The 127,768-nt window shown below is 40.1% G+C and overlaps 7 protein-coding genes across 8 annotated transcripts; 4 read left to right on the top strand and 3 right to left on the bottom strand.

The window, feature by feature from the left end:
* Window positions 1-6,618: 6,618 nt before the first annotated feature.
* On the top strand, window positions 6,619-24,052 carry fshr (follicle stimulating hormone receptor). The gene is made up of 14 exons (XM_061709026.1): window positions 6,619-6,794; window positions 11,438-11,509; window positions 13,092-13,166; window positions 13,298-13,372; window positions 13,468-13,542; window positions 15,065-15,139; window positions 15,554-15,634; window positions 17,036-17,104; window positions 17,201-17,275; window positions 19,993-20,178; window positions 20,688-20,908; window positions 21,818-21,999; window positions 22,091-22,282; window positions 23,519-24,052. Exons 1-14 carry the CDS (start codon window positions 6,619-6,621, stop codon window positions 24,050-24,052), a joined length of 2,088 nt encoding a protein of 695 aa, XP_061565010.1.
* Window positions 24,053-27,094: 3,042 nt separating this feature from the next.
* Window positions 27,095-50,185, top strand: fbxo11b (F-box protein 11b). 2 transcript variants are annotated; one of them, XM_061708754.1, is made up of 22 exons: window positions 27,095-27,370; window positions 28,468-28,631; window positions 28,843-28,903; window positions 29,024-29,168; window positions 30,276-30,405; window positions 32,779-32,862; window positions 33,003-33,135; window positions 33,303-33,409; window positions 34,630-34,741; window positions 36,081-36,187; window positions 36,322-36,459; window positions 36,542-36,759; window positions 39,223-39,403; window positions 39,549-39,671; window positions 41,114-41,199; window positions 41,344-41,420; window positions 41,505-41,648; window positions 41,792-41,902; window positions 41,984-42,091; window positions 44,136-44,244; window positions 47,738-47,836; window positions 47,945-50,185. In XM_061708754.1, the coding sequence occupies exons 1-22, from the start codon at window positions 27,283-27,285 to the stop codon at window positions 48,072-48,074; spliced, it is 2,655 nt and encodes an 884-aa protein (XP_061564738.1). In that variant the 5' UTR covers window positions 27,095-27,282; the 3' UTR covers window positions 48,075-50,185. The 2 variants fall into 2 exon arrangements, with proteins under 2 accessions (XP_061564738.1, XP_061564737.1); XM_061708753.1 differs by having other exon boundaries at window positions 28,843-28,924.
* Window positions 50,186-53,814: 3,629 nt separating this feature from the next.
* Window positions 53,815-71,710, bottom strand: msh2 (mutS homolog 2 (E. coli)). Its single transcript, XM_061708752.1, has 16 exons — window positions 71,490-71,710; window positions 70,324-70,472; window positions 69,923-70,207; window positions 68,524-68,670; window positions 66,176-66,325; window positions 65,801-65,934; window positions 65,258-65,457; window positions 64,177-64,286; window positions 63,937-64,060; window positions 59,646-59,796; window positions 59,450-59,547; window positions 58,510-58,755; window positions 58,228-58,432; window positions 57,515-57,762; window positions 54,532-54,707; window positions 53,815-54,167 (listed from the first exon to the last, which is right to left on the bottom strand). The coding sequence occupies exons 1-16, from the start codon at window positions 71,695-71,697 to the stop codon at window positions 53,988-53,990; spliced, it is 2,811 nt and encodes a 936-aa protein (XP_061564736.1). The 5' UTR covers window positions 71,698-71,710; the 3' UTR covers window positions 53,815-53,987.
* A 9,612-nt stretch (window positions 71,711-81,322) lies between these two features.
* Window positions 81,323-85,459, top strand: gch2 (GTP cyclohydrolase 2). The gene is made up of 6 exons (XM_061708689.1): window positions 81,323-81,668; window positions 83,289-83,398; window positions 83,609-83,664; window positions 84,233-84,264; window positions 84,377-84,461; window positions 84,753-85,459. Exons 1-6 carry the CDS (start codon window positions 81,374-81,376, stop codon window positions 84,880-84,882), a joined length of 708 nt encoding a protein of 235 aa, XP_061564673.1. The 5' UTR covers window positions 81,323-81,373; the 3' UTR covers window positions 84,883-85,459.
* An 864-nt stretch (window positions 85,460-86,323) lies between these two features.
* cript (cysteine-rich PDZ-binding protein) lies at window positions 86,324-92,177 on the bottom strand. Its single transcript, XM_061707956.1, has 5 exons — window positions 92,050-92,177; window positions 91,768-91,833; window positions 89,160-89,214; window positions 88,863-88,966; window positions 86,324-87,237 (listed from the first exon to the last, which is right to left on the bottom strand). The coding sequence occupies exons 1-5, from the start codon at window positions 92,063-92,065 to the stop codon at window positions 87,173-87,175; spliced, it is 306 nt and encodes a 101-aa protein (XP_061563940.1). The 5' UTR covers window positions 92,066-92,177; the 3' UTR covers window positions 86,324-87,172.
* Window positions 92,178-93,853: 1,676 nt separating this feature from the next.
* pigf (phosphatidylinositol glycan anchor biosynthesis, class F) lies at window positions 93,854-98,284 on the top strand. The gene is made up of 5 exons (XM_061708075.1): window positions 93,854-94,249; window positions 95,816-95,907; window positions 96,597-96,713; window positions 96,803-96,911; window positions 97,971-98,284. Exons 1-5 carry the CDS (start codon window positions 94,022-94,024, stop codon window positions 98,082-98,084), a joined length of 660 nt encoding a protein of 219 aa, XP_061564059.1. The 5' UTR covers window positions 93,854-94,021; the 3' UTR covers window positions 98,085-98,284.
* Window positions 98,285-114,868: 16,584 nt separating this feature from the next.
* LOC133419209 (cytochrome c oxidase subunit 7A-related protein, mitochondrial) lies at window positions 114,869-122,484 on the bottom strand. The gene is made up of 3 exons (XM_061708244.1): window positions 122,326-122,484; window positions 116,201-116,332; window positions 114,869-115,508 (listed from the first exon to the last, which is right to left on the bottom strand). Exons 1-3 carry the CDS (start codon window positions 122,395-122,397, stop codon window positions 115,368-115,370), a joined length of 345 nt encoding a protein of 114 aa, XP_061564228.1. The 5' UTR covers window positions 122,398-122,484; the 3' UTR covers window positions 114,869-115,367.
* Window positions 122,485-127,768: the final 5,284 nt, after the last annotated feature.

Here is a 127,768-nt window from a genome sequence, read left to right as displayed (position 1 = left end):
TTATCGGAGGAGGCCAAATTGAACCAAATTGAAGTTAATGATTTTCAACATCGTCATATTATATTGTTTAGCCAAAAATAGATACATTACCTCTTCCCTATCCATCCTGCGACCCCTGAAAACAGAAAAGTAGTTTTGAAAGTCCGTCCTGTCTTATTTCATTCGCTATCAAAACAAATGCAGCGACAGGGACAGGAGTTTTCCGGCAGTACGCGCGGGTGCTCATGGGAAATGTAGTGTTCTTTCTGGTAAAGCACTACCGGTTTTGTCTAAAGGAGGCGCCAAACTCAACAAAAGCTGAAAGTTACATTGTGCTGCTTTAAAGGAGCTTGAGGCTCCTTTTAAGAAATGAGACTCTCTAGCGCCACCCTTCACCACGACGGCCGTCGGGGGTACTACAGCCAACAGTGAAGCCGGCACGGGAGAACGGGGAGAACGCACATGCAGCGTCATGTGACGTCACATCCGCAGCCCAGCGCGGGAAATTCGGGACCGAATTGCAGCACATTTTGCAGCACACAGCCTGTTCAAGGCAACGGAGAGATACACTAGAGGGCTCATTCTTTTGGGTTTGGAACGCTTCATCTGACATTATTACTAGAAAACTTATATATATATATATAACTTCACACAACAATCATTAATATGTGTGCAGACAAGGTAAAAAAAAAAAAAAAAAAGTTCTGATGTGTTCAGTCACAGTCTCAAACAGTCTGACAGGAATTTCAGAGGTTTATTTCAATCCCACCTGACGTGTTTCCAAGTGTTCAATTAAGCTGTCAAATCTTACGTTTCTGACATGTGACCTCAGTTGCTGTAAATGTTTTTTTTTCTTCTTCATTTTTTCTCAATTTGATCATTTCCAGAGCTGGCTGCATGAAATAACTTCATAGCCACCATAACGCTAATGCTTCCCTGCTTAACTGACACATTAGTTGAGTTGCTTCTTCTCCCTATAACCAGGACTGCTACCACACGCTCCTCCTTTACTACTTTAAAAAAAATAATTTTCTGCATACAGTACATTAAAACTACCACCAAAGTGTGGTGTGTTTTTTGTTTTGCTTACTGTTGATTGTTTACTGTCAGGCTGACATCACTGTTCTTACATCCACCGTAGCTCAGGAGCTTTCCTCATTGTTAAATCTACATGAATTGTACAATCTGAGATGCAATAATCTTTCACAACTGTAGGAATGGAGCATCTGATAAGAGCCTTTCTAGGCTATTCCTGGACTTTCATACACAGTTTTTTTTTTGGAGGGGGTTTCAAATTGGATTGGATGGATTAACTTAAAGGATCTCTCAGTAGTTAAATCAACCTTGAATCTGTTATTAGCTGCTAAGGAGTCTCAACCTTTGTTTGGGACCAAAACAAAGCAGTTTTGAGTGATAGCAAAATACGGTGCATATTTGTGCAGCAAAATGGCAATTACAGTTGCCCAAGAGGGCGACCTGCCAATGTCACATTAGATAGCTATTTTAAGGCTCTGACAAGACCAAAATATGTGATGTATGTGTACCCAGGAATCAGAGCCAGGAACTCAGGTCTGTTTGTTGCTGTGTTGTCATAAATCTATCCAAGTCAAGGCCTCTGCCTCCTCACAACTGGATCAGTGCTTAGATATGAATGACAGTTTATTTCTTTTTATTTTGCATCTGACGTTGGCAGGTTCTCATCTGTGCTAACAATAACGGGCTGCAAAGGTATACTTGTTCCAACTCAAAACTGCTTTGATTCTAAATGTTTTGGTCCCTAACAAAATTTTACACTAATTACCATCTTGTTGATTTTTACTCCGTAATGTTCCTTTAATTGGTTTCCTACCGCAGAAACTTACAATATCTCTGCCCTACACAGCTGTCTGATGAGGTCTGCTCTAACCTCCCTTTCTCAGACTTTTCCACACTATCTGTTAATGAAGCTACAGAAACACTCTCCTCCTCACTCGCCTCCTCTCTGGATAAACTCTGTGCTCTGGTGTCCAAGCCAGCTGGACAGAAACCTCCCAGTCCATCCTCACAGAGGTTCTGAGGGACCACAGAGCTGGTCTTAGGGCAGCAAAAAGAAAGTTGCGCAAATCCAAAGAGCACACTGACTTGTCTGAGTACCGACAAAAACTTTCACTTTTCACATCTAGCTTAAAGGAGCTTGAGGCTCCTTTTAAGAAATGAGACTCTCTAGCGCCACCCTTCACCACGACGGCCGTTGGGGGTACTGCAGCCAACAGCGAAGCCGGCACGGGAGAACGGGGAGAACGCGCATGCAGCGTCATGTGACGTCACATCCGCAGCCCAGCGCGGGAAATTCCGGCCCGGAATTGCAGCACATTTTGCAGCACACAGCCTGTTCAAGGCAACGGAGAGATACACTAGAGGAATCATTCTTTTGGGTTTGGAACGCTTCATCTGACATTATTACTAGAAAACTTAAAACGTATACGAATTTTTTTCATAAATTCTGCCTCAATCCTGCCTCAAGCTCCTTTAAAGTCTGCCAAAGTATCCTTTTACCAGAACAAATTCCAAAATGCTCCCAATTCCCGACAACTGGATCTGTCCTCCTGTGGTTCATGTCTTACCTCGCAGGAAGATCCTTCAGAGTATCATGGCAAGGACGAGTGTCCAGATCGCATGAGCTGGCGACAGGGGTGCCACAGGGATCCGTGTTTGGCCCTCTTCTCTTTTCACTATACACCCCTTCACTAGGTGAAATCATCAGCTCTCATGGCTTCTCCTACCACTGCTATGCTGATGACACCCAGCTCTTCCTTTCCTTCCCACCTGCTGTCTCAATGCAAATATCGGCCTGTCTTTCTGATATCTCTGCATGGATGAAGGGCCGTCACCTTCGGCTAAATCTGTCCAAGACTGAGCTTATTGTCTGTCCAGCCAGTCACTCCTTACCTCCTGGGATAAGCGCGCAGCTGGATTCTACCACACTTGTGCTAGGAATCTTGGTGTCATGGTAGACAGCCAGCTGACCTTTAAGGAGCATGTTGCCTCGGTTTCCCGGTCTTGGCGATTCGCTCTTTACAACATCAGGAAAATCGGACCCTAGCTGACAGAAAATACGACACCGCTCTTGGTTCAAGCGCTGGTCATGTCACACATTGACTACTGTAATTCCTTGTCGGCCGTCCTCCCCACATGTTCAGTTAAACCTCTACAGATGATCCAGAATGCAGCAGCACGTCTGGTCTTCAATCAACCCGAGAGAGCTCATGTCACTCCGCTGCTAATCTCTCTGCACTGGCTTCCAGTTGCAGCGTGCAACAAGTTCAAAGCTCTGCTTACCAAACAATTAGCCAAATGGCTCCTCAATACCTTCACTCCTTCATCCAGAGCTAAACTCCCTCTCGACAGCTACGTTCAGCCAGTGAAAGCCGCCTGGTGATTCAACCACAACGTGGCGTTCTCCTCCATTATTCCCAGATGGTGGAACGACCTACCTAACTCTGTCCGATCTGCAGGGACCGTACCTACTTTTAAGAGCAAGTTAGAGTAGGTTAGTAAGACTCACCTAAAAGACTCAATTCTGCATCTAGTAAACTTCTCTGCTCATCAGAATTAGTTAGAAGATTTGTCCAGCTCTTTGCAGGACTCACTACTGAATAAACTGCATGCACTTATGAGAAGACGATCCCATGACAGAGTGTCTTTTTAGACGTAGCTTTCTTGTATAAAGGGACTGTTGGGTTGGACGAAAAAAATAATAATTCTAGCACTAGCATGGCAGCACCTGTGTCCAACTGGACTCTCAGCAGTCTGAACAGCCTGATCCAACTTTACCCTCCTATGTGATTTCTTGCTTGTGTTGTTCTCTCAGATGTAAGTCGCTTTGAATAAAAGCGTCTGCTAAATGACAGTAGTAGTACTAGTAGTAGTAATTCAATTAAAAAGCTGACACTTCATGATACACATGTTTTAACTGAAGATTTTATTCGTGTAATATCACATATGTTCAGTGCATGCATGATTGAAAAGTCCCGCAGCTATTTTGGTCAAGACTTTGTGATAAAAGAGATCTTTGATGTCATTGAAACTGTCCTGGTTATTGTTATTAACAATAGTAATGGGTAATTAGTAATTAGTAAAAGAGGTCATGCTCATCTTGGATATTTCTGTGGTTTCTGTTTGTGCTCTAATGGGTTTTATCAGGCAATAACATCTGAGCAAACAACAATCTATTTCCTGTTTAAACTCTCCACGGACAGTGAAATGCATGAGTTTCCACTCGAACATTACCAGGATGAATATCATCTTCCCTTTAAAAAGCTAAACAGTCCACTCCTTTTGTACTGAAGCCCACGTATAGAAATCTATTCCAGACGTTCATTTAGAGACCGTGAGACTACTCAGAGACTGTGAGGTCATTAAAGTGCAACGCTAAGTTCGTATAATCAATAATTCAGATCCTAAAGCTGTTCTGCGAAACTGTTCTGTTAGGGTTTGATTAAAGTCTGGGTTGTCTGTTTTTTAATTCTTTAGATTTGCACATAGACAGTACATCTTTTTACTATCAAACATTCTTAGCAGTGAGTCAGATTTCGGGCTGGATCTAAATGCAGAAGCCTTAAACCTGACCACCTGCTTCATAGTCAAAATATTTGTGCGAAACAAGGTCTTCCTTTCTCAATCCACTGGCTTCTGTGAGGAAGTAGAGCAGAGGGAAGAATTGGTCAATATTTTTTTCCTCCCCTGCACAGGTGTAAAGAATCCTACAAAAATATTCTTCTTTCTCAGTCCTTCATATCCTCTCCTTTGTGCAATTTTATTTGTTAGATTGAACATGCTATCTTGGTCTCTTAATCCTTCTGTTTCTCTTTTGTCTTGTGCATAAGCAAACTGTGGGAGAGAGTATTTCTGTGAGTGTGTTTGTATGTGTGTGTCTGTCTGTTAGTGTCAGGAGCTCAAGGCTACATATTTCTTCCTCCTTTGAAATAAGTCTCAAAGAGCTTCTCTTTTTTTTTCTCCAAAAGAAGTTCCCACAAAACAACATACACACATCCCTATCCAGCTCGACACAAGAAAACGTATACATACAGCTGAATTTAACACATTTGAAAGAAGCAAACATCAAGGGAAAAGAGTCTGCTACGTGGGTGGGTGTGTTTTTGAGAGTGTCCTTGCTGTATGTTCTGTTTATGAGTGAAAAGTGCATTAGAAAGGATTATTGTGCATTTCATTGCTATTAAACTGTGCTCATCTTGCATGCAAATATGAAATTAAACAAAGCCGTTGCACCCACTTCCATCTTCACAATTTATTATCTAAATAACAGCAAGCAAACCTATTTAGACATAAAACTAAAGCTGTTATGTGTTTCTGTGTGTGTATATATATGTGTGTGTGTGTGTGTGTGTGTGTGTGTGTGTGTGTGCGTGCGTGCGTGCGTGCGTGCCTGCGTGCGTGCGTGCGTGCGTGCTTGTGTAAATATAACTGCAAATAAACAACAACATAAAATTCTTCACAATGTCATTATTAATTTGCAAAACTGAAGCCAATTAAATAAATGAAGTTGCAGCCATGTACTGTTAATTTATTAAGCCTGCGATAAATGTATCATCAGCTGATGTGCAGCGCTAAGATCTATCTATGAGATCTATCCTCACGTAAAAAAAACTCCAAAAACCTAGCTGTGCTTGGAGTGTTTAATTTGTACATGTCTATGTGACCCAAAAGAAATGTACCTGTGCGACCAAAATTCAATTTTTGTGTGGCATCTGTGAGGACCTGCAGTGTCCCCCGTTCATCTATTAGCATTAACTTGTACAATCCAACTATTAAAGTGCAAAAAATCTAACTTGTTGATTTGTATGAATTTATGCATAAATTAATTTACAATATTGGTACAGCTCGAACTACCTTTACCCGGACCCTGATACAGCGCTGTAAATGAATGATTTGCTGCAGTACCTTTTTTGATCATATTTAAGGTCTCTATTTTTGTTCAGATAGTTAGTTCACTATGAGTTTTCCTGACATTTACTTTTGAATTTAACACTGCAGCTTTATATTCTGTTTAATATTTCAGTTTTCCTCTTATAAATAGATGTTTGTAGCAATTCCTTTTGTAAAAAACGTATTATTTGTTTTCCTTTATTTCAATGTGAGTCAAAAAAGAGAGAGAATATTTTGTTTTGTGTTCCTTTTTTTTGTTTTGTCTCTAAAGCAAGCTACTACCATTTTCCAGTGACTCAAGTCTGATTCCTTTTATTATTTCTTGAATGTCTGAGTAGAAAGAGATGTTGGTTAGATTACAGCGCCAATGTCATTTGCAAAATCTGACCTCCGTAGTCATTCTTAGACAGTGCAAAAATAGGCTTGCACACAACCCAGAAGAGACCTCCTACATCCTCAGGCACCCTTGAAACTTTTCACACGCCCCCAGCATTCACCACAGCATTAAAGAACACCAAAACACCTCGTAATATTCTCTCTCCAACGTGGCGCTGAACGGACAGACAAGAAAACGTTTTCTCCTGAAACTGGAAATACGAGCTCTGGCAAAGGGGCTGCATATGCGTAAGCATGCATGTGTGATTGACACCGAAGAAGAAGGAAAACAAGGAAGAATTAAGAGTTAAGGACACTGGACAAAAGCAGGCAGAAAGTATGGGGGTAACAACACTGATGATGTTGATGTCGTTTATGATAAAGATGGCATCAGCAACGGTGCCGGACTCTTCAGTGGATCTTCAGATCAGCTTGGCTACAGTAAAAGCATGCTACCCGGTGCCATTTGGAGTCAAAACAATCCCCTCCAACATTTCCAGCAACACCTGGTGCCTGTAAGTACTCATAAACATGTACATTTGGCCTGCTTGCTTCACCTGAACTTTTTCCAACAATTTCCTAGAGTAATATAACCCCAAACTTTTGTTTTTTTCAATCTTTTCTGTCTTCTTTTTTTTTGGGTGGGGGGGGGGCGGGCTTTGTGCTGCTGTTAATTCGGTACGCTTGAAATTTTCAGTGTACATATTGGGACTCATGACCAAATACGACTAAACTGTCGAAGCTGAAGCAGCAAAGCCCAAGATGCTGTGAGTTTTACCGTCTGCAGAAATCCAAGCTCCAGAAAAGACTCTCGATCCAAGATTTCCAGTAATGAAGCTCAACAGACTTTCCATATTTCCGATTCGTCTCGTTGTCAGAGTTATTTCTCTTAAATATACGTTCAAGCCACAGATTAGTCACAGCTACAGCTGCTTTCACCAGCATTTTCGGAAGCAAATTGATTATGATGAATACGGCCCACAGTTTCTCTCAGCTGAGCTTTAAGCAAAAAACTTTGGGTCTGTACTATAGAAAATATATCTTAATATTCCTCCCTACATTCGCCAATTTGTAAACCAACTCAGAGTCAGGGACGTGCAGTTATCACAAAACCCCATCTTGTGAGCATGCATAATTATTTGGACTTTTCTCTCTGATCTTCACTCATCTCCTCTTGGCCAAATCTTTCACTGAACTTCCCATTGCTGGTTTTATTAAAAATTGATCAACTCTGGGAACGTATCTGTACGCAAAGCACGACTGCTCTTCCTCCATGTCTTGGTGCAGCTGCTGGTTGAAGATGTCCTATGGTTTTTACTACAGTGTTTCAGCAGTATCCACAGTTTGTAGGTCAACCAGATCCATAACTGTTAGCTGGCAATCTTCTTTGGTGCATTTATGAGCACATTGCTGCTTTCTATTTTTCATCTATCAATGATCAACCAGAATACAGTGTGAAATAGGAATGAGGAGAAAGAAAGCCTGCCAAATGTGGCATCTATGAAATTACACAACAAACCTCAGCCTGACTCTTTTAAAATGTTGTTTTTGCAATTTAGTTTAAGTACAGATTCAAATAGACAAGCTTAAAAGTGATAATCAGTGAGTGTGGCGGTGGGTTGTGGTTCAGCTCAGCCGCAGAGCAGAGGTTAGTTGATGGTTCTGGGATCCGTGCCCATTATGGACCACACCTGAATAAAAGTCCAGTGATTCAGCTGCAGTCTAACTGTGATCATTCCCGCCCGGTACCCGAACCTCTCACAGTGAGGTTTACAGGTAGTGGTTTAAAAAACTCAGTGAGTCTTGGGTGAAATGTTAAGTGAAAATGTTCTCAGGATTGCATGCACTTAAACTAAAACTGGTGTGGTTCAATATATACTGTATGTTATTAAAATCACAAAAACACTCAGGCCTTGTTGCTAGAGAGACGGTTCTGACAGAACCTGTCTATATTCCTTTCAAAGCCAACAGGAGAGTATGCAAAGCCTTGGTTCTGCACACACACACACACACACACACACACACACACACACACACACACACACACACACACACACACACATATATATATATATACGGAGTGGAGGAAGGATGCTTTGAGGAGGGTTGTTGGTGTCCTACATTCATGGAGCTAGAACAGTCTCATAATTCGCAAAGGCACGCACCGTTTCACAAATGCACAGGACAAGTTTCAAAAATGCACAGAACAATTCACACATGCATAGGACAAGATACACAAATGTATTTTTGATGCACACACAAATATAACCTGATTTACAAACGTTTTTTGTCTGTGAGCTGCGCTGGATTTGCGTGTGACTTTTGAGACTCCCCTGACGTGACTCGATCCACAAATAAGTTTTTTTTAACATGGAAGGATCTGCAACCAATCAGATGTCTTCCTTGGTTTCAGCCAATCATAAGAGCGCACCCCACGTGGGGGACTATTTACTCGTAAACCAATCAGATTAAAGGGGCGGATACACCTGCTGTTTGAACTGCGTTCGCTTAGAAAAGTGATTAATATTATTCGGTCTGTGCATTAGTGAATTTTGTCCTGTGCATTTGTGAAACGGTGTGTGCATTTGCGAATTATGACACTGTTCTTGCTCCATATACATGGACCCTATCAAATCTGAACAATTAACTGATGTCCCCCCACAACCACCTAAGTGACTTTGAAAATGGATGCTTTTGAGAAAAAGTGTATTTGAATTCTTTAAGTATTTTTCAGTCAAATGCAATCTTTTTCATTCCTGTGGTTGAATGCTGGGTTACATTAGTTATTTATATTGATGCATTACAGCAAAATTGCTGAGACTCGTTTTGTGCCTTTTTCAGCCTTTGCTGCTACTGTACCTTCCTGGAGCATAACAACCACGATACGAAATGCTCCTCCGTTCTGCAGCTGTGGAATAATGGCCCTATAGGACTGTTGAACTGAAGTTTTCAGCGTGCTTTGGCTCTGTTGTCTTTTGTGACAGCTGTATATTCCCTTGTGCCTCCATGTCCCACACCAGCGACGATGATCACCAGGTACTCTCTGGTACATCTTGGCAGAGGTGTCTCTCACAGCTCACTTGACACAAAATCTTTTTCACATCAGACATGGGTCACTTTCGTGGTTATAAATTGGAGACATGTCTCATTTTTTCCAATATGACTTTTGTCTGAACTTTCACAACGCATCTTATCCGTCTTTGATATTATGGTATTGTGATAAAAATCACTACTCTGCGCTGGTGGAATTTTTTTGGGGATGAAATTTGTTTCAGCGGCGCCATCTTCCACTCCTGCCTCTGATCCCTCATCCACATTCATCTCAGAAATCGAAGCCATCATGGCCAGTGTTAACTTTTTGGCTCTGCTTTTCCTCATTATAACTAGTTTATGAATTTCTCAGCTTCCACTGCCCAATAGCTTCTAAAAGAAAGCATACACGCTCACTGCTGCTGCAATTTTGTTTACGACCATACACCAGACTTGTTCGACAACGCTTCATGTTACTACGCCCATGGGTCACTTCAAAAACAGAAGTCTGTTCACAACGAAGTCTGATATTAGACGCAATTTAAAATACATGTATAAAAATACACAAAAAAAATCTGATCTTAGCAGAAAATCTGAATTGAGCGTTGAAACGTAGCCTACCCCTTTTCCACCAAACTGGTTCCAGTGCTGGTTCACAATCTGTTCAACTTACGAACCAGCTGAGCTTGTATTGCATAACTCGGGGTGCTGAGCGGAGCCACGTCATAACGTCACTGTAAACGCCAGTTACAGTCGCTGCAAACGTCAGCTACGTCGCTGCGTTTGCATTGGCGCGAAAGTTGAACCAACAACAACGTATTTGCTCTAATACGGACTTGGTCCGCGTAGCACCGTCCGTGGACTACGTCGCTAAAAGACAGGTTGTCTCCTCCTCAGACCACTGCTGCTTTGCTGCATCCATATTCATTTGTAGATTATTTGAAAACGTCGCCATCTCATATAGTCTTGCTATTGCCGTTGGTCTTAACAACTCTGCCCCCTCCGCTTTCCTCTAGCCCAGCAAAAAGTTGGTGCTACCTTGGAACAGGTTTTTCTGGCCCAAAGGCAGTTCTTTGTCAGTGGAAACAGAAAGCCCGGTTCCAAACTCAGAACTGGCCCAGAACCAGCCCTGGAACCGATTTGGCGGAAAAGAAAAAACGAAAGAGCAAATCTGGTTAAGTGTCATAAAAGCGACTGAGTTTACTGTTAAAGCTCCCATTTTAGGTAAACAGCCCTGAAATGTTAAGGCATACATAACACAACACAAAAGAAAAGGGCAGCGGCGTCCAATTCCAGTCCTCGAGGGCCGTTGACCTGCATCTTTTAGATGTTTCCCTGCTTCAGCACATTTGATTCAAATGACTGTCATGAACAAACTTGTGCAGACCTTGATGACGAGCTGATGACGATGCATTTATCTGAATCAGGTGTGCCGAAGCAGTGAAGCATCAAAATGCATCACAGCGACCCTCAAGGACGGGAAATGGATACATTTGGAATAGGATAAACAATGCATCTGAACGCAAAGTTGCTAGTGGACATGTGGCCTAAATCTGATGAAGAAATACTACTTACTTTTTCATTTACAGCTTTCAGTTTGTCATTACTATCTTTTAGGAACGTCAAGGGCTTAAAAAGAAAAGGAAAGTCTGTCGTAAAGTTTGAATGGATGCACTCAGACGAAACCTGCTTTGAGTCAAAAAGTAGCAACTACTCCCGACAGATTTACAGTGAACTCCCAGGCAGCAGCGCTGCATGTATCTCATCAGTTCTGCTTGGCTCAAAGGTCAAGGTTTGGGGAACAGCTGAGATATCCACATGTATGCAGCCATGGATGGTCTTTCCAGATGATCTGCAACAACCACATGCTAAATGCTCGTGATTCTCCTCGCACGTTTGTTGCACAAAACGGTTCCCTTTTTGCATGAAAAGAGAATCCTCGATGGGAGAAACTGATCACAGCCTCCTACACTATTCTTTGCACTTACAAAGCTGAAAATCACAATTTATTCTAATTTAATTACTGCCAAGCAGTCGGATTCTCGAGTTACCCATCCTACACAGCTTGCATCCCTGTGATGGGAGTCTTGTTTAGAGCTAATGTGAGTGACTATTTCTGCATCAACAGGAAAGTTACGCATACGCAGATCAGAGAGATTCGGCAGCAGGCCTTCAGCAGCCTTCAGTATCTCAGGAAAGTGTAAGTGTTCGTGTCTTCTGCTCATGTTTATTCTTGGATGCAAAGCATAATGAACGAAGGAGGTCAAAACACAACGAGCATTGATTTTTCAGAGATGTAATGAGATTTCCTCTATTCCTGGTGACACAGTTTAATCTTTACTAGAGCCGTTCACGACATTGTACACGATATAATAACGCGCCCCTTCTTTGATATTATTTCATGGTAATATTGGAATTAAGTTTTTTGTCTCTTTTATTCTCAATTACGCAGGACTTGGAACAGTGGGTTCAGTTTTGAACACTTTGTTTGGGGCTGCCTCGGTTTCAAAGTATGCAAGTCAGTGAGTACTTCTAAATTAAAGGGGACCTATTATGAAAAACAAGTTTTTTCTTGCTTTAACATATATAAAGTAGTCTCCCCTCAGCCTGCCAACTCAGAGAAGGAGGAAAGCAACCAAATTCTGCAGTGTCTGTACAGCCGCCCGGATGATCCATCCAGTGTGATGTGGATCTACGAGCCGTTCAGATTCTGCTCCCTTTCGTTTTGTAACGAAAATGCGATTTACATAGGTTGTCCTCCGATGCGTGAAACCACACCCACAACTAACTCCGCCGGCCGGAGCTTCGGCCATTTTTTCATAGCGGTGCATCGCGTCATTCAGGCAGCCAATCAGCACAGAGCCTCATTATCATAGCCCCGCCCACTCAGAATCCCACATAGATAATGAGGTTAGAGAATGGGAAGATAAAGACATGGCTCAGAGGCTGAATTTCTAATTTATTTAGCAAAAACAATCAAAAGCTTGTTTTTAAGACATTCAAGGCCTGTGTAAAATAGGTATTAGATGCCATAATAGGTCCCCTTTAAGGGTACAGTTATGTCACATACCCATTTCAGAAATAGACAGTTTTTTCTGCTTTATAGAAGCACAATTCTCTTCTTTGTTTTGTGGACATAGATAAAGCTTTATGGTGTGAGATAAAAGTTTTGCATCTTGAGACTTTGAGTGTCCTTGAGGTGCGTTAATAGTTTCTCCATCTTTATCTCCCCGCTTTGCATTCACCTTACATAAGATGGTAGAAACTCTCCTCCTCTTGCTTCTTTGTTTTGCTATTCATAGAAAATTGCAACCAGGAGTTATATTTTTGTTTAAGAAAGAAGTAAGATATTAATGCTCAGCCAGTAAAGACGCAAATGATTTACATCTCCACTTGGAAATCCGCTGATGTTTGTTTTTCTTCTTCTTTTTTTGTTTTTTAGAGGCAAGATTGGCAAAGATAACCCTTTATTTTCTTGCGGCAGATTTAAATGTTCTCGTGCATATGTGAGAATGATGGTGAATGCATCCTTCACCTTTATAGGGATCTGAGAGTAACCTATCAGAGAGCATTAAAGTCACCGACAAAGAAGCACTGAAAGTCAGAGAAAGACAGAAAACAGTGAACGATGGGATGTGTGTTGTATGATGATGGCGTATGGTGGTTGTGTGGTTATGTTGTTGGATGTAACAATAGGACATGCCTCTTTTGTGACTAAAGCTTTAAGAACACATGCCGACACCTTTGTACTCATACAGTAGTTCCTCTTCTTCCAACCTTAGCATGATAGTGGGGAATGAAGTGCTGCAGAGTATCGGTACATCCGCCTTTGCCGGTCTCCCTTCACTCACTGATATGTGAGTATACATATTTCCAAAAGCTACTTAAATTGTTTGTTTTTTTTAACCAACACAGTCTCTGTAAAGGTGCAAATGAAAGTCTGACATCCTTGTTTTCAATACATGTCATCTTATTGTGTTTCCTTTAGTTTTATATCTGAAAATGTTGCTTTGGAGGGTATAAAAGCTTTTGCGTTCTCTGATCTACCACTGCTCACCGACATGTAAGTATAACTTGCAGGATTGTGACAATGGTAAAACAGTATGATTGCGAGACCTGTCATATTTATGAGCGTGGGACTAAATGTGTTTCTTTCAGAGAGATATCCAAGGCAAAACACCTGAGATTCATCCACCCAGATGCCTTCAGGAACATTGTGAACCTTCAGTATTTGTGAGTACTCAGCAAGAGCGTAGCAAAGATAAATACTTTGTACTTCAGTTACATTTTCAAGTTAATTTTGAGTCCAAAATAGGTTATGAGAGACAGGCTTACACCTCATAGCCCACTCAACCAGAGACGTGACTATTTATTTAGCCTGGTTCCCCTTTAAATATTAAGAGTCACACTTCTTCTAACCAAATATTTTTTCCCACACATACAGTCACCCACAGACAGAAATTGATACGTTGATGTGATGCAGAACCTGAATTGTTTCTATCTTTTTTAAAACCCTCAAAGTAACTATTTCTAAGGCACAGCGCATCGCTAAAATCCCTCAGGCATTGTATCATCAGCACTGGTCTGCTTGTCCCAGTTTGTGAGAACTGGGACACATAAACTCATCACTCTACAAAAGTAAATAAATAAATGGATAAAAACTTCTTTTTACTTTTATGACTTAAATGGCACTTATGTACCAAATTAAAATTTAAATGGTTGTTTGTGTCAGTGCTGGTTTTATGATTCATTTTATTTAAAAACAAATTAGAGTATGTCCCTCTTGGAGCCTGTCAGTACAGGAAATACCTGCATGTTAAAAGTTCAGCACAGCCTGACCGGCACCTCCCCAGAAATGTAACTGTTGCAGGTTTTGAAACCACATACTACGTACTACATTCATTATAGTCTGCAGAATGTACTGCATTCCAATTCCAGCAGCTGTTGGTAGCTGGCCTAAAATCATCAACTCTACCACAGTCCCATGAGCAAACCAAATTGCATTATGGCATATAGTATCCAAACTAAGTCACTTGCACTCTAGAAATACTACCAAAACTTGTAAACTGCAGAGGTAATAAATACTGTGGATTGTACAGTTGTTTGAATTGGCCAGTATTGGCAATTTCAGAACGTGGGCACTAAAAAAACAGCCTATTTTTTATGCTGATGCGGACCACAACAAACGTGACTAGTCCCCTTAGTTGCAGTGCATTTTCTACTATGTATATCCCACCATACGTCCTCTTCACTGTAAAGAATAATGGATGTAAAATTACACGAGTTTCACTTGAACAATCAAAATTAAGTCTGAGAGGTAAAGAAAAGAAACCCAAGACATCAAAAATCCAACACAGACCTTGGATCAGTGTATAATAAAGCAAAAAAACTAAATATTATCTAATTGGCTGTAATGTCTACACGCTTTCATTAGATTTTGTCAGATACAGATACAGAAATCGGTTTGATTCCTTCAAAATTAAGCACAGACATGGTTGCAAGAAAATATATTGATTTTAATTGTGTGATCTTTGGAAAAAAAAATGCATTTCATTCAAATACGAAGAAAACAAATGAGATTCTTACCTGAGCTGTACTCTATCTGTCACCTAAGCTTCAGTGTAACTTGTTATAGAATAACTTGATGTAAATGATGTCACAAAGAGTAAAGCTACATTGTATGTGAGCTCATCAGCGTGACCCTGCACGTAGTGTGAATGCAGTAACATTTGACGGTTGAATCTTCACATGCCAGGACCATCTCCAACACCGGCTTGACAAGGTTTCCAGACCTCTCCAAGATCCACTCTACGGCTCTGCGTTTTGTGTTGTAAGTGTCAGTAAGTGATGGAGAATAAACCACCAACACACGCTCCAAAACCTACCCCCACACTACTATTCCCACTTGCACCTGAACTCATACGCAGTCTGAATTAAATATGCCCAGAGGAAAGAGGAAATCACACAATAAACATGCAATACTGCACGCCAAGCCTCCACAAACAGATTCATCGTGACAGAACCACTCATCTGCGGCAGAAACCATCTCTCCCAAGTGTGCAACTTTCAAAAAAAGACCCTTAAGCTCGCTGCCAGTTTTAAAAACAAAGTGGGCTTCAGAGGGGTTGTAATATACATTCATATAGATTTTGCAACTTAGGAACACATATTCCTGCTGTTTTCCATCGCAGAAATGCTTGTATGACACGTACTTCTCTTAATTTATATGTGTTATTGATCTTAGTGACCTGGAGGACAACAGCAACATAGAGACCGTCCCTGCCAATGCTTTCAGAGGCCTCTGCACTCAAACAATTGAAGAGATGTAAGGCATTCATCTTTTTGTCTTTCTGTCTTTCTTTCTTTTTCATATATGTATCACCCTCATTTTTACCTCTTTTTTTACCTCTTTTCCATTTCCCTCACATAAGTAGGATCATTATGCAGTATTTTAATAGTGCAGCCAGTAAAACATATGACACTGAAATATTAAAAACCAAGACTGTTTCTCATTACTGCAGCTATTCAAATCATCATTTCAGCACCAGCTCCCCATTTCTGATGGCAGTAGTTTTAGACTAATATTTTGTCTTATTATTTCATAATTTCACCAACTTCCGGATGAAACAGTCCAATACAATGTGAAATTGTTAAAATTACCTCTGAGCACAAAGAGCAAAGAGCATGTGTGCACCAAGATCTAAAGCTGAGTGGCATCAGGTGAGTTGAATATTGTGTGTTGTGGTGTTTGAGGCCTCGGTATAGTTAGTGGGTACTGCTGTGTAGCTGCTGCTGTAGATGAGAGTACTGCTACTGGGTCAGTGCCAGCGGGGGGCTCTGATGACTGGTCTGCAGAAGTGTTTATTAGGTGGCAAGGGTCACGTCCACATGAATGCCAGGATGCAGATTCTCAGGCAGTGTTACCATCTTCACCTGTTCTTTGGTTTTCATGTTTGAAACACACACAACACAACCAATATGAGATGGAAAAGAGACCTAAAAAAAGAGATGTAATTGAAAGATCTAAAATGATAAGACAGAGACAATAGCAACAAAGACATGGAGTAATACCAGGAAGAGGGAAGAAAATAAAAAGAGGGAAGAAAATAAAAAACAGCCATAGACAAGACATTTTAAAATTTCCACAAAGAACAGAAAAAAAATAGAAAACTGTTTTAGTTTTTTGTTGTTTTTTTGTCTAATTACCTGAGAGGCTCCATAGAAATTAAAAATGACCAAATTAAGATACCAAACAAAGAAAATGTATGTTACATAAAACTTATACAAAATTCAAAATAACCAATAGCCAAAAACCACCACAGCAATAAGATGACATCAAAATGATCACAAAGTGATGTACTTCTCTCAATACAAATAATCTGCGAGACATAGGGAAATATACAAAACACAGTTTTTTTGCTTATTTCACTGTGAGCTTATTTTTGTCCAGTAGACTTCTGCATTCATGCTCCTATCATTTCATAAACTGGATATTACTTTTAAACGGTGGAGAAAGACATAAAAAGGAAGAACAAGGACACCACAGACAGCAGTCATTTACTCTTTTTTTCATTTAAAGTCTGGGTTTTGAACAGCTTCAGGTAGTGGGAACAAAAGAAAAAAGCAAGCAGTAAATTTGGCATTGGCAGCTCAGACAATTTTACTGAAGGGAATGTTCTGTGTTGGAGCCACGTGACTATAATTTGGCTTCTCTTTCTAATGACAGACGGCTCACCAGAAATGGCATCAAGGAGGTGGCAAGTGACGCCTTCAACGGAACAAAGATGTACAGATTGTGAGTCAAAGACAGACGCACAGTCGCCGAAAGGGGAGAGTCCCAAAAGATAGTCATCTTGCATATTTAATTTCTTTGCTTCTCTCTCTGTCTTAGAGTGCTCAGAGGCAACAAACAACTTACTTACATCAGTCCCAGTGCCTTTGTGGGTCCCAGTGAGTTGGTGGCACTGTAAGCATGACATCCAGCAGTATCTCATCTATATGATTCACCCTCCTCATCATCACTTATTAAACTCAGCATCTAGGAAAGAACCAGAAAAAATCTGACATGCAGTGTGAACCTGTGCAATCTTTAAAGATTCAAAGTTAAACCTGTTTATTCGTAATAGAGAAGATTATTTTTCTATTTCTATTTCTTTTTCTATTTTTGTTTTTTTTCCACTCTTAGCAAAGGCTTGGTAATCAAACTGCAACACTTCAGCTTCATTTTTTTCTTTACAATTTTATTGGCATGTGCACAACTTCCCTCAAATCAGTTGGCTGATTTAGCATGATTTAGATTTTGTTTTTTGGGGGGGTTTCCCTAATTGTACTTATTGTAAAACCTTCTTTCCAATTAAGTTGGGATGTTGGGATGGGGTGTACAATTTAAATAAAATCAGAATACAGTTGTCTTAAAATGCCTTAGCCTAATGTTTGATGAAAGAGAGGCAAAAGAAAACATATTATGGTACACAAATAAAAAATAATATTATCTATTTTTTTTCTTATATGTGTTCAATTTGAATTTGAAGGCCACAATATGAATAAGAAAAAGGTAGGACAGAGTATGTTTACACTGTTTTCTATCAGATATCTTTTAATCCTTTAAAGAGATTGGGCCACACGCTGGGAAGTGAGGAAACCAACTACTGTCATTCGGAAAGTGTTCAATCGTGCTTGATATTGGCTTTCAGCTGCTCAACTGTTTGAGGTCTTCTACTTTTCATAATGAGCCGTTTATTTTCAATGAGTTGCAAGATTGGACTGGATGCAAAATGTTCTTCTTTTTTTTAAGGGTACTTGTATTTTCTATTGCCACACTTGTTTCCCATCTTGTTTATGTTCCATATCTTATATCAAAGATAATTCAGGGCACGGCCTATCTTACTAAGACGGTGGAAAAGCAGGATCAAAGCCAGAAAGACTCAGACTGCAGAACAGCAACCCTGGTCGCTGGTGCTCCCCTTGATCTGACTCTTGATTAACTGTTCATCTTCATTGGTGAAAAAATTTTATTTTTTTTATTATAGAGTTATAAATCAATATGTTATCATCTGCACAAATACACCCTCATTGGTGAACCCCCTCACATTCACTCTGATCAAATCCCTCTATCCTCATTTCAGGTGTTGTTTCAGCTCTCTCACATATGCATTACAACCCTTGGTCCATATTTAACGGTGGACCAGTGGGGGCTGGTTCCTAAAGTGAGTCAATCTTCACTGACCGCAGGTTGATAAGTTAGACTTTTGGCGCCGCTTGTGTTTACATGCCAACCCCCTTGCAAACCCCCTTCACTCCTGGACCGTTTGCAGCAGACCCAGAGTAGAGAGTTGAATCCCCCTGGTCCACTGCATTCCCCTCCCCTCACCCAATAACATCTTAACAGTTTTCCACATTCAGCCTCTTAACAGTTTCAAGCTTAAAGCATGTGAACATCTATCATAATAGATAATCTTAATGTTAATAGAGTAACATTAAGCTAACATTACATCTGCACCTAGCAGATGCAATACTGTGCATGCTGTTGGAGGTATCACTGTTTAAATTGATATCTTATTAATTTACTAGTGTGAGATGACAATAAAGTCAATAGAGAGCTCTTAGATGGACTGCTAGTACAATTAACAGCACAAAAAGCCATATTATCTCTAAATAAGGATAATTGTGCTCTGTTTGGACTTTATTGGTCGCTCAGAGGTCAACCTCGCTGAAAGTGCCATGTACCTAAAGTGATTACAAGAGCTGTCACTCACTAAAAACGAAATAAATATAAATGAAATCCCCAAATTATGCATGAATTTGGGGTTTTATACAGACTACGCTGTTTGAAAAGTTTGTTTATTTATGCTGTATAGTTGAACATTTAAACAGGGGGATCAATGGAAATTCACTCTTTTAAAGCCCCCTAGTGGTTATCCGTGGAACTACACTCTTCATGTGTTTGGCGTTGGACTCGAACAGCAAAAAACCGAAGTGGCACCATGGATGAACTGCTTTATTAGAGAAACTGTTTTGCAGGGATTTCAACTGCAAAATTGTGAACAGGCATTCAGCATATTGGCTGATGTTATTGCTCATCCTGCTTTATCAGCTGCAGCTTCATGTCGCTACTTTTAGGCAGCTTGTCGCAGCACATGTAGGTACTTCCAGCAGCACAAACAGCAACGTGACTGTTCTGGTCCTTTCACTTGCATACTTACAGGATTTTGAAAGTAAGCCAATGTAATTAGTCGATGGCCACCTATTCAGACTGTTCAGAACCGTCCAAATTTATCTAAGTCGACTCTCCAGACTCACACATTTAATCAAATTTACATTTAATCACGAAGCAGAACTGGCGTGACAGTCAGCTCATTGTCCAAATGTTGATAACCACAGCACATTAAACTTGTGTTTGTGTGTGGTTTTTCTTTTAAAAAGTGAGCATCACATTTTTGTTTAGAAAAAGCTAGATTTGTAAACATCTGTTATTTTAACTTTGTATTAGTTGCCATTAAATTAAAAAGATTTTCAGTGAGTTGTGAATCATTCTGTTTTTACTTTCTCGTTACACACCATCCCAACTATTCTGGAAGGAAGCCTTTACCATAGGTGAAATTACTGGATCAGATAGAGAAAAAGAAGTGTCAACGATATAAAAACAGCTCCCCTGTTGATTTCTTCCCCTGCTTCTTCCTGCAGGGACATCTCTCAAACGGCTATCAGCTTTCTGCCGGACTCCATCCTTGGTGGTCTCAAGAAGCTGTCTGCAAAGTCCACCTACCACCTGAAAAAACTGCCTTCTCCACACCACTTTACCAGTCTGGACTTGGCCAACCTGACATACCCGTCACATTGTTGTGCTTTCCAAAACATGCACAGAAACAGGTACAGGTGTCCTCCCAAGCAAAAGGTACACTTCAGTCCAATAAAGCTTGATTAAACGCCAAAAGGGAAATTACATGGGATCTAGGTTAATACTTGAATCAACTCCATTTCACTTTATTTGCACGGTGCACATTCACGACAAGTCGTTTTTAAAGAATTTTACACAGAAAATAAAGTCAATAAACTCCAATGAAGCACACTCTGATTCAGTCTCACTATTTCCAGTTTATAGTAATTCCCTTAATTCAGTAGAGTCTATATTCAAACATCGTTTCATGCTAAATAATTCAAACCATCCCAGCTAAGGAACCCGACAGATTTCATCAAATCTTCCCTTCAGTGTCAGTGAAGATCAAATCCAAGGTCTTTAACCGGGGACTGAACAAACAAGTGATTTTGGGTGCATCTTCATTTTTCTGCTTCACCAAATGAGATGAGATGACATAAGATTTTATTTTTTCACAAGTGATGTACTGTGTATTCTGACGTATTGTTGTGTCGTCTGCCAGATCCCGGTGGATCCCGAAGTGTAGTCACCCCGAGGTAAAGCGCTACCCTGGCTTCTACAGGGAGCACTGTTTCAACTCCACCTCCATCACCTGCAGCCCAGAACCTGACAACTTTAACCCCTGCGAGGACATCATGTCCCCCGTCTCCTTACGGGTCATCATCTGGTTTATCACTATCCTCGCTCTGCTGGGCAATACAGTGGTTCTCCTGGTATTGTTAGGTGGGAAATATGTGAAACAAAGCTTTTAATCCAAAATCTTCTTCTTTTTTTGTGGATGACTGTATATGTTTGTAGGGTTTTTCTGTAGATCTCTGAAGTTTTTAAGAAAAGTACGAACTTGGAACTAAGTGTTTTTGTCAGAGACTGTAAAAACCTTCGCCCATAAACCCGTCCAGGCCAAACTGAGAGCCCTACACGGCTGTCTGTTGGTACAATGAACAGCACAACAAGCCCCATTACCTTTAAATTAAGATAAATGATGTTCCCTTGGATCCTTATCCACAGCACAGACGTCAAGTTCACCAAAACTGCTAAGTAGCTGAAGGGAAGACAACAAGTTGATACAACGGACTGCAAAGTAGCTGTCACCCATAAAACCATGTCCGTAGTTATGGATAGTTTTATGATGACGTGCGTTAAATTCACCCTCATTCAGTGGTCACGGTTGGGAAATCTAGCTATGAGGTCTCTCCAAGGTTTAAATGAAGGCATCTGTATGTCCATTTCTCTCTTTTCCCTTCTGGATGGAAAATGAAATGTCTTCAAAAACAAAAGAAGAGGAAGTTCAGTTCCCTTGAGTCAAGGTTTCGACAGTTACCATGACCTGGACGGGTGTACTCCATCGTAACTGTGGAGGCCAAAGCCATATTTTATATCAGGCTCTAAGCGTGTTATTAACAGCTGTAATTTGGGATTTTCTTCAACATGAACAAACTTTCAGAGTCAGCCTTAAGTCTTTACATAAACTGTTTTTTTTTTTTATTTTTTTTTTTTACTGTATTTCAGTAGTAATTTAACTTTTCACACTAATATTTGCTTTTACTCTAAAAATGATTTCACTGTTAATGTCAATTTACTTTAACCTGACTTACTGGAGTAATTTTCTTCTCCCCTCCACTGTCCGGACAGGCAGCCGCTCTAAGCTCACCGTTCCTCGTTTCCTCATGTGCCATTTGGCCTTTGCTGACCTCTGCATGGGCATCTACCTGGTAGTCATAGCAACCGTCGACGGGCTCACTCACGGCCGGTACTACAACCATGCCTTAGACTGGCAGACAGGACTTGGCTGCAACGTGGCCGGCTTCTTCACAGTGTGTAATGCCTCCGTAGAGTCCACTGCGTGTGATGACAGCCCCTGCGGATATCATCTTCTTAAATAATGAATAAGTGTTTTATTTGCAGGTGTTTGCCAGCGAGCTGTCAGTGTTCACATTAACAGCGATCACTGTGGAGCGCTGGCACACCATCACACATGCCCTGAGACTCGACCGCAAACTTCGCCTGAGGCACGCGTGTATCATCATGACAGCAGGCTGGATCTTCTCCTCGCTGGCTGCTCTGCTGCCCACAGTCGGGGTCAGCAGTTACAGCAAAGTACGCTCTTTATTTACAGTATCCCGAGCATTTCATTGCTCTACGCTTTTTAAAATGGCACATTAAGTCATTCTCTACAAATCGAACAGTAAAATATGTAGAGTATGTATCTCTGCATAATTTCTCTATATACAGGACTGTCTCAGAAAATTAGAATATTGTGATAAAGTTCTTTATTTTCTGTAATGCAATTAAAAAAAACAAAAATGTCATACAATCTGGATTCATTACAAATCAACTGAAATATTGCAAGCCTTTTATTATTTTAATATTGCTGATTATGGTTTACAGTTTAAGATTAAGATTCCCAGAATATTCTAATATTTTGAGATAGGATATTTGAGTTTTCTTAAACTGTAAGCCATGATCAGCAATATTAAAATAATAAAAGGCTTGCAATATTTCAGTTGATTTGTAATGAATCCAGAATGTATGACATTTTTGCATTACAGAAAATAAAGGACTTTATCACAATATTCAAATTTTCTGAGACAGTCCTGTAATAGTATTTTGTAGATGAAGGAAAAGAACCAAACTCTCCAAGTAAAAACGTTTTCAGTGTGGAGCGAAGAAAATCTTTGTCTGTATGAATCCTAAAACATTTATGTAATTCTTGAATAATTTATTTGGGATGAGGATTAGGATTCTAAACTAATTTTGGGAAATTCCTTCTTACGCATCATTCAAGCAACGGTAAATCCTGTTCACAGATATGTGCTTTCTCTCCTATACCAAAGCATTTAATTTCTCTGTCCAGGAAGTTTGAGATTGTAGTGACATAGAAATGACTACCTTGAAACGAAATAGCAAACGGATGCCATTGACCAAAATATGATGCAAAATACTATAGACGCAAAAGGACAAATAGGATGGGTTGGAAAAACTACCCTTAGAAACCAAATGACACAAATAATGACTGAAGTACAGCAGAAAAATATTCAAAATGGTCACATAGAGACAGAAATTAATTAAAATCATACATTCATGACCAAAATGAGACAAAAAGAAATGTAACAAAGAAGCACATTCTGTTGTAAAAGAAAAAAGAAAAGATGCCCGGCTCTTTTATGTGCTGAGGAAGAGTTGGTTGCCTAGGAGCTCAGTGGCCCATTGTTTGTCCAGGGTTTCACACATTGCTGTGTTTCCTAGCTACATAAAGAAAGTTTCTGCTCGTACACCGTAGGATATGACATGGAAAATGAGTGCATCCATGATTTCAGCTTTTTCTCTGTGCAGGTGAGCATCTGCCTGCCCATGGATGTGGAGTCCCTGATTTCCCAGGTCTATGTGGTGTCTCTACTCCTTCTCAACATCATTGCGTTCATCTGTGTGTGTGGCTGTTACATAAGCATCTACTTGACTTATCGCAAGCCTTCATCGGCACCAGCCAACGCCGACACCCACGTGGCTCAACGCATGGCCATCCTGATCTTCACCGACTTCATCTGCATGGGTCCAATCTCCTTCTTCGCCATTTCAGCTGCCCTGAAGCTCCCGCTCATCACGGTCTCAGACTCCAAACTCCTCTTAGTCCTTTTTTACCCCATCAACTCGTGCTCCAACCCCTTCCTTTATGCCTTCTTCACCCGCGCCTTCCGGAGGGACTTCTTTTTCCTGGCGGCTCGCTTCGGCCTGTTCAAGACTCGGGCGCAAATTTACCGGACAGAGACTTCATCCTGCCAGCAGCCGACTTGGACCTCTCCAAAGAGCATCCGTGTCATCTACTCACTGGCCAATACGCTGAGTCTAGATGGAAAACAGGAGTGCTGATTGTCATCCACATTTCCACAAGTGCAGACTTTCACTGAACTTTCCTATTTTTTATTTTACACATAAATCCTTTTTCGTTCACACAGAAGGATCTCAAGCAGTTTGTGATGGATAGGAACCTCAAAGTTTGAGAGGTTGAACTTTTTTCATGGAAGCACATTGAACAGGTGCTTTATCAGATGGCTGCCTCCAGTGTCAGCTCATCGCTCTGATGATTAAGATGAGCTAGTCTGCATATCTCCAATGCATTTCTTCTTTGAATCTGCACAGACATTTCAGCTACAGTTGCATTTGTGGTAACTTGAATGTTTAACCTCTGACCGGAAAACTTAGTAGCCAGAGTTTAGTTTCCCATATAGATCCTTGAAAAGACTGTAAAATACTTTGAGAAGTCTACATTCTGCAGTAATCTAAATAAACAACTGCAGAAAATTTGAACAAAACTGGGTCACATAGCTGTCCTAGATACCATTTTACTCCTTGTAACTTTGTTGGGGTTTCTGGCAGCAAGTTTAGAGGTAGAAGAGTCTGATGCTTTTTGAATAGAATATTTGTTGAATGATGACATTGACTTATACTCATTAAAGGAACACTGCAGGGACCTGCTGATTGATAATCGCCTCGTATGCTCTCCCTTGCCTCCTAATCCCCTCCAAATTTTCAGTGTCTCTATGAATGAATGTCCTGTAATCATCTTTGAAATTACATGTTTTCTTATTAGTGCAAAATATAAAATTTGATGGGTTTTTTTCTTATCATTAGTTCATAAACGTCCTCATTTTAGAACATTTGAAGTCTTTTAAATACACACACCCACATGCAATAATCAAGTTGTTTCTATCCAGCAATGCTGTCCTTCAGAGCATCCAAAGATTTCAAGGATGAAGTGACCCCACCAACCTCTGTTCTGTGTATCAAGGTGGGTGGGTGGATGTAGGAGGAGAGACTACACAGCTGCTCATTCTGCTTATTACAGGAAGATGAATTTGGAAGCAAGATAAGGTGCACACACGTGCAGGCGGACACTCAGAGTTTCAAGGCTGCAGCTGCAAGGAGGAATTCAAGTCTGTCTCATTGATATGGGTGCACTCACTGCCTCGTACATGCTAAACCTGCTGCTGCATTTTTACACTTTATCCGCCAGGTGGTGCTAGTTACAGTGGATGCTTTGTGATCTCTGCTGTCTTAAGCTGCCATTGCTAATGATGGTAACAGAGAAAAACAAGCAGGTCAAATTTGTTTGGATGAAAATAAATTGAATTTTTAACACATAAACGGCTGAAAATAGTTGTATATTTGCTAGTTTCTATGGTTATAAGAATAAGAAAATGAAACAGCCTCACCATACTGTACTTCTATCGAGTGTTTTTAAATCCTGGTATTTGCAGCCCAACACTGACCCCTAGTGGTCCGCTGGTCTCACATCACATCATACTGAAACCTAAAGCGAGATTCCACCAAAACATTTGAAAATATAGAGGGCTTAAACAATCCATTTATGAACTGATACACTTTTAAAAGTGAATTAAAACGACTTTATTGCATTTGGAGACAGGTCATGCAAGGAAATTAGTGTATGATTTGTCTTTTTTGTTTTGATTTCCCGGCATTTTGTTTTTAAAAAGAAAGAGTAATGCATTTCCAAGCTAGTAATTCTGATGAACCAGAATGCAATATATACCTATCCATTCTATAATGCTCATAGCTTCAGATTATTATCTGTTACATCTGTAATAACATTATAAACCAGGACATTTGACCAGTCGGTCAAGTTTTTACTCATACAAAATACTTTAGAACAAATACATGTATAGGTACCTGTCAAGTACCACCAATAGCCCGTACAGTCCAAACTCAATTTAATATTGGCTTCAGAGGGTCAAATATTTACAATTCTCTGCCATTATATCTAGGTGACTTGTCTCTTCATAAATTTAAGAAGGCTCTGAAATAATTTCTCTTGGACACTAAATACTTTCCATATGGTCTTCTAAATGAACCTGGGTCCATTTATTATTTTCTTTAGAGTTATATTCTTGGTGTGTTTTTTACCCTATTGTTGTTATATGTATGTCTCATTATCTTTCATTATTAATTTTTCTTCTTCTCTTTCACCTGTATGACATGTATTAGGATACTTATTTTTTATCTAAGGAAATGTTATCTTTAAGATAAGATAAGATAAGATTTATTACTCCCACAATGGGGAAACTCACGTGTTAGCAGCAGTACACTTCACTCACACACACACACACACACACACACACACACACACACACACACACACACACACACACACACACACACACACACACACACACACACACACACACACACACACACACACACACACACACACACACACACACACACACACACACACACACACACACACACACACACACACACACACACACGCGGGGAAGGGGGTAAAAAGGTAAAAAAAAGTAAAAGATATATATAATTACAAAATATGGACAGAATATACATTGCAGTGGGGATAAAAAGATTAAAAAATATAAGATAAAAAAATGGTGCAAAGGAAAGAAAAACAGTGCAAAAAAGCAGGTAGAATGAGCGTGAGGTAGACAGGTATTGCAAATGTACACATTGCTGGAGAAAGCCACTTCGTAAGGAGGGTGTAGGGTTTTTAGGCATTCTCCATCACAGTTACTGAATCTATGTAAACTTTTTAAATGTTTTTGTATGTGAAAATAAACAAATAAAAATACAAAGGTATGATTGGTTTAATAAAAGGTGGCTTTTGCATGTATAGATTATATTTAAATTTTTCATCTTGGGATCCCACATTGTTACAACGTTGTAACCATATTAATACGGACAACTGCACTAATTGATGAGCATGACACAGTCCTTGCAGTTGATCAAGGCGCCGCTTGACCGACTCCGAACCCCAACAAGACAGGTTAGTTAAAATGTCCGAAACGCGGCTTCTGATTGGCTGATTCCACCGGGGCTCATGAAACGGCGTCTCTGATTGGTCGAGCCGATGTGGTCTTTTTCCTCTCGCGATTGTTTCCCGTGTGGGTTAATGGCTCCTCCTGCTGCAGACGGAGACGGAGCTGGCAGCGAGCACTGAACCGGGGGGGAAAAACACGCAATTCAGCCCGAATATCCGCGGGGTTTGTCGGTCTTAGTGCTTTAGTCGGGTGTGTGTGTGTCGGTTGTGGTCGATACAGCGGTGTATTTAGCGACGAGCAGCTCCGCAGATGAACTCCGTCAGAGCCACCAACAGGAGACCCAGGCGAGTGTCCAGGCCGCGCCCGGTGCAGCCCGAGCGGAACAACGGGGACCGAGGTGAGTGTGGCCGCGGTCCCTACACGGTCCGGGGCCGAGCTGAGTCCCGGTGTTTTACACGACCCCCGCGCCGCTGTTAGCTCCCGACCCCCCCGGCGAAGGGGGCCTGGCGGCGGCGTGAGCGGGCAGGAAACGCCGAGGCTTGTGTCTCCGCGGCTGCGGGGCCAGGCCGCGCTTTGTTCGGCCTGAGCGCTAGCTGCGGGAGGATGGGGGTCGCTGCTCGGGGGGGACGATACGCAGCTCCGCGGGCACCAGCCCTGGCTCACACCCCTTACTTACAGGCAAAAAAAAAAAAGACTTGTAATGTTTTAATCCCCACTCCCGTCGGTCGATCTGTCGCTGCATTCCCAGCTGTCACGACCGAGTCCGGGACTGTAAATCACCAGGACTGCCATTTTCGGGGTGTAACACTAACAAAAACAGCAGCCGCCGGGCAGCGGAGCGGGCTGGCCGCCCCGGGGCCAGACACCCCTCGGACCAGCTGCTGATCCCCCTGGTCGTGCTTTATTACCCCCGGGCTGAGCAGAACCACCAGCCCGGCCCCGGCCCTGCTGGCCGCGGCTGGATTTGTTTACACCGCGGATTTGAGAGCTACGCACTTCAGTTTGTAGCTTTAGCCGCAACACGGCTGCACTCCCGTCCACGGCCCCGAATCTGACAGCACCACAAAAGAGAGAGCCCGGTCCACCGGGGCATTGCGACTGCTGGCTGTTTGGGGGGACTTGACGGGAAAGAAAGAAAGAAAGACACTGGGGCTGCAGGGACATCTGCATCTGCCATTATCAATCAGCAACCTTTGTCTTCCTTACCAGCTCCTGCCCTGGCTGTGGTCTGCATAGTTGGCACACAACATGCAAGCTTAATGTAGAGCAGTGTCAGTAATGTATGCTGCAATCCCTGAACACCTTCGAGCTTTGTAAAATGGTATTTGAAAAAAAAAAAAAAAAAGGGTTAGATTGCTCATGTTTATTGAAGAAACTACCTGTCATGTCTATGTAATTAATTGCATGACCCTGATGTATGAAACCTTTTTTGATTATGCAAGTGTCTCTATGGATATGGTGTGTATATTAAGAGCTCTTTGGTTCTGTGTTTAGATGAGGAGGCTCCTGCAGCAGCTGCAGCAGAAATGGCAATTGAGGAGTCCGGTCCAGGTGCTCAGAACAGTCCCTATCAGCTTCGACGCAAGACCCTGCTTCCCAAGAGAACCACCGCTGCCTCTGCCACCGCCTCTGCCTGCCCCAGCAAGGGCCCAATGGAGGTTAGACGAATGCTCTTGTTTGCATCGCATGTGACATTCACTGCAGTTTTGTGTGCCTGGAGAGTGCAGATGTATGGGATTGAGAGAGAATTATTGATTTTTTTTTTTCTTCTTTTTTTTTTTTTTTCTTTAAAGCAGGGAATGTCTCTTATAATTGATTAGTGCCAAGTTCTTGAGTTGAAGTTTATTTCCTACTTGCCCCATCTTTCAGGGAGCATCTACTTCATCAACAGAGACCTTTTGCCATCGAGCCAAGCGGGCAAGAGTGTCCGGTAAGAGCCACGACCTTCCAGGTGTGTGTTAAAACCCTGCAGCTGGATAAGGAGAGCTTTTGCTGTCTTTTTACTTAAGACTTTGTAAATGTGAGTGTTTGTGTATTTGTGTATTTTTAGCAGCCCCAGCAGAACAATATCTGCAACAGAAGCTTCCAGATGAAGTTGTTCTGAAGATCTTCTCCTACTTACTGGAGCAGGACCTTTGCCAGGCAGCTTGTGTCTGCAAGAGATTCAGCCAGCTAGCAAATGATCCCATCCTATGGTCAGTGCAGCTGAAAACTGCTTTGTTTATTTTGTGTGTGACAGACAGGGCTGCAATAAATTATCAACATAGTCGACCAAAATATATGACAATTAGTTGCCAACAAATTCAATAATCGATTATTAGTTTCTTATGTTATCGTGCCTCTGTTTCGTGGTGTAGGTTGGAGCGTTTATATTTCTTTTAATAACATCAGTCAATATAACAGCTTTAAAAAGTTTTAAAAATGCAGATATTTTTGCATTTTTTTCATGTTTGTTTCTGTCCGCTAGTAAGAGTATGTTCTGTGAGCGCACAAGGAGTGCATTGGGACTGAACCCCGCCGTGAGTGATACAGGGAGCAGAGAAAACTGTAAACGTGTGTCCAAAATCATGCGTGTTTTGTTTTGTCCTCTGAAACTGAGGCCCAAATATCTCCGATATTGCTCTCCAAAACCCAATAAAACTCTCCATGATCTTTTTTTTTTTTTTTAATAATAAAAAAAAAAATCTCCACTCAAAGCTGTAGGTGGTCATACATTTATCATAATGTCTAGTGTATTATACGGTACAACATCGGAAAGCTCTAGTTTTCTGCTTTTTAGAAACCATTAAAATTTGGGATTTTCACCACCCAATTAGGAGGAAGAGTTGTGAGAAGCTAATGTTACAAATGTGTGATTATAGATTGTAAAAAGATGTCCTGGGGGCACCATGAAGACTCGTATATGCAAAAACCTCTAAAGTATTTCTATTACAAAAACAATTTTTCTGCTTTTCTGCCTTCTTGTCTTTTGGTGGCTCCCCTTATTTTTTGTAGTCTTAACGAGCAGCAAAGTTTGTTCATCACAGAAGTTAGATAAATCACCTATTTCTGACTGAAGAGATCCTTTTCAATGTTTTCTTGTAAGTTGGCACATCTCAACTATCTTAGGCTAATTTAAAAACCTAATAGCCTAATAAAATGGTTTGTTATTGCGTAATTCATCATAAGATTGGTCGGTTGAATCATTTCAATAATCAATAGATTAATCAACTATTAAAGTAGTCGTTATTTGCAGCCCTAGTCACAGACACTGGAACGGACTGAAATGTTTTCTCTACCTGGTGTTTTAATATTTATACTAGGAAACGGTTATACATGGAGGTGTTCGAGTATACACGCCCCATGATGCACCCAGAGCCGGGCAGGTTCTACCAGGTCAGCCCTGAGGAGCACGAACACCCAAACCCCTGGAAGGAGAGTTTCCAGCAGCTGGTAAGTTGCTCTCCACCGTTGAGTTAATTTCATTTATATGTATATAATTACCTAATTTTATCTGTACGATGACCTTGAGTGTCAGAAAGGCACCTATAAGACAAATGTATTATTTTATTATATATATATATGTGTATGTGTGTATATTATATACACACACGTATGCATGTATGTATGTTTATGTAATTATTTTTATATATATGAAATATTTATATGTTGTGTGTGTATATGTGTTTGTATATATATATTTATATATATATATATATATATATATATATATATATATATATATATATATATATATATATATTAGGGATGCAACTGTTCTCGGTATCAAACCGTTCAGTTCGCCCTCCACGGTTCAATATGCCCTTGTGTGCCGCGGATTTTCGGTTTTGCCATTCATTTTGCATTAATGCTTTACAACCCGCGTATTTAGTAGTGTATACTGTACTTACTGTACTGAGTTGTCAAGATTAAGAGGCTGTTGCCTATAAAGAATTATAGTAATTTACATTTTGAAAAGTGACAAGAGAAATAAACAGATAATTTTGGAAAAAAAGCTCTCTTCATGTACATAGAGGCTGATTTATGGTTCCATAATTCAGGCTTAACACAAACCAAACTGAAACCGTGGCCCAAAAAACGATATATATATATATATATATATATATATATATATATATATATATATATATATATATATATATATTACACACACATCAAACATTTTCCCAAGCATTATATGGCTTTGCAATCAATTGTATGCCCCTGGGGGGGGAAAAAAGAAAAGAAAAATGTTTAACAAAGTAAAACATGTCTTTGTAAAGTAAAAACAAATGGCCTCATACATAAATAGAACTGTATGGATTTTAATTAAGTACAGCTGTATACAAGGAGAATTGGTTCACCGTAAAATTAATAAGGTTTTTGAAAAATGTAAGCAAACTAAGTAGCTGTAAGTGTTAAAAGATTAAATTGGGTTTAGAGTATTTAAATAAATTTGAAAGGTTTTATCATACTTTAATATGTAATTTGGAACCATTGAATCCCTTTTGCGCTTTGCTTTTAATTTACAAGTTCAGTCAAATGTATGTTGTTTATTATTGACAGGCAACTCTGTCAGAAGATTTAACAGGTCCAGTTTGTGTTTTATTAAGTTTAATGGCTCTTTCTCATTAAATTCAATATAAACTATGTACACCAATGGGTTAGGCGTGCTGGTTAGTGAATTACAGAGGGTAAAGTTGGATGTTTCCTGTCATGTTGGCAGAAGGAGAGCTGCCACTTTATTTGTATGCAGTGTATAAGTTACCGTCAACGAATATGCATCTGTTGCATGTTAAAGACAAATAGCTCTGGAGCTCGCTCTGCCAGAGAGAAGAATAACAACACTGAATGTGCCAATCTGTGCTGCAACATACAACAGATCTGTACTATGCTTTCGGATAGAGGTCGTATGGGATACAGGAGTGCAAAATTGTCTCCTACAGTTTACAAAATTGATGCACAAAATATTGCCTTTTGCATTATTTTGCCTTTTGTGGCTGGCTTTATTCTCTGTAACTACTTCATGAGTATTTGGTAGCTCAAGCTCACTGAGAACAGCAAATTGTAAACTCCTGAAATGGGTATCAGAGCAGGTTGATGCCGTCATTCGGTGTGAAACAGCCCATCCAATGAAAGTGTTGAGATTAACACGTATACGTTGGACTGCTTTGTTGATCTAAGCACTGTTGTTGAGGTTCCACTCTTAACTTTGGAGTTTGAACACCTCCGTATAATTGGAAGCCAATACATTTTCTTTAATTATGATATAAGTGCAAAATTGTTAATCTGTTTAAAACAAAAATAATTTTATTTTAAACTCTATATATATATATATATATATATATATATATATATATATATATATATATATATATATATATATATATATATATATATATATATATATATATGTGTGTGTGTCAAGTCAAGAGTTCAGCTTTTGCTTGTGTCTGTGATGTCTATCTTTATTTGTGGCATCCATCTGTATGTGCTGTGGTGGATGCTTTAGGGGCTGCCTGAAGTCATCTGACAAATCTGATAGATTGCAAGACGGTTCAGAGGACAGGAAACGGAAAATAGACACATAAGCTGCCTAAAAGTTTTCAGGTTATTGCAAGTGAATAATGGGATTGTTTTTAGCTTGTCTTCCCAGAAAGTTCTTTGGCTGTGTCTCCTTCTTAACTAGCGAGTATTGGCTCCAATACATTTTTACAAAACAACTATACTTTTTGTGCTCCTGTAAAGGGTGGTCTGTTAACTGGGTTAAAGAAAGACCAGGTAAACAAACGGCGTTCACTGATCTCGGTGTCTTCTGTGTTGCAGTACAAAGGTGCACATGTAAAGCCAGGCTTTGCTGAGCATTTCTACAGTAACCCTGGCAGATACAAAGGCAGAGAGAACATGCTGGTAAGTTAAAACCCTCCAGTATAGATGTTTTTGCATAACACTGTTTATTTAAACAGCAGCTTGCTTTTCCAAACTGTCCTCTGATGAATTGTAAACAAGTGTGTGTCCTCCCTGACAGTGTTTGTCCCTCTCTCACACAGTATTATGACACCATTGAGGACGCTCTGGGTGGGGTGCAAGAGGCTCACTTTGACGGTCTCATCTTTGTCCATTCTGGCATCTATACAGATGAGTGGATTTATATAGAGTCCCCCATCACCATGATTGGTGCAGGTGAGAATGTTGCTTTCATTGAGCAGTGCTGCAGACTCGATGAATGCACCTCATCTAATCAATAAATCTTTCTTAAGAATGAGCAACATGCTCAGCTGTGTGGGTTTGTGTGTGTTTGTCTGTATACTTGGGGGGGCTTAAGTGAGTGTCCTTTCTTTTTCCTTCAGCTCCTGGTAAAGTAGCAGACAAAGTGGTGATTGAGAATACAAGAGACTCAACATTTGTCTTCATGGAGGGCTCAGAGGATGCATATGTGGGATACATGACTATAAAGGTAAGTGAGTGCTTCACCTCTAAGTGTTTTGAAATGAAAACTGTCGTCTCTGCAGTTTTAGGATCTGGAAAAGCATAACCTTTTTTAAGTCGGAGTTTCACAATCACAGAAACGTAGCTGACAGGGATTTGTCATTTTCAGGAACATTCTGGAGTTAAATCAGCCCTTTGTGTGTCAAGTATATTATTAGATGATAATGACTGTAAACATCTGGCATTCATGGCCAGCTTCAATACACCCTGATGCAAATGACTGTGACATTAACACTTGAGCAGACCTTGATGACAAACTAATGATGGTTTATTGATTTGAATAAGGTATGCTGAAGCAAGAGACATCTAAAACATTTAGGGCATTGGTCCTCTGGGACTAGAAGTAGAAACTTCTGACTCACGTGGAGTCTCGTCAGAGGCTTTCTTTTGATTTGGCTTCATTATTTTGATACTGGAAGTAAATCATCTATAGATGAAATAGTAGTGGTGCTAATTTTCCACCCAGGTTCCCACACACAGTAGAAGTGAGTAAAATGATGATAGAAGGGCATCAGTCAGACACCATATAGTGGAAAACACCCTAGGAAAGACTGATTTTTATATTTCTGCTGGTCTAATTCTGCTTTCTTTGAGTAAAGGTGATTGTTGTGTTGTTATAACGCTTACCAATCACAATGATGATAATTGGAGTAAGATTAATGTAATTGTGACAGGCGTACCTATCAGGGATACTTTATGATTTATTAAAAGTCATTGATCTGCCTGTGATCTATGATTTTTTTTTTTTTTTTTTATTTAATTTTGATTCAGCTTTATTGATACATTCCCAATCCACAACAAATTACTCTGAAGTCAAGTGAGTTCAGTTTCGGTTAAGTTGATGTCTTTACCATGTAAAATGTGGGCCATGTTCCACATTTGAGGCATGTTCACATGTTTTTTTGTAGTTTCAATTCCGGTTACACCGTGTAAAAGATTTTAATGTTGAACTGAAATGTGACAAATGTTTCTTAGTATCTATTATTACAAATTATTATACTTAATGTTTTGTGGTATGAAATATCACCTTTCCTTTTCATCATGTATAACCACATAATGTCTCAGAATAAGGTTTTACAATCTAAAAGTATTAATGGCAGTAAAGACTCCAGTGAGAGTACAGTGTGGATTTAGTGAGCGGCCAGAACCAAAGCCTGACGTTGACCTCGGCTGTTCTTCTCTCCTCAGTTTAATCCAGACGATAAGTCAGCGCAGCACCACAACGCCCACCACTGTCTGGAGATCACAGTGAACTGCAGCCCTAACATTGACCACGGCATCATCCGCTCCACATGCACAGGTAACTACATACACGTGTGCCCCTTTTACACTGACCGACGTGGGGTGGCGTGTCGAGCTGCCCCGTGAATAACTCTCCTCTGAGGATAGTCTTATCTGCGGGTCAGGTCTAATGTAAACAGAACTAACACTTGGTGGCGGGTCGTGGGAGGGGTTTGTTGATCACGTAACCTGAGTACAACCCACCAGGGAAGATTTGATTTATTATTATTATTATTTTATAAAATAAGGAAACAGCTGATGACCATAACAGCAGCAGGACATCACAGGTAGGGCCTTTTATTAGCAAGATGAGTAACTCAGTAACTCGGCCTCAGAGACGAGGACACCATAAACCAGCGTTTGTCCGGAACCATAAAGGATGGTCCATTGTTTGAACAAGTAGCCACAAAAATGACCAACTGGAGTTTTGCAAGAAGCAAAACCCGGCCAAAAAATGTTCATCCCGATGTTGATCCATCCTCGTTTTGAAAATGACACCTGTCTGACGCCGCACATTACCCTGCTGATGTAGGGATCATTCTACACACCCACACAGGTGACGTTTTGTTTTGTAGTTAACGCCTCCCGACTCACCTTCCGTCCCCTCAACTCGCCTTCAGGTCAGAGGTGTCAAATAACATGCCTTGCGTTTATATTACGCACATTAAACACACGTTCATCGTCCAGCGATATCAGAAAACAGTTCATAAATTGGTTCAGTGTCTTCCCCGTTAGTATTTTTTTAAATTAATGTTTGCAAAAGTATCATAGATGGACTGCTCTGCTATTGAGAGCCATGATTTCCTTTGGCTGTTTGGTAACAGTGTTGGGAAGTCTTTAAAGTTTGCCCTGATAATTTGACTTTCTCATGTATTGAATGCTTGTTTCTTTTAGTCTAGTCAAGACCAAGTTATATTTGAAATTTCACTTGGTATTGGAAATCAATGCATTTTTCTGTCCTTCAGGTGATTTTAAATGTTGTGGAATAACTCCTTCCAAAGGTTGTCTTTTCCACTTTTATCTCAGTCTCAGTTTCAGGCTAATCAATACATGCTACAGCAGTTAATTTGTATTTAAATTAGAGTAGCAAGGTACCTTGTTGAAAGTTTATAGAAAATGCAAGTCCACCAATAAGACATCATTAATGTTGCCACATTATGTTTGTCTGTGACTCGGACTAAGATTGACCAAATTTTTTGAAGTAATAAGTTCTGGTAACAACCATTTAGCTTTCAATAAACACAAATAAGCTTCTATTATCAAACGTGAACCTATGCTTGCCTTTCTTTTGTTGTGTAATTGTAAATAGAACATTTTTAACTAATTTCCATTGTATGACCCTTCCTTATTGTGTCCAGTGGGTTCAGCTGTGTGTGTGAGTGGACAAGGAGCCTGTCCAACCATCAAACACTGCAACATTAGCGACTGTGAGAATGTAGGACTGTACATTACAGACCATGCACAGGTAAAAATGACCACATTTTTTTTTCTCTCTCTCTCCGTCAAATGTTGCATTGTTTGTCATAGATGCACAAAGTCACATTCAAACATATTCACAAAGACTTTGGTTTCTTGTGGCCTTCCTTTGTTTGTTTTCAGGGCATTTATGAAGACAACGAAATCAGCAACAATGCGCTAGCGGGAATTTGGGTGAAAAATCACGGTAATCCTATCATAAGACGTAACCACATTCACCACGGTCGAGACGTCGGAGTGTTCACGTTCGATCACGGAATGGTAACGACTGTCCGCTTTGCCACGTCCTGCATGTTCAAGAAAGAAACCACAGAGCGTTTATTTATTCTCTTCTGTGTTTCAGGGTTACTTTGAGAACTGTAATATCCATAGAAATCGCATAGCAGGCTTTGAAGTGAAGGCATACGCCAACCCCACGGTTGTGCGCTGTGAGATCCACCACGGCCAAACGGGCGGCATCTATGTCCACGAGAAGGGCCGGGGCCAGTTTATAGAGAACAAAATCTATGCCAATAATTTTGCTGGCGTGTGGATCACGTCCAACAGTGACCCGACGATACGGTAAGAACACAGGCTGTGCAATATTTATGAAATACTTTCATATATATATATATATATATACTTTACTATACTTTATATACATATTTATATTTTATTAATAATTTCCTTGTGTAAGTGGCTTTTTCGCAGCATTTTAACACGAGTGAATCAGTACCACTATTTTCCAGAGCTTTTTTCCTCTGCACAACTTTTTTCCCTATTTTGGTTTTATCAGTTACCTGTAATTTTTAAATTTCTTAAGTTCCTGAATGAGTGCTCTGCTGAACTGTGGTGATTACTTGCATATCTAGCAGGTTGTGAGCCATGCTCACGTTAGCATTTTCAACAGATTGAGATGGACCACCCTATCCCTAAATCTCTGTGTCTGAAAGGAAACCTGATCACAATATTTCCGTCAGTTGGAAAATGAGGGGGAAAAAGAGAACCAAAAAACATTTGCACATGCGTTTTGTTGTGGTACAGTTTAGACTATCATGTTGGGCATTAAACTGACGCTGTTGTAAACCAATAAAGCTGCCAGAGTCTTGGTATTAGCCAATCAGAAACAGAGGAGGGCGGGTTCGCCCCGTCCCTCAGGGAAGACCGACTTGTAACTTGTCAGAGACTAGGGGAATGGTTACATGAGTGGAATTAACGAATATGTAATATGTGGATTAATTTTACCAACTCAAAATGGAGAGCAGATGGATAACGTCATCTGAGAGCAGCTTCTTCGGCAAGTGTCTATTCGCTGCTTATTAGGCTAGGCCTGTGTTGAAAAAATCGATTTTCCGATTCTAAATCAATTCTCATATTAATTCCTAAAGATCGATTATTTTTCATCATTAGATTTTCGCCAGGTGAACTTTAATCCCAGTAGTCACGTCATTTAATTCACACATGCGCGTGGTGTGAAACTATCAAACAAGGAACATGGCGTCGAAGAGCAGCGGTAGCGTTAACAAAGCGCTGGTTTTTAAAACTCCCGAAATAAATTCAGTTTTCTTTGGAGAAAATGCTGAAAGAGGGTTCACTAAAAGCCGGGGACACTACACGCTTCTCTGCCCCTCCTGCCCTCGTGAACAAAACATGTGGAAGCGGCCGCCTGAGAAAGCAGCGCAGAAGCTACAGAACCACAGTTCACTCCGTACAGACAGCGGGCTGAGCAGGACTGTTAAGGAAATTACTTGCTGTTTGAGCCTGTGTTTATGCTGCCATATGCGTTCACCTCCGTTTGCACAGACAACCAGCTGCGTTGTAAACGGACCTCGCTCGAACCACGCAAGGAGACCGTGTCGTACTGTAATACAAAATTATGATTCCACCTACTACAGACGTTGCCGTTAAAGTACATGATCTTTCTTCGCACGCATCCTTCCATCTCCAGTCAACCATGTGCTGGCAAAACTGGCAGTTTATTGAATCGCCAGACAAGGACACACTCATACACACCCCCAACCGTGCACAACCAGTGTTCAGTGTTTTGGATATTTCAGCTTAAATTTAAAAATGTTATATAAGTTCAATGAAGTTCATATTATCTATATTTACTATAGCTTGTTTAGTTTCTTCTGTTATCGGACACACGGTTTGTCATGACACCTGAAAAATGCCTGATGCTTTGTGGCAACATGTGTGTCTGGTGACAGAATAAATTAGACAAGCTAAAATTCTTTTTTTTACTGCATGAGCTGTTGCGAGTTCCTTCTTTTTTGCACTTTAAATGGATATTTAAAGGGCTAGAGTTATTTATTTTTTAGTTATTTCAAAATAATTGTTGTGAAATTATTTCACTAGTTATTTTACAGTCATATAATTCAGGCAACAGCTCAAAAAACATTTTTAATAACACTAAGCCACATCAATATCGGGCTAATACAGCATTTAACTTTTTAACTTGAAACCTTTGGGAAGCGACCGCACGGCAGAAAAGGGGCCATTCTTAAAGTGGTGCAGCGCATAGATGGAGGGGGAATATGAACTGGCTTGAAAAAAAATTTTCAGTCAAAAATATTTTTTTTTGCTTTAATCCCTGTGGTTATATCAGTTTTTAATAAATGACTGGTGCTGATATCTGATCACCTGAGGGATCAGAGATTACAGATGTTAATCTGAGGCTTGTGTCCTTTAAATTTACTATCTGAAATTCTTCCACATTGCTTGGATCTTTATCGAATGTGTGAATTTCCTTTCATCTTACTTTGAGAAACTTTGCCCTTCGCTGGTGATCAATTTGTACCAAATCATGATTAGAAGCAAATATTTGTCATCACCCGTTTAAAATAACAGCATTATAATATTCTTAACCTCTTTTTTTTTTTAGTCCTAAATTGCCTCCATCCCAACTTTTTTGTGGAATGTGTTACAAGGCTGAAATCCAGGAATCGACTTAAAACAAATAAAATTAATATTTTCTTTTTTTTGACATGCCTTTATACTGTCTACATCATATGACATGTTTTCTCCTTGTCTTCTCACTTTCAGAGGAAATGCTATTTTCAATGGTAACCAAGGAGGGGTGTACATATTTGGAGACGGGCGAGGTTTGATAGAAGGTAACGACATCTACGGTAACGCCTTGGCTGGAATCCAGATCCGAACCAACAGCTGCCCCATCGTACGGCACAACAAGATTCATGATGGACAGCATGGAGGCATCTATGTGGTAAACACACTCATTTAAAAAGAAGCAGTGGGCACGTTGGGTATATGTGATATTGATAAAAGTAGAACCAGCATGTGCCGTTTTTTCTTCTTCATAATTTCTCCCAATGGGAGGTTGTGGCATTTAATGGTGCTTTGTATTTCAGCATGAGAAAGGCCAGGGAGTGATCGAGGAGAACGAGGTTTACAGCAACACTCTGGCCGGAGTCTGGGTGACCACAGGCAGCACTCCCGTCCTCCGCAAGAACCGCATCCACAGTGGCAAACAGGTAAAGTGGTTACTGAGAAACATGAGTAAATATTTCACTTATAAAGTCTAATAAACATGCTAAAGTCCACTGTAACTAAGGGGTTGTGTTGCTTTTCATTTCTTATCTTTTAACCGAACATTTCTTTCAGTTGCACCTGACAGCTGAAAATCAGCTATATTTCACCTTTAAAACTGTTTGCCTTGTTTGGCATCATTATTTTCAACTGTGTGACTTTACTTATAATTGTTATTTTTTAATTTTGACAAACTACTAACACGTTGGACTCAAAATCACACAAAAATGCATTAAAATGAAGACAATGTCTCGATGTTTTTTGGAATTTATGCCACAAGAAAAATATTTCTTGTACATTACAAGACAGAGGCTGACATCACTCCTGACACCTCCAGGGTGTGTTTTTCCTCCTTTTATCCACCTGGAAGCCACGTCTCAAAACTCACTATCTCCGTCTCTTTCTTCTCTTCCTCGGCGACAAAACGTGACAAAGCGCAGAAAAAAACATGCAGTATATTAGTTATGATAACTGGTTTTTCTTGGCCTATCAACAGGATTTAAAAATTGGCATATAGTTTGAACTCTTTCGAGATTAGTTGAATCGGAGACACAGCGTCTCGCTGCTATGACATTGTAAATCGGTCATGTGATTTGATCTGACTCCAGAGTTAAAATAGATTTGATGTCAAAGAGAATAAACTTTAAAATTCAAGGTTAATGTGTCTTTCTTCAGGAAAATGTGATTACAGATAATGAGTAACAGATTTCCACATTTTTTTTCTTTTTTTTTTTTTTCCTCTCCGTTCTCCCCTTTTGCACACACTTTTCATATGCGATGGTTTCTAACCGACATTTACCATTTTAATCAAAATGTCTTCCACGTGAATCGTGTAGATCTGAAGAGCATGTCCAGAATAGCACATCTTAGGAAAGCTGAGTGTGAGCAGATTGATTGTGATTGGCCAAAACACTTGCATGTGTTTGATGCGAGAAGATGCTCTCCGGATTTATACGGTTCACGTGAATAACCGTTTCATTCAAACGGAGAACACTCCTGAAAAGGGACTAGTTTGTAAGTATGAGTGAAAAAACGGGAAAGGCACCCCTTGATGATGAAACGTGAAATATTGGTGGTTTCGGGTAGTGTTTTGTGCCGACTACTTCTCCATTTACTTGAACACAACCCCCTTCTGCCTCAGTGGTGCTTTGACACGGAAGTCACCCAGTGCTACAAGTCCAGTTTCCGCTGATTATTTTCTGTATCACTAGAATCAAATTCTCAATTTTTCTGTTTGCAAGATACATTGGAGTTGGTGAATGAAGCCACTGAAAAACTGTTTTCATTGTACTCGTCTTTTTTTTTTCTTCTTTTTTTTTTATTTATCTTTGTCAAAATCTTAACTTATTTGTATTTCGTAACGTTCCCTTTTCTTTGGCTCCTTCAGGTTGGTGTTTATTTCTATGACAACGGGCATGGTGTATTGGAAGACAATGACATCTACAATCACATGTACTCTGGTGTACAAATAAGGTAATTAATGATTACTCCTTTTTTACATTGTTTTCACTGAACATATTAAATAAGAGATATTTATTTCTACATAAAATCTTTTAGCTTTTACAGATTCTTATTGTTTCCTTTTTTTGAGCACATAATAATTTTAAATCTTCACAGGACGGGGAGCAACCCAAAGATCCGGCGCAACAAAATTTGGGGTGGCCAAAACGGAGGGATTTTAGTCTACAACTCAGGTCTGTACTCACCTCCTGCCACTGCAGTAACCTTGAATACCACGTGTGCTTACTAATGTCTAATCCTACTGTTAAATGATACAGGTCTGGGCTTCATCGAGGACAATGAGATCTTTGACAATGCAATGGCCGGGGTGTGGATCAAGACAGACAGCAACCCCACACTGAGGAGGAATAAGATCCACGATGGCAGAGATGGAGGCATCTGCATCTTCAACGGCGGCAGAGGTACACCCTGCCGTTATTTGTGCCTGTCAGAAGACCAGGCTTTTCTGAAATTTGCTATGTGAACTAGTGATAATTTTAACCTTGGTGTTTGGATTACAGTGCAAGGGTTGTATACCGTCATGGTGAAATTGTTTTCTATGTAGGACTGTTGGAAGAGAACGACATCTTTAGGAACGCCCAGGCTGGAGTGCTCATCAGCACCAACAGTCATCCAATACTACGCAAGAACCGCATTTTTGATGGCTTTGCAGCAGGTCGGTTTCACTAACTTCATGAACATGTATAACATTTCAGTTTGTCTGGTGTTTGACAGGTTTTTCCTTTTGTCTGTCCAGGCATCGAAATCACAAACCATGCCACTGCAACATTGGAGGGAAACCAGATCTTCAACAACCGCTTTGGGGGGCTGTTTCTGGCCTCCGGAGTCAACGTCACCATGAAAGGCAAGTGGCTGCTTCATGGCCAGTAAATTTGAGCTCAATCCAGGGATTAAAGTTCTCCGTCTCTGGACGGATTTCCGTCAATTGGAAAATGAGAGGAAGAAAAAAAAAAAAAAAAACCTTTGCATGTGAGTTTTGTTGTGGTATAGTTTTAGACTATCCAATGAAATCATGTTAGGCATTAAACTGACACTGTTGTAAACCAATAAAACTGCCAGAGCCTTGGATTAGCCAATCAGAGCAGAGGAGGCGGTGTTGGATCAGTAAGGGAAATCGGCAAATCAGATCCGTATTCGGGATAAGGATTGGCTCTAAGGGCTGGGTCGGTCGGGCTGGGGTTTGAAGCGGGGCTGGGGGAGCAGTCGCCCCGTCGCCCTCCTCCCCCCGCCGCCGGAGGCGCGGTCGTCCGGCCCGCCTCGCGGGGGGCCTCTGTCCGGCGGCGTTCGCGCGTCGTCGGGCGGGGGTCTTTCATGCGGGGCGGTGTCCGGCGCCGCGCGGAAGGCGGACCGGTGGGGGGGGTCGGGTACAGCGGATGGCGGCGGCGACTCTGGACGCCGACTCGGGCCCTTCTCGCGGAGCCCGCCGGGGACCCGTTCGCGCGGGCCCCCGGCGGGTCCCCTCTAGGGTTGCCACCTTTCAGAAATAAACATAAGGAACGCCTGATTTCAGCAGCGCAGGTGACAAAAAAAGGAACATCCCCAAAACTTCTAAACTGCATAGAAATGTATTTATTTTATATGAAAAAACTAAATGCTTTGATTTAAAGTTTAAAGTGCCTTAATAGCATTGAACTGGCACGACTGTACAGACAGCCAACCATACCAGTAACTGAACCTCCTATTCTATGTATGTCCACATCAGCCCAGATGTAGAATATAACCTACAGGTGAAGGTCGGAAAATTAGAATATGGTTTAAATTTTAAATTTAAATTTAAAAGGTGAAACTAATATCTTACATAGTCTCAATACATACAAAGCAACACATGTTAAACCTTTATTTGTTATAATTTTGATGGTTGAATTGTTTATTGATTTCATAAAATATTCAAATTTTTTGCGATTTTTTTATTTGGGGTTTTCATAACCTGAGCCATAATCACCAAAATTATAACAAATAAAGGCTTGAAGTATCTTACTTTAAATGCAGTGGGAAATAATATATTTGTTTCACCTTTAGTTGAATTTACTACAAATGAAGTTTTGCGACATATTCAACTTTTCCGACCTTCACCTGTTGATTATGACATCAATAAATTAGAGCATAATATATGTCCGTATTGGTTCAATACGGAACGCAGCTTTTAATTCCCAACTACGTCACAATTCCGTATTTCAAGGGACAGGTGGCAACCCTAGTCGCCTCGGCTGGCACCGAGCAGCTAAACTTAGAACTGGTGCGGACCAGGGGAATCTCACTGTTTAATTAAAACAAAGCATCTCGAAGGCCCACGGGGGGTGTTGACGCGATGTGATTTCATAAAACCTCCCTCTCAACAATAACATCATCATCTCTTTGTCTGCACTAACACCATCATTGATGAAACAGTCCAGGATGTTTTCATCACCTTGGCCAAAGCCTTGCCAAATGCAGTGACATCAGAGGAGCTGGTCAACTGGATGAAGAAGTGCAGTTTACCAGGTTGACTCAGATCTAGGAGAACAGGCCAAAGGCTTTAATGAGAGTACTGCACCAATTGATGTGGACGATAAATTAAAAGCAAACTAACAATAATAAAACTGCTCAAAAACACCTTCCTCCTATAAAATGCTATTGGTCTTGAGTATTTAAATAGTGTTGGTTAAAGTCTTATTACACCTTAAATGCTGTATTAGAAAACAGAAGGGCTAATACAGCATTTCACTTTTTTGCTTGAAACCTTTGGGAAGCGACTGCACGGCAGAAAAAGGGCCATTCTTATAGTGTGGTGCAGCGGGAATATGAACTGGCATGAAAAAATTTTTTCAGTCAAAAATATTTTTTTTGCTTTAATCCCTGTCAATCTGCCCGGTAACAACTTTTAACTTTTCAATTTCTGTACTTTTTAGATAACAAGATTCAGAATAATCAGGATGCCATTGAGAAAGCAGTGAGCAGAGGTCAATGTCTCTACAAGATCTCCAGCTACACCAGTTACCCCATGCACGACTTCTACAGGTAAACGTCTGCGCAGTGCTCTAGGGTTCTGGTACTGCCTTGGTACTATGTTGCTGTTACTTATACTTTTGTAGATGCACATCTGCTTCTTATACTTTACTGTTGCCGTTTGGTGTCAAAGTTTCCAAGTATCCTCTTGTTGAGAACCAGGGTTGGAAGTTGGCGCCTGACAAATGTGGGTTATTTTATGTTGTGGTGGGAAAATGCTTTCAACGTAGGTACATAAAAGTAATATACATTTTTCTCACATTCTAGTCACATCCTGAGTTTGTTTTGCCCAGATATGCAGCACTATAGTTCACTACTGGGTTACCACGGCAATGCGGTAATTTGGGCTGTAACGATTCGTCGACGTTGTCAACAAAAATCGATAATCAAAATTGTCGACAATGAATTCCATTGTCACCAGACGTGTTTTTCCAATGGAGTGAGGCGTCTCACTTCAATACAATCTCTGCCGAGAGTCGCGCATATACGATAGCGTCTCAGCGCAGCTGCGGGTAATAAAACTTCAAAAGTTTGGGAGCATTTTAGCCTCGATACGCCGAATAAAAAGATGACTTGCAAGGTTTGCAAAGCCGATCTTGCTTTTCACGGGAGCACCTTCAGAGTGTTGAACGAAACGGACTCGCCTTGATAAGATATTAAGCCTATTTTCATTTGTTAAATTAATTTGTTTCATTCGTTAACTTTGTTTATTTCATGTTATTTATTAGTATTATTTGAGCCACTCACAGCTACTCTCGTTGCTATAACCTCAATCATAATTGATGCTGCGCGAAAAAGCTTGTGTGATGATGACAATGATGGATTTGCATCTAACTTTCAGTCAGGTAACCTATGAACTGTCAATTATCTATCAAACTCCACAATGATCATGTTAACATTAAATCAGATAGATTTGTCTGGACATTTCTCTAAGACACTAAATCAATGCATCCCTATTATTGTGCGCCGTGCAGGCATGAATTCTCAGTTTTGCGGATGCGGGTGAGAGCAGGATGAATAAAACTAGTGCCATCTTTCTTGTGTTTATTATCATTTGCCACATAATTAAAGCAACCTCATACTAAATTTAAAAGAAATTACTAATTATCCGATAAGTCGACTAATCGTTTCAATAGTCGGTGACTAGTCGACTATTAAAATAGTCATTAATTGCAGCCCTAGCGGTAATGCACCAGACCAGAGCACCTTTTGTGCTGTGAACTAAAAGAAAAACCATAAAGAGTCTTCAGTTTTTCTTTTCCTTTTCACATAGAAATAATTTACATTGGCGAATAACCCGCGGTTAACGTGCGGATTGGCAACCATTTTAGATTTAGTCTTAGTCTTTTGGACGAAAATATTTATTAGTTTTAGTCACATTGTTTCATTTCTATATGTGATAGTTTTAGTCTAGTTTTAGTCGACGAAAACTCAAAAAGGTTTTAGTCCAGTTTTAGTTAAAAGAAAAGATAAAAAAGAAAGTATTTACAATAATAAAGGTATATTCTGTTTTCGCCTAAAGCTATCAGACTCTACGTATGATAAAGCTGCACATATAACTCGACCAGTTTAACATATCGCAACGTGCTGACGGAACATAAACGCACAGAGAGACTTGCGACGAGCTGCTGGCAGTCCCTCTATGTAACTCCTCATAAACAAATGAACCAACGAGCTGCAGCTGAGTGTTCAAAGCACCGGAGCGCGCCCGGCTCGTCCCCGAGCGCGCAGCTCTCTGGCCACGCGCTGCGCTGTTCTCCTGGTCTCTGCGGATGAAGCCCGACGGGCTGAGTCCTGACACTAATGTTGCAAAAAAGCCAGGTGTGCTGTTCATTTAGACACATGGGGACCAGCAACAGGTCTCAAATGCTATATTTTTCTCTACATTTTAGACAGTCACTCAAACTTGGGTCAATATGATAATTACACTTGCAGCCCGAGGCTAGTCTCAACCGTGGGTCAGGTCTAATGTAAACAAAACTAACTCGGGGTGGCGGGTCATGGGAGAAGGGCTTGTTGATCATGTAATCTGAGTACAACCCACCAGGGCAGGGTTTAAAAAAAAAAAAAAAAAGTATTATTTTATAAAATTATTAGCAAGATGAGTAACTGGAGAGACGAGGAGATCCGCTAGCTACTCGGCCTCTGAGCTGGGGACACCATAAACTGGCGCACGTCCGGAAACACGAGGGATGATCCATTATTTGATAAAGTGGCCACAAAAATGATGAACCAGGGCTTTGCAAGAAGTAAAACCCGGCCAAAAAACACTCATCCTGACAGTGTATAAATCTTGCTGATGTAGGGACAATACGTCACTACACGCCGACACAGGTTACGTTATGTTTCGTGGTTAACGCCTCCCAACTCGCCTTCCCTCACCTCAACTTCCCTTCCGACACCAGGTGACAGATAAAATGCCTTGCGTTTATATTACCAACGCACGTTAATCACATGTTCATCATCCAGCGATAATAGCGGGATCCAATCTAAAAACGCCTCATGTGACAAAGATGTTGGTGACTGGATTTTTGTCACTGGAAAGTGGAGAGTATCTGACAGCAGTGAGTTCCTCACACCGTTCTGTTTGGTTTGGCTTAAGGCTTTTCTCCCACTGGGGGAGTTTTTACCTGCCATTGTTTATGTAATAATTGCTCGCGGGTCATGTTCTGGGTCTCTGGAAAGCGTCAAAAGAGACAACTTTTGTTGTATTAGACGCTATACAAATAAAATTGAATTGAATTGGTTTGTCACCAGTACACAAAGAAACAAATAAAACATGCAGCTGTATTGTTGGAATAGAGGATGGAAAAAATGATGTGATTAAAGACCCCGTTGTCATCCAAGTGCCACTTGCATATAAAGTAAATCAACAATTTTGTAGTAGTGGAAGTAGAGAAGAGTCACAACAAGCTGCAGCTGATTCTGATTTTGTGCCACTTTGGCAGGCAAACAAAATAAATTAATTTCCACTCCTGTTGTGGAAAGGGGTGGATGTCTGATGCAGCATTTGCCTGTTGTTTTTTTTTTTTGTTTGTTTGTTTCTTTTTGAGGCTTTTTGCTTCTAATCTGTGTTTTCACCTTTTACAGTGACTTTACATTATTTACTTTACTATCTGCTCCAATACAACTTGCTGATAGTTTAGCAAACACAAACATGAGGTGGTGAATTTGACACTTTATAGAGATAAAAATGTCTTCATGTTGTCATTTAAAGCACATTACCCAGTATTATCTATATCGAGCATCCATTTAATACCTTAAATGTTTTTATTGTCCTAAATCTCTGAGTAACTACACCGACTAAAGGCGTGGACTTGAGCTTTAGGAAATTGTTTCCAGACCAAATAATTAACAAATCGGAAGATGAAAGTAGGTTAATTGCCCAATTCATGAAAACCAAAAATCCCACCTCTCACAAACATGGTTAAAAGCCTTTTCGTGGTTAAAATGGTTTTCTTTTCTTTCCTAAATTAATGAAAATTGTTGTCTTGTGTCTCCCCAGGTGTCACACCTGTAATACAACAGATAGGAATGCCATCTGTGTTAACTGCATCAAAAAATGTCACCAAGGACATGATGTTGAGTTTATACGGCACGATCGGTGAGTTTATCTTAACGATTTTTCATATAAAATACAGGTTTCTGCTTCACGGCAGGTTGCTAATACAATCACCTCATGTTAACGTTACCTCAAATGTTCTTTCTCCAGGTTCTTCTGTGACTGCGGAGCAGGAACGTTGTCCAACCCGTGCACGCTGGCCGGAGAGCCCACACACGACACGGACACTCTGTACGACTCGGCGCCGCCCATCGAGTCCAACACTCTGCAGCATAACTGAAGGCGTCCGGTCAAGTCGACACCCTCACATAAGCATACAAACACGTTACATTGCACACAGCCATATTCACACGGTTACATATACACATCCACTTGCAGCCATATGGACCCAGAGAGACTCTGGCCTGCAGCGCTCTCAGACGGGACAGAGGCGGGAGATGCTGCAGAGGAAGCAGCTTCCCTCAGCTGCAGCCCAACACGCTGCACTGGAGGGAGCAGTGGAGCTGCGAGTGAAATGACAGAACAGCCATGAGAGATTCCTCACTGGAGTATTTCTTACTGCAGTCTGTAAACAAAGAAGAAAGGAGGAGAGAGAGCTGCTGAGTGGGCTGCAGAGGTCAGTGCTGGCAGCACTTAAAGTGTGAAAATCTTTTCCTGGTTAATCCTCAGCTCCCAGACCTCCTGTTCTGAAGAACTACTGTCAAAAAGACTCCCAGCCTCCTCGCAACAGTCATCCCTCTTGGCTGCCCAGGCAGTTGTAACTAGGCAACAGATGGGTGGATGTTAATCTGTGTGTGGATAAAAAGCAAGATTGTGTATGTGTGATGGAGCACTTGGGCTTTTTCTTTTCTGTTTTTTTGTTTTTTTTTTAAATATATATATATGTTCTCATCAATGGATTTTATTTCAATGCTTTCTCATGTAGTTTTGTATTTTCAAGCAAAAAGCAGACTGTATTTGAATGTCTTTTATTTTATTATATATTATTATAATTATTATTTTTCTTCGGTTAGCGTCCTCCTCCCGGTCCATCAAATTGCAGAAACTCGAATGTCCCAGTGGTGAAATTCTTTCTGTGAAAGAGAATCTCGTTTAAACACTATAAACCCTCTCCAGTGTGTTAGTTTTAATGACAGGTGGAGTGACTCCACACTTGTACAAAGTGGTGTGTCTAAATGTGTGTCGTATACAAGCCGTGTGTATGCGCGTTTGTGTGTGTGTGTGCGCGTGTGCGTTTGTGTGTGTGTGTGTGTTTATAAGTCGATGCAGTCAGTGTTGTGTGGAGAGGGTTTCAGCAGGAGGCGTCCGAGCTCCTTTGGACTGGAACTAAAGAGTCAATCTGCAGTCCCCCTCCCCTCCCGTTCCCCCTCGTGTATCGTGGTGACTGTGGCTCCTCATGCAGCCTGAATCGTATGCATGTACCATAACATCTAGACTTAATATATTGTGAAGTATTCAATAACCATTATGTAGATGCTAGTTGGAATTCAAAATGGGGTATACTTTCTTAGAAAGAAAAAAAAAAACACAGGAAACTGGCCATTTCTAAGAAAATAAAAATTTATTAGATCAAAGGTGTGTGTCTTTGACTTCGCTCACTATGATGATTTTATTTTTTTAAGTTAATTCAGCTACAAATGTCAGGGCACTGACATCGACATTCATAGGTGGTTAAAGAAAAAAGAATTTGGTGTTGATGGTAAAGTGGACGGGTATGAACTTGAGGTGATATTGCTGAGTTATGGCCATGCAATTTAACAAAGATGAGGCAAAAGAATAAATACCTCCATGATTCATTGTTGGCATCAATAATTTGAAGGTTATTTCTTCCTTGTGGAGGAATCTTGGCCCGGTCTTCTTTGCACTGCTTCACTTCATTGAGGTTGTTGGATTCTTCCTAACGCATGACCCTCTTGGTCCCGCCACGGCTTTTCAGCGAGCTACTCTAAAGCCTCGATTTGTCTGCTTTTCAACCAGTCTGTTGAAGCGCTTTAAATGGCAGTCCTGCCCAGTTGACCCAGTTTTGAGAAAGCTCCGGCTGTCACATGGCCTCACGCTGGCCGCGACACCACACCGCGTTCACGGTCAACTGAGTGGCTGCAAGGTGTCCGGACTGCAAAAACACCCAAATCATCACCCCTCCACCGCCACACTAGACACATTTCATATAATGGGTATATTTGAGACACATTTCTGAGACCTCTGCACCACCCCCATTATAGTAACATTTTATACGAAGCAAAGAAATAATTACTCCATGTGTTCATAATCACAACACAATCATTTTGAAACAATACGTTTTTTGTGTTTGTTTTTTTTATTTCCATATGTAATAACTCATGTAACTTATGTTCAATATGTAAAACTTGAAAATAAATTTAAAAAATCCTGTGTATTATTTCATACGTTAAGCTTTAAGGCAGGCCTCGCTGACCTTTTGACCCCTGTAGGGTCTGACATGTAAAAAAACGTTTGACTTCGGGATACTTTTGCTGGGACATCTGTTCCGGGGAGGACCGGTAACTCACTTCAACCCTTTCCACTTGTGATAAATCTTTTGTACAAACACTACAGAGCAGTAAAAATGTCTCCTGCTGATGACCAATTCATCAAGAGCTGATCATAAGCAGCATCTGGCTGCAACTTTCCTGTAAAACCTATGGAAGCACTAAGTATTGCCACGTGATATTTTTTTCAATCTCTTTTTGGCTTAATTTGTGTTAAATGAATAAAATAGTTTGTTTTGGTTTTTTTTTAAAGAAATAAAATGTACTCAAGACCCACTACGATCACATGATTTTGTTATTTCTGTAAGAGGAAAAACCAAAAGTTAAAAGTGTACCAACTAACTGGAAATGATGACGCATGGTGGTGGTAGTATAATGCATTGGTGGCACTTCTTTGAAGGAGAGAAATGAGAATTAAAGGGAGAAATAAACAGATTTGTGCAAAGACAAAAACCTAGATATTGAACAGAAACACCCAGAACACCAGGTTTCTTACTGTCCTTCAGAGATCCAGAATGAAGCCCCGAATAACATCTTTGGAGATGGTGGATCAGTTGTTTTGGATTCTGTCAGGTTCTCAATGTGATATACATGCTGAACGCATCAAGTCATCAGTTCCCTTGAAAGAGTAATCACAATTACGCACAGGGAAACCTGTGGTGCAATTTTAATAAACGTGACCAACAGAGGAAACATTGTAGGACAAACGTACCACCAGTAAGTGCAACTAGACGGATAAGCTGGCATTCACACTGACGAGCATGGTGGGGAGCCCTCAGCCATGCCTGTTCCCAATGTGGGATATATAATATATATATATATATATATATATATATATATATATATAAAAAAAAAATATATATATATATATGTATATATATATATAAAATATATATATTTAAGTTCTTGGAAATGTAGATCAGCTGAACACATGCTAATTTTCACTCATGACTAGACAGAACCCCCGCAAATTCCCGTTATTTAAACCATGAACACATAAACCGAGCTTCTCTGTCATCCGCGGTTTTACTCAGACCCTCGTTGCTGTGCCCTGCAATGATAAATACCAGTAATAAAAAAATGTTTCAGATAAAAACTACGTCAGATTCAAACCTGCCACAGGCTGAAACAACGTTAGTTTGCAGGCTCTTCAGTTTCTTCTGATTTCATTTATTCTTATTCTATTATTTACTGTCTAATTATGTCTTGCCGCTTTTAATGTCAATGTAAAGCACCTTGAATTACCTTGTGTTGAATTGTGCTATATAAATAAATTTGCCTTGCCTTGCCTTATTAGGGACTCAAAAATATGCACAGATTGCATTACTCAAAAACAAGCTATAATGTATTTTCAAATCTGTGTCCCAATTATGTGATCAATACAGCTGAGTCTGCTTTGGTTATTCCCTAAACCTCAGCATTTTTGGTCAGCTATATTTGAGAAGCTGTTAAAAACCAACTCCAGGTGGTTCTGAGATGTTAGAGGCCACAAAACATCTTCCAGTCCAGGAAGTCCACTACACCTTTGCTTTCTGTTATTCCGATTTCTGCCAGCACAAACCCAACAACCAGAACAAATCTGAGAGAATTTGGGGACCCTTTTTAGAACCATGTCACATTAATCCCCAAATATAGTGATCTTAACATGTAACGCTGAAGGAACGGGTGTAATACCCTATGAAAACCTTTTACAATAATAATAATAATGACTTGGTTTTATATAGCGCCCTTCAAGGCACCCAGAGCTTTACAGAGACCATTATTCATTCATACACATTCTCACCGGTGGTGGTAGCTACGTTTGTAGCCACAGCTGCCCTGCAGACTGACAGAAGCGTGGCTGCCATATCGCGCCAAACGGACCCTCCGACCACCACCAAACATTCATACACACTCAAACACATTCACACGAGACTTTACAGAGAACTTTGCCTTGAAATTACTGCAACCGTGTTTCACCTGCGAGTCCATTTCCTGTAAATGTATACCTCCCTGGCATGGTAGGCCTGGAGTGGCAGAAAGGTCTGCAGGGCATCCAAGTATGGCCAAGTTGAGGTCTGGAGTGGCAGAAAAGTATGATAAGAGTGCTACGGGACCTGTATGAGGGCAGACCGGAGGCTTCAAGGACTATGATGTTTGCATGATCTGTAACGAGGGGAGTGAGCACGTGCAAGGAAACCTGGAGAGGTGGAAATATGTGATAGAGACATGAAGGACAGTCACCAAGACAGCAGTACGGTGAGGATACAAGGAGCAGAGGTCAGGGTGCCAGAGTTTATATACTTAGTTTTTTTCTGAACAGTCAAGCCCGAGTGGGGAAAAGAGGTGAAGTAGAGCGCAAGGAAGATGGAATAGAAGGAGAAAGGTGTCTGGTTTTATCTGTGACTGAAGGTTGAGAAGACGGTAGTGAGAGCAGCAGTTCCCTGTGACCAAGAAACAGGAAGGAGATGTTAAGATTTTCTTTAAGACTGATAAGGATGGATAGCGTGAAGAACGAGCACACCGTTAAGACGTCGTAGGGTAGACTGAGACGGCCTGGACACAAAGAGGAGGGACAGTGAATACATTAGTAGACGGATGCAATAGAAGGAGCTTCCAGGCAGGAGAAAGAGGGGAAGACTTGAGAATATAGGGCTCACTTATCACCCGGATGGAGGTCAGAACCAGTTTGACCCACGATGGTACAGGCAGGCAAACAAGTCAGGTTTGTATTAAGGTAAATATTTATCTCGATCTGATGGAGCTTGATAGGATCGGCTTGGAAGAACAGGATCATGACGAAGGTCAGGTCCTTCAATGCGACATACAGATGGACCTCTCTTCTGTGCATTGACTCGTGTGCACTCTTGAAAGGATAACCATAATGAGACATGTTAAAACTTGCTGTATACAATATTTTCCGCACTATAAGGCGCACCACATTATAAGGCGCACTAAATATCTGGTAAAATACCGTACTATAGTGGCTGGGGTTGAGTTACGTATCTACCTGATGGAGCTGCGCTACAGCAAATGCAAAAAAAAAAAAAAAAAAAAAAAAAAAAAAGTACCGTATGTCAAACTTTATTAACAAAATAAAAAACAGCTTTGCTCCGTCTCGTCAAAGTCGCCATTATGCGAGTCAGCGTCGCCGCTGTTTTCTTGAACGTCTGTGACGATTCCTGATGTTTTTAGCGCCATTACTTCGGCGACACCAACTACAGTACCCACAATCCCCCTGACTACAGTAACAGAAATTACCGTAATGATCATATACAAGGCGCACTGCCGATTTTTGAGAAAATGAAAGGCTTTTAGGTGTGCCTTATAGTGCGGAAAACACGGTAATTGTATCTATTTGGACCAACAGCAGAAACATGGAAGAACACAAGCTTCACACATGTAAGAGCAACAACACGGATGGTTGCACTGATGAGCAGGGTGGAGAGCGCTCAGACATGCCTGCTCCAACTATGGGATGTATGTTTCACGTCTGAGAAACCTTTATCAGCAGAACACGGGCTGACTTTCAGTCAGCAAGCAGGTCCAGACAGAACAAAGCTGAATAATAGCCATCAGACATCAAGACACAAGATTAACGTGTAGCTCGCTAGGGACTTTTTATTGAAAAACTATACATTATAAGCACTCGATTGGTGTTGGACAGTAGATAATTGGTGTGGCTTAGTCGAGGAAACGGTGTAGGTCTACACTTTAGTTTTTACAGGAGTGCAACGAGCAAGGAGCCCACCGATGTACGTGTTGTTTTTGGCAACCAGCTCTTGCTTCAGTCTCCTGACCTCCACCTTCACCTCCTCTTCTGTCATCGAGGCAACAGGAAGAGACTTCACCTTCTGCAGAAAGTCCTCGATGAGGCTTTCAGCCACCTGAAGAAAGAAACATCATTTTACAATGACGATACACACGTTCTGCGCAGCTATACCGAACAGTTAATGGATCATCACTGTGGTCACCTCGACCACAGATCTCTTCCTACATAACAAACCCTACAGACGTTGATTCAAGTGACATCTTTAGCTGAAAATTACATATGAATACATCCTGGAAAATGCTGCAGAGACAGTGGAGTGGAATCTCAAGAACATTCTGCTGGATACTTTTATGCTTTTTAATTCTTATCAATGCCTTAAACCACAGCGTATGAACATTTTGCATTCCTGATCAGTTACTTCAACCCTCAGTTTAATATGATGAGATCAGCGGGAGTTATTGTGGGAAACTGAGCCGTACTTGTTTGTCTGAGCGCCGTCTCTTGGCCTCAGGCTCCTCGTCCCGCTCCGACCGGTCCCCTCCAGGTTCCTGGAACTCCTCCAGCTCCTCGGCCTTCTCCTTCGCCGCAGCCAGCACCGACGGAGGGAAGGAGGCCAACTCGGCAACGTGGATTCCAAAACTTTGGTCGCACACACCTGAAAACATAAAGAGTTTACAGTTCATTTGATGAGAAATTACAGCCAAAATTTAAAAAATGCATCATCAGCTTCCATGTGGAGCACCGCCGGAGACCAATCCCTGCATTTTCTTTATATTTGTTTTTATGGCTGCATTTTTTTTAATATTTGTTTTTATGGCTGAAATAGGTTTTTTTTTGTAAAATCTGAACATAAAAACAGCTGCAATGAAATGCCATTACAGGCCTTTTATGCTGAATGCCTATAAGGCAGTCTTGACATGGGATGCAAGAGCATGTTAGCATGCTGAACAAAATTAAGTGCTACAACTTTTAATAGTGGTGAGTTAATTACTTTCATTTTTACATATGAAGCTGTTGCTGTAAATATATGTAACGTAATACAGTTGTTGCAGTATTTGGTGTATTTATTATGATAAAATATATTATATAAAATATAATATATAAAAAATAAGGAAAAAAATGCTTCGAGTCCATAAATGGACTAAATTAAAAAAAAAAACATTTGTATAGAAATCCCATATCTACAAAAGTAAAACACAAAATCTATTTGAAAATGTATATTAAACTTTTGTTTTTTTTTATGTGTAGGAAGATTTCTGAGCAGGAACCATGTGACATTCCAAGAAACAAGAAAAAGAAGAAGTGGGGCTAAAGAACATCTGAGAGTGTCCTGAAGTGTCTCACATCGGGATCTTAACAGGTTCTTTGGGTCCTGAGGGCTCTGGGGTCGGTAGGTTCTCTGTGTTTTCTACAGATTTCCTTCACATCCCACCAGCTTGGTCTCTGCAGAGTTCAGACCAGGGCCCGGTCCTTGAGTGCTGCTTTCCTGCATTTTTTACGCGTTTCTCTGCTTCAAACCAGCCTGATACAAACATTTGTGTCATTAACAGACTCCTGCAAGCGATGGGAAGCTGGTGGTGATCCATTTAGTAGAGCCAGGTGTGTGGATGGAGGGAAACGTCTAAAACATGTAGGCCAGTAGTCCCCGAGGACCAGACTGACCCAGCCCTGGCTTAGACGCGAGGTGAACACCTCACACTCTGTTCTTTACGCCCTCCTTTAGCATGTTTTAATGTTGTGGCTGTGTATGAGTGCAGTAAGTCCATCTGACAGACTGATTTTGGAATAGAAGGGGGTTAAAAAAAGTCCAAAAGTATAGCAGCACAGCTAAAGATGAGTGCTACACTCTTTTTTTACATCAGTAACTCAGGATCAGAACACAAACAGCTGCAATAAAGAAGAGACACTACTGAACCCGTTTCATTGAGCTTAGTAAACTAAAAGTGAGTTAACCAAACTAGGCTTATTTTTAGTGATGCACCGATTGTTCGGTAACCGAAATTGTTCGGCCGAGAATGGCAAAAAAACACTTTCGGTGTTCGGTGAAATAAGTGGGGGAAAAAACCAAACAATTAATAACGGCGTTGTAAAATAAGGAAATAGACTGGCCGCTCCGTCCCGTAACGTTGCGCACTACATAAATCGTTGGCCAACCAAAAACTAACCCCATAAGAATTTGACCTAACATTCACCAGGAGGTGGAACCAAAACAACATAATGCTGGGAAATTAAAAAAAAAATAATTTTTTTATGTTCAATAAATATTTTCTACCTTGTAATTTTGTAAAAGATTTTTTTCTTTGAAAAGCATGCCTAAATCAAATGTATTTGATTTATGCAATGGTGAAAAAATTGGCAAAATAAATGAAAAACTGCTGAAGAACCATGTTCGGTATTGTTCGGTATTCGGCCAAGTGTTTATTATTATTTTCGGTTTCGGTTTCAGCCACAAATTTTCATTTCGGTGCATCACTGCTTATTTTGGGATCTTGCTTTACAGCTCGAGACTCTGGAGGAGAAACAGCCAAACTCATAACCCCGGGAACATTTTTTAATCCCCTCAAAAAACCTCTGTGTTAAAATGAAAAATTACATAAAGTGGCTGTTGTAGCCAATTTAGAGTTGTGCTGTGTGTGTGTGTGTGTGTGTGTGTGGGTGGAGGTTGTCATTACATCACCTGCGCACCTGTGGGCATAGGAGGTAATTGTCAATCAGAGGTTAGATAAGGGAGACACAGGTGATCAGGCGGGGGGAATTAGGAGCTGGAAGCCACACAGTTTTTCAACCGTGCAGAGTTTGTGTGGGTCCATATGGTTGTTATATCACCAGCAGCTTATTGTGTTGTTGTTTTGGATAATACACCGGCTCGTCAGCACTCGAGTTTTTGTAGGTGTTTTTTTAAGCTTTGCATATGCAAAATAAAGTGTTGAACGCAGCTCCCTGTCGGACCACTTCTTTCAGAACCAGCATGAGTTGGAAATGGCTTCAAATTCCCTCACATGGCATTTTTTGTGGATAGATTGCCATAACAGTGGCTTTAATAAGCTGGAGAAAGATCTTGTAACCTGCCGTTTACGTGCCAGCTGACTTTTTTCTTTTTTAAAGAAAAAATTTAAATGGAGGTCTTAGTTACCTCCTTCAACTTTTACAACGGTGTGAAAACCTTTTTTTTTCCCTTTATCTTATAAACTTACCTTCAGGTTTCTGGTCTCACCCCATCACTCGCATCATAAATGATCAGTTTTAAAGACAGGAAACTCATTATCCCCCCGGACATTTATAAGAAAGAAAAAGTAACCTCATCCTCCTGTTTTTCAAAACCACACAGCGAACAGGAGGAAAAAAAACTAAAAAAAACTCTGCCGCGGCTGGAAAACCTAACCTTTGGTTTGTTAGTTCACATATCAGTTTGCATCAACACGGGGAGAAAGGAAATGCAGAACTTATGTGTTGTGTGCTGACCTGGTCTGACTCTGTACAGCATTGTGAGGGTGTTTTGGGTCGTCAGGGCCGTGACGTGCAGGTTCTGGACGCTGGACTGCTGAGATGCCAGCGCCGTCAGCTCGTGGAAGTGAGTGGCGAAGAGACAAAAGCAGGAGATTTTGGAGGCGATGTGCTCGCTGATGGCCCAGGCCAGCCCGAAGCCGTCGTAGGTGGACGTGCCTCTGCCGAGCTCGTCGATTATGATGAGGGACTTTTCTGTGGCCGAGCTGCAGGAACGACACAGAGGATGAAAAACAGGCTTAGGTGTGTATTATCTATGCTAGGGCTGTGCGATTAATTGATTTCAAATCTAAATCGGATTTATTCATCACAATCGATGTTAAAAAAAGGAAAATCGATTTTCCTTTTTTGCAGCTCGTCTAGTCATCTTTGTTTGGTCAAGAAAATTGTAAATGTTGTCACTTTACTAAACTCAAGGAGGATTTAGAGTATCTTTCAATTGCACTTCATTCCCAATAGGGAAATTAGTTTGCTATTTTTCTTTAAAATATAATAAAAATAAAATATTTGAAACAATTTATTCCATTTTCTTTTGTAGTTATACCAAAAAAATCGAAATCGAAATTCGGGTTTTCAGAGGAAAAAAAAAAAAATCGGGATTTTATTTTTGTCCAAAATCACCCAGCCCTAATCTACGCACAGCCAAAGTGTGTGTATGTGTGTGTTCCTACCGCAGAATGGCAGCTGTCTCCAGCATCTCTGACATGAACGTGGAGACTCCTTTCACTTGGCTGTCTCCTGCTCCCACTCTGGCCAGGATGCTGTCAATCACGCTGAGCTCCGCCTTCTCACACGGCACGAAGCAGCCGACCTGAGCCATCAGAGCGATCACGCCCACCTGTCGGATAAATGTCGACTTCCCGCCCATATTTGGTCCTGCAGATGAGAGGAAGGAGTTGATTGTAAAAGTGCGTCCTTCTTTTACCTAATCAGCCTCCCGCGACGTCTCCCACCTGTTATGATGTAGAAGCTCTTCTTCCCCTGGACGAAGGTGATGTCGTTAGGTATGAAGGCGGTGTCTGCGTCCGTCTCCATGCAGGGATGCCTGGCCTGCTGCACCTCCATACGCCTGCAGCTTTCATCCAGGAGGCGGGGCCTAACGTACGGGACCGGAGCCGAGACGGACGCCACTGCAAAACTCACCACAGCATCCAGCTGTGCTATGACGTCGCTCAGCACCTGAAGGGGATCCACATAACCTGGTGGCACACGAGGGTTGGAAAACTTGAAAAAAAACCACACTATACAGGACTGTCTCAGAAAATTAGAATATTGTTATAAAGTTCTTTATTTTCTGTAATGCAATTAAAAAAACAAAAATGTCATACATTCTGGATTCATTACAAATCAACTGAAATATTGCAAGCCTTTTATTATTTTTATATTGCTGATTATGGTTTACAGTTTAAGATTAAGATTCCCAGAATATTCAAATTTTTTGAGATAGAATATTTGAGTTTTATTAAACTGTAAGCCATGATCAGGAATATTAAAATAATAAAAGGTTTGCAATATTTCAGTTGATTTGTAATGAATCCAGAATGTATGACATTTTTGTTTTTGTAATTGCATTACAGAAAATCACAATATTCAAATTTTCTGAGACAGTCCTGTATATAAACACACATATATATATATAAATATAAAAATAACGCACGCACGCACGCACGCACGCACGCACGCACGCACGCACGCACGCACGCACGCACGCACGCACGCACGCACGCACGCACGCACGCACGCACGCACGCACGCACGCACGCACGCACGCACGTCCTTTGAATGAAATCAATTACTTAATGGTACATTGGGTCAACAGGACACCGTAGATCTGACCGCTGGTGAAATGGATGTGACGAGACACCGTGAGCCGCATGTGATGAGATTTCTTACCTGAGGCAATGTTGATGATCTCCTTGACGATGGCATTCTGGGCCTCCTCGTACTCCTCCTTGCTCTTGGTGTACTCCTCATTCAGAGAGCTCAGCTTACTGCAGACACGTGAGAGGGGGTGTTTAAGAGTTCAATCCGCTGACGTACAGAGTGGTTTAAGACACCAGCTGCGGACGCGTGGCACAGCAACACAGACCTGTTGGTGAAGCGCACGCCGTTCTTCTGAACGTCCAGCGTGGTGAACTTCTTGTTGTTCCTCAGGCTCTTCTCCTCCTTGCACGTGACTCTCAGGTAGAAACCCAGCATAGCGTTGGACTCCAGCTTCACTGTCTTACCGGCATCCAGACCTGAAACACAAAATATGATCAAACAATGGGCTCAAAGTGTATACTTAGGGGCGGGTGGTTGGCCTAATACAGTTTTCAAGGTTCATTTTCCTTTAAATGTTAAAAAATAAATACATTTTTTTTTTTTTAAATCAACTAAAAATGACCTAAAATATTGGTACAAATAAAGGGAAATCTAAACTATATGACTTAATTTACTCTAAAATAAATAGTAATACAGTAGAGGTAGAGTTGTAGTTGAGATGCCGTTGCACACCAAGGTGAATCTGGTGATCAGCAGTTCTTCCTCTTGTTCATGTACAGTTTTGTTTGTATTTTGCACTTGATTTGAATGTTTTGGTTTATCTGCATGTGTCTGTATGTAATTACAGTTTTGTGTTTATAACAACCTTGTTTGAATAAATACAGGACTGTCTCAGAAAATTTGAATATTGTGATAAAGTCCTTTATTTTCTGTAATGCAAAAATGTCATACATTCTGGATTGATTACAAATCAACTGAAATATTGCAAGCCTTTTATTATTTTAATATTGCTGATCATGGCTTAAAGCTTAAGAAAACTCAAATATCCTATCTCAAAAAATTAGAATATTCTGGAAATCTTAATCTTAAACTGTAAGCCATAATCAGCAATATTAAAATAATAAAAGGCTTGCAATATTTCAGTTGATTTGTAATGAATCCAGAATGTATGATATATATATATTTTTTTTTTAATTCCATTAAAGAAAATAAAGAACTTTATCACAATATTCTAATTTTCTGAGACAGTCCTGTATATGGCATCATTGGCCTTTGAATAATATTTGCATATTGTTGTGATTGATTAAGCATTAGGTCTATTTCAGTGATGTTGATATACGGTGTAATCTGGCTACTATAATGGTAAATAATGCAATTTCAAGTCGATAATTGTCTTTAATATCTAAAATTCACATTTCATCTACAGATTAAGTACAATTTAAATCAGTAACATTTAATATTCATCAGACTTTTCTGAGGTGGAGGGGGGTGTTGGAGCTGGTTATTCTGCTAGAGGACTTTGGGACTAGTTAATAGTCGTGTCAACCCTTAAAAGCACTGGAGTCAATCCTCCAATAGTGTAGAAATAGCAGTAGTAGGTTTGGGCAGTATTACGGTAATACCGTATACTGTCGGTGTCTAAAAATAGCAGCGGTATCATTTTCAATACCGTCATGAAAAAATGCAATGGACTTGTATAAGAGATAACAATTAAATATCAAATAAAAGTTTTTCAATGCCTAAAATTGATTCTATGTCCAGTAGCACTTATGTGTGGTTGAATTTTCAGTTTTACTTAAATAGTTGAATATGTTTTAGCCTACATTTTGAGACTTTCCATAGTTTATGAACGTGATGTCATCACGTGACAGCGCGGAGCGGAGAGAGACGCACTGGGAGAGAGAGGGGGAGAAAGATGGCAGGTCGCGCACCGAGTGACTGAAACGACCTCGAACTAACAAAGTCAATAAAAACTGCAATTCTAAAAAAGCTGTTGGCCAAGTATGAATCTGATTCAGTGCGCAAATTAATGCGAAAGTGCACTTTCCTCGACCGTCGTTACCGCGGAGGATATGAGACTGATGATAACGCACTGGCTGAAATCAAGGCTGAATTCCAGGCTGAGATCGTGAGCTTAGAGGGGCGACACCAGCAGCAGTGGAATCAGAATCCAAGAGACAGAGACACAACCTGAACCCCCACGAAAAAACATGTCTCTGGGAATAAACCTCCTGCAGAAACGACCCGCTGCAGCGGCAGGTCAAGTCGGCACCGCAGAGGAGCGAGCCGGCGCTGAAATAACAGCGCCGGCTCGCTCAAATTGATGTTGTATTTGCAATTTTTTTATAAGTTGCATTTGTTGTTAATAAAAGTTGTTAATATTAATATTAAGCATGTTATGTTGTTATTGTTCAGTAATAGTGTTTGGTATTCAGTTTCTGAACGGTGAAGGCTCAAGCCAACAGTTTGGTAACACCACTTGAGGCTTACGTCATCATTTTTAATTAGTCACGGTAAGACCGTATACCGGGGTAAAATGTGGAGGAAGTTTGACGGTATCAAAATTTGGATACGGCCCAAGCCTAAGCGGTAGTGCAGTCGCCACACATATCTGATCTCAGCTGATGGATGGAAACATTTATAGCGAGTTCAACATCATCATCCACTTCTCTGTGTTATTGTGCTGCAGTTGAAAACAAGCTCATATGGAAACTAGCTGAAACAGGATGGAGCTGATGTTCTACAATCACGCAGGATCAGGAAATAACTAGGTTGTTTTTAGGTCTCGGTCTCGAGCTGAACTAGTCTTGGTCTTGACTTGGTCTGTCTTGGTCTTGACTTGGTCTTGAGACTCTCTGGTCTTGGTAGTGTCTTAGTCTCAGTTTAGGAGGTCTTGACTACAATTTTAAATAGAGGTTATCAAGTATTTATCATGTGGGAGAATCCAGGAGTTAATGGACACTTGATTTTCACCTGTAACGTCTTTCCACCAGGTCGTCTTCCTATCTTAAGAGACTGCAGGGAAACGATGCCGCTAGTGTTGCCTTGGTGTTTTAAGGGTGCAGCTGGGAGCGAGTGCCACACATAAATACATAGATGACAGTTGCGCTGCTACCTTTAGTCGCCATGACTATAAATTCCACTCTAATCGATAAAATTGATTTAATCGCCCAGCCCTGGGGACTATCGACTCTTTGCTGGGGCCGTCTAGCCATCTGTCCTCTTCCTTCATCTGGGCTGTTGTGCAGCATTGCTTCCCAAATTAGCCCTAAATGTTAATCATGAGTTAGGAATATAAAAACAGACATTAAGGAGCCCTAATGAATCATCCTCCGGTACTGGGAAAGTAATTACAGAACATTAAGGCCAAATGACGATGGCCGCATCCACACTGTGTAACAGGGACGTGACCTTAAGTATTTTACGCATCTGTGACCTGTGAAATTGTAAAATTGTCCTCTGACCTGCATCATGAAGAACTTCAGAAGCACAAGTTTGTAAAACGAGCTGTCATTCTGGACTTAAAAACAAAGGGACAGATCGTTAGGTTGCTGGAACAGAATATGTTTATGCAGTGACAACATTCCACTTTTGTCAAGATTTGCATTAGTTTCCATCTAATAGTTGTGTGAAGTGTTCTCCAGCACATCTTATTTATAAAACGGGTTCAAATCTGGCTTCTGTGGTGATCAATCGATGTGAAAAAGTAATACAAGTGTTATTTTACCTGAATCAATCCTCAGATTGTGATCTTAGACCTATTTATTGCAAAACTAGCAATTAATAGATTTGTGGGCACGTGGACCCCATGATGCTTGTATGTTAACCCCTCGGCATGATGGGTACTTCACTTCATACGCTGCTCTTGTCAGCCTTCTCATCCATGACTCTGGGACAGGATCATGTGACCTCCCTGTATCTCCAGAGTCCAATCATCAAATCTTTTGCTTATTTAAATGCAAGGGCAACAGCGCACGTACATGTGATTTTGACATTTAAACGAGGTCTACGTCTCCTTGGCTTTTACAATGTCTCCTATCTCCGAGGTAATCCCAACACGCAAGCTCACTGTCATTGCGACTTCAGGCCTGCGTGACAAAAAGTCACGCAACAGGTTCATATTGGGTCTGAAACAGCAGCTTCATGCACCTTCATGAAGCTCTCCGACAATGGCGTCGGCCCTCAGAGACAGAATACAATGACATTTTTGTTGTTGCTTTTGCATTAATTGGATTTTCCTCCACGCCGGCTGTTTTTGTTTTAATTTGACGACAGAAACATCACCGGGACGCTTCGCACAATGTCCGGTTTAACATTGATTTGGATGCTTTCAACCTCAGTGGTTTGTGAGAAAGAAGGAAGACAATGTAACGATAAATTCCCACATTATAGCACATGACGACTGCATGGGGTTATTAATTTTCTTTGTTTTTTTTTTTTGTTGCACCACACTTAAAAAAAAAAATAAATAAATCAGCAGATGCAGTCACACATAAATTACACAGTCAAAATGTCTGCTCAAAACTAATCTTTAAACTCCGATTAATCGACAGTAGCCTCTTTGTGCGTGCGTGTGTGTGTGTGTGTGTGTGTGTGTGTACGTGTCCTGTAATCACCCAGCTCTCTAGCTGAACTGTTCAGCACCGCTTGCATGCTCTTTTCCAGCGCATCCATCTTTTCTCTCAGCTCACTCAGCACCGGATCGAACGAGGCCTTCACCAGGAACTCATGATGGTCGATCTACGTTCAGCACCATTTCAACAATTAAACACGCATCCCAACAACGTGTTAGGTACAGAACAGCAGTCTCACCACTTAGGTGGGGGGGGGTTTATAAAAGAGCTGAGGAAAAAGACCTGGTTCATGTCCAGCGTGGTTTCGATCATCTCCTGGTACTTGATGAAGTCGTTCTGCAGGTCTCTGAGAGGAGAGGTGAACACCGCCTGCAGCAAAACCTCGTAGCTGCCTGCAACACACAACCACGGACACGACTTTCAATTTCATTTGAAGAAATATTTGAATATGTTTAGATAGCATCATCGAGTTCTCTTGGTCTGCTTTACGGGAGTATTTCCCTCAGCTGCAGAGGACATCGTAGCAGCTGGACAATGTGATAAAAGTAACTCCAGACTTAAAGGAGGAAGCAGTAACCACTGGCATCACGTACAATATTTTACTGCTTATATTACACCAAAACACGATTGAAAAATTCAGAATATGAGCCAAGAGGCTTTGTAAACACATAGAAGAAGCTTGGGTATGATGTGAACAGTTAGTCTGAGAGCAGGAACGCAGCTCCGGGTTGAAACATCACCATGAAAACGTTTTAAAACAGAGAGAGCAGTAAAATCTCATTTGAAAACGCTTCCTTAATAAACAACAGCACGTAATATTAAACAGAAAACAGAACAAACAAACAAATAAAAACACAACTAACTGCTTTAGTTTGGTTGTTATGCTTGTTGAAATGAGGCTTCTTTAAAAAAAAAAAAAACAATGTGTGTTACATAAAAAAAACTGTGTCTGGTTCTTTTGTGATTTTCCCCTTTGGGTCACCGTACAAATGGATTCTGCAGCATAACAACAAGTCCAATATACAGTTTGAACTATCCACAGAGACACCAAGGAGCTGTAGAAGGTCTCAAAGGTGATGGAGGAACCTAATGACAAAGTTTGTTTTTTCGGTGGTTTCTTTGTTTTTAAAAAAGGCACCCTATGTGGTGATATGATTCCAGACTAAATGCCGGCAGCGTATTATGAGTCACAACAGAGTACAGAGTACTACTGGCTGTAGTTTGTATGGAGACAGCTTCAGATATTTGTACAACACCTCCGGTGGCAGGTGGAGATGCGTTGGAGAGCATTGTTCGGACATAATCACGGGCGGAGAGGCAGCCACTGACCGCTCGGTGATTTGTGCACAGTGAGCTGCTCTACCTGAGTACCCCTCCAGGGCCGCGACGAGGCCGGGGATCTGGCTCACGGCCTGGTAGACGCGGTAGCAGTCCTGCAGCGTGGCAGAGTGGCGGTGAAACTTCTTGGCCATGCGGTGGAGATCAGGGAAACGCCGCAGCAAATCCTCCTGGCAGGTCTGTCTCAGTTCAGAGTCGCACACAAAACTCTCCACGAGGTCCAGCCTGCATGTGCACAAACACACACACACACACACACACACACATTTAAAGTCCTGAGCATGCAACAGCGCTTTTACTGAATTTAATATACTCAATAAATGTTGAGGTCTTCCACTGCACTATTTTTAGCCATTATTATTCTATAAAATGTAATAAAGTACAAAACAATAATCAAATATGTAGAATTAAAAGGAAGTTTATCCTCCTTCATCCTACTCCTAAACAAACTTTACATAAAAATCACACACAACTGTGCTCCTATCACATAAATACTGACTTGAATCAGCTGGACTTGTTAACTAAAACTACAGATCCCAAAAGTTAATTCCGGTCACTGTATTATTACCTCTCTTCTATTTTCGTTTTGTCCATGAGTGGCTGTTTGATCCACTGGTTGACGAGCCGCTGCCCCTGCGGGGTCCGGCACTTGTTCAACAAACCGGCCAAAGAATGAGCCCCGCTCGTGTCATCGGGAGAACCCTGAAGGGAGAAGAACTCAAACACGTTAGAGCTTTTCAAAGATGCATAGAAAAGAAAGAAAGAAAAAACTCGACTTAAAATCAATTTTGATACAGGTATGAGGTGGGTGCCTGACTCTCTGCAGGGGAGTATTTTTAACAAAATATTGGACTGGACCCATATGAGACTATAAGAAATGCATTTATATGCATTTATATGCTGACTATGTGAACGTGGGTCTGGGACAGCCTGCGGGACTCACCTGAAAGAGATTAAGCGCCCGGACAGCAGCGTTGTCCAGCCTCATGTACTGACCCAGGTCCAGAGGGGTGAGACTAAACGAGTTGAAGTTGGACTCATCAGAGAGCAGCTCCAGGAAACGCACCACTGCAGCCAAACATGACATGGCCACCTGGGAATGAAAACACACGTCTCTTTTTAACTCTTCAACTCTTCCACTGTTGTCTGCTCGTACATAAAGAGGCCAGAACCGAAAACAAAGAGCATAAAAGAGATGCAGGGGTTAATTGATTTCAGCATGTGTATACTGGTACATGGCAACAAACACAGCTCCCTTATTATTATGCCATTATAAAAAATAAAAAAACCTATATACACAACTCGGGCCTTCGCTGGCAGCATCTTAATGTTTCCTTGAATGAATGAATGACTGAATAGTCTTTATTTCGGTCTTAAGCCTTGTACAAGTTATTTTACAAAACAAAATGAAAAAAGTAAAATAAACATTGCTTTTGCCGAAAAGGTGTAGGCTGAAGCCGTAGCTTATAGTGCCTACCCTTTTTATCTTGTGATCAGCTTAAATCTGAAACATTAGCATTAATCCGTGGAAACAAACAATGCATAAAGAAGACAAAAAATAAATAAGACAAAATATAAAATTGACATTCTAGAATGTTTTTGATAATATACTTTATAGTTAGTTTTATATTTATTTACAATATTTTCTTTAAACATTTTCTTGAACTTGTAGATAGAACTGCACATTTTTAGGTCGTTGTCACAACTATTCCATATTTCTCTAGCCTTAATTGATGTACATCTCTTTTTAATATTGGTTCTTACTGTCGTCATCTCAAACATGAGTTTCCCCCTCAGGTCATAGTGGGTTTCTTTTATTTGGAACAATTCCTGAATGCAGTTTGGAAGCAGTCTCTGCTGGGCTTTAAAGGCAAATAAAACAGTTTTCTTCTCTACTATGTCATGGAATTTTAGAGTATTATATTTAATAAAGAGATTATTTGTTAGTTCATAATAGTCAGATCTATTAATTATCCTTAAAGCTCTTTTCTGTAGTAAGAAAATAGGGTTTGTATTTGTTTTATAGGAGTTACCCCATACCTCCACACAATAAGTCATGTATGGAACTATGAGTGAGTTATACATCAAAAACTGTGCTCTTTGACAGTAGATATAATTTGTTTTATTTAATACTGCTAGGGTTTTAGACATTTTAGATTTTACACTATTTATATGTGATTTCTAGCTAAGTTTATCATCAATTATTACCCCTAGGAACTTATTTTCGTATACTCTATTTCCATACCACTAATTTTAATTGTTATTTAATTATTTATTTTTCTATTGCCAAAAATTATTAACTTAGTTTTAGTTAGGTTTAAGGATAACTTATTGATATCAAACCATGCCTTCACATTTTTCAGTTCTCCTTCCACCACATTCAGCAGCTGTTCCAAATTCTTCCCTGAACAATAAAGGTTTGTGTCGTCAGCAAACAAGACACTTTACAGATAACATTTGTATATAATATGAACAATTTAGGACCTAGCACGGAGCCTTGTGGGACACCGAAGGTGACTCTTTCTAGTTCCGATTTTACATTATTTAATTCAACATATTTACATCTATCAGCGAGATAACTCTTTATCTATGAATTGGCAATCCCTCTGACACCATATCTCTCTAGTTTATTTAATAAAAGATTATGATCTATAGTATCAAATGCTTTCAGGTCAATAAACACCCCCACTGTATATTCCCCTTTCTCGATAGCAGTTGAAATTTCCTACTAGTTCCATCACAGCCATTGAGGTTATTACCTCTTACCTCTGAACCCATATTGATTATTGCTCAGCAGATTGTGTTTATCTATGAATTTATCAAGTCTATTGACAAATAATTTTTCTATTTTTTTTGAGAATTGAGACAGTAAGGAAATTGGTCTGTAATTGTTGAAAAGGTGTCTATCTCCGTTTTTGAAAATGGGTATTACTTTGGGGGTTTTCATTTTCGTAACGTTGACCATCTTCAGCAGTATGATGCTGGTCCAAGTGTTGGATTAAGTATGTTGTCTCAAATGCTTTTGTAGGTGTTACTCCACATTATTTGTTTGCCTTACAGGCTGCACAAATACTTTCTTTTTCCACCAATTAATCATTTGATGCATGTACTGAACGAAAACATAGAAATAAAATATCAGCCAAGCTCAGCTACTAATACTGGCCAATGCCAGTCAGGGCCAATCAGACAAAAGAAAAAGGTGAATTCTCATCACCACTTGATCAACTGATGCATATTTAGTGCCTGTCCTGCATGCAGTTTTGTTTGTTTTTTTTTCCTTCTCTTGATCACCTGCTTGTCCAGCTCGGGCAGAGTGTTGCTTGCCACCGTCTCTCCTTTCTTGGTTCTCAGCAGCCTGTTGAGATCTTGGACGATGTCCTTGCTGCTGAAGTCCGCTCTCTTTTTGTCTGAGACCAGTATGCCACCACGCTGTACTACCTGCACGGGGAACAAAGACAGAGAAGTCGTTAGTCGCTCATCAAGGCTATTCGGATATCCTTTCACGTCTGTGAAAGTGTGTGTAACTTAGGGGTGTAACGATACACTAATCTCACGATACGATACACGATATTGAGGTCACGATAACGATACGATATTATAGCAGTATTTTTTAACAACCTTGCATGAGGAACATATGACTGGAAATAATTGTATTTTATTTGAAAGACACAAAATACAAAACAATGCTGTGCATTTGCCCTATTGTTCCAGTTTGTAATGCTTTATAACTGTTTAAGAGAAAGCCAGGCCAACCATTTTCCACAAACTGAACTAAAAGTAAATGTCAGGTTTGCATTATGCATCTTCAGTTTCATACAAGTACAAATATTTTGCCACAAACTGAATAGTTTCTCTCATGTATGATTTGACTTTTTTCTTTCTAATTTAACAACTAAAATTAAATAAATAAATAAAAGTAAATAAATACATACAAATTTACATAATGAAAAAGATGGATTCATGCTCACCTTATAAGTGTAAGAGGAGATATGTTTTTGTTAAGAAGGTTATTATTTTATAAATATATTCTTTATATTCTGATGTAAATCAGGGACTATAATGACACTAGTCAGTTTATCTGTAGTGATTAGTCTGTTTTAGATTGGGCGGAGTGATACGCCACAGTACGGCACTAGGTGCTGTGTTGATGTTCTAAAATCCTACGCTGTTGAGCGGACATTAGAGTACACTCCAACTTGGAAGAAGTTTTCCCCGTGTTTATCCTACTCACGACCCGAAAAAGGTTTAATTTAATAAGGTAAGGCTTAACACTACACCAGACTTAAAAGTTCAGAGCTCAAAACCCTGCAAGAGTCCCGTGATCGGGACCGCAAAAAGGTACTACTTTCTTCTGAGCGTAGTAGGATTTTGGTCCGCGGGTCGAGGCGCGGTCGGATGCGCGTTTCTAGTCAAAACAATAGATTAATATTAATAACCCAATATCGCGATACACTTTGTCACCTCCACGACACGTTTCGTTTTTGTATCGCGAAATTTCGTGGCACGATATATTGTTACACCCCTAGTGCTGTGGTTTGAGTGGTACTTCATAAAACCAGGGCTAAGTCAGCCACATCTTAACTGATTGAGAGAAACTGGCCCATTGAAACTTGTGGTTTTAGGGACTTGCTGAACATATAAGTGAGAAATTTAATGCAGAAGGCACCACCACCGCGTCGCAACTACATACCTCCCGCAGCTTGTTCCCATCAGTGTTGTTTTCACCCTGAATTAGCAGGCACTCTTTAGGGCTGATCTGGACCAGCAGGGACTCCAGGTTGGAGAAGATCTCGTTATCTGGAAATTCACACACTCCCATCGTCCTCTGGGCTGCATCCACATAACCGACGCCGACCACACGCTGTCCATCAGCTGCCGCTGCAAACCGGACCGCTACAACTCCGGCACAGCCCTCCGCTCCGGTTCCACTGCCGAACAGAATCTCCTCAAACTGAGTCAAGTTTCCAGGAGATGCCTGTATTTTGAGGAAACAGGGGGATGAATATTAAGAGGATCTCCAGGTGCAAAACACAGGTACTACCATTCATGGTACATTTTTTAGGACTGCCACTAACATGTCACTCCCAGTACCTTGTACTCGATCCTCCAGTCCTGCTCCTTGCTGCTCTTGCTGTGGTTCCTGTACACCTCCACCCGGTACTGCCTCACCAGCAGCAGGTCCTTCACAAAGGCCTCAAAGTTCAGCTTGCTTAAGATCACACCCTCCAGCTTCCGACTTCCTGTTGACCAATGCAACACCACCAGATCAAAAATTACCCTTACAGATCCAGCCTTATATTCATGAGTGATATGTGTGGGTTATGAAAGATCTGCGTGTTCATTTGTCTGGTGCACCATAAGAAAATTAGTGAACAGAATCAAAGTTATTACAAGCTTTATTATATCATGCACAATGTTTTCCAGCCAGAGGTACACCTTTCTCAAACCACAGAGGTAGGAAAAAAATGCATCCGGTGGTGGTCATTGATTCAGTTGTATTTATACTAAAAATGGAGGTGTTCTTTGTACGTGAACCCCATCGGTGGAGCCAGCTGGCCAACATATCAGACCTTCAGCCGTATATTGTATTTCTGTATTTCTTTTTTATTGTGACCTGCCAAGGGACTGCAGATGCAAATTAGCTTAAAGCTATAATCTGGTACAGTGCATCAGATGGCAACATTTATGTTTTAACTGTACACTGTCCCTTTTTAAATAAAATTGAATTGAATATCCCTGTTTATTGCTTCCTAGTACTTAAGATGTCAACCCAGATATCGGATGAGACACATCAGTGTTAAAACATATGTTTCTCTTCATTGTCTTCACCTAAAGAAACACTATTTAACAGCCTAGTCACAAAAACAGGAGTTGACCCTGCAAATAGAGAAAAAGCACCAGTGTATAATCTTATAGAAAAACCCTTCAAACCTTTAAACAATTTCATAAAATCCTAACAGTTACATTAAAAGCATGGTTACTTTGATACAAATATGGCCTAAAAGGTAAAAAATGCACTCATTAGATTACATTAGAGCCCTAAATGTGTGCCTATATTTTCTGCAAATAGGCGTATTAACTGACAGGATGAGAAATAATTGCAGTTCGTAGACATATTTGCAGATATTTAGACTGCATCCTGTTGTCAAAAGCGACGAAACTTCGCTTGCTTGTAAAAAATAAACACATATATCGCAGTTTATAATCTACAGCTATATGCATGGGTGCACAGCTAAACCGGTGCATGCTCTCGCTACCTGATCCCAAGTACTTGATGACCCCATTCGTCTTAAAAACCTCCTTCGCAGCAAAGATGGCGTCTTTCCCGTGGACGGTGTAGTAGTCGTTGCGGTCAAAGATCCGAAACGTGGTGTCCGGCTTCTCCGGCATGGAGAAGATAAAGTTGAGGAAGCCGTGCTCGGCCGCGCTGTCCATGGACAGGTTCTGCTTCGGTTGCACCGCCATGCTGGAATCTCCCGCCAGAGACGGAGCCGAACAGGAAGCTACGTCATCTGGCCGTCGTGGTTCTGGTTCCCATGGAAACGGCGAGTTTGATTTGGATTTGCTCGTTAATTAACTAATGCCGCGTTCCATTTGTCCTCGGAAGTGGGGATTTCCTAGTTCCCAGTCGGAATTTTCAACTGGAACGCCCCTCGAAGTGGGATTTCCCACTGGGAAAGTGGGAGAGTCTTCACCACCCCCGAGTTCACATTCCAAGATTGCTGCCCCGGTTGTAAACAGTAGAAGAGAGCTCCGTAAAAATTCGTAGCACTTCATTCTAGTTTTGGTCACACTAAACCAGTCGTATACAAGTATTGTTCGGCATATATATGCTGCTATAGTGTAATTTACATTTTTCATGTGGTATATGCGAACTACAAACTTGTTTACCTACTTTGTAACTGGAACTGGATAACTCGGCTGTGACGTCATTCCCAGTTCCGCGTTCCGACTTCCGAGGTTAAATGGAACGCAGTCTACAGGTTTTCCTGAAAAGTATAAAGAAGGTCTCATAATGCTCATTCCGAAAACAACAAAAAAAACTTACTTTTAATTGATCATTGGAGACCTATATGTCTTCTCAATAATGATTATAAGATTATGGCTTTAATACTTGCCAATAGAATTATTGATGAGGAGACAGTTATGAAAAACAGATCTACCATCTCTAACAACATTAGACTAGTTTTAGACATATTTGCAGGATTTTTATAAGGCCTTTGACACAATCAAACATACATTTAACTTTCATTCCTTGAAAAAATTTGGCTTTGGGTAATTTTTTGTTAAGCTGTAAAAACTTTACATTCTAACGGCAATAGTACCATTAAAATGCCAAATGGCTCCACCCCTAGATTTGACCTGAAACGTGGTATTCGCCAAGGATGTCCCATCCATCCATCCATCCATCCATCCATCCATCCATCCATCCATCCATCCATCCATCCATCCATCCATCCATCCATCCATCCATCCATCCATCCATTTTCTATACCCGTTTTATCCTGTGCAGGGTCCCGTGGGTCTGCTGGAGTCTATCCCAGCTCATCACAAGTGAGAGACAGAGGTCCACCTGGACAGGTCACCAGTCCATCACCCGGACAAGGATGTCCCATCTCACCATATTTCTTCCTACTTTGTTCACAAATTTTAAAACTCATATCTCCAATAGTGCTGTACAAGGAATCACAATAGCTAATAAAGACCTTACCATCAGCCAATTGGCTGATGACAATACCATTTTTTTAAGAAATGCAAACCAGATTTATTTCTTTTGCCCTTTTTAATTTGCTTTTTAATTTGGTATGTTTCCTACCAGTCAAGAGCCCGGACACACTCCCCCCATTGACTTGAATGAAAAGTGTGTCCAAATTCCTGACCGGCAGTGCACATATTTTCACATTTTCCTCTTTTCCTTTTTATTGTAAGTTCTCAATTTTAAATTTCTTTCCCCCTCCCCTTCCTTTTAGCTGTCCCTTACTTATGGCCGCCATCCGACCCTTAGGATGTGGCCGGCCCGATGGAAGTCATGGGGAGCTGACTTAGAAGGAAATACAGTTGTTTTTTTTATCCTGGTGTACTTAAATTAGTCCATTCAGATTCAGATTTTAAAAGCAAATATTCAAATCAATCAATTCAGGTTCAAATCGAATGATTTACATTCAGATATAAAGAATTCAAATTCACTTCCTACTACTGCCACAAGATTTATCCCCTACATTTCCCCATTTCCTGCCTTCGATGGCCGGCCGAGAACAAGAACACTTTTTTAATTTTTTTTACTAATTGTATTATTTAAATGTAAGGAAATAGCAGCATAAGTCAATCGGGATATCCCTTAGGCTTTTGGTAATTAGTACCCTTTTAGCGAAAAACCTCTCTGTAGCCATTGGTTTAGTTTACTTTGGGTTTTCTGTATAATTGGAATTAAAATTAGAGGAACAACTTAACTTTTGGTCTTTGGAAATTAAAAGTCCTAAGTATGTGACTTCATGTTTACCAGGGATATTACATGTAATATTTGCTGAGCAGTCTTTAATTGCTAATTGCCAATCACATTTTTTTAAATGGATAAACCAGAAACCTTTGGAAAAAACACTAATCACATCTAAGGCATCTTGTTCTTTTACTGCTTTGTTTGTCTGTTTGTTAAATAAAAAATAGAAAGAAAAAGTCAGCTCCCTAATTCCTTCTCATTTTTCAGTTTCACTCATCATTCAATTCAGTTTTTCTCATGGATCTATTATAAAACGGTTTTTCTATTCAATCTTTTGTGCCGCACATCCGGGCCCTTCCGTCAGGCAAAACTAGTCGAAAGCAGATGGGAAGAAGTCGATTTTACGACATTACACGCTTCACTGTTTCTACCTGGCGTAAACACCAGGAGGGGTGATGTCCAGCGACCAATGGCCCAACGCTCATGTTTGCATATAAATAAATAAAAGAAATCACAACAAGAAGAGTAATTATGTATTAAAATGATGTTTGACAAGGCAGCCGCTTGTGTGTCGCCTTTGGAGGCTCCCAGAAAACGACCAGCGAGATATTGCAGCATAAACATGGTGTAGTGACAGGGACAGTGACGTCTTCTGTTGGATTTATAGTTGTCCAGATTAAAAGGGATGATGCTCTTCATGTGTGCCAGTTCAATCCTTGCAAAGAGCTTTGTCATGCCTGGGGTGAGAGCAACCGGTGAGAACAGCTGGTGTTTGTTGTAGAGAGATAGAAATTATCCAACACCACCAGCTGGTGACCTGAAACTATTTTGTCCAGTTTCTTTTAAAAAGCATGTTTGCCACATTTCTGTATCAAATTGTCAACCTAAATACCTTTTATAATACTTTCATCATTTCAAATGACAGGTGATAAAATGCAAAGAGGTCTGCAAGAACTTTCTTTTAGTATCAGATTAGGTATCATACTCAAATGATAATATGCTCTATAAATGGAAATTACGAGGTGATTCTAAAATGTTTTTACTTCATGTGAGATGTGAAACAAATGACCATTTAACACAATTTAATAACAAACCAAAATCAAAGTTTAGTGTCTATAGTTTTTAAGATTAAAAAAAAAGGGTGAGAAAAAGCTTGTGGTATTCCATACAACTTGAGCTTTGTGTGTTTTAAATTTTTATTTCTGTAACAGACATTCTACTACAAACGTGCAAAAAATTCAATTTAATGATGGATAACTACATACATCCCCTTCCCCCACGCTTGATGATGCAACCTGCCAATATTGTCCAAAAAGGAAGCATCTCCAAATTGCCACTACTGTCTTATTTCTGGTATCGACCACCAGAAATAAGACAGTGTGAAGAATCACTATATTTTACACATGAAGGTTTTAGTTTTAATATTCATGCATTTTGGGCGGGTTAGTGCCACCATAAGAGTGCCATAACTGGAGATAACCAGAAAGCTTAAATCCAAACACCTGTGCTCTGGTGACTGAACAGAAAATGAAGGGATACGTCTATTGCTTCTTTAGGACCTGTGGTAACACATGAGGAGAAGATTAGCTAATGTTATAAGATACGATCCAGTAAATCGTTCAGTGGACTTCTGTAATGATAATAGTTTAAAAAATAATGTATAGTTTTTGTCTTACCAGGATGTAGGCAAATCAAAAGATGAGTGAGTTGTTATTCAAAAGAAAAGCTTGATGGTAGATCAGCTCCGCTGGCTGTGCTTAACCCTAAAATCCTCAACCGTCAACTAACAGTTCTAACAGTATTCAGATATACCTCAAACCAGGGACCGTGTTCAGTGAAGCTTTTGTGTTAACGGTATACGTAGCAATATATACAGTGTTAATTCATATCAAGGGCAACAAATTCAATCCATGTGTGTTTTTCCCAAGCCTCTCATCTAGTTTAATATTTGGGAAAAAAGTTTGCACAATTATATTTCTGATCTGCTGCCTGATCTAGAGCCGTGTGAAGCTGAGGTATGCCGTTCCAGATCTGGACTAACTCGGTCGACCGATTGTAAACTGGGCCACGTCTCATCTCTAGTTATATTTTCTTTCAAATACTCACATAGGGTTTTAGATAATCCCACTTACTAAGGTTAAAAGGTTCATACCATGTTTTTCTTCATTCATTTCTTTTTATTTTTATTTCTTTTAAGACAAAGCACAATTCAACACAAGGTGATTCAAAGTGCTTTACAGAGACATTAGAAATAAAAAGCAAGATTTATAAATAAGAACAATAGATAAAATCAGATAAAATCGGTAGTTTAAATATGATCACGTTTTGAAATTCAAGCTTAAAAGTACCAGTGCAGATTTTGAACTTATTATAATCATCATCATCATCATCATCAACTTTATTTGTGCAGACTTCAAGGTCCATTAAAAAACATACAGACACATAAAAACACTAAGAGAACATAAACACATAAAAACACCAGCTACAACAAGAGACACTCATACCAGTGTCTCCAGAACGGAGACTGATATCTTGTTGCACTGAGGCCGGGGTTAGCCAGCAGTTTATAATAGAGTTTTGAGACTCATCCAAACGACTCATAAATCTGTACATCAAGTTTCTCAGGAGTGCATGAAAAGAATTAATGCCTATGTTACAGAACAATTCACTTGCACTGCTCCTCCCTGGTTTTCTCATTAAAATTATCATACAATCATTAGATGCAACCGGTAGTTTGTGTAAGCTTGCCTTCTTGAACTTGACCTACAGGGGGCAGTATAGAGAGGTATACAATATGCTCTAAACAGGTTTGCCTTTACTTCATTAGAGCATGAGTGAAATTTCCTACATAGCATATTTGCTTGAGCATATAATATGCAACGTTGTCTATACAGATCATCATCATCAGACATTTGGTCTGTTATATACGTTATAAAGGTCCTTATCCCCTCTCGCCCTGCAGGTCATTACAACAATCTTTTTAGCATTATACTTAACATCGAACGCTATACCATATTCAGTACAGATATTCAAAAGCAGTTGAAACCCAGCACTGCTGGGAGAAAGTATAGCTAAATCATCTGCATACATCAGATGGTTTACTCGATTGTTCCCAACCATACAGCCAGTCTTACAGTTATTTAACTGCATGGAAAGATCATTCATATATAAATTGAATAGGGCTGGCGAAAGTAGCCCCCCCTGGCGGACCCCATTGCCAACAGAGAAGGGGGCAGACAACCCATTTCCCCATCTGACCTGCATACCCGCATAAATGCCAATATTTGGATAATGCTACAAGGCACAGCCCTTTCTTTCAGTTTTAAAAACAGCTTTTGGTGATTGGTGAAAAGACCCACAAAAACTTTGTCAATTCAGCTATTGTTGTTCACTGAGAGATGACAGGGGGGAAATCTGGGGTTTATAAACCCCTTAAATAGATCACATGTTAGAAAATAAAATGACCGGAAGGGTAATCGGACGGTAGGCCTTAAGTACAAAACTTAATTTATTTGAAAAGGCAAAAGTAGTGAACTCTGGTATTTAATTGAATCCATTCTTCTCTCTACCCATTGGAGGTTAATTTTGTTAGTGGCTGTCAAATGAAATTTATCCTCTATTTCCTCCAGCAACCCAACATAATCAGATCCAAAAAAGATCCCTTTCGGCTTCATCAGACCACAGGACTTGTTTCTTCATAAGCATCATAATCATTTTGATTTTTCACTTGCAAGATTCTGACTTAATTCTATGGATCAGATACAGAACGCTTTTCTCTGGAAAACCCTTCTCTGGCAGTCATCTTTGTGTAGGTGTGGCAGCACACCGCCTTTCCATTATGAAGGTAGATTTGTGTTTCTATTATTCAATCAAAAAAAATGTTGCTTCAATCAAAAAAAAAGTTCAATAATAAAAGCCTTCACTTCATTCAAAAAAGCATTTTCAATCAAATAATAAAAGTGTTTGAATGCAAAAAAAAAAGCATTCCTTTTCTTTGATTGAAAATGCTTTTTTTTATTGAAGTGAAGGCTTTTCTTATTAAACTTTTTTTTCATTGAAGCAACTTTTTTTTCATTGAATAATAAAGGCCGGTGCAATGGGGACTGGGTAGCAGTCGTGGCGTGGTGCCTCGACGACCCAATCCCCGGACCAAAACCCTCACAGTGGGGACATGGAATGTCACCTTGTTGGGGGGGAAGGAGCCGGAGCTTGTGCGTGAGGTTGAGAGAAACCGGCTAGAGATAGTCGGGCTCACCTCCACACATAGCTTGGGCTCTGGAACCCAGCTCCTTGAAAGGGGCTGGACCCTCCACTACTCTGGAGTTGCCCAGGGTGAGAGGCGGCGAGCTGGTGTGGGCTTGTTAATAGCCCCTCAGCTCAGTCGCCATGTGTTGGAGTTCACCCCGGTGAACAAGAGGGTCGCTTCCCTACGCCTTCGGGTCGGGAAAAGGTCTCTCACTGTTGTTTGTGCCTACGGGCCGAACAGCAGTGCGGACTACCCGGCCTTCTTGGAGTCCCTGGGAGGAGTACTGGATAGTGCTCCAACTGGGGACTCCATTGTTCTACTGGGGGACTTCAACGCTCACGTGGGCAATGACAGTGATACCTGGAGAGGCGTGATTGGGAGGAACGGCCCCCCAGATCTGAACCCGAACGGTGTTTTGTTGTTGGACTTCTATGCTAGTCACAGTTTGTCCATAACGAACACCATGTTCAAACATAAGGGTGTCCATCAGTGCACGTGGCACCAGGACACCCTAGGCCGGAAGTCAATGATCGACTTTGTTGTTTGATGTCGGCAATTCTAGAACCCGGTGGTGGACACCAGAAGTACAGGATGCCGTCAGACTGAAGAAGGAGTCCTAACGGGCTATGCTGGCCTGTGGGACTCCTGACGCAGTAGATGGGTACCGGCAGGCCAAGCAAGCCGCAGCTCAGGCAGTCCTGGAGGCAAAAACCCTAGTCTGGGAGGAGTTCGGTGAGGCCATGGAGGAAGACTTTCGGTCGGCTCGAGGAAATTCTGGAGGACCGTTCGGCGCCTCAGAAGGGGGAAGCAGTACTCTACCGGCATCGTTTATGGTGTGGGTGGGGAGCTGTTGACCTCGACTGGGGACATTGTCGGACGGTGGAAGGAATACTTCGAGGATCTCCTCAACCCGACTGACATGCCTTCCACTGAGGAAGCAGAGAGTGAGGACTCAGGGACGTGCTCATCCATCACCCAAGCCGAGGTCACTGAGGTGGTTCATAAGCTCCTCAGTGGCACCGGGGGTGGATGAGATTTGCCCTGAGTACCTCAAGTCTCTGGATGTCGTAGGGCTGTCTGGTTGACACGCCTCTGTGACATTGCATGGAGGAAGGGGACAGTACCGCTGGAGTGGCAAACCGGAGTGGTGGTCCCTCTGTTTAAAAAGGGGGACCGGAGAGTGTGTTCCAACTACAGGGGGATCACACTTCTCAGCCTCCCCGGAAAGTCTACGCCAGGGTACTGGAGAGGAGAATACGGCCAATAGTTGAACCTCGGATTCAGGAGGAACAATGTGGTTTTCGTCCCGGTCGTGGAACACTGGACCAGCTCTACACCCTCCGCAGGGTGCTCGAGGGTTCATGGGAATTAGCCCAACCAGTCTACATGTGTTTTGTGGATCTGGAGAAGGCATTTGACCGTGTCCCTCATGCCATTCTGTGGGGGGCCCTCTATTAAGGGCTGTCCGGTCTCTGTATGATTGGAGCAGGAGTTTGGTTCGCATTGCCGGCAGTAGATCAGACTTGTTCCCGGTGCATGTTGGACTCCGGCAGGGCTGCCCTTTGTCACCGGTCCTGTTCAGGATTTTTATGGACAGGATTTCTAGGCGCAGCCAGGGGCCGGAGGAGATCCGGTTTGGGAGACTCAGGATTTCATCTCTGCTTTTTGCAGATGATGTTGTCCTGTTGGCTTCATCAGACCGGGACCTCCAGAATGTGCTGGGGCGGTTTGAGGCCGAGTGCAACGCGGCAGGGATGAGAATCAGCACCTCCAAAACCGAGGCCATGGTTCTCCATCGGGAAAGGGTGGCGTGCCTTCTCCGGGTGGGTGGAGAAGTCCTGCCTCATGTGGAGGAGTTCAAGTAGCTCAGGGTCTTGTTCACGAGTGAGGGAATGATGGAGCATGAGATTGACAGATGGATCGGCGCAGCGTCCGCAGTTATGCGGTCGGTGTACCGGACCGTCGTGGTGAAGAAGGAGCTGAGTCGAAAGGCGAAGCTCTCGATTTACCGGTCAATCTACGCACCTACCCTCACCTATGGTCATCAACTTTAGGTAGTGACCAAAAGGACAAGATCGCGGATACAAGCGGCCGAGATGAGTTTCCTCCGCAGGGTGGCTGGACGCTCCCTTAGAGATAGGGTGAGGAGTTCGGTCACCCGGGAGGAGCTCGGAGTCGAGCCGCTACTCCTTCACATTGAGAGGAGTCAGCTGAGGTGGCTTGGGCATCTGTACCGGATCCTCCTGGACGCCTCCCTAGGGAGGTGTTCCAGGCATGTCCCTCCTCCCTAGGGAGGTGTTCCAGGCATGTCCCTCCTCCCTAGGGAGGTGTTCCAGGCATGTCCCTCCTCCCTAGGGAGGTGTTCCAGGCATGTCCCTCCTCCCTAGGGAGGAGTTCCAGGAATGTCCCTCCTCCCTAGGGAGGTGTTCCAGGCATGTCCCACCGGGAGGAGACCCCGGGGAAGTCCCAGGACACGCTGGAGAGACTATGTCTCTCGGCTGGCCTGGGAACACCTCGGACTCCCCTCGGAAGAGCTGGAGGAAGTGTCTGGGACGAAGGAAGTCTGGGCATCCCTGTTGAGGCTGCTGCCCCCGCGTCCCGGGAACGGATAAGCAGAAGAATATGGATGGATGGATGGATGGATGGATGGATGGATGGATGGATGGATGGATGGATGGATGGATGGATGGATGGATGGATGGATGGATGGATGGATGGATGGATGGATAATAAAGGCACAAATCTACCTTCATATTCCAGAGTTTGGCAAATGTTAGTGAAAGTCTTACAAGGCATTTCAGTCTTCCTATCTTCAATTTTTCTTTTCCTAAAGAAGTGGTTGAGAACACTTTATTTTCTAGCAATATTTAAAATATTAGCAAATAGAGGAGTCCATATGAAGGCTTGAAGATTATCTCTCTTTTTTTTACTCTTTAATTGAGGCAGCAATTTTAAATCTAGTCTTTGATGATGAAAAAAGTGTCTACATTTAAACGTGATTTCTAATTAATCACAATAAGATTAATAAACAGAAAAGAACACAAATGCAAGGCTGACCAAACATTTGCATGCCACTGTAATCTCTTATACAATTTGATTTCCATGAACTAAGCTTGACTTTTCCAAAAAACATATCATGAGCCTCATGAGCGATTTTAAAAGAGTGCATGTGGTAAAGTGGCGTAACATAATCGGAACTGATTCGTGTTTGATACACCTAATGCATTAACTGTCCAGTGATGCTGGATGCAGAACAGCGTCGTGGAAGGGGGCGTGGATCTATGATGACCCCGCTGACGATCCTCTGTGTTTTTGACGTACGCGGCTCTGTGACGAATGACAGGCTGGTGCGTCCGGCAGGCTTTATAAAGGCTGAGCATTGGGAGCAGAGTCATCCAACCACCTGTCTGCTCCTGCACCTCTCCCGTTATCACTCTCACCCACTCAGCAGCAGCAGCATGAACTCCCACAGCAACGGGAAGGTCAGCGCCGGCGTGGAGGACTTCCACCGCAACAACGGCTTCAGCGACCTCATCATCGACTCCAAGAAGTCCGCCGTGGTGCTCCGCAAGCACGAGACGTCCCGCAAGGCGGCCGAGGACGAGTCCCGGCTGCCGGCGCTGGTGTCCGCCTACAGCAGCATCCTGCAGCAGCTGGGCGAGGACACGCACCGGGACGGGCTGCTGCGCACGCCGCTGCGCGCAGCCCAGGCCATCCAGTTCCTCACCAAGGGCTACCACGAGACCGTGCACGGTGAGGACAGCGAAAGATGCCTGAATTATGGTTCTGCGTTAAATCGACGCAGAGCCTACGGCGTACGGTGCGCGTCGCCGCGTACCCTACGCCGTAGGCTCTACGTTGGTGTAACGCGGAACCATAAATCGGCCTTTACTGTGAGAATAAAAAAATAGTCAAAAATGCCAATGGAAAATGGCATTGAGCTGTTGAGTTCATAAGTTATTTTTTTTCTGTTTTACTACAAGCCTAGAGTCATGGCCTTTGAGGCACAAATATGTTTACTACAGTTTTCTACAGACTTTCTGTTTGCACTTTTGTTATTCCACTAAAAATGTGCACTATTACAGAATGGATGTTCTGCTTTCTTTCTATTGTTTTATATACATTTATACAATTTTAAGTTAAGCAGGACATGTTTCTGTTTAAGAAAGATTTTATTCAGTTCATTTTGTTATTTTGTATTAAAGTGAATTGCTGGATAATAATTGGTTTTCCATGTGTTCATGGCATTCAAAAATATGCATGCAGGTTCGAGTCAAATAGTTAAAAAAAGAATTTCACTCACAAAAAAAGAGGCAAAAAAATTCACCAAGCCAGGAAAGGTGAAGGTAATTGGGTTGGCCGGCCCTGCAGATGAGATGTCCCTTTTTTATTTTTCAGGGAGTTGGGAACCCTACTAGTTTACCTTCTCCATGGTGCTGAAAAATCGTGACACATAACCTGTGTTTGTATCCAGTAGGAGTTAGTTCAAGTTTGTCCACTGCCAAGAATAAAATAATAAAATTAGAATGAAATAATCTGCAAAATATCACCTGATGACTTCTGCAGGCAGATGAAGACAAAGCCAAAACTGCAGGATCAGCTGCTGATCTGTTTTTTTTTAGTCTCAGGCCACAAACTTAATTTTTTTTTTTTTACTTATTTTTATTTTTATTTTACACTCTTTATCCATGTTAACAGATACTAACAGAACAGGTGCAAACGTGTACAATGAAATAAAAGACATGAAAAGAAATAAATAATAATAAACAAAAAATAAAAGATGAGAAGAAAAATAAGAAATACAAAAGGTTAACAGGAGGTGTTCTAAAAGCAGAATTCTCAGTAGAGAACAAACTTTATAAATTTAAGCAGAAACTCGTTCAGGGATCCAGAAATTGTAGGTTGTGATTGCAACCATCAAAGTGTCAGCTCATGTGAATGCAGTGTGGTTTCTCTTGAAAATGTGCTTTTAAGAGACAGACATTGGATTTTGAGTTAAATTTATTTGTAGAAACAACTATTTTACTATAAAAATGTGACAATGTGGTGGATTTGCTAGTGCTGCTTCACAGTAAACCAGATATCTTTGAGTTTCGGAGACCTAGTTGATCATGTAAGACATTTCGAGGCTTCTTGAAGGAAATACTGATTTCTGAAATTTATCCACCAAATTAACGCACTTGTCACATGACACCTTATATGAGTCTATAAAGGAGCTCCTGTAAAAAGTGAAGTTTTTATGTTGGATTTTTAAATTAATGTTAAAAATGTTCCATCATGTGACCTTTGCTTAAAAGTACATTCATTAACAGGACTGATGAAGTCAACTGAATCACTGACGTATAAGAATGTTTGTATGTTTGTACCTAACAGACATCCTAAACAACGCCATATTCGATGAAGACCACGAGGAGATGGTGATCGTGAAGGACATAGATGTATTTTCTCTGTGTGAACATCACTTGGTTCCCTTCTTTGGAAAGGTACGGTAGAGCTGTACACGCATCTGTGTCTGTGGGCCTGACCAACCCAACAGGATTTATGTTATGTGCATTACAGTGTTATAAAAAAGTTGAAAGCATAAAAACAGCAAATGACATTGCATTGTTCAGTTAGTCAAGATGAGCTCTGTATTGCTAATGCTTTAACACCCAAACCTCTAATAATATGACCCCGCCGCCCTCTCGCTGCAGGTTCACATCGGGTATATTCCAAACAAAAAAGTGGTGGGACTGAGCAAGCTGGCAAGGTAACGCGGCGCGCACGCACCCTCACACACTCACTGTCCCTTCCTGCTGTCACTGTGGCTGTATGATTCTGGCGTTAGTGTCGGGTGACTGGGTTCTTCTGTTATCTCAGTGCTTTGAAATGGAGGCTTAAAGTCTGAGCCCACTGGCCATCATCTAGTCCCTTCATCACTCACACTCGCAGATACAAGTGTAAACTCCATCCGCACTCGAACCATGAGAAAATCCCCTCGGACCTGTGGGAATCGGCAGTTATTATCACAGCCTCTTTGTCTGTCTCCTTCACCGTCTTCCACACAGTCCAGTCGCGGCAGATCTGAGCACACAAGCCCAGAGTAGCTGTTAACAGAGTGGCTGTGTGTTTAGGTGAACTGCTGTTGTTGAATCATTGCATGGCAGATGTTGAGAATTCTGTAAGCTGAATGATTCAAAGATCAAGAGTCTATACAGTGGCCAGATAAGAAACCATGGGTCAGGGACTGATGCTCGTCTGTGTTTATCAAAAGATTAATCATTACACTTCATCTCTAATGGGTCCTCTTTGTTTGTGCTCTGTTCTATTTTTTTCAGGATTGTGGAGATCTTCAGCCGGAGGCTCCAAGGTAGGCAGCTATTGGAAAGATGTGCAGCTGTAATCACATATAAAACTAAAATCTGGTCAAATCAGTTCTATTATATTTATGTGTTGAATTTTTATTACAATCGTATTCTCAGTTCAAGAACGTCTGACGAAGCAGATTGCCATGGGGATAACTGAGGCCCTGCAGCCAAAAGGCGTAGCTGTGGTCGTGGAAGCATCGTGAGTATACGCACACACACTGATACACCCATAAATTACTGTAATATCGAACACCAAAAAGGCTTAACAGTCATAAATGCGTTAATTTTATGAGTAAGTAAAACATCCCTGCTCCTCTCAGTCTGTACCCCAGTCTTTGTAATGTCATACTCTCTCAGTGTATAAACAGAATTTGATGTGGAACAATCTGTGGCGTTACCATTTAAATGCTTTATCTTCAGGCAACAGATTTTCCTCAAAGTCTGTGAAAAATGTGCAGCTGCATGCCTGAGACATGTTTGTGTTTTGCAGGCATATGTGTATGGTGATGCGTGGTGTCCAGAAGATGAACAGCCGCACAGTGACGAGCACCATGGTGGGAGTTTACCTCGAGGACCCCAAGACCCGAGAGGAGTTCCTGACTCTTGCGTTGCGCACCTGATAAACCTCAAACTCCATTCAGTCCCGGGTCCTGGCATGTAGTACCGTGCACAAAGCTTTGGAGTGACTGTGGGTCCTCATGTGACTTTACTTTTAAAACCACACAGATCAGTATTAGAAGACATAAAGTTGCAGCAGGACCTCCAGCTCTTGAGTTACACTCAAAACACAAAAGCCTGTAAGATTTCAGTCCTGTGGGAAAAATCCTCAGATTGAAATCAATGTGAACACAAGATACACACTCGTGCCTTTTGTAGATATTTTACAGTCTTACATGTCATTATAACATATGAAAGCTCAATGCAATATTGTAATGTGACAATACTTTTGATGGTAATTTAATCTGTGCTTTTCCAAAGTGTCACTTCCATACAATATTATTGTATTTAAAACCTGAAGATTTTTTAAATTTAACAAACTATGTGTCATTTATAAATACATTTTTAAAATATTTGTCTTGTATAACATTTTATGATACAGGTCAAAGTGTTTGTATCGTACTGTAGTCCAAAGACTAGAGATGATGAGTGGATGAAAGATCAATAACAATGGTATCATGTGTTCTGAAGAGTCTTGAATAAAATCAAATTCAAATTATGGAAGTTTTTTTTAGTCTTTCTCTGTAAATGTCAGTCATATCCACTTGAGTGTTTTATAATTGTCAGGGTTTCAATGCATTGGTCAGTTGGTGAACTGCAGTCTTTGTTACTTCTAGTTTGGCTCAAACCCAGAAGTTACATTGACTGCCTTTGGTTGGCCAGATAGCTGCTGCCAACTCTGCTACGTTAACAGCTCGACATCCTACACGTGGGACACAGTCAACAGAATCAAGGAAGAAGACCGCAACTCAGTTAAGAAAGGACAACAGTGGAAGGCATTCAGCATATTGCAATATTTCTTCTTGGCAAGAAGATGTTTTCCTGCAAACACACGTTCCATTTTCATTCAAAACTGCTTTGAATCACATGGCTTTGGTCCCTGAAGAAAGTTTACACTCTTTACTATCCATTAGTACAATTAGGGCTGTTTAAAGTCTGGAACCTTCTTTAATTGACATCTAACAGACTGTCAAAAAAGAGAAGCACTTTTGTGTTGCCGCAAACCTCTACATCAATGTCAGTGGTTCCACATTGGACCAGCAACTGCTGTTCGTCACCCCTGGCACCAGCCCTTTTCAGGGGGTTGTGAGGAACCAGAACCCAATCACTCATCAGCGATGTCTTGCTGGAAAAGCATGTTTTATATAAAGTTCAATGCCAGACAAGAAGTCTACAAGTACAGGTCCTATAATGTTGTGAGATCATCAACATTTTGCACTTCACCTGGCATTTGCTTTAACTTCGTGGTTAAGCTGGTGTACATATATTTATGTGAACAGTATGGGGAAGACAATTGCTACACAGGGATGATATCTAAAAATCCTTAAATGCACCACTTCATACACTAACAGGCTGAAGCTGCAGCGATAGGACACAGAAGCTAAAAGAAACCAGAATTATATAACCAGCTTCTGCCCTCTAAACTAAAGTACCTCCCTGACTGTGGATCACAGCAGCTTGCTCTGCTCAACTGTCCTGGATTCAGTTCCACTTCCTACATCCAACCATTTAAACTCTGTACACTACAGTACATTTCCTACAATAGGAAAGATTGATATAATGCATCAATGCCCGACAGAAGGCTTTTTAGATAAAGACTTTGTAAAAATCCAGTGGACACAGTGATTTAAGGCCTGAGGCAGAGCAAGCCCTTTAAATATCAAAGGGGGAGGCTGTCGTCAGAGAAGCCTGTGAACTATAACCCTCCTCTCTGACAGCAGATTGGAAGCTGGGAGGGGGGGGGTCACAGCTGACGGTGAGCAGACAGATTCTAAATATGATTATGTCAGGGTAAACTAATTATTACATTCAAACGAAATATATATATGTGCGTAAGAGGCTAAAATTATGCTTGCTTGTGCCTGCAGGCAGAGATGCAGAAAATGACCCAGTCAAATCTCCTCACACTGGGAGCTTTAATTCACACACATTCAACATTTATTGATACAGAAATCAACATGCTAAAACGCAAAGAGTCTTAAACTTTAATTAAAATCTGGAAAATGCCTTAAAGCAGTGACTTTAGAAACAGCTGAGGGTGCATATGGAGACAACACTGCTTGCCTGTGTATGATAACCGGGTTAGTTTCAGAAGTATTATATGATGATATTTAATAAGAGGCAAGCCAAGTCCACATCTCTCTCTTTCACAGTCTGTATTTCACTCAGTGCTGCTCTCTGAGCAGCACGCTGTCACACAGATGTCTGCTTGTAGTTCTTGGTTTCCAAAACTTTCTTTCCACACATTGCGCAGATTCCTGGAGAAAGATCAAATGTAGGAGGGAAAGAGAGAGGAAATTGAAAGCATGTTTTTTTTTTTTTTAAATAATCATTGAAGTACTTTTGTTTCAGTTGTTAAAACATTTTTTAAAGCAGGTTTATTGTTTTTTATTATTATTGACACCATGAGGCAGGTTTAAACTTTCAGATGTGTTGCCTAATTCTAAAGGAAGGAATATTTTGGGATTTATTTTATTTTATTCTACTTTTTGGTGCACAAGTCCTCCTTCCATTATTATCAGAAATGGAGTCAAAACAGAGGAAAATGTTTTAAGTGTTGCAGCAAAGTTTACTTTAAGGTGCTTCTATGATTTTTTTTTGTGTTACTTGTAGAAATAGCTTGGAGTACCGCCTTCATTTGTTTATACTGTTTACTACTGCAGCATTAACTGACCTCATTTTCAGCAGCCAGTTCGCTTCAAGGTTCAAAAAGACATGCTTTTTGAGATGTTATTTGGATTTCATCATTCACCCTAAATACAGTACAGAGTTGTCACCCAAACAGATTTTAAAATCGATCAAACCCATAAGTCTAGATGTCTGCAAATACTCTTCTTATGCAAGACTGTAACTTGCTCTCTGATTTTTGATGCTATGAAAAACAAAAAACTAAATTAATATCTAAACCTCTGCTTCACTAATATTTTAATGATAAACAAAACTGATGTTTCACTGTTTTATTGCTTTTGCATCCCCACCGCAACCATACCAGCATAGTAAGTGCAGGCTCCACCAGCAAACGACTAATAATTTGTTTCTCTATGGCACAACTTTGTGCATTTATTGATTAAGAATACAATTAATCCTCATGTATATGACAAATCATGGGTATTTTGCGCTAATGCATGGTATTGCCGGTCTGAGGCATCAGTTTAAAACAACCAATATGATATTCTTTTTTAAGACATTAAAAAAGAAAAAGAAAAAAAAAAGAAAAAACAACCAATATTGATTATTTTGCAGCAGTGATACCCAGCAATACTGCTTGTACAGCTCCAGTCAAATGAATGTGCTAAATGCCAGTATTCAACCATCATAGTTTTTTCCTCCATTTAAGAGCTGCTTGTCATCCCTTGTAGCTAGTTTGGGCATAAGTGAAGGCAGATCTAGTCCCAACAACTGACTCGTGGGAAATTCTTTTTTTTAATGTTTTTCAATATTTTCCAATGCAGGTTTCTTCAAAAACGGAATCATATATCTCTAACAGTACAGCACTGGCTGCTGACCACAGCCCTGCGTTAATATGATCTCTGAGTTGCCTGTAAGAAGGCAATTAGGTCCAATATTTAGGCCACACTCATTTAAAAAAAAAAAAAAAAAAAAGCTTTGTAGATAACCAGCAGTTTCCTTACATTAAAGACAAAATAAATGCCAATAAAAACAAGGTAAGTGTAGCAGTCTCACTCTAAACTGCTATCCTGTTTTCAGAGAACCCCCTGCACATTTCTATAAGTAAATGAAAACACAGCAGGACTAGAAGCGAAAACCAACTACTGGTGAGAGACTAAAACTACATTCTAATATTTGAGTGGATCACAAAAATAATGACCTTTTTTTCTCCACTTTTTGCACTATGGGCCACCCATTGTGTGTAAGATGATACCTTTCTTGTAGGCGCAGCCCTGGCAGTAATGTGATCCAGCCTGATGAACTGAGCTCTTGCAGATTCTGCAGATAGCAAAGCCTGTCTTGCTGTAAGGGTCAAATCTGGGGAAAAAAAACAAACAAAACAATAAAATGTAGTAGTGCTGCCCAGCAATATCCGTTATATCAGCACAGCTCCGGTTAATAAATAAGCATGATAAAGATCAATATTCATCCATCAGAGAATGTAGATCGGAAACTACTTTTCCTTTAGATTAAAGCAGATTGATGTATTTCTTCACAAGAATGAACTCACCTGGCTTTCCTAGATGTCAACATTTTGTTTTCATTTAGCTTACGCCCTCCACTCTCTAAAGCATGAAAAAAACAAATAAAAATCATTAAAACATCATCTAAGTATCATTAGGCACATGATTTTATCCAGAAATGAAAGAAGATTGATAATGCTCATCATTAAAAAAATATAAGACATTAAAAAAAGAGCCATAGCTCATCTGCATAAGTCACAGAAGATGACATTGATAAAAGATGAACAGAAAACTGGGCAACATAGTGGCTGGAGGCAGAAAAACCTCTCTTGGTTCTCTTCATTGTTACATAACTTACATAATCTCTAAGCAGAAATGTATTTCCAGAGCTACAGTCTTGGTTTATTTCAGTTTAACAAGATAAAACATTGCAACACATTTAACAATGACGAAAGAAAACTCAGATTAGTGGATAATAAAGCACTTGTGTGTGTACTGTACATTGCTCAGCAGTTCACCAGATCAGCTGGTTGTCTGATATAAGATATTTAATCTTTAGCTCTATATTTAGGAGGCTAAAACAAATAAGAATACTTTGTTTACCATTTTTGGCACACTATATTAGATTAGCATTAGATTTAGCAGGAGCAGAAAAAGGATTAACAGATGTACACACAGATAATTTGCTGTCAGCACCACTGATGAGTCATATTTTAAGGTACACTGTCAAATGACCTGATCAATATATCCCTGCCAAATGCTGCTCTATTAACTAACTCCTGTGATCTGGCTACAGCCTCAATCCTCTTAAGAAATTACTTCTCAGCTCCAGTTTTTAACTTAGACTATCTGTTTTAAACTAAACTAAAGAACTGGTGGTGGATTTGCAGAGGTGTAATAAATCCCCCTCGACACCGGTGAACATCCAGGGAACGGACCTGGGTGTTCACCTCAACAATAAACTGGACTGGACTACTAATTCCTCTGCACTCCACAAAAAAGGCCAGAGCAGACTCTATCTGCTTAGGAGGCTGAGGGCTTTTGGTGTGCAGGAAACACTCCTGAAAACATTTTATGACACTGTGGTGGCATCAGCCATTTTTTACGGAGTGGTCTGCTGGGGCAGCAACATCACAGCTGCAGACAGAAGGAGGCTGGACAAAACCATTGAAAGGGCCGGCTCTGTCGTGGGCTGCTCTCTGGACACAGTGCAGGTGGTGGGAGAGAGGAGGATGATGGCTAAGCTGTCATCCATGATGGAGAAGGACTCCCACCCCATGAAGGACACCATCAGAGCGCTGGAGAGCTCATTCAGCGACAGGCTCCTTCACCCTAAATGTGTGAAGGAGCTACAGAAGTAGGAATGGGCGATATTTTACCGTTCACGATATACCGTCAAAAAAATTCCCCATGGTAAGAATTTGTCATCTTGGGGTAAAAACGATAAATTCCTGTTGATGACGTTTTTGTGTAAAACCGGATTTATGGTTCTGCGTTAAATCGACGCACAACGTACGTGAAGGAAGGAAGGAAGGAAGGAAGGAAGGAAGGAAGGAAGGAAGGAAGGAAGGAAGGAAGGAAGGAAGGAAGGAAGGAAGGAAGGAAATGAGCCAGAAAGAAAGAAAGAAAGAAATGAGCAAGAAAGAAAGAAAGAAATGAGCAAGCAAGAAAGAAAGAAATGAGCAAGAAAGAAATGAGCAAGAAAGGAAGAAAGAAATGAGAAAGAAAGAAATGAGCAAGAAAGAAAGAAAGAAATGAGAAAGAAAGAAATGAGCAAGAAAGAAAGAAAGAAATGAGCAAGAAAGAAAGAAAGAAAGAAAGAAAGAAAGAAAGAAAGAAAGAAAGAAAGAAAGAAAGAAAGAAAGAAAGAAAGAAAGAAAGAAAGAAAGATAAATTCCCATTGATGACGTTTAGTAGCATTTAGTATTCTTTTAGAGCAGTGATTTGGGGGCTCCAAAGACTGAATGTGGTGATAGATTTATAGTTACAAAGGTGGAGTTGGATTGGTATTTTTTTTATCGTCATTTTTACTGTTATCAGGATAAATGCCAGAAATTATCGTGATACATTTTTTAGTCCATACCGCCCATCCCTATACAGAAGGTCCTTCCTCCCTGCAGCTGAGACTACACAACCAGCACTGCTCACAGTAGACCACATACAACCTGACAATAAATGTACATACTGGAAAATAATGTGCAATATCATTCACTGCAACGTGCAATTATGTAAATATCCATCTGTTATCTTATTTTATATACCAGTATTTATTATTATTATTATTATTATTATTGTATATACCAGTACTGTTTATAGTGTGTCATACTCTGATATTATTATTATTATTTCTATTGATGCCTCTTGTTTTGCACTATCCCCTTTGCTGCTGTACACTGCGAATTTCCCCGCTGTGGGACTAATAAAGGAATATCTTATCTTATCTCAATCAATCAATAACTTTATTTGTCCCCAATGGGTACAAATAAAGTTATTAATATCTTCTTAAGGCAAACTATCTCAAGGAAAACTTTTAGTCTCTACGCCAGAAAGTACTTACACTCTTCCAGTTGCTGTCAATTCAGTAAAGATGTAATGATATATTGATGAGAAAGCCCTAATGATGGTTTCACATCACTGTGGGTCACCAAACCTCACCTGTTGTATTCCGAGCTCCATCCTTCCAGGTGTCAGGAGTGATCACCTTTCCGAGCTTCTTTTCACCTGAAACGGCAGGTAACTCGTATTTATCAGATACAAATGCCACACTCAGGTCAAACAGACACCGTGTAAACCATAGACGTGCATGACGATCACAACAATAACAGTATTTAGCTTCATACACCGCTAGCCGGCCGGAGAACACGACCAAAAACTGGCTGACGGATTTAAAAAAAAAAGGCAAAAATACATTTAACGATTAAAGACAACCATACGTACACTTCTCGCAGACCATATTTGCGCTGCGTTTAATTTTAGGGTGAAAATTGAATAAAAAATGACGACGAGCATTAGATCGCTCTGTTATTGTAAACTTCCGGTCGTTCCTCTTACGTCATCGAGGTCCCAGTAACGCGTCCTCTGATTGGTTAGAATATTATATTATACCACGTTACCACAGATTAGTGATAATAATAATACTCTCTCTCTCTCTCTCTCTCTCTCTCTCTCTCTCTCTCTCTCTCTCTCTCTCTCTCGCTCTCTCTCTCTCTCTCTCTCTCTCTCTCTCTCTCTCTCTCTCTCTCTCTCTCTCTCTTGGAAATGTTAAATGTTAAATGGAAATATTAATCTTTGACAAATACATATTTCATGAATATGTTTAAGAACAATATTTTGAAAACATATTATTTCTTCAGCTAATAAAAGTTATATAATAGTTATATAATTAAGTGAGACAGATTTGGTCGTTGCCCGTATACTAACGAATGTCCGGCCATGACTATACCCATTCCTGTAGTTTTCGTTGGCCCAAATTGTGCTTTGACCAACAACATTGAGCCAAGATGAGTGTGGCCCGAGCACAGATCCAGTAGACATGGATCAGTCCTTCATTTTCTTTGGGTTGCTGGGCCATGACTGGCCTTCACAATATGTTACTCATATAACATGAACCCAAATTTGGCCAAGTTCATGAAGGTCAAGACTAATCTGACCCAAATAGGATTTACATCATCCAAACCAAAGTGCCCAGATTAGGCCCAAATATATCTGTTCTGATTTACCAAGTGAACATAACACAGTTCTGTTAACAGAGAACCAAAAAGCAACATGATATGTGTGTGTGTGTGTGTGTGTGTGTGTGTGTGTGTGTGTGTGTGTGTGTGTGTGTGTGTGTGTGTGTGTGTGTGTGTGTGTGTGTGTGTGTGTGTGTGTGTGTGTGTGTGTGGATAGATAGATAGATAGATAGATAGATAGATAGATAGATAGATAGATAGATAGATAGATAGATAGATAGATAGATAGATAGATAGATAGATAGATAGATAGATAGATAGATAGATAGATAGATAGATAGATAGATAGATAGATAGATAGATAGATAGATAGATAGAATAGATTCATGCATTCACCCCTCACACCCAGGACAGTCTGTTTGAACTCCTCCCCTCTGGACGGCGCTACAGACTCAGAGACAGTTTCTTCCCCCAAGCTGTTGCTCTGATGAACTCTCATCACTCATAGAGTCTCAGAGTAATCAATTACTGTGCAATAATAATAATAATAATTCACTTTTTTTATTGTATATATTAATAAGAGCCACTTTTGTCTATTTATTATTTGCTACTATGTAAATCTTGGTACAGTGAGCGAAATAACCGGAATCAAATTCCCTGTCTGGCATGTTAAAAGTAAGCACTTTGCAATTTCATTACACTTTGTGAACATTATACGATAAAGAGAAAAAACAAAACAATTCTATCGCTTTATTTGATATTCATTCAGTCATTCGGCTTTTATTTAGCCAGGCAGGTCATTAAGGACACATTCTTATTTACAATCACGGCCTGGCAAACGACAAGGACCACTTGGGGGAAAAGGAAGTGGGCTAGGGCATAGACATCATATAGAACACTATATTCTATATGTTCTATATGATGTCTTTGGGCTAGGGAGTAAAACACAGTAAAATTGTAGCTCTACAAAGGTAGAAATCCATTAGGTAGCATTTTTCGACGGCGCAGCAGAAATCAGCAGAACACCGGAGTGGGCGGGGTCAGCTGGTGACGTCAGCAGGAAGTCCTCCAGAACGTCTTACGTTTCTCCGTGTTTACGGAAACGCGGAGGGAAGACCGATTCATCGATTCATGGTCCAATTCTTCTCGTTTGCAGGTCATTTCAAACTCTTAACCCGATTTAATCCTATTTTTTCAGCTCCACTGGTCTCTTGTTGTAGATAAGTGACACTTTAATCATGTGGGACCATGAAATCCGAGCCATGGCGTCCACTCACGCCATCCTGGCCGCCTCGGTGTTCATGGCCACCGTGCTGCCCGCGGTGTTCGTGCAGGGCTTCTCCGTGTACGGCTCTCACCTGCTGTGGCTCTACCTGGTCTCCGGGACGGTGACGGGGGTCAGTGTGGCGCTGTTCTGGCTGCTGGGCATCACGCCGCCCACCAGGAAGCACACGCTGGGATACAAGGTGATGATGGCAGGAAGACACTGTTGGACCCAGGGTTACACCTTTCAGAAAAAGAAATAAGGGACACCCCGATTCCAGCAGCGCAGGCGCCAAAAAAAGGGACATCCCCAAAACTTCTAAACTGCATAGAAATTTATTTATTTTATATAAAAAAACAAAACGCTTTGATTTAAAGTTTAAAGTGCTTTAATAGCATTGAACTTGCATGACTGTACAGACAGACAACCATACTAGCAACTGAAATGCTATGTATGTCCCCATCAGCCAAGATGTAGAATATGGTGTAAAAGTTAATTTATTTCAATAATTCAATTTAAAAGTTGAAACTAATAAATGTACATAGTCTCATTACAGGCAAAGCAAGATATGTTAAGCCTTTATTTGTTATAATTCTGATGATTGAATTGTTTATTGATTTCATAATATATTCTAATTTTTTGAGATTCTTTTGGGGGGGTTTTCATAAACTGTGAGCCATAATCACCAAAATTATAACAAATAAAGGCTTGAAATACCTCACTTTGCATGTAGTGGGAAATAATGCATTTATTTCACCTCACGTTGAATTTACTACGAATGAAGTTTTGCAATATATTCAAATTTTCCGACCTTCACCTGTATATTATGACATCAATAAATAAGAGCATAATATGTGTCTGTATTGGTTCAATACTGAATGCAACTTTTAATTCCCAATTACGGAACAATTCCGTATTTCAAGGGACGGGTGGCAACCCTAGTTGGACCTGTGGTGCTCAAGTCAAAAGTCTTCATTAGTCTTTTGCAATGCACGCGTCTATGTCTTAATCAACACAAACACTATTTAGTTAGCGTGTCAACAAGTGGCTTAATGTAAACGCTCTCTGAAAAGAAGTCATTCCCATTTTAACTCAAATCTTTTTGTTTATTGGCATAATTTCACAAAAAGGTGATTCTGAAAAATATAACATTTAATAGTTAAAAAGAAAGCCTACTCTATATGGAAATCTATATGGTTATTTATCTAGTAAGTGAAAAGATATATAGGCGATACCCCCAAAATCATTATATCTATTGGGACTGAATGTATTTAAAAAATAAATAAATAAAATTACAGTGCTGCAAAAAGACAAAAGTCTATTTGTATTTTTCACTGATCACAGAAACCATACCTGTTAAAGTAGACTGTTGAGGTTTAGTGTTGCATTGTAAGTTTAAATTAATTCAGAAAATGCTGCTTAACAAAAGGTCTATTAAAATATCTTGGATAAAAAAACATTTTTAATGTAGAAAACGTGAGGTGTATGAAATATCATTTTTCATTCAGACACTAATGTCTGATTGTTTCAAATAAATGTAATTCTGATTTGTATAGACATGAGCAGCGCCTTGTTAATACTTAATCTTTGGTTGCTCAGTCCAGTTGTTTTCATTAAACTGAACATTTTGAGCCCAGACAAACATCTATGTTTTTATCATAAATTACTTAGTGTTTGCTGTTTTACTATATTTGTGTACTTAGTTTTTTTTGGGGGGGGGTTGTTGTTGATTTGTCCTAAACTATCTTAATTTTTTTCCTTTCTTCAGCTGTCGAGGCTGTTTCGGTCATGTCTGTACTTCTTCCTGTCATGCTTGTTCTTCCACACAGTGGTCGTTCTCTACGGAGCGCCGCTGATTGAGTAAGTCATCGTTGTTAGCCCCTAAGCTGTGGAATAGCCTGCCACCAAATATTAGATCTGCTCAGACCCTAGAGGTTTTTAAATCATCTTTGAAAACGTATTTCTTTTCATTGGCTTTTGGTGTACGGTAAATAGTGGCCTACATCTGTGAGAAGTGATTGTGCACTTTGTGTGTCTGTTCTTTGCTGTCTATTTTGTATTACTATTTTATTGATAATCCTAGTACATTAGTGATTTCATTGTTTCTGCACTTTGTACTGTATTTTCTTTTGGTATTGTTCCATTTTAATTTATACTGTACAGCACTTTGTTAGACCTAGGTTGTTTTTAAATGTGCTATACAAATAAAATTGACATTGACATTGTTGTTGACCAAACGCAGAGTCTGGGTGTATGAATAAAATAGAAAAAGCTATAAAAATGGACTGTGGGGGGATGAGTTGCTGTTTCTTTGTATGGCAACATTTAAACGAAACAGTGGCAGCCGATGTAACAGAAAATCACCAGAAATTGATGAAAAGAGGAAGATGGACTAATAAGAATTCAGGGTTTCATTTTATTTCCTTGTTCTTTTTATCATTTTACTTTTCAGAACTTGTTATTACTCCGGTTTAAAAATTTGTGTGTTGTTTTTCTCTGCCAGTCATTCTTGTGTTTGAAAAACCGAGTAAACATCTCACGTTTTTCAGGTCTTTTTTGGAGACGTTTTCACTGGGTGTGCTGCTGACCTCACTGACCACCTTGAGATGTCTCTGTGTTCTCGGCCCCAACATTCAAGCTTGGATACGAGTGTTCAGTCGACATGGGTAAGTCTGAAATCACATTTTTCCCTGCTCTCTGCCGCTTTGCTACAGAAATGCATCACAGTTTTCTGTTGCCCTGTCTCTGTCCTCAGAGCGATGTCTGTGTGGGACACCTGTCTGCAGATTACAGTGGCCTGCACACTCATAGGAGCCTGGATGGGAGCATTCCCGATACCGCTGGACTGGGACAGGCCTTGGCAGGTCAGCAAATCTTGAAAAATCTTCTGATAAAAAATGTCTGCTGTGTGATGTCATATGCAAGAACAATTCACATGTATATCTTCCTTTAGATTTTTCTGTGAGGTTTGATAACTCAGGTGGGAGAGAGAGTTAACAAGCTTTTGTGTAAGGTCGTAAATTGCTCGTGAATGTCACCCGCTCGTGTGGAGCTGTTAGTTTGTCTGATAAGATCATTCACATAATCAATGACCATAATCAATTCCCTTTAAAATCGCGTTACTGCAAACAATTCTTCTCTTGGTATTTCTCCACATCACGTTTGTGCTTTTTGATCATTTAGCCTATGGTGACAGGTGAATGGTTTCCCATCTGTGTAATGCGAAAGCCGTAATAATAGAACCACAGATTCATCAATTTTAACTTGCTCTGTGAATGATTTAAATATTTCTGCTTATTACTAAGTAAATCAATACGATGAGAAAAGTCAGTCAAAATGCAGCACATCTATTATTTCCCCCACTACTTCTATTTATCTACACCTCAAGACTAAAGACTAACTGTAGAAGAAATTGGTTTCTTAAAGATGCTTCAGAATGAAAAGGTCGCATTTTGCACAATATCTGTAAAAACCTTCTTGTGCATTTGGATTATTTTAATCATCAGATTATATTATGTTAATCTTCAAAATTGTGCAGTGTAATGTTCATGTGAAATTTAAGTTGGAAGCTAAAAGTGTGTTCCTACTGACAAACGGAAAGTCTTTCAAAGAGATGGGATGTTTTTGAAGTACAGGTACCTGATTTTGATATTTAAGTTCCCAGTAACTGATTAGTCTTCTGTTATGGAATGGTTTTGGTATTTTGTGACATAAAGGAGAATTTTTGGATTTGTTACGGTAGAGAAAGACTTTAAAATGCTTCATGTAAAAGGCAGATTAGAGGTGATTGGATGACACTCTTGTATGGTTCCACCTTTTTTAAATCAACTAAATATTATTTGAAGGGTTCATGAAGAAAGTATGGTTGAATTCCTCTTTATGTTTTCATCTGTTATATATGATCACGTCTCTTCTTCTCGCAGGTTTGGCCTGTTTCTTGCAGCCTGGGTGCTATGATTGGCTACCTGACCGGGCTTGTTGCTGCTCCCGCTTGGATCCACTACCATCGCAAGCAGCTCACGTACAAGTGCAAGTGATAAAGAGACGTGGTTAAATGTCTCTGTTTGTATTAATGTGTCCATTGGAATTTTTTATGGATTATTTATTGGGAGTCTTTGTGCTGTGGGCAGCCTGCAGATCATTTAGTAAAACCAAAAGACATTGTTCTGTATGCGGGATGGCTGAACCTGAGTAGTTTTTTTTCTTTCCCTGTAAATAAAGATTTTCCTTATTGAGATTGAGCATTTTCTGTGGTTTTATTTAAAAGTTGAGACTTCATGAAACCTGCAGGTGGTGCTGTTGGATCACCTCCTGTCTGTGCCTTATTGTGCACGCTTCTATTTTATGTAATAAAGTGAATGCAAACTAATGAGTAATATGGGTTGGATGGTCCCTTTATTTAAAAAGTTCAAGGCAAAACATAAACTTACCTAAAAGCTAGATTCCATGTTTGCAGACATTTTTTACTGATGTTTCTGATGTCATTCTGCACCTGAAGCCTGACTACTGATGAATGCTGTTCCTTTTTAAACAGCCATTAATCTTGCTGCAACTCTGTTTCGACACCCTCCTCCCGCCCCGGCTCTCGTTCTCGTTCCACCTTTTCAACATCCTCAGGCGATCATATTGATTCACTTTCATTTTAGGGACATTAATTTTCCTCCTTTGGTGTTGTTGGGCCCGTATGTCTTCTGCACCACAGCCTCGAGTAATGATGTAAATAATTGTAGGATGTTTACTGCAGACAGTTGTACACAATTTAAGAGATTATATCTGAGTAAATCAACACAGGTTATCTTTGCTGTTTTAGAATCTCTGCTTTTATTCTGAGTGGTGGTCAGCGACTCAGCGCACACCCTGGGGCAACGCTGTCCAGGCGCCCTGTGCTTGAACTCTTACATAAGATTGTTGCCAGGGAAAAGCCGGGAAAAATAGCCTTGTAGGGAAAAGGAGAAAAAAGGGAGAGCCTTTTGGGAGACCAACATATTCTTACGATACCAATCAACACCTTTCTCGTGCTTCAGTCTCACCCTCCAACCCATAAAATTCAATGTGACCTCCCATTGTTAACGCTGTTAGTCTTGGTCTTCATGCTTTTTTTTTTCTTTTTAATTTTCCACCTCTGCTTTGATAACGTCGGTACCCTTTGGTGAACAGAGGAGCTTGCAAGTGTTGCCCCCGGAGAGTATAGGGTGTAACTGAGCTGATTTCTCACTCTGATTTCAGCTCCAGCAGCATTACAGTGTGAATGTACTGTATATTTTTAGGACAATTTGGATGAGGCACACGTGGTGATGTCTGTGTCTCTTTTTTAAAACAAGTTATTGATGTTCTTTATAGGAAAAGAAAAACAACAAAAATAATTGGGGTTTGTTGTTTTGGGGTTGTTTTGTTCATGTTTTCAATTCCATTTGTTGTACTTTCATCTTCCAGAGAAGAACAAGACTACTCACACACACACAAAAGCTGCTGCTTTAGAAATTGCTCTCCTCATTCAGTCTCAGAGAACTTTATTTATTCATTATTTGTTCTCAGGCAGTGCTATTGTGCCAGGGTATTGTGAGAAGAGGTGATTTGTCACTCCCAGCCCGTCCTCTCCCCTCAGCCTGTTCTGCAAGGCGATTGTTTTATGCATATGTTTGCTCTTTGCAGATTTCTACCGAGGCAAGAGAACATGAGTGGTGGATTGTGAACTAACCCGGGTTTTCCACTTTCAGAGGTGGCCTGTGTCCGCACAAAACAAGCCGGATTGATTATTTTTAAAGGTGGTTTTGACAAGATTGTTCATGCTGTTGCTGACGGCAGCGGAAATGATCTGATTCTTTTGGTTTCACAATCTGTATGTTTAATGGAAGGATCAGTACGGCTCCTCTCAACCATTACACTATTCCCAGCTGATTTCAGCAAGATCTTTCTGATTTACACAACCAGCTGAGCAGTGAACAGCAAATTCACAAACTTAGCTGATACCGGAGGTTGATTGTGGAAGAAGACATTGTAATAGACGATGGAAACTTAAGCACAGCATCATCCAGATAAGTGCATCAAACAGATCGGAACAATAGCTTGTCTATTATAGGCTGGTAGGCCTATGTGGTCCAATCAGGTGCCGCCACACCTGAGCACCTTCAAACAAGGTCACATACCGAAGTACAGTCAGCAAGCATCACCAAAACACCAAAAGCATAAAATACATCAATCAATGACCATCGAATCCAAAGGTATAATCATTAGAAAGGGAGGATGATTATACCTATAAAGTGTCAATCTTAGATAGCAATCAATTTAAAATATTTGCAATGAGGGAAGAGAGTCACACAGCAAAAACCCCATCTAAGTGTTCTGATCTCATACAGTACAAAAGGGAGGATGAATGTCCTGTAAAAACACAAAGTACATCAAAACTTATCATGAAGAGAACATCTTAGAATAAATAGGAGTCAGGCCCAGTCTCCTAATAGACCCAATTCCTGGAGAAAGGAAGGGAAAGGAGAACTGGTCAAATTCAACTCTCAAATAATTTAAAGATTAAAAGAGGTGAATAAATATACATATACATATATATATATATATATATATATATACATACATATATATATATATATATATATACATATATATATATATATATATATATATACATATATATATATATATATATATATACATATATATATATATATATATATATATATATATACATATATATATATATATATATATATATACATATATATATATATATATATATATATATATATATATATATATATATATATATATATATATATATATATATATATATATATATATATATATATATATATATACACACATTACACAAGTTATACATATAGATACTGGCTCTTGTTATTGTTGGGAAGTGTGAGGGAGGAAACTACACATGATAAAAAACCAAATCATAACACAACACTCAAAGGCAGTTCATCATTCAATCCCTTAAGTGCCAGTGTTTGTAAAGTAAAAATCCAGAAGAGCTCTCCACGTTTTAGCAGCAAGTCCAGATTCCCACCCCTCCGTGGAAGGCTGACTTTTTCAAGTCCACAAAAACGTAAAGTTGAGATGTCATGTTTGTTCTCGTTGAAATGAACAGCCTCAGGATAGTTAGGCCCCCTCGCCCTCGTTTTCTTCACTACCCCTAAATTTTGCGCGTTCCCGTGAGGGTAGTGGTGTCTCAATTTCTCTTTTCACCTAGGGGGAGTGGGCATAACGAGGGCGAGGGGCCCCTTCACAGCGAGTGATTTCACATGCTGACTTCGCGAGCGAGGGGTTATAAAAATTTCCCAGAATGCTTTTCGTCGTCATTTGCGGACTGAATCCAAAAAAAAACATGGTGGACATTTCTTAATGAATAAATCAATATTTTGAGTTAGTTTCTGCATAAAAATGTGTTTTGATTACATTTCTAGCGAGAAATATATATTTTACTTTCATAATATTTACTCAGTGAATGTACATAATCCCTTTTTTGTCCGTTGTTCACGAAGAATCGCGACGGAGTAAAGGCTGTTAGGTTACGCCGTAGGCTACGTAACTTACGCCGTAGGCTCTGCGTCGATTTGACTCGCCGACCGAGAGCAAACAGGCAGACTTGTCTCAGATTGTGACCAAGGGAGCAAGCATTTTTTTGTGGGAAATAGAGAGAAATAATCCTGTGACTCGTCAGATTTGTTTTGGATGTTTCTGATATAATAGTTTTCAGAAACCACAAAGCTGTTATCTGGGTCATTTACACACTTTCAGATAAAGCTGAAATGAAGATAGCGGAGCTGTTTTATGGTTCCGCGTTAAATCGACGCAGAGCCTACGGCGTAGGTTACGCGGCAACGCGCGCCGTACGCCATACCCTACGCCGTACCCTACGCCGTACCCTACGCCGTACCCTACGCCGTACCCTACGCCGTAGGCTCTGCGTCGATTTAACGCGGACCCATAAGCTCCGGAGCCGGCAGGCAGAAATCTCTACATTTTCAGAGCAAATTTCTTAACAGGCGTAGCTACAACTGTTAGATTTCATCTATTAAACCAACATCTTCCTAAATGATTTATTTCAGCCAGCGTAATTCTCAACAGAGCTGCAGGTTTCTCTCCCGGGACGACGGAGCAGCTTGACCCGGTGATCACGTCTATTCTCGTGCCGTGAGCTGCTGCTGCTCCCCGGGGCCGGTGGCTCTTCTCATCTCCAAAAACGTCGAGTCAAATTTCTTAACAGGCGTTATTTGGATAAACTGAGCCCAGGTTGGGTATCTTAAAGGTTACTTTTACGCCTGAAAAAATATTAAAACTTAATAAAGTGGCATATTAACAGCGCTACAGTTGAAATTTAAACAGCTTTTGGCTCTCTTCCTGATCAGGGTAGGGATGAAAACGAGGGGGAGTGGGGGTATTGGGACAGGCACCTGGGCCAAGTGCCCTAGATTTCAAGTGCCCTAAAATCTCCCCCTTCTTTTTTAGGGGGTAGGGAAGAAAAGTAGGGGGAGTGAAGAAAAGTAGGGGGAGTATTGAGATTGGGCCTTACTGTCTTTTCTCCGTATGGAGCTTTTGTGTTCACTTATCCTTTGTTTTAACTGTCTGGAAGTTTTTCCCACATATGCTAGACCGCAAGGGCAGAGTAGCATATATATGACGTGTGTAGATACACAAGTAATCACCTCTTTGATGGAAATTTTTTTATTAGAGTGGGGATAATAAAAAAAGTTGGTCTTGGAGGTGTTATTGCAATGTGCGCAGTTACCACACCGGTAATTTCCAGCAGAAGCCAACAGTAGGTGGCTTAGGTGTTTGGGTAGTATAGTCAGCGTGAACAAGCAGGTCTTTTAAAGATTGTCTCCGTTTATATACAAAGAGGGGGGGATGTGGATTTCACAGAGAAAGATAGGGGAGAGTAGGAAGTGATGCAGGTCACAGAGAACTTCCTTTCTTTCTTTTGGCTTTTTTGTAGCAGTTCTGAGCGTCATTTCTTCCGTGCCGCATCGTACGCCCGCTGTGTCTCAATTATGACATTTTAATTCTTTTTCAGTGTGTTGAAAATTCAAATGTGCAAGAATTTTACTGTTTTGAGTTTCTCCCCAACCCAGACTTTTTGACATACCCTCTATAATAAAGCAATAAAAAGTGCTAAATTCATTACAACTTTACTTTGCATTTCCTTGTAACAACTTAAAAAGGCATTTTTCAAATTCATATAATTTATATTTGTTCAATTTGCAATTTATTTACGTGGCCTAAGGCCACGTTTACACGTAGCCAGGTATTTACAAAAACTGATATTTCCCCCTCTACGTTTTCAAAAAAATCCTCGTTTACACGAAGCGGCATGAAAACGCTGTTAAGGTGCTATGAGCAGCCAAACCTGCAGGGGGCAGTACGGAGCGCGTCGCCGCGTACCTTACACCATAGGCTCTGCGTTGGTGTAACGCGGAACCATAAATCAGCCTTGACTGCCAGTTACTTCCAAAACTGAACGAGAGTCTTTTGTTTTGGAGTGACAGAGAAGTGGAGTTAGACCCCGTCCACACGTAGCCGGGTATCTGCTAAACCGAAGATATTAAGATATTAACGCGGCAGCTCCGTGGCGGGACACGGGGGGACTCGGGCTCGTTAACTGCGGCTTACAGAGAAGGAGACGCGCCTGCCGGGGAAGCTGCGCGCCGCGGAGGCGCAGCTTCCCCGGGAGCCGCAGCTTCCCCGGGAGCCGCAGATGATCTACAGGTTTAGAATGCTTATGAATGTGGTCGAAAACGCAGATCTTCAGTTATGTGTGGAAGGGTTTTTTTTTTTAAAACGATGTAATGTGGATACAAATTATTTTATAAACGGAGGGGGGGAAATATTCGGTTTTAAAAATACCCGGCTACGTGTGGACGGGGTCTTACCTTTTAAGTGTGACTTTAGAATATAAAATACAAGAAAATATTGACAGTGGCCAAACAAATAGTAAACACAGGTTGCACAAATGATGCTGGTGACGTTTCTGTGACGTTCAGAGCCTAAATCTCCGTTTTCCTCCGTTTTCCTCTGTTTAGACGCAAACGTGAAAACTGAGTTTTTGAAAATCTCCACTTTGGCCGGCGTTTTCAGAAATGATCGTTTTTGGGAGCTTTGACCTCCGTTTTCGTGTAAACGAACGGCCAAAACGCATGAAAACGCCTCAGTTTTTGTTCCGTGTAAACGGGGCCCTATAGTTAAATATCGCTGTCCCTCATACATCTGTCAAGAAGTTTTTACAAACAGTTACTTAAATTGTTGCATGCAAATTAGATGCTCCAGAGGAACATTCCCTGACATGAGGCAGAAGCCTGATTTTTTGATGCTCACATATGTAAGTAATTTGATGTTTTATACATCCTGATCCGAGAGTATGTTTATTAGGCGTCATTACCAAACAAGTCACTAGTTGAGTATTTTATTTCACTAATAGGAAATTTCACTTTATTTACATATATTCAGTGTACAGTGTGCTTAGCTAACCGGTTAGCTTAGCTAGTCAAAAAATTAGCCAACATTTTCTGCAAAGAGTGAGAATTGTCGTTACCATCACGTGTCATTACCATCACACAAGTGACTGTGATGGTAATGACAATTTATCTGTTTATTACCTTATAACTAGAATATATTAGTTTAATTTACATGCACTACTTTACTATGATACATAATTGAACAGTGACAAACCATAATTTACATTATTTTTGTTTGAAGATGTCAACATGGCCCCAGCTACTGTAAACCAGCTCAACGGTCAAAAAAATACAGAGACAAAATCAAGGAAGATCCTGAGAAATATCAGCAATATCTTGAAAGAAAAAAAGAGAGATACAAAAAAAGAAAAGAGACATGAAAATTGAAAGCCATCTCACAATTATCAAAGATGCAGGAGATGACAGTGGAAAGTTAACCAAAGAAACAGTAGGGCCAGTAATAAAAACAGAGAGAAGATGAAACGTTATATAGCTGCAAACACACCTCCCATATCTTCTATAAGTCAGGGAGAACATGAGAATGAAGTGCCCATTCTTGAAGCTTCACCTGATATTTCTGACAGTTCTCATGATAAAACTCCCAGTCATATGAGAGGACGGAAAATTGTGAGAGCAAATAGGGCAAAAGCTTACCGTGACCTTGCTGAGTACCATCTGATGGTTGTTGCAGTCTCAGAATGTGACATATGTTTTTTAATGACTTAAATACTATTTTTCTTACTATACCATATTTCTTACTAGTATTTGTCTTTTTATGACATTGTTCTGATGATTTGTATAAGCTGGTAGATAATCACCGGCAGGTCCCTGACTGTTGTTTAATATGGGTCACACCACTGTTGCTGTGCATGAATTAAAATGCTACACACTTATTTGAGAGTGCTGAAAACTTTATTTTCTATTTTATTATTTTTGGATTGACACCCATCATATGGGAAATTTGAGTTGAGCATGCCAGTTTTCTTGTTTGATCCTTTTTTATGTCAGAATCGAACCAGCCGGCCCGAAGAAGATATTATTACATAAGCAATGCTGTGGTAGTTTACCAAATGATACATTTTAGTGGAAGGTTAAGTGTTCAAAATGTGTTGTTTTTAAAAAGTAGTATTTTCTTTATCTTTGTTGTCAAAAAAACAACAAAAAAAACACCAGTGTTAATTTTTATGTCATTACCGTCACAATACACTTTTTGACAGAAAATGTTGCTTTTTTGTTAACTTGGGTTTTACCTCAAACATTGTGGTAATGTTTAAATGTCTAAATTTGCATTTTCTGAAAAAAATATGCATTGCAATTCAAATATTCTCATTAGTATGCAATATTTCATTGTTGAGACAAGGCAATATATTAAAAAGTTAGAGAGAACATGGTGTTAAAATGTATTTTAAATGTACTTACAAATATTTAGAACATGATTCTTAAATAGCATGTTTTGTACTTACTGGAATGATTGGGACAACTTTGCTTGTCAAATGATTTTGTATTAAAGTGTTTTCTTTTTGTGATGGTAATGACATTTTGCTGTGACAACTTTGAAAAAAGCATCATAATATCAAAATGATCATGAAGTACAATCAAAGCTATGCTAAGATCTTTGTTCCAGACCAATTGATAAACCTTTTGAAATAGAAATGTCAGGGTTTGACACTTCCCCCCAGTTTAAGTTTCAGTTCTGTCCCTCCTGTTTCCCATTTGCCCTGATTGTGTCTGCACCTGTGTCTCGTCGTGTCTCGTTATCCCCTGTGTATATCTGGTCTTGTCATTCCTTTGTTCCCTGTCGGTCCGTACTGGTTGCTCCCTCCATGTCTCCTCGTCGTTTTTTGGATTCCAGTTTTTGTTCTGCTTTTGATCCTGCCCAGCAGCGTTTTTGGTTTTGTTTTTGCTCAATAAATCCTGTTTTGTTGCGAACTCCTGCCTCCTGCTCTCCTGCGTTTGGGTCTTCAACAACCACACCTTGTGACAAGAAAAAACAGATTAAAGAACTTTTTTTTTTTTTTCAAAAGTCAAAAGTTCCCCCGAATTGAAGAATCACCCATATGCTACGCTGCCCTTGCGGTCTAGCATATGTGGGAAAAACTTCCAGACAGTTAAAACAAAGGATAAGTGAATACAAAAGCTCCATACGGAGAAAAGACAGTAACTATCCTGTGGCTGTTCATTTCAACGAGAACAAACATGACATCTCAACTTTACGTTTTTGTGGACTTGAAATAGTCAGCCTTCCACGGAGGGGTGGGAATCTGGACTTGCTGCTAAAACGTGGAGAGCTCTTCTGGATTTTTACTTACAAACACTGGCACTTAAGGGATTGAATGATGAACTGCCTTTGAGTGTTATGTTATGATTTGGTTTTTTATCATGTGTAGTTTCCTTCCTCACACTTCCCCACAATAACAAGAGCCAGTATCTATATGTATAACTTGTGTAATGTGTGTATGTATATATATTCACCTCTTTTAATCTTTAAATTATTTGAGAGTTGAATTTGACCAGTTCTCCTTTCCCTTCCTTTCTCCAGGAATTGGGTCGATTAGGAGACTGGGCCTGACTCCTATTTATTCGAAGATGTTCTTTTCATGATAAGTTTTGATGTACTTTGAGTTTTTACAGTACATTCATCCCCCCTTTTGTACTGTATGAGATCAGAACACTTAGATGGGATTTTTGCTGTGTGACTCTCTTCACTCGTTGCAAATATTTTAAATTGATTGCTATCTAAGATTTACACTTTATAGGTATAATCACCCTCCCTTTCTAATGATTATACCTTTGGATTTGATGGTCATTGATTGATGTATTTTATGCATGCACTTTGTAGGTGTTTGTAGCACGGCGAGTGCTACGGGGGCCGACCGACAGGACAGAGGACACAGGTTTCAGTGCAGAACTCTTTATTCACCAACCACCAACACCTGCTTCAGCTCCTTCACAGTAGACTCTTTCTGCTGTGCAGCCATGCCTTATCAAGCCAGGCAGGGTGGAGAGGTTGATTGGGGCCACCTGTGCCCTAATCAACCTGAGTGGCTGCAGCTCCTCCACCCTGCCACAGTGTTGTTTCTTTTTCCCTGTGTTTTGGTGATGCTTGCTGACTGTACTTCAGTATGTGACCTTGTTTGAAGGTGCTCAGGTGTTTGTGTGGCGGCGCCTGATTGGACCACATAGGCCTACCAGCCTATAATAGACAAGCTTTTGTTCCGATCTGTTTGATGCCTTGAAAAAGGTCTATGACCGAAACGTTGGCCCAATAAACACTAGTACGGTGAGAAGAAGGTGTGCAGTTTTCTTCTTCAACTAATTGGCATTTGCCATGGAAACCATTTCACCATGTTATAAGGCTTATATTTACTTGTATTCATTAAGGGTGTCATTTCATGGATGCAATGTCCTGATTTTCAAATTTAGTTTTTTATATAACCAACAATAAAATCAAAAGATGCTTTTATAAAATGCAAAATAATAAAGACATTGCCGTTTTAGACACTTGATTTGAACATTTTATTTAACCATATAAAAGGAATCTGCCCCACAGTGCAGTGAATCTTAACTGAAAGTAAGTCGGTGAAAATGATTGAAGTCAGGCATTTGAACGCGAGGATTCTTAAATATTTAAAAAGCCGAACGGAAAGCAATCCAAAAATACCCGGGAGAGGAGAAACAAATGTATATTGTTCATTATTGAGTCGACAGCAACAGACTGAATAATTTTATACGGGCACCACCAGAATGTAAGAGCGTAGGGAGACTTGAAATAAATATTAAATGTGCAATGAAAATAAGTTTCACTGCAGTCAGAGGTGATAAATCCTGAGAGTGCAGCCACCGGTGGATTCTGATATATCTGCTGCTAGTGGATTATATGTCTCAACCTTATTCTGAACATTTGACTCGACGGTCCCAGACAACTGCAATGTTTATTATTTTTAGACACAACTATAACCTCAAAAAAAAAAAAACCTTTCTCATTTTCCAGTGTTTATGCCACCCAAACCTAAAATCAAGAGAAGACCAAAACATCAAACTTAGAAATAAGGAAAAGACGAGGAAACAACAAATTTGCTCACAGAATAAAAATGATTATTGTTGCACCGCTTCACACTTTCAGTTATTCATCCATGGAAGAAAAATATACCCTGCAGAGGAGTATTTTCTCCCCATCCTATCAGATATCCTTGTTTAGACAATCTCACAACATCTTTTTCTATTAGACTAGAAGAGGAAACAATCCTCTTGTTCCTGTGTCTAGAATACAAACAGAGCTTCCTCAACCAGAAATGATGGATTAGTGGTTATTTTGACAGTACATATTTTATCCTCATAAAGATGAAATGCTAAATGTATAAAGTCACAGCGGTATGAACTTTTCTTCCTTCTGATAGCAATATAGGCATCTTACCATAGTCCATTTATGCATTTTACACTCCCATCTGCCCCTTGTGGTCAACAATCAATGAATTGAGCTTTAAAATGAATCGAAAACATGATTTTCTCAAATTTTACTTTCATTAAATAAAGGATATTGAAATGCGTGTAATAATAATGTGTTAATGCAAGGTAACAATTCTGAATGCAATTCTGCATTCTTAGCGTAGTTTTTCTATGACACCCTCCATCCTCTTTGACACTGTAGATCACAGCATTTTACTGCACAGGTTAGAGCATGTCGTCGGGATTAAATTACAGTCATGTGATTCTACGCATCCATTTCCCCCTCATATTGAGAAGTTGGCATGCCAGGAAGGATGAGCACAAGGTGTGAACAACTTCCTCTCAGAGGGATTCCTTCCAGTAAAAAGGAATTTATTTTCAATTTTCTTTTGATAACTGACACCCATCCTCCATTTAACAGCCTCCTTCTCACACCCATCCCCCCCCTCCTCACATCCCACTTGCTCCCTGTGTTTTGACTCTCTTTTTACCCCACTTTCATGTGTTCACACTCCCTTGGCAGCGTGCTTCATTGACAGTTGGAGTGCTGCATCGTAGACATGTCGTCCCGTCTCTCCTGTACACTCTAAGAACCACAACAAAAGGATCCATTGTTGCTGAGGGATTTTCAAGTGGGATGTGATGACGCAAGGAGGATGCAGAGACAGCAGGAAAGGGCTTTTGAGCTTTTCTTTTATGAAGAAAAAAAAACAGCATGGAGTTTTTCATCTGAACAAGACCTAAGGTGAAAATCTAATCCATGCTGAAAACAATTCACGGTACCCAAAAGATTAATCCCATGACTTCATGATCAGATGCTTTCAATTCTTTCTAAAAAAAAAAAAGATCCTACTGTGGAACACTGAGAATTTTCACTAACTGTCCACAATTAAAATAACATAAACTAAACTTGAATATTATTTACATGATGAAATAAAATAGGAAATAAATATATGTTAAACAGGTGAGGTAGTGCAAATAAGGGAAAGTGAAATGTGCTGTCCCTGAGTTCATGGTCCTAATCGTAGTAGGGGGCAATGGACCGAGTGACGGTAGAGCAGGGAGGGAGTGGTGTCTCCTGACAGCCTTATTTAACTTGTTTTATATCTTTGGTGAGACTCTGCCTGCTGGACACTCAAAAAGAAGCAACTGCTCTGGATTGTTTTTCCTCCATAAATAAGCAAAAGTTTTGCTCTCAGCTACTTCCAGATTTTCAGCTTCCCTTCCAGTCTTGGAGAGATCTGGTCCCAAGAGGCCAAGTGGGACCCTGGCTTTGTAAGGTGAGAGCTGCACATCTGGTCCAGTGCCCATCTCTGCCACGTTGTGTGGTGGTAAATATTTCTGAATGACAAACTGGGATAAACGTGCAGGTAAACATAATCTAGAGCAGTGGTTCTCAAATGGGGGTACGCGTACCCCTGGGGGTACGTGAAGGCACTCCAGGGGGTAGCCTACGTGAGATTTTAGAATATACATATATTTAAAAAGTAGCATCCATGCAAAAATCCTTCGAAAATAAATATTTCATAAATAATTGAGGAAAATATAAGTCTAAATTCATAAAATTAATTTTATCTTCAGGAGTAGGCTATTCAACTTATTATCCTAAAACCGCAGAGTATCCCCCACACCAGGATGGTTCCACCTAACCTGTCAAATGCCACCTGGCTTCACCTGTCAATCACTTGGACCAACGATGGAGTCGTGGTTGAAGCATAGCAGCAATATTTTTATGTTTAATAAATCAGTTACTGATGGCACAGTGCTCTGTTTTAGGTCTTTTTTTTTTACAACCAAAAGTGCTTTGCGCTGGTTAGGGGGTACTTGGCTGAAAAAATATTTCACAGGGGGAACATCACTGAAAAAAGGTTGAGGACCACTGATCTAGAGGATCTTTGAAGATCAGAAAACTGTTTTACTGCTTTAATCAGGGAAACTGGCACCAACGTCTGCACTGCAGTCATGGGTGGGGGTTGATTTGGGGGTGTTTCAATCTTTGGTTGTGATTTACCTGCAGCAGTTTACAAGCTGCCAACATCATGATCACACTCGTTACCTGCTGTGGTGATGCTCTGCCACACCCGTGCATCAACTATCTTCACGTAATTCCTGCTCTGCCCTTCGTTCCCTTCCATCTGGCCTTCGGCTGGGAAACACTTTGAGAAAAAATCAAGGCCAGATGAGTGTGGCAAGACCATTAAGAAGGATACAGATTGGCCTCCTAAAATGTCGGTATGAAGCAGCAAATCACTTGAAGAGTATTCAGCTGCAAGGTGTCATGTGACCCTGCCTCATCGCTGCACAATCACCACAAAAAGGCACTCGGGGAATCGGAGAATAACAGCTTACTGCACTATAGCTGACGATAATGGCTATTGTCTATCAGACATTTTTCATTCATCAAAATAAAAAAGTCATCAAAAATCTCTTGAGGTTAGAAAGTGCATTGAGTGAACTAAAGAGCCTAAATATACAGTGTAGGAAATGGGGGGAAATATTAGGGCCTGAAGAAATCTGCATACAGAAATCAGAATTCAGTACAATCTAGTTGAATAAACATCATGCAATCTTATTTTTTCTCCCTAAATGAAAATATATTGGTGACAGGGTCCTTGGGGGACATAATAAATGGAGTGTGAGAAAATAAAACAAGCAGACTCTATTCAATACTTAATGGGGAATACTGTTTGACAAAATTGATAAATATGTCTATAGTTCCGCTAACAAATGGAAATTGCTCCAGGTAAACCCTGCAAATGTATGACCAAAGTGCAGATTCTTTAATATTTTATCTATAATTTAAAAGCTGTAATACTACCTTTTATTTTATTTGATACAGAATAAGTCCAAGATATTTCATGCTTTGTGTTGTTGTTGTATACTCAGTTTTACATATTAAGGTTGCAAGATGTTTAAAAAAAAAAAAAAAAGCAATATAAAAGGTATGAATTATATTGGATTCATACATCTCTAATGTAATAAAAGTCAAATAAAAAAAGACTGAGACTGATCCATTTTCAGTTCTCCAGGCAGTAAATATTGATCATCACAATCGTCTATATATATTCTGCACATTCATGAGATGCATGATCACTCTCCTGCTGTTATACCCGAGTACCAAAGCATTTGACTGCATTCAGATCTCTTGACTGGAGAAACCTCATGAGACCACTGAGATCATTACCAGCTCCAAATGAACAATTTGTGACTTTTGCTTTATGACATTACGATACCGGTGGCACCCAACAGACAATAATAACCTGTGGCTGTGAAGGGAGGCAGCAGCGTTCAGTCCACATCTAATCCCAATTTAGAGCCCAAACTTAAACGTGTCTGATTTCATAACTCACGTCGGTGTGTGTTGACACACAGCAGGGTACCGTCAAGGATTATTGCTGTTCACACAATTTCTGATCCCACACTTGCTATTCACTGATGTAAATTCAGATTTATCACATTGGGATAGGTCCATCTTGTCTTTGGCTCTTCAGTTTCAATGAGAGAGCATGTATTCTTCTGCCTCTGCTGACAGGAAAGAAATGACACGATTTCCATGTTTGAAGTGTCTCTTTCAGAGCCACTCGACCACTCTGCACCAATTTACACAATAAGTGTGAGGATAGACAGGGGGGGGAACATCTGATTAGCAATTTTATCCTTTGCAAATGAGTAAAGCTGCAGTAATATTGCTTTTGGTCTCTATGTCCCCATGGTGAGTTGTCTTATAACACGGCATCAAATGTGTAGACCAGCCAGTACGTCATAGAAATTACTTGTACTACTTTTGTAGGATTCATGCCTTTTTAAAAAAAATACATTTCCTTAAAATGACAGGAAATTGTACCCAAAAGAAGCATACTTGACCCGTAATGAAGCCCATGAACTTTTACATACACAACTGTGGGAAAGCAGATGATTGTTACAGCATCACAAGTGCTGCTGGAGTGTGTTCGTGTGCTTCTGTAAGTGTAGAGGAATTGGTGTTTTATATATATATATATATATATATATATATATATATATATATATATAGTCATTTGGTTGGAATCTAACATTGGAGACTCTTTTTGTTTTAGAGTAGTCTTTATAGAGCTTTAAGCTGAGAGGGTAGGAATGAGTGTGTGTTTCTCTCGCGGGGCAGATGGCCCCTGAGAAGCACACACACGTACAGGCCCCATACAGCTGTATCACTGATAAAAGATGAGCGCAGATTGGTGACTGTGAGCCGCAGTATGAAGGAGAAATAAGTTGAACTGCTTTTTGACTATGCGACCATTGAGATGTGGTGGTTGCAGAAGACATATAGATGCGGGGCCAAATGTCAACAGAAAAATCATATGTATGCGCTAAAATTGTACACATATACCAGTGATGTCATAAATATGGGGCCTGTTTGGGTTTTGAATTGAAGGCAGAACCTGTCTGATGGAGCGTAAATGAGACAGATCGCGCATAACGGAGAAAGACTGATGAAGCTTGGGGCGGCCCCTGCTTTTTGAACAGTATAAAAGAAGAGTAAAAATCTACAAGTTTTCAGAGTCGGTCACCGGGAAGCCGGCTCTCCTGTGTTTGGTACTGATTGTAATTCTTACAATAAAGACCTTCGCAGTATTTGAACGGAACACCAGCCGAAACCTGACTCGTGTTTTTCTTCAAGTCCATGGATGAAGGTGTTAGTACTTATAGGAAAAACTTAAGTTTATGTAGGGGTCCCGAAAGGATTCTCTACAGAAGGTCCATCATTTATCCAACGACTTTACGAGAGTATGATCTTGAAGGTCTTTACTCATTTAAATTGGCTCCAGTTTATTCTTTTTATATTCACATTTTTTTCATAGGTTTTAATCTTTGGTTGGAAAATGCTATCCTCACCCGTTTAATGTTTCTACCTGAAAATATGACAAAAACAGGGTTTCAAAAGAAAATTACTAATTATTCACACAATTATGTCTAGAATTATTTGAACAATGGCACTCATACATTACTACACCACAAAGTGTACACTTTCAGCTTTAATTGAAGAGATTGCACAAAAATGTCAAACAGGGTGGAGGCAGTATTATGGTATGGGAATGTACGGCTGCCGCTGGAACAGACTCACTGGTGTTCACTGATGATGCGGCTCCTGACGGGAGCAGCTAGATTAGTTTTGAGGTTTACAGAGCTATAAACTCTCCTCACATTTAGCCAGTTATAGGCTTCACAGTCACGTTTAATGACCTTAAACATACTGCAAAAGCAAGACTTATGTAAACAAACAAAATATTTCTTAATGGCTAATTTGATCACTTGATCTCAACCCAACATAATTTTCAGTAAAAAACTGAAGGCAGAAAGGCTCACAAATAATCAGCAGCTGAAGGTGACTGCAGTGAAAGTCTGACTAGGCATCTCAAGAAAGGAAACTCAAGAAAGAATTCGGTGATGTCCACAGACAGGATTTTAAAATCATTGTTATATGTACAGTTATGTCACTCTGAGGTACCCATAAAGGTACTTTAACTTTGAAACACTAAATTCCATATTTTTGTTGTAAAACATCTTAAATTAAAGTTAAATGTACACTTTGATCACATTGTCTGTTTTCCTTTTATATCCATTGTGAGGATGCATCAACACATTAAACTGTAGTTTTCCAGATACTCGTGGACATGATTGAACAAAAGAGAACAGGAAGCTCCTGGATTTTAACCAGATGATCAGCTGTGATGGTGAGGAACATCTCACATTACACCAGTGCCCACACGTGAAGGCCGTATGAGAGGGTCCAACGGGCCAAATGAGCAGCAGCTGTGATCCAGACGGGAGCATTTCTTATGAATCTGTCAATCCCGTGGAGATAAATCACAGCTCTGCTGGGGTGGAGCCATCTCAGTCCAATGACAAAAAGGATCAAATTAGGGTTTTTCTCATTAAAATTTATTAAGTTAGACATCTTTTTCAAAGGAAACAGATAAATGTTGTCATTGGTATTAAAGTCCTGATGGTGGAGTTGTTTTCAAACTTTTTTCTGGCCCCAAAACAAATTGTTCACATGAACAATTTCTTATCAAATCACCAACAATAACAGAGCAAGCAAATAATACCGAGCTCCATGCTGAATGTTAGGAACTAAAATTACAAATATAAAGCTCGTCACGACAGCGCCAGCCCCCCCCCCCGCCCCCCTTTTTGTTTTAATATTTAATTATATTCAGTTCAACTTAAATTCAGGTAATTTCATGGTGATTTTCGCAGAAAGCCCCGCCCCCGTTTGAAAACAACCGTGATAAATTTCTCATCTACGAAGAGTCCCAAGAGGTGGTGTGGCGAGGGTAGACCGAGACGGTGAACATTTAGCAGACTGCAGAAGCAACAAGTCAGAGGTGTTACAGGAAGATCCTGGGCTTATGTTGGTCACTTTCTGTTGGGCTGGGCGGCGATGTACAGCGCCACCAGGCAGTACACCACACCGCCCAGGGTGAGAGCCATGGTGGTGCGGTACAGCAGCTTGTCGGGATACCCGCGCTTCAGATGAACAGGGACACCGTCTGATACCTGAGAAGGGAGGACACGTGGGAAAAAAGTGTTGAGAATCAGAATATAAACGTGTGAAAACAGGGCAGAGTACACATGAAAAAAAAAAAAAAGAGTCAATTACAGTAAGACGGCTCAACATTTGAATTTGGGGTAAATAGCAACATTTGCTGCACCTCATATAGATGCTGCATTTTTCTACTACACTCAAGGTCCTAAACTTGGGAACACATTTTTAATTTATTCAGTCTTGTACTAAAAGAATAATTGTTTGTACGTTCGGTCTTCAGAATGAAAAATGCCGGCAAAAGCTTCGATTGAAAAAGACATAAGACATTTTAATGAAAGATGAAAAATGTCATTAAAAGCTTTGATTAGAAAAACTGAAATGACAATTATTTCCAAAAGTGTTTTTCTTCAATGTGCAGTTAGTCTTGGCGGATTAATTTTTCCCCATTTAGAAAAAAAACAAGGCATTCTTTCAATAAGCAAAAAGCAAACTCCATCAGTGGAAACCGTCATTTTCATTTAGGCCTTATTTTTGTTATATTAAGTACTAAATATCAGTAATTACCTGAAAATAAATCTTTACTTCACTGGTAAAGGTTGTCGTTCATTAACTTTCATTCTGAATATTTTATACGTACGATAAAAAAGTTATGATTAAGATAATAATGCCATGCCTGTGACACCTTTTGTTTCTTGTTCGTTACCTGGAATAACCTCTGGAAGTCAGGAACCCTGTTTGTTCCCATGTACTCCACCGCGGTCCCTGCTTCTGACGCCATCTTGGTGGGGCTGGCGAAGATCATGGTCGGGGACTCGGGTACGACTGGCTTCAGTCCCTGAACAGAAAAGTAGACGATCACGCATGGTTCAGTTTTTTTTATGTGCACAAGAAAAATACGATTAAAGCGAGTTGTTAAAGCGAGTTCTTCCTCCCCTAAGTGCGTTGCAGACCTCCGGTAGCATTCGCAGAAGCAGGACTTGACATTTCCTACTCGTATAAACCTACTGAACTTCCACACCTACTCCGTCCAGCCATGATGGAGTGAATGAGAATAAAAGTCCACAAAAAAAAAGGAGTGGAATGAAGAAAATTAAAAAAGGGACAAATGACAAAAGAAAGATGACTGAACGCAGTCTGCCACCCGGAGCATTATTAGGCACGAGAGGTAAGAATTTAATAATGAGAACACGCTATACATTGTTTTTTCCAGCTGGCTGCATTTCAATGCCCGCTCAATGCAAATAGAAATTTAAGAGTCGAGGCAAACTCCTATTTGAAAAAGATGAAATAGCTTTCTTGCAACCCTAAGTCCATGCGATGGATATATGGATTCTGAGGGACGAGATCCAACACGGCGAGAATTTTGTAAACAGTAACAGAAAAGACTTGAATGTTGTAGAGTCTCTTCATATTGATCTTCTGTAAGCAGAAAGAAAAAAAACTCAATAGTCATTTGGTAGGCTCATCCTTTGTGCATAAAAGCCGGTGATTACACAACTGCCTCATCGATCAAATCTTACAACAGACCCACTTGTGAGACTGTTTAAGTGTCTGCTTAGTTATTGAAGAACACCTCCAGCAGCAAATCAACACTATTAAACATTATTGTATTAACATTATGTTTTGTGTTTGTGAAACATGCTTTAATAAAACATGTCCCTTTCATAAATCCCACTTTACTCCTGATAACATTAATCCACTCACACCAAGTAAAAGAAAACAAGACTGCTCTGTTTTTTAAACTATATACTAAAAGTGAAATAGACTAGAGACAAAATTGTTATCTAAAAGAAGATTCCTGGATGTTGCAGGGACACCTACTACCTTGTGTGGAGTCAGGGAGTGGGGAAATTAAATTAGTCAAATATGGACAAATATGTGGAGGTGCTAAAAACAGATTACTTTTACTTTGCCACTTAATTCAGGCCTTTACGCAATGTGTTCACAACCGAAGCTCATCTCTGGGGATTATGTTACAAATATGATTTATAATATAATTTCCACATCTTATCTAGTAATGAAGGAATCGAAGGAAATGACTGACTTTGTGTAACTTGAAGAGCATATGTGGTTGCAGCTGCAAGTAAAAAAGGGATCGATTGAGCCGAGGCCAAATAAGGTCTGAAATGACCCCCATCAAGGAGTAAACTCTCAGTCTTGTTCCTCTGGACTTGACTTCGATTTCCAGGAAGTAAGATGAAGATTAAGAGATTTTTATCCTCACTGTTATTTATGACATTTTGTCGGTGACAGTCACATAGTAGATATACAAATAAAAGTATTAATGGACAGAAGAAACTGCCTCTGGACGGGCATCCAACCAATCTGAAGAACTAAGCTGGTACCAAACTGGTATCATTAAAAAAAAAAACACTCCAAAACGGTGTAAAGTGGAGCATGAAAACCTGTGAATGGCTGTGGTCGCTTTTGCAGTTAAGAAAGAAAAAAAAAAGTGTTGATTCAAACTGTTATTAGCAGCTCTGCTGCCATCTTGGTTGTTTTAAATAGTGACTCTGGGACGCTCCTGTATAAAGTCTGGTCTACACTACGATTGGCTCTGTACTGGTGAAGAAGCCTCTGAATGGGAAGGGAACCAGACCCATTCATGGGTCCTCATGGGAGTAGTTTTCCTAAGTGAATGGATACGGCTGGGCTTAACAGAAGAACGCATTTAAAATCAGGAAAAAATATAAATTTGGTGATAATCTTAATTTGAATGACAAAGCAATGTTTTTCTTGTGTACCAGATAAATCTGATTAAGTACGCTATAAGAGTAGATTGAAACTGTTTGACACATTCAACCCTAAATTGGTTATCAGTGTTTTAAAGTTGCAACGAGTATAATTTACAATTAAAACACAAATAAATGTAACAGTGTAATTAATTGATGGTGCATCCTTAATGAAAAACAAAAAGACATAACTTCAGCTGCAGCTTTTTGGCACATAAACAAATAATGAATGCTCCATCTAAGCATTTGGAAACCAAAATATTGAATACTTTTATTAGGAAAAAACACCTAAACAATTCTCTTTATGTTTGTGACATTCAGCAGAACTGTCTCATTCAGCATCTCTGAACTCTTGGGTAGGATTGGTTTTCTTACCCACTAACAATGTCCTGCAGGAGGAGACACCACCAACTAATCCATAAGGTTTTTATGCTGATTGGATTTCTCTGGATGGGATTTAATGCAAGGTCTGAGCTGCAACTGAGTTAAAAGAAATTACATCAGTAAACCAACACAACAGCCTGGCAGGAACTGCAATCTATACAACTGTTTTAGAGATGCATTTATTTCAACTGTTAAATTATTTTGTAGGATGCATCTCCTGTTGCTTCTCTGCTTTATTGCATTATACGCGAGAGGCATTTTGTTATTTCAAATTACTTGAACAAAATAAGAGAAACACCTGTCAGGAAGAAGCAATAGATTTAACAGGACTTTATTAAGACTGTTGAAACACCTGCGCCTACGAGTGTAACGTCTGGGTGAGAGTATTAAATCCATGTTTATCACGTTACCTGGCCACCTGCTGCTGTTTGATCGCACGCACGCACGCACTCTCTCTTTAATCAGGTTTTTACTCAGTTGCTTCAAAACAAGAGATATAGATAATATGTGTATGTGTACACACGTATACATATATGTATATATACACACATCTCTCGCTCTCTCTCTCATATACAGGACTGTCCCAAAAAATTTGAATATTGTGATTTTCTGTAATGCAATTACAAAAACAAAAACGTCATACATTCTGGATTCATTACAAATCAACTGAAATATTGCAAGCCTTTTATTATTTTAATATTGCTGATCATGGCTTACAGCTTAAGAAAACTCAAATATCCTATCTCAAAAAATTTGAATATTCTGGGAATCTTAATCTTAAACTGTAAGCCATAATCAGCAATAATAAAATAATAAAAGGCTTGCAATATTTCAGTTGATTTGTAATGAATCTAGAATGTATCACATTTTTTTTTTTTTTTTTTTAATTGCATTACAGAAAATAAAGAACTTTATCACAATATTCTAATTTTCTGAGACAGTCCTGTATATAAAAAATGTGCAGGAGAATAATGTGTGCACAGGATAGTTTAAAATATAACTGTGCATTTCATAAGCATAATTAGTGGTATAAACTCTTTAAAACACTGAAGCCGTGAGAAGCACAACACTGAGCTGAAGGGAACAGTCTTCAAAAGGTAAATTAAATTATTTATCCTATTTTCACTCCACTGGCTTGGAACAGAAAAATAAATATGTGTTCTGTAATCCGTACCAAACTACACAGCGTTCATTCGTCAACAGAGCTGGAAGGAGGGGGAAAGAAAGAAAAAAAAAGAAAAAAAAGAAAGAAAGAAAGAAAGAAATTGCCTGATCCAAGGTCATGACCACAAAATGAAATCTCTCACACACGTGTGCAGACAGAGTTCCACCTCTGACCAGAGCCGTCGCCTGCCGGAGGATGGACTCAGCCGCAGACAGTCGGGCAAATGAATGTCAATCATTCAGCTATTATTAGTCAGGATAAGCAGATCTTCCTGGTCCTCCTGCAGGCACTTTTCACCAAACTGATCCTCTCATAAGAGACAAACACAGCAGACTGGAGGACCTGATACTTTAGACTTCACTGATCTTTGTTTTAACAGAAAAAAAGGCAGTATTTATCTGTTAGTAAGTATTTGGGGGATCTGAATGGAATAAAGCAAGGACAGACGTCTTTAGTTAGCTAAAAGTTAGTTACTTTAGTAAGCATCAACAATTCAATTAGTACATTAAGCTCTTCAAAAATGGCACTTTTATAATTGGGCTTCAAAGAGTATTGCTGTTTTTTTGTTTTTTGGGGGATGGGGGTTGCACTCTGTAAAATGCTTTGTGGTATATTATTATGCAATAAAATTCTATAGTTTAGTTGAGCAAATAAATAAAATAAAAAATGTCCTATTCAACACTCTAACCAGACATTGGACCACGACAAAGACATTGTGGTGGAGAAGAGGAACAGGAGCCATATCCAAAAGGAACCCATCTGTGATACTGTACATTTAAAAATAAAAGAAAAAGATGCACAACTGATCAGCTTTGACAAGTGACAGCAGAATCAAAAAAAGATGCAAGATTTCTGTATTTGTATAGCATCATTACAAAATCACAATGTACCACTTGTATCTGCTTAATCTTGTGTAAGACATCAAGAATGGTATGTTCAGACTTTAATGACCCCCTCTTGAGTTACAGCCTGATGCTGACTGGTGTAGGACTACCGTCATCACTATGCGCTGCTGTGAACAAACAGATCATGAGAATGAACCGCTCTGAAGTTGGTTTTATGTGTCCTGAAAATGCTTTATAAGTAGTAAGAGGAGAATGTGGTCCTCATTACCGAGACAAGGCCAAGCTGGGACGCCTGATTGGCAAGCGACCCGGCCTGTATATAAACACAGTACGTTTGATAACTTGAAATGGCGTCACAGTTCTGACCTCTGCTGCCACCTCTCCACCACATTTCATTCTTTCTCAGAGTACCATTAAGCTTGTTTTATTTACTTATGTTTTTAACACTTTGCTTTCATTAACACCGGGTTGCATTAACAGTCATTTCAAGCTACATTTGAATTGGCTAGTCAGTAGACAGAACCATAGGATATCTGGCACTGACAGGAAATCATATGAGGAAGTGTTTGATAGAGAGATCAGTTGTTGTGGTCGTTGAACCTTTCACACTGTAGGATGTGGGACCGCTGTTTGGGTGGATGACAGTTCACTGACAGAAAACACTAAATGCAGCTGGATAAACTAGTGTTTACGGCTGATTTAAGTTATAAATAAAACGGAATCTGACCAAATAAGTGTCAGCAGGATGAATTTTTTGAAAACAATTGTATCATAAAGAGAAAATTGCTGTTAGTGCATCTCTATTGAAAACATGTCTTCAGAGACTGCGGTCAAGCAGCCGTTTTTACGTGGTCAAATCAGCCGCTCCTAAATTTTCAGTATTTCATATTTCAGTCTTTACGGCAAATGAATGAATGCGGCTCAGAAATAGAAAGATATGAAGTACTGAGTTTGAGATAATGCAGATATTTTTTTTTTCATATATTTCTTTCATTACCTTACCTTACTGTAAAAGAAAAGGATGAAAAACTTTTCTTTTTTTTTTGCTTCAGGTTCTGTTTTGCAGAGACTATAAAAATGAATTCTCCCATAATGTCACCAAATACCTCATACACCTCTCTTTACAACTACAATCACTACAAGCATGCTTAATTTCAAACAATTTAACTGTGGAAAAATTGAAATATTCAGATCTAAAGTTCAAACACCTTACTTTTCTAAATAAACCAGTCTCCTTTTTTGCTTCAGGTTCTGTTTTGCAGAGACTATAAAAATGAATTCTCCCAGAGATATAGGCTACGGGAAATAGTTTAGGATAAGTGATTAAAAAGGGCACTGGAGGGGGGAAATAGTTATCATACAGTGGAAAGTAAATATATTTGCTGTAAACTCTCAATAGACATAGAAAACAATGTAAATCAGCTACAGTACATGTGAAATAACACGTAAATACCATGTTGTTGTTACTGAGCCTCGTCTTCATCATAACAACCGCACAGGAAACGGGTTCACAAGGTCGTCTTAGGACAAACCATTTAAAAATATGTATATCTATATATCTTGAAGTATTTTCACTTAATCTCACTTCACGTTTCTGAGGACGATAGTGAGACAATACCGGCTCGTAATCTCAGGAAACTATCAAGGTCATCCCGGCGGGCAGCGACCCGTCCCGTCCCCGAGCCCCGAGCCCCGCACTCACCTGCGGGCTGTAGGCGGCCGCGGGAGCGGCGCCCGTCAGCTTCTGCGTGAACCCGCTGAATTTGTAGTACATGTTGGGGCTGAAGGGCAGCAGGGAGGAGAAGGTGCTGCGTCCACCACGGTTACCCCGCCGAGAAGGATCCCCGACCGTCGCGGGAAAGTGACGTAGCAGCCGGCCGGCTCAACGCTGCCTGTTCAGAAATCAGTCGGCAGAGTGGAGACCATAATACATCCATGGTGGAGACTGAAGGAGAGGCGAGAACCATCACCTCTTCAACCAAGAGTGGAAACCCTTGGAAATGTGTTTAAAGAAAAGCTATTCAATGATATCAAAAAAATCAACAAAAATAAAGTTATCAGTTAATGAAGTAACGTTAACAAAGACATACAGCAGTTATCTTAAATGGCCAATTTCACCCAAAGCAAAAGAAACTCAGTTTAAAATAATAAACAATATTTATCCTGCTCCTTGTGTATTTTGTAAGACAGAACACGAAACAATTGAACACTTATTCTTTTCTTGTTCGGTCACAATGCTTTTTTGGCAAGATGTTTATCGCTGGTTAAATATTGGGATCAACAACTGTTTGTTTAGCAAGCTTCAGGTCATGATTTATATGGATGGTCTGCCAAAGACGTTATCCAAGATGGTGAACATCATTCTCATTTTTGGAAATCATCATATCATATACATAAAAATAAATGGAAAAACAGCAAACCCTCCATAGTCTGTTTTAAAAACGAAATAAAAAATATATAACATCCATAAAGGTACTATCAAAAGAAAATCAGTCTATACATGATTTATGTGAAACCATGTCAAAGTCTCTTACTCTTTAAGTTACAATCTTGCTACGCGTAAACACTTTTGTTGAAATGTCAATTGTGACTCACTGTGATTATTTTATTTTGTGATTATTTTATTTATTTATTTTGTTTTATTTTATTTAATCTGAGAAGATTATCTTAGAAAACAAATGTATAGGTATACATATTCGCTTGTGTGTTGTGAGCCTGTTCTGTTTCAGATGCAAACAAATGTTTCCTCAAAGGAATTTTGCACTTTGAAATGTTAAATAAAGTTTTAAAAAAAAGAGTGGAAACCCAACAATTATCCCTGTTATCATTGACTGATACTCCAATTGGCAAAATCTGTTTGTCCGGTAACCATGGTAAGAACAATAGATTGATTAGATTCTTGTTTAAACAGGATGTCACCACAGTTCCTTATGTGGTCTCACACTGGAATAGGCACATGGATCATATTGACTGGAAAAAGGTCTGGCTCTTACTCAACCGATACCTGTTGACCAACAAAGTTAGAGAAATATCGTTTAAAATAATTCATAGATTTTATCCTTCTAATGATCATATTGTTAAAAGGTTTAAAATAGACATTGATGTGAAATGTGCTTTCTGTTCTGTAAATATTGAAACAATTACTCATTTATTTTGGCTCTGCCCCATTGTCCAAAACCTCTAGATTGATATATGTAATTTTATTGTTAACAATATTGAAGAAGAATTTAAGTTGTTTTGGAGGGATGTGCTGTTTGGACTCTTTGACTTTGACAGGATTAAGGCAAAACCCAATGAAACATTCATTATTAACCTCATCATACTGTTGCCAAAATTTCACATTCACAAATGTAAATTTACACATAGAAACCCTCTTTTGTTGCTTATTACAGTGAGCTCAAGCAGTACATCGACTCCATAAAATTTTCTCTTAATCAAAAGGCGATCAAAACTATTAATATCTGTGCTCATTTTAATGTTTTCTTGCAAACTCTTATCGCCCCTGGCATGAAATGTGATTTCTATGTTCTGTTGAAGATATATAATTTGTAAACGTCATGTTTTTGTGAAATAAAGTTTTTGAAAAAAAAAAAGAAAGATCATCACCATTTACTATCTCAAAAAAACAACAACAACAACAACAACACGAAAATGCAAAACAATGTTCCTCCAGGAAGAGGAAAATTAAGCAAGACTGGAACAGAAGCCACCTTACTGTTTTAGAACGTGATTTTGCCAAAATGAGTTTCTGAATATAATCAGTATTTATTTGTGAAAAAAAAGTGTGATCTTGAGCAAATCAGATCAAATTTAGCCTAATTCAAATTCAAAAATACTTTATTAATCTCCGAAGGGAAATCAATTACATGATGAAATGTAAAGTAATTTGGGAAGTTAAATTTACACATTTGTCAAATTCTTTATAATAATAATAATAATCATATTTATTATTTTATTTTTTTCAATTATAATTATTTTTATTTTTTTTAAACAAAAATTTAATTTATTTTAATGTACAGCAACGGGGTCACCTCTGAAGTAATTAAATTAAAAAAATCTAAAGAATATCCTAATTTTTGTTGTAGTTGGCCACTGCTGGCTTCTTTGTCAACAAAATTGTTCCTTTACGTTTGTCATGAAACTTTGTGTAGAGGCAAAGTTTTTCTTTTTTGTTTTTTTTTTGATAATTTTAATCAAATTCTACAAAAATAAATCAATAAAAATAATTGGATATTGGATTCTCAGAAATTTTTATATAATGCCCACATACTGTTCTGTAAGAGTCTGCACTTATCGTGAGGTGAGGGTGTCATATATAAAAGGAGGATCCACCAAAAACAGGTTGATTTCAAATCAATGGAGGGTCATGGATTAGCAATTAGTTCCAACTTTTCATGGGGAAGCGTTGCCCAGTTAAAAATATATTTATTTCTCTGTGAGAAACTGAGAAATCTAAAATTCATGGAATTAGAGTATTTGGGAAGTCTGGGAAATTGTCAGGCCAAGGCCGACAAGTAGTATTTGATCTGACCTTTCGAGCCCACAGTATGAGAAACTGTTATGCAATCCCTGATCAATAAAACCACATGTGCTCAGGAGCACTTTGAAAAACCACTGCATCCCTGAATGTAACCTGAGGCCATCTAAGTCAATGAGGAATCCAGTTATTGAGTCATCACACAAACAGTGCCAAGTTCTCAAGGCACAAGGTCATCTTATATGGAAAGAAAGCCTGATCTCATGTGCTGTGGCCAGATGAGCCCATGTTTCCGATTACTTTTAGGACAAATTGTTGTCAGGCTCTACACACAATAAACATTACACCATCCAACATGTTTTCTGTGTTGAGTTTAAAACCTGTGATGTTCAGGGGACTTTTGTATGCGTGAGTGTGCGGAGGGATACATTTGGAGAGACTTCAATTCAATTTTATTTATATAGGATCTATTAAATCAAATCAAATCAAATCAAACTTTATTCATAAAGCACCTTTCATACATAAAATGCAACACAAAGTGCTTTACATAAAACAAATAAACATAAAACGTATTAATGCCCCCTCCCCCTCCCCCCTCCCCGCACACACACAGACAGACACAAGCAGACACACGGTGCAGACATGGCTGAGCACAGAGGATCCAGGTGAGGAAACGGTAACAGGGAGCCGTCCACGCCAGGAGGTCTCATAACCCGCAGCTACAAGGGGGGGGGGGGGCCCACAGAGACTATCCCGGCCCGGACGGATAGAGGAGTCCACACCACAGCAGTGAAGCCGTGGTGCAGAGCTCCACAACCATCCAGGCCAGAACCAGGACGACCCCCAGGACGACCCCCTGCAGGCCAGAGTCACTCCCAGCATGGAGGCTCCCCATGAGGAAACACTGGAGATAAAAGCTACAAGAAAGCAGGAGAAGATACACTAAAAGAGTTTAAAAAGTATAACATAACATCAAATCCTAAAAGTATGTCTAGAAAGCGAGACATTAAAAACTAAAAGAATAAGACAGTAAAATGTATAAAATAGACCATCAATAACGACAAAAACATTTAGATAAAACATTGAGATAAGACAATGAAAATAAAATATGATAAAACAGGATAAACTAAAGATTAATATAAAACAGAGTAGTAAGATCCAATAAAAAAGGGGTGAGCATAAAACATTTAAAAGATTAACATTTAAAATGAGTCAGTTAAAAGCCTGATTAAAAAGATGGGTCTTGAGCCTCTTTTTAAAAAAAAACAGAAGTTGTCTCTAGGTGCTTTCCAGAGACCAGACCCCCGGGCAATTATTACATAAACATAACATAAACAGTGGAACGTAAAAAACTCCCCTAGTGGGAGAAAAACCTTAAGCCAGAGACATAAACTATTATCCTTCCCATTGGACTGCAGTCTTTTTCGGGTCAGCTGGTGTGGGCGCTTGTGTGTCTCAGTGGCTCTTACAGCTATGCCAGTGGGAGTTTCATCTGGGCAGCATGTGCCGGACTAATCAAAAGGGTAGAGATGAGACCAAGAGCAATCAGTGGTCCTCCGGGTTGGGGGCGGGGCATAAGGCTAACAACTCTGCTCTGTGAAGGAAACAACAGTATGCCATCTTCAATGCAACAAAAGGTCAGGATGTCCATTGTTACTGCAGCAGGACAATGGCAGACCTCATTCTGAACAACAGCCAACAGCATGGCTTCATAGATGAAGCGTGACCGACTGGTCTGCTGACACTCCACATCAGTTTCCATGTCCACTGAAAATATGAAGCATCATGAGGAATCGGATAACGATGACCACAAACTGTAGATTAGGTCAGCTCTTAGACTGTAAAAGGTCTTGCATCAGAAAGACTGATGCAAGACCTTAAAAACGAATTACTCATGAGATGCACCAAGTAAGATTATATATAATATATACATACATAATAGGAAATATTATACTACTACTGTCATTTAGCGGACGCTTTTTTCCAAAGCGTTATATACCTATCACAATAAAACATAAGCACTATCATTGTCTTACCGTCTTCTAACTGACAGGGCAAAAACAAATGAAGTCTATGCACAGCCTATCAGACATGCTGGCTTGGATAAACTCTCACTGTTATCTCGTTCTGACATAGCTTACAATAAAGACAAGTTATCCAGACACAAAACACAGGGAACTTAAATGACCACAGTTATGGTTTGGTAATTTTGGGCTGCAGCAGTGGCTCAGGGCAGAGGGAGGGGGACCCTGTGCCATCTGTAGACACTAACGGTTCAAGAATGAAAACATACATCCTACTCCATTAATAAAAGCAGAGATATGACTATTAGGTCAGGGTTTACGCTATTGATATCCCTAAATCTTAAATACTCAGACTGAAAAAGGGTCTGCTTTCATATTCTATCTAGAGATAGTACAGCAATTAGCGGAAACATAGTATTTGTTAGGAAAAACGCCCTAAAAACATGCTTGTGCTACTTTTCTCTCATCATTTGTTAGGGGACATAATATGCAACATTTAAAACTTTAAATGTTTTTTTCAACGGACAGCAACTGCTGAGTCCTTAAATGTCAGTGATGTTATCTAGTCAAAATACCACAGAGATAGAGTACAAAGGCTCCCATTTCAACCAAGGGTTCACAGCTTTGTTTAATGTAGTTGCTTT

The sequence above is a fragment of the Cololabis saira genome, chromosome 19 (genome assembly GCF_033807715.1).
Source record: "Cololabis saira isolate AMF1-May2022 chromosome 19, fColSai1.1, whole genome shotgun sequence".
Taxonomy (NCBI): Eukaryota; Metazoa; Chordata; class Actinopteri; order Beloniformes; family Belonidae; genus Cololabis; species Cololabis saira.
This window is presented reverse-complemented; position numbering and strand designations above follow the sequence as displayed.

Coding starts and splice junctions, on each gene's coding strand:
- cript (XM_061707956.1), bottom strand. Junction 88,967..89,159: donor TTGACATCTAGGAAAGCCAG/GTGAGTTCATTC, acceptor TTTTTTCCCCAG/ATTTGACCCTTACAGCAAGA. Junction 87,238..88,862: donor GGGCTGCGCCTACAAGAAAG/GTATCATCTTAC, acceptor ATCTTTCTCCAG/GAATCTGCGCAATGTGTGGA.
- gch2 (XM_061708689.1), top strand. CDS start 81,374: ATGAACTCCCACAGCAACGGGAAGGTCAGCGCCGGCGTGGAGGACTTC. Junction 83,399..83,608: donor TGGTTCCCTTCTTTGGAAAG/GTACGGTAGAGC, acceptor CTCTCGCTGCAG/GTTCACATCGGGTATATTCC. Junction 84,265..84,376: donor CTTCAGCCGGAGGCTCCAAG/GTAGGCAGCTAT, acceptor TCGTATTCTCAG/TTCAAGAACGTCTGACGAAG.
- LOC133419209 (XM_061708244.1), bottom strand. CDS start 122,397: ATGTACTACAAATTCAGCGGGTTCACGCAGAAGCTGACGGGCGCCGCT. Junction 116,333..122,325: donor CGGCCGCCTACAGCCCGCAG/GTGAGTGCGGGG, acceptor TTTTCTGTTCAG/GGACTGAAGCCAGTCGTACC. Junction 115,509..116,200: donor ACTTCCAGAGGTTATTCCAG/GTAACGAACAAG, acceptor CTCCCTTCTCAG/GTATCAGACGGTGTCCCTGT.
- fshr (XM_061709026.1), top strand. CDS start 6,619: ATGGGGGTAACAACACTGATGATGTTGATGTCGTTTATGATAAAGATG. Junction 13,543..15,064: donor ATTGTGAACCTTCAGTATTT/GTGAGTACTCAG, acceptor TTCACATGCCAG/GACCATCTCCAACACCGGCT. Junction 17,105..17,200: donor GGAACAAAGATGTACAGATT/GTGAGTCAAAGA, acceptor TCTCTGTCTTAG/AGTGCTCAGAGGCAACAAAC.
- pigf (XM_061708075.1), top strand. CDS start 94,022: ATGTGGGACCATGAAATCCGAGCCATGGCGTCCACTCACGCCATCCTG. Junction 95,908..96,596: donor TACGGAGCGCCGCTGATTGA/GTAAGTCATCGT, acceptor CACGTTTTTCAG/GTCTTTTTTGGAGACGTTTT. Junction 96,714..96,802: donor CGAGTGTTCAGTCGACATGG/GTAAGTCTGAAA, acceptor CTCTGTCCTCAG/AGCGATGTCTGTGTGGGACA.
- fbxo11b (XM_061708753.1), top strand. CDS start 27,283: ATGAACTCCGTCAGAGCCACCAACAGGAGACCCAGGCGAGTGTCCAGG. Junction 39,404..39,548: donor AGCATGGAGGCATCTATGTG/GTAAACACACTC, acceptor TTTGTATTTCAG/CATGAGAAAGGCCAGGGAGT. Junction 41,200..41,343: donor TACTCTGGTGTACAAATAAG/GTAATTAATGAT, acceptor AAATCTTCACAG/GACGGGGAGCAACCCAAAGA.
- msh2 (XM_061708752.1), bottom strand. CDS start 71,697: ATGGCGGTGCAACCGAAGCAGAACCTGTCCATGGACAGCGCGGCCGAG. Junction 65,935..66,175: donor GGGCGCTTAATCTCTTTCAG/GTGAGTCCCGCA, acceptor TTCTCCCTTCAG/GGTTCTCCCGATGACACGAG. Junction 59,797..63,936: donor CAGTTCAGCTAGAGAGCTGG/GTGATTACAGGA, acceptor TTTGTGTTTCAG/GTCTGGATGCCGGTAAGACA.